This window comes from Eulemur rufifrons, chromosome 16 (assembly GCF_041146395.1).
Source record: "Eulemur rufifrons isolate Redbay chromosome 16, OSU_ERuf_1, whole genome shotgun sequence".
Classification (NCBI taxonomy): Eukaryota; Metazoa; Chordata; class Mammalia; order Primates; family Lemuridae; genus Eulemur; species Eulemur rufifrons.
In genome coordinates this window covers 53,764,990-53,909,168 of record NC_090998.1, presented here as the reverse complement: position 1 = coordinate 53,909,168, position 144,179 = coordinate 53,764,990, and the positions used below count along the sequence as shown (strand labels likewise).

At 37.6% G+C, this 144,179-nt stretch overlaps 3 protein-coding genes and 1 pseudogene across 5 annotated transcripts; 2 read left to right on the top strand and 2 right to left on the bottom strand.

Moving 5' to 3' along the window:
* Nucleotides 1-10,512: 10,512 nt before the first annotated feature.
* On the top strand, nucleotides 10,513-11,351 carry LRRC10 (leucine rich repeat containing 10). The gene is given in 2 exon segments (XM_069491826.1): nucleotides 10,513-11,319; nucleotides 11,322-11,351. Coding segments are annotated over 2 exon segments (837 nt in total).
* Nucleotides 11,352-13,828: 2,477 nt separating this feature from the next.
* CCT2 (chaperonin containing TCP1 subunit 2) lies at nucleotides 13,829-29,759 on the bottom strand. The gene is made up of 16 exons (XM_069489519.1): nucleotides 29,682-29,759; nucleotides 28,876-28,950; nucleotides 28,721-28,786; nucleotides 27,933-28,044; nucleotides 26,930-27,006; nucleotides 26,661-26,773; nucleotides 25,621-25,823; nucleotides 23,554-23,654; nucleotides 23,203-23,330; nucleotides 22,429-22,532; nucleotides 20,228-20,347; nucleotides 19,678-19,806; nucleotides 19,377-19,480; nucleotides 19,025-19,124; nucleotides 17,987-18,128; nucleotides 13,829-14,109 (listed from the first exon to the last, which is right to left on the bottom strand). The coding sequence occupies exons 1-16, from the start codon at nucleotides 29,682-29,684 to the stop codon at nucleotides 14,079-14,081; spliced, it is 1,608 nt and encodes a 535-aa protein (XP_069345620.1). The 5' UTR covers nucleotides 29,685-29,759; the 3' UTR covers nucleotides 13,829-14,078.
* A 10,135-nt stretch (nucleotides 29,760-39,894) lies between these two features.
* Nucleotides 39,895-132,582, bottom strand: FRS2 (fibroblast growth factor receptor substrate 2). Of its 3 annotated transcripts, XM_069489716.1 has the most exons (9): nucleotides 132,462-132,582; nucleotides 80,760-80,855; nucleotides 79,817-79,859; nucleotides 55,737-55,828; nucleotides 48,605-48,696; nucleotides 47,184-47,370; nucleotides 46,221-46,379; nucleotides 45,693-45,856; nucleotides 39,895-42,567 (listed from the first exon to the last, which is right to left on the bottom strand). In XM_069489716.1, exons 5-9 carry the CDS (start codon nucleotides 48,668-48,670, stop codon nucleotides 41,617-41,619), a joined length of 1,527 nt encoding a protein of 508 aa, XP_069345817.1. In that variant the 5' UTR covers nucleotides 48,671-48,696; nucleotides 55,737-55,828; nucleotides 79,817-79,859; nucleotides 80,760-80,855; nucleotides 132,462-132,582; the 3' UTR covers nucleotides 39,895-41,616. The 3 variants fall into 3 exon arrangements, with proteins under 3 accessions (XP_069345817.1, XP_069345818.1, XP_069345819.1); XM_069489717.1 differs by lacking the exons at nucleotides 79,817-79,859; nucleotides 80,760-80,855; nucleotides 132,462-132,582 and adding an exon at nucleotides 59,022-59,104; XM_069489718.1 differs by lacking the exons at nucleotides 55,737-55,828; nucleotides 79,817-79,859; nucleotides 80,760-80,855; nucleotides 132,462-132,582 and adding an exon at nucleotides 49,122-49,158.
* LOC138396718 (ubiquitin-conjugating enzyme E2 variant 2 pseudogene) lies at nucleotides 43,286-43,723 on the top strand (annotated as a pseudogene).
* Nucleotides 132,583-144,179: the final 11,597 nt, after the last annotated feature.

The window sequence follows — 144,179 nt, the reverse complement described above, 5'->3', positions numbered from 1 at the left end:
GGCACTGTGGGTTTCCTACCTAACCTCCCCTTTCTTGCTATTGACAGAACGCTGGTTGTACTGAGGCAGCAATGTGCACAGCCCCGGGTGGCCCCAGAGTTTAGCAGCAACCACTGTCCTCTGAAATCACCTCTAGCTACTGGCCCTGATGCTTCAGCTGCAGCTCAGAATCTGTCTCCATATAGAAACCATCTTACACACAGCAGTCAGTGTGGCTGCAATCACTGTGTCGTCACCATACGTATGGTGCTCTACGGATGAAGCCAACTTTTGTCGACTAATGCTGAATACCACCATTTATGGCATTATTTCCACTGGAAAATGCATTGCAAGATCCATCACCCCTCCACCCCCAACTCCACCCTCCCAAAACAAAACTTACAAGAGCCTTCGTGAATCTTTCTTTTTTTTTTTTTTTTTTTTTTTTGAGACAGAGTCTCACTCTGTTGCCCGGGCTAGAGTGCCATGGCATCAACCTAGCTCACAGCAACCTCAAACTCCTGGGCTCAAGCAATCCTCCTGCCTCAGCCTCCCAAGTAGCTGGGACTACAGGCATGCGCCACCATGCCCAGCTAATTTTTCTATATATATTTTTAGCTGGCCATACAATTTCTTTCTATTTTTAGTAAAGACAGGGTCTCACTCTTGCTCAGGCTGAGTCTCGAACTCCTGAGCTCAAACAATCCACCTGCCTCGGCCTCCCAGAGTGCTAGGATTACAGGTGTGAGCCACCGAGCCAGGCCCTTCGTGAATCTTTTATAAAGCTTATAGTCAATACAAATTTCACAGGTCCAAATCCAAAGCCGCCTTCTTATTATCACCCCTTTACTTATTGGGAAGATCTAGAAATATCAAGATTTCCAAAAGAAGTTCTTGAATGTATAGTTATTTAAGGGGTATTTCTGTACTATCTCACCCCACTTTATTAAACTGAAAGAAAATCTTCCTTAAGACTGAAAAAAATGTATTCCAGCCAAGAAGGTAAAATATTAATTATGTCTGTTTTATGATGACAGTGTTTCGCCTCCCTGGAAGACGACTGGCTGGCACTGTGATAGCCCAGGGTTTCTCGGCCCTGGCACTGCTGGCACTGGGGCCGGATGATGCTTTGTTGCAGGGAGCTGGGCTGCGTGTCGTAGAATGTGTAGCAGTGTCCTGGGCCCTGCTCACTAGATGCCAGGAGCACCCTCTCAGTTGTGACAAGCAGAAATGTCTTCAGACGTTGCCAATTGTCCTCTCGGGGGACAAAATCACCACTAGTTAAGAACCAGTGGCAGAGGCTGATAAATTCAGAAGACCTACTTTCAAGGCTGCATTAAACCTGACAGAGCCGGGAAAACACTCCAATGAAGTAAGAAATGCTGACAGCGAATCCGACCTTCGTAAAGCAGAGAGCAGATGGTCACAAAAATGGCCTCCGGCTGTAATTATGGGCAAGACCTTTCTCCAAACCACCAGGAAACCCAGCTGGAGAGAGCATATCCCCGAACTAACTGCTGGTTCCTGGGGGTCGGGAGGCAGAATCCCCTCCAGGCCCGTTTTCCTGACTTTGGTTCTTTTCCTTCACACACAGGCTATAAAAAGGCCGCCTCTCCCACGTGGGCTCATCCTTCCCCTGGCTTCTCACCCTGCGACTTGATGGAATTCCTTCAGCGTTCCTGTTTCATTTCGCTGTGCATTGTTGAAGCCCCTTTTCTCAGAATAATTAGCACAGCAGTTGCCATTGAACAGATTCCAGCAGTTTAACATTGAAAGAAAATCTAATTAACTTACAGAATATTCTGGAAGACTGCTCTGGAATGCAGCTTTGGCCTTGTCCAATGCAGCAGGCCCGGCCCATTTCAGAGCAGTAGCTTCCCCCCTGCCCTGCGCTCCAGAAAGCCCCAAACTGGAGTTTATCTTACAGGTTACCAAGCAAATGTGAATCCCTTTCTGGGTTCTTCCAACCCTATATGCATCTTGTGAGCTCTTCTGAATAAATTCTGTGAGTTTTTCTCAGAACATTTCTCCATTACCTCAGTGATTATCAATGGCAGGAAAAAAATTCTACCGGCAATTTGAGTTTACATTAGCAAACTGAGAGCAATGCATCTTTCATTCACGCCTTCATTCAAATGCTCTGGGAGGAAAGGAAATTTCGTCCATGGTTCACCACTTATTTATTGAATGGATGAATGCCCGCCTTGTTTGAGGTGCTGTCATTAGTGCTGAAAATACAACAGTGGCGGGGCACAGTGGCTCATGCCTGTAATCTTAGCACTTTGGGAGGCTGAGGTGGGAGGATTGTTTGAGGCCAGGAGTTTGAGACCAGCCTGAACAACACAGTAAGACCCCATTTCTACAAAAAAAAAAAAAAATTAGGCGGGCATGGTGGCACGTAACTGCAGTCCCAGCCACTTGGGGGACTGAAGCAGGAGGTTCACTTGAGCCTAGGAGCTTGAAGCTGCAGTGAACTATGATGACTCCATTGCACTCCAGCCTAGTTGACAGTGCAAAATCCTGTCTCCAAAAAAAAAAAAAAGTACAACAGTGAATAGAAATGGCATGATCCCTGGCCTCAGCAAGTTTATGGTCCAGCAGGAAAGCAAGAGAATTAAGAAATAAAACAATCACAAATTTTAATAAGAGCTAACATGGAGAGAAGCTGGGAAAGGAGGCAGCCCTGCTTAAATAGACCCTGGGGAGATACCGATGAAGGAGTTGGCCTGAAAAGGTGTTCATGGGATCATGCACACATGTACACACATGCACACACACATGCACACACCACACACACATACACACACATGATCTGCTTCAAGGGAACATTTCAGGGCTGAGAGGCAAGACTTTAGCACAAAGGCCCTGAGATTTACTCATCTGTATTACTCAGTAAAAAGAAAGGGAAAAGACACTTTATCTCCCATGACAACTGTATTTGCCACAATGCTGGGTGACAGATAGGTCAGGAAATCTTAAATTCATAACGGTGCAGGAGACAATAAGGAAAGGTCTTTATTACTGGGACTAACTCTGGATTTTCTCCCAAATGTATAGATTTTAGGACTATGGGATTAGAATTATTTTTTATTTAGGAAAAAAAAAAACTTTGTGATTTCAATACCATCCAGAAGAGTAAGCTTGTTATTTTTTATTATTCTGTATCAAAAATTATTTGCCTATGCTCCTCCTTTGCCAGTGAAACAATAATTTTGATTATGTTCAACTACATGTCTGCTCCGTGTCACATTACACAAAGTCCTGTCAAAAGCAGTGCTGCCTGGGGAACATCAGTTAAATCTGTGTTCCTTCCTAAATATAGTGCTGTCTTTAGCAATTAAAAATCATTCTCCGTGTGCAAATCAATGCCTACTTCCCCAGCAATTAGCATCAGCTCATTTGTTTATACTTGCTGAGGACCTACCATGTGCCAGGCACCGAGCTAGAGGCTGACAGATGCAACGTGGGCAACTCCCCCGGTCTCTGCACTGGCAGAGTCTAGCTGGGGAAGAGGGGCAATCAACAAACATTTATAGAGTATTGATGGCACATTATAAAATCACTAACTCTGCCTGAGAGGTCAGGAAATGACTTGCAAGTTGGGACCCTCCAGATGAGTAAGAATCGGCGTCAGCCAGCGAAGAGAGGTGGTTTGAGGAGCTCCTTCCAGGCAGAGGGGGCTGCATGTGGGAAGCCCTGGGCATGGGGGGCAGGGGCAGTTGGCACATTTGCTGAACCCAGAGACGCTCAGAGTGGCAGGAGGCCAGTGTACAAGAAAAATGATCCACAACTCAATTTTTTTTCATTTGAGTAAAAAAGCAATTCGCGAATTGGGGAATACCAGAGCAACAGAGGTTTGGTGATGCAATGAGGGAACTTCAGAGGCAAGCATTTATTGGGAAAATGCAGGAGTGAAAAATAGAGAAATCTGATTGGTTTGCAGTTACATAATTCTCTTTTGGGGGCTAACTTGTTGGAAAGTCTCTAGTCACATAATTATATGTTAGTTGGCTGCCTACGATTGGCTGGGATTAAGTCTTATTTCTGTCTAACAACATTTACCAGAAATGACCCAAGTTTTGCTTATATTTGCAATTATGATCCAAGTCAGGTTTCACTTACGTTTGCAGTTTAAGCTAGATTGGGGCTATTTTTAAGGCCTAGCTGGTTTTGTTTGCTCAGAAATCTTTCAGGCTCGGTCGCCATTTTAATTTTACTTTAAACCAGGAAATGAGGACTCGAGCGGCTGACGGGCTGGACAGAGGGGCAAAGGCCGGTCCCGGAGGGTCTTATGAGCCACGTTAGGAACCTGGGCTTCCTTCCATCGGGAATCGGACGCCCCTGCACAGGCTGGAGGTGGCGCATGACACAGCTTTGCACTTTAGGAAGCTCCCCCAGACCCAACACTGCCCCAGAGACCCCCGACAGACCCTGGAGTTGTACTCAGCCACCCACATGGCCCCTCCAGGTGACACTGTGGCCAACACATTGGGAAATGGGTAGGGGGAGGCTGGGGAGGACACAACAGAGAGGCCACTGGAGATGGAGAGCAGGGGGTGCTTCCATTTGGAAGAGGTCACGCTCTGTCCCTGAAGCCTCGAGATCCCAACCCTGCATGCCACGGGCAATGGGGCTTGTGAGCCCTTTGGAAACCTCCCAGGAACCAGTCATTGCCAAGAGCAGGCTGCTCTTCTCTTGCTCTTAAACCGCTGCCTTCTTACACACAGTTCTTGGCTGAATCAGGCCCTGCACACCTTCTACGGGTCCGGTGCAGAGCGCTGTGGAGCCTGGAAACCGGCCGGCCATAGGTGGTAATCCAGGGTGATTGTCCCACGGGGGTCTTCTGACATGCTCGATATATTCACAGACATCTGTGGGCAGAGAGGTTGCCGTCCTTCCAGTGACTTTGTGAAGTAGGTCACGTGGGTCTGTGAAATGCCATGGAACCAGCAACCTGTCCCTTGGCCAGTCAACTGTCAACAACACAGGGTGAGTCAATAAACCAATCGTGAAATGATTCATCCATAACCCATGAGGATTTTCCAGAGATATTTTACTCGCTCTAAGCCGGATGCAAAAGCATTAAATGTGAGGGCAGGATACACCTCCCCCCAGGTAAAATCCACTGGAAAGGGTTCAATTGTTTTGACTCCCACAGACTGAGCCTTGGGGGGCGAGGGGACCTTGGGGCTGGCCCACTCTAGGTCAGGAAAATGCTGCTCCCAAGGAAAGAAGGAAGGTGTGATCCTTTTTTTGTGCTGCAAAGTGGCTTCCTGGGAAATCTTGGTGGCGTGATCCAGGGAAAGGAGAGGGAAGGGAGAAAGAGGCTTCTGAAAGAGGAAACCACCAGCTAAGCGACAAGAACCACATGTGCAACAGGACGTTCAAGATTTGCCTGGACTCTGGTAACTGCCCGCAAGAGACTTCCCACCTGCTGTAGGTCTGTACGGTGCAGTCTGAGCCGATGCAGTCGGGAGAAAGGCCTGCACGGGTTTCATGCGTTTAATTCCAGAAGAGCAGAGAGCTGTCTGGGGGGGTGGAAAGAGTGATCAGAAGAGGAGGCCAGGAGAGAGTGAGGCGCCACCACCTGTGAGGGCGTTGGGACGAATGCTGCACCGCCTCCTGGCACCTGTCACCCCTGGTGCACACATGTTATTCTCTGTAAGCCCCTGGGTGGTCCAGAGGCTGTACTCAAGGACATGGCCTTAGGGGCACCTGCTCTGGGTGGGAGCTGGAGGGAGAGAAAGACACAGTCGGGGCAGTCTTAGGAAGAATTGCTGGGCATCATGAAAGTCACCTTCCTTTGTCATTTTCCCATGCGACAGTGATAAAGATTTAAATTCCTTTTTATTTATTTTTGGATGCTGTGTGACTTTTTTTTATTGCAACATCAAGTCAAAACAGGAGCCCAAGTTACCTCAGCGTTACAAGGATTGCATAAGCGTACACATGCCTCTCATCAAATACTCGATTCATCCATGTCGTTAATTCCCCAGCACTGACCAGGCGCCAACTATGTGCTTGTTCTCTTCATCTCCCACCTCGGTCAAGCCTTAGGACACCCTCGCTACACTCCAGCTCACGAGGGTCGCCCAGGCCCGGCACTTGCTCAGTGTCCACCCTGGTTGTAGACAGAGCCCAGCGCAGCACCGTAAGTAAACGGCCCTTCAGCGCAGCAACGACACCAGCCCATGGTTAGCACCACTGGCAAAGCCTGTGCTAATTACTTTAAGTATATTATTCCATTTAATCCTCACAATAGCCCAATAAAATGGATAACTGGGATGAACTCCATTTTACAGAGAAGGAACCCAAGGCACAGAAACTTTGTCCAAAGTCCTAAAATAAATATATGGCACAGTTCAGATTCAAACCATGAGTCTCTTTAATGACAAAGTCTTTGCTCTTAACACTAAATTCTGCTGTCACCTTATTAACCAAAATACTACATAGTCAAAGAGTCAGAATTAATCAAGTCTGAATTACAAAATATAGGCCGGGCGCAGTGGCTCACACCTGTAATCCTAGCACTCTGGGAAGCCAAGGTGGGAGGATTGCTCGAAGTCAGGAGTTCGAGACCAGTCTGAGCAAGAGCGAGACCCCCATCTCTACTAAAAATAGAAAGAAATTAGCTGGACAACTAAAAATATATAGAAAAAATTAGCCGGGCATGGTGGCGCATGCCTGTAGTCCCAGCTACTCGGGAGGCTGAGGTAGGAGGATCGCTTGAGCCCAGGAGTTTGAGGTTGCTGTGAGCTAGGCTGACGCCATGGCACTCTAGCCCCGGCAACAGAACGAGACTCTGTCTCAAAAAATAAATAAATAAATAAATAAATTACACAATATAGGAAAAAGAAATCTTTCCATTTTTTACTTTTAAGTACATAACAGAATCAGGCTAACCAAACGTTACTGTTTTGATGGATGACTTTCAATAAATGTTTATTAGTAACCGACAGAAATAATTCTTATCCATTAATGTTTAATTGACACATCATTTTCCTGCCAAAGTAGTACTGTCAACTGCTGATACAGCTGTCACATTGAATGTTACGGGATTCTGTTGGAGGCCTTAAGATTATAAAGCTTCCATTCAAAATCTTTTAACACTACCCAATTGTTTAGAAAACTGGTCATGTCCCAGCTCTGGGGAATCATCATGTATTCCATATTAATTAAGTCTGCTTTAATAAACTGCTCACAATGGTCTCATAGCTACGTGAAGAAAAATTAACTGTGCAGAGTCAGCCAGCCCTGGGAGGGGGGGAGGAGGACCACAGGCTAGCGGTGGTGGGTATTTGTGATTCTTTCTGTCAGTATACAACTCACCTTCCTACGTTTGGGGAATTTCTCATCTTTTGAATCTTGGTGGTGGAAAAAGACCACTCCCCATTATACAGTCTGAAAGCTCAACCCCGCCCCTTTTGCTAACATGGGGCATGTGACCAGTGGATCCTCCCCTGTGGCCCCTGATTCAACTGCTAGAGATACAAAGAGCAGGACCTTCGCTAAATCCATTCCACAGAGCAGGGTAGCTGCGGGCAGTCGCTACACTCAGGTTCAGGGGCAGCAGCCGACACCATTGGGGTCAGAGGTGCAAGCAGCAGGGGCTGGGCCCAGGGATGATGACAATGACACCCTCACAGCACCAGTTCTGCGCTGTGATTTAGGACTGTAGTCCTGGCTATAGCATCCAAGACTGGTTCCCAGCACACCCAGGGAATCTATGAGCTTCCTAATATCTTATAATAAATTCCTTTTCATCCAAGTCATCCAAAGATGGTTTCTGTTGCATTGAAGTTAAGAACCACAACACTAGAACTGTACCTTGAAGCATTTGAAGACCCAATATCAGGTATCTCTGAAACAAAGTTTGGACAAACACCTCAGTGGAAGAGTTCAAATTCAAAACCAACAGGTGCAAATGGTCAGACACAGGCTGGGTGGGACAGGGCTGTTTTTGGACTGCTCTTCTGGAAGGCCCAGGACTCTGCCCGTGGGAGCTCTTCTCTGCATCTGGCACCATGGTCACCATGAGTTCAAACAAAGGAAAAGCCAGCTGCACCTCAAAGCTAATTAAAATGCTGAATGAAGTGCTGTGTGTGGGGACAAAGTTTGCCACCTGGTGTGGCTTAACAGGAACCCTCCTGCACCCTGATAGACTTGTACACTCTGTGAGATCAGGGTCCTCTCTGTCTTGTGCGTCAGCAGATTCCCTGCACCGAGAGCATAGTAGGTGTTCAATGATATTAAACCTCTCTGAGCCACGGTTTTCTCGTCTGAGAAGCGGGGTAAAACATTTATTTGGCAGGTGTTGTAAGAATAGCTAACGTATGTAAAGCATCTGGCACAGTACTTAGTATTTAGTAAGTAATAACTGGTAGTAACATTATTATTATTATCATTTCTAGGGATAGCATCGGGGCAGCTGCTTCACAACCATTTGTGGTCCCCACAGACCATGCAAAATATAGAAGCAAAGCACAGTTGGGAGGCCAGTTACTATAGTACAAATAAGCAAAGCAAGGGGAGGGCTCGAGATAATGGCCCTTGACATTCAATGTGTCAAAAGTCCAGGAACACTGACTTCGGTCGTGACCTTGTGAGTGGGAGGTGGGTGGTGATGCTGCATCACCAAACAGCTCTGCGGAGTCGCCACTCGGTGGAATGCTCCTCCATCCCCCACGCTGCGGTCTGCTTCGAGCAGCGGAGCAGCAAAGGCGTGGGGGGCAGTGCAGGGGGTGCCAGGCCTCCCCACACATCTAGACGCTCTGTCCAGACAGCAGGCAGGCGGCTGATGGATTGGGTTTTTTATGGAATAGAGTATTTAAATTTAAAATCATATATGTTTATAGTTTTTTTAAAAGCAAAATTAAATAGTACAAAAGGAGGTAAATGGAAAAGTCAGCATCCCTATCACCCCCAAACCTTCAGGCAGATTCCCCAGGGATAATCACCATTATTTCTTACATTTTTATGCACACACAAGGCTATATGCATATTTTTTCACAGATGGGAATCATAAAAAACTGTTCTGAAATTTGCTTGTTTTTCCCCTTCCCACTGTATTTGCCCTGAGTAGCTTCCTGTATCAATGTGTGCAGATGGACCTCCTTATTTCTAACAACTGCTCTATTTATAAGGTAATATAACAATAAGCTCTCAGATCTCAATGACTTTACATCATTGAAATTTATTTCTCATTTACCTTAATCCAACTGGTGATCGAGTGGGGAAAGCGGGGGAGGAAAAGGTTCTGCTCCTAGTACTGATTCAGGAATCCACGGTGACCAAGGCCCTGCCACCTTCAACATGTGACTCCCACATACTTGGTGGCTTCTAAAGTTACCCTGGGTGACACTATCCAGCCAGCAGATGGGGAAAGAGTGTGGAGAAGGGTGAGAAGTTTGTTTTACAGACAGCCACATCTAGAAGTGACATCTAACACTTCTGCCCACATTCCACTGGCCAGAACTTGAGCCCCCACCCTACACAAGTACTAGGAGATGTCCTGGCCGGACAGCTGCTTCCCTACAACCCTACGCTTTAGAAGGGGAGCACAAACCTTTGGTGGGACGTCAAATACACCCAACAAGTTGCACCGTAGGAATACATCGGGATTTATTTAAGCTCTAGAAAGCTAGTTTTCTTCTCTTTCTTCTGCTTTCCTACCTGCCTTTTGTCAAAGGTAAGTTTTTAAAGTGTGGAAAGATATTGCCTAATAAGAATGAAGAAACAAGAAAGTGGACACCTGTAACCACTGCTGGTGGGTATACACACTGGTTCAGCTTTTGTTGGATAGGGAGGAACTCAACAAAATGCAAAAACCTTCTAAAGGATGCATAACTTTAAGTATGTTTCCTAAAGAAATCAGTGGATCATGCTCATGTCAGTGTGAACAAGGATGTTTATAACAGTCACACATTGTAAGACCTTGATGCCCAACCATAGAGAACGGTTTAAATGACTGTGTACATCCATATAATGGAATACTACGCAGGTGTTTAACTGTGTAGATACCTGCAAACATAACAATGTCCATGACATCTTATGATAAAAACATAAGACTCCTAAAGTGCAATTTTTTAAAACAAATTGATATCTGTAACAAAAAGGCTAGAGGACACATTCAAATGTTTACAGTATTTATCCCTGGGGAGTTGAACTCCAGGTGTTTTTCACTTTCTTCCTCTACACCTTTATGTAGTGTGTCAATATTTTATCATTAAAAATAAAACCAGCAAATCTATTTTCAGCTTGAAATGAAAAAAAAAAAAGTAGATAAAGTGGATTGGGGTTTAGGTGATTAAAGGCAAGCATGTGAGTCAGACATGGCCTGCTGGCCCCGGCCTGTCTGTTGGACCTGTCGCCTGACACTCAAGTTGCTATCAGGAGCACTTTTCTCTGTCAAAGAGACTGGCTTTTGTCACGCAATCCCCAGGTTATAACGGGAGGGAAGGATAGGACCCAGAGCAGTCTGCAGAGTCAGCCCCACGAGTCGGTCACTGGGGCTCGCCATGCCCCGGCCTCCGCATGGGGAACACCGTCAGGACCCTCGTGGCCTTCATCCCTGCTGAGCGCTGCCAGAACTACGTGGTCGGAGACCTCCGAGAGATGCCGCTGGACAGGATGGTGGACCTCAGCGGGAGCCAGCTGCGCCGCTGCCCCGTGCACGTGTGCTCCTTCACGGAGCTGGTCAAGCTCTACCTGAGTGACAATCACCTCAACAGCCTGCCTCCGGAGCTGGGGCAGCTGCAGAACCTGCAGATCCTGGCCTTGGACTTCAACAACTTCAAGGCTCTGCCCCAGGTGGTGTGCACCTTGAAACAGCTCTGCATCCTCTATCTGGGCAACAACAAACTCTGCGACCTCCCCAGTGAGCTCAGCCTGCTCCAGAACCTCCGAACTCTGTGGATCGAGGCCAACTACCTCACCCAGCTGCCGGCCGTGGTCTGTGAGCTGAGTCTCCTTAAGACTCTGCATGCCGGCTCCAATGCCCTGCGTCTGCTGCCCGGCCAGCTCCGGCGCCTCCAGGAGCTGAGGACCATCTGGCTCTCAGGCAACCTGCTGACCAACTTCCCCCCAGTGCTGCTTCACATGCCCTTCCTGGAGGTAATCGATGTGGACCGGAACAGCATCCGGTACTTCCCCAGCCTGGCCCACCTGTCAAGCCTGAAGCTGGTCATCTATGACCACAATCCTTGCAGGAACGCACCCAAGGTGGCCAAAGGTGTGCGCCGTGTGGGAAGATGGGCAGAGGAGACACCAGAGCCTGACCCCAGAAAAGCCCGGCGTTATGCGCTGGTCCGAGAGGAAAGCCAGGAGGCACAGGCTCCTGCCCCATCCCCCCAGCCCCTCCTAGCAGCTCCTAAGGAGCTTCACTCATAAGCCAATGACAAGTATGTTCCAGAGACCACTCCATTAGAGTGGAAAGGATTGCTCTGGGTCCTCTGGGGTGGCTCTGCCAGTAGGAGCTGATGGAGAGCTAGGTAAAATGCCATAGCCACATCACACGGAGGAGAAAACATTTCTGGCCAACAGCATCTCTCCAGGAGGAAGTTGTCATGCTATTGGTGGCGTAGCAACCCAGAGTGATCATAACTTCTTTGAAAGAAAATGGCTTCTCCAAGCAGTTTTTGAAATAGTAAAGAACAAAGGCCAGGACGCTTTGGCTCAGAGTGGCTGGTCATGAGGCTCATGAGCTCTTCAAATAAGGTATTTGTTATAGAGCTAATTATTCAGGTGGCCTGCCCCTTTGCAGGATATATATTCTTTACTATGAATGAGCATAAAGAGTATCAACGTATTGTTACTGATTCAGGCCACTGAAAAGGACATTTCTACCTAGTCCATCAGTTAGATTCACAGAAAAAAGCTTTTTGTTGCAAAGGCTCCAGATGAAACATGGCCCCCAGCAGCTTAGCGCCTGCTGAAAAGCCCCCTGATGGAGAATGCCTCTTGGTGGAGTCTGGCTACCACTTTAAACTTGACAGTGGTTCATGTTGATTTAGTTCGTTTCCCCTAAAAGGTTTGACCCAAGGTCTGCTCCCAACAGTTTACTGTCACTGACAATACTAGAAGTCATCTGGAAAGCAGAACCTCTCTTCAGCAATGCGGTCTCGTGTAAGTCAAGCCTTGTTATGATTCTTGGCTGCTTCCCTGCGGAAGAGCCCTTGTTTGTTCACACTAATGAACCAGAACTGAGCTCAACTGAATCCCGTCCTTGGAGGGAAACCGTATTTCCAGAATCCTATTAGGTTAAAGGTAGTAAGCGAGAAATCTGTTCACTTGAAACAAGCACTTTGAAACTTGAATTGCAGGGTTGTTTGTAGTGTATATACAAAGTCTCTGCCTCTTTAGCCCAAGTACCTCTGCCTTTGTTCTGATTTGTTTTTATTTTTATAGGGTCTTTTGACAGTGTATAAACCTCAGTATTTTGGGTGTTGTTTTTGGAAGTATATAAATTGTAAACTTCCCATGAATATATAAACTTTAAAGAAATTGCTGTTAAGTGGATGATTTAATAACACAATCCTTCATGTGCTTGAATTTTTTCAGCAAACAAGGACACAAAAAGTATCATCTTAAATAAGACATACTATACTGAGCTTTTAAAAAGTACTTTTCCCATAAAGGCATCTTAACCCAGCAAAGTTTGCTTCTAAAATGACATTATACAATAAGACTATTTTCATGTATGTCTTCCTATCAGAAATACTTCTTGCTAAATCAGAGGAAGAGAAAGTTCCATGATACTGCATAATCCCTTCCTACTGTCACCTCCCATCTATAGGGCATCTACAACACAGTGATCAGACTGCCAAAAGGCCCCTTCAATCGTTTAACGTAATAGGTTATACCTATAGGTCACATGTTTAACTCCTTTAGTAACAAGTTCAGATGTCTATTAGACAGCTAGGATTTATAGTCTATTTTCTCATTCCTAATGATTGAAATCCAGCTATACTCAGCTGATGCTAGAAACTTTTGTCAACAGAACTTGCCTTCTAACCTTTATCTATAGTAAAGCTTATGGATTGCTGACTTTCTTTTGACCCTGTCTTCTCCCTCCCAAGATTAATGGGCCCACCTTTTCTACTGTAGCAAACTATAGCCATAAAACAGAGTGAAGCCAATTGATGATAGAGAGCTCTCATTTAATGAGCTAACTAGTCTGAATTAAATGTCAAATTATAAACATTTTGGCCCATATTCCAGCCTGTTTTCTTCTCAAACAATCAATACACAACAAATCAACATTTCTCAAACAATACGGTTGAGTGTTCACTAAATTTGCTTTTCAAAAATGTTTTCACTGTAGGTTTTCACATCCTTATGCCCATCCTCATTCTCTCTCATCCATTTAACCAAAAGTCTGGGGGAGGAGGAAACGGTGCTTAAGTCTTAACTATACCCATCGTCTTTAGGAGAGTGTTACCCCACAAAACACTTGGAGAGGTGCTTAGAGCATCATGCAATAACCAATATTTAAAATACTACACCTTTGCAAACTTGACAGAAACCATAATTTCTTCCAATGTAAAAGCACTCAGAAACAAAACTAAACAAGTACTACAGTTTATGGTACTTTCACTACACAAAATTAAATGGGTAGTAAAAGTTATACATGATTGAGTATATTTATAGCACTGCAACAAAACCAAAAAGATGAATGTATGTGTGCTTATCACATTTGACTTGGGCTTGTATTAATCAAGATAATTATTCCATAAATGTATACGGTCAATCACTTAAGTGCAACAATTCTATACTGAAAATACAATCGTTAATTTCCATTAGGTAGAGTTCAAACAGGGTACATATAAATCAGTAAGACATAAGAACTAAGTAATTGTTCAAATTTTTATTTTAATGCACAGTATGAGAAATGAACTTTTTAATCAACTGAACTGTATGGAAAATGACACAGCAAATAAATTAGACCCATGTTAAAACAGAAGGTCAGCTAAAATGTCCAAACTTAAGGATACACTGGGCATAGATAAACATAGATTCCACAGTCGTCGACAAGAGGTTAAAGTCTTTCAAACACAACTTTGTTATGAACTGGTCCAAAGATCAACAGCATATGGGAATGCTTAACAGGGGTGGTGATCAGGGACACGTTTCCTATAAGGAAAAACATATATTTAAGAAAAAAGTCAACAGTAAAAAGTGAAAGGCATGATTTTAACCAAAGTTTTAAACTAAATACAAATTAGGTTAGAATTCTAATTTTATTAAAACCATTATAATCCTGCTACGGTTTGATGTTTGTCACCTTTAAAATTCATGCTGAAAATCACCATGTGGCAGTATTGGGAGGTGGGGTTTTTGAGGGTTCTGCTCTCATGAATAGATTAATGAGGTTATCATGGGGGTAGGACTGGTGGCTTTATAAGAAGAGGAAGAGAGACCTGAGCTAGCAGCTCAGCCCTCCTTGCCATGTGATGCCTGGCACCACCTCAGGACTCTGAAGAATGTCCACATCAGCAAGCAGGACCTAAGCAGATGTAGCCCCTCAACCTTGAACTTCACAGCCTCTGTAACTGTAAGAAATGAGTTTTTCTTATAGGTATTCTGTTATAAGCAACAGAAAAAGGACTAAGACAACCCAATTCTCTCAAGATGTTTCTAAGTCATGACTAACATTCTTCAAATACTCTGCTATTGTAACAGGACATTAGAAAATCTGTGGAATGTGAAGGCCTGCAGTTATTTAACAGTTCTCAACTTCTCCTCCAACCAGCCTACACAACAAAGATGAATTCTCCAGAAAAGGGCTAATTCATGTGTTAGGGAATTTTACTAAATTAATCAGATAATTACGTTTAACCAGAAGTTGTAAAGTGACAAGGCTCTGAGGCTTCTAGATGAAAATCTCTGGAATGCTATTACTCAAAAAAAAAAAAAAAAAAAAAAAAAAAAAACACCAAACCACACACACAACTGCCAATTGATAAGCTGGTGATTGGATAGTGTAACTCACTAAAGTATGCCAATGTTATCCCTCACATTTTTTATTCTTTGGTGACCATAAAGTGAAGGGGCACATGACAATCTTTTGGAAAGACAAAGAGGTAAGGGCATTAACAAATTTTTTTTACTTAATATTTGTTCAAGGAGAAAAAACTTGAGAGACACTGCTTCTCAAGGCCAGCACAACAGTTAAGAGAAGCAGCTGAACAAGTGTTAAGAACAGACTCAAACCTTCTAACCTCAGTAGCTTATGGGGGAACCAGGATGCTAACCACTCTCAAAAGTTACCATGCAGCTATCACAGGGCACTAATCTGAAAACAAACAAACAAACAAACAAACAAACAAACAAAAAAAACCCGAGTCCTTTGGAGGGCAGTAAGGAGTATAAAAAAGAAGTTCACAGTGCAGTAAGTTTGGGAAGGCTGAGTTAAACAAAAATTATTCCTGTTTTTTTTTTTTTTTTTTTTACTGCAAATTACTCAGAATTTGTAATGTAATTTGTGGATAAGGGCACTGAATTCTTGTGAAGATTTCTGAGAGTAGGTGTGGTTATGTGACCTTGCCCTCCAAGTCAGAACACTTTAGAGCAGCGGTCCCCAACCTTTTTGACACCAGGGACCAATTTCATGGAAGACAATTTTTCCACGGACAGGGCTGGGAGAGATGATGGAGCTCTGCGACAGGGTCCCTAATAGGCCACAGACTCATACCTGTCCGCAGTCCAGGCTGGGGGACTGCAGCTTTAGAGAACTCGGTTACCTTTTGCTATCATTCTGCTTAAAGACAACAGAAAACATCACAGCATTCTATTATTCCAAGAAAACTTTCTGTCAACTTTTTCCCTCACCTATTATCAAAATATGCTTCCCATTAACCTATCCTCCCAATCAGAAAATCTCTGGATTTCTCAGCCCCGTGTTCTTTCCATTACATCACAGCGGACTTTCTCTCGACATCCAAATCATTTTCTACTCTCCATCCTCTAACAGTAACCAGACAGCTATCATTCATACAAGCAAGCCAGTGAAATGAGTGCTGCGAAGTTTTGCACAAAGTAATTCACTGTAATCTAGTTCATTTAAGGGTATAATTTTCCAATATTTCTACTTCCCTCCTGTACCTATGGATAAACTCCCCATGCTCTTACCTAAAAGCATCTCCTCCTGTGGCCCTCTAGATCTCCATGCCTCTCTTAGCCTAGGGAACATGCCTAGTGGACTGTTCCCCTCTTCTGCATGTTAGTCCCCTTCTACTAAATCTCTCCCACTGAAACATGCTGAGTTTTCACAGTAAGACCCACACTTCCTCTAACTACTGTACTACCCTACTTTTCTGCTCCCAACCACAACAGACTCCTGAAAAAAGTGGTCTATAAACACTTTCTCCAATTCCCCTTTTCTAGTCTTTATTGAACCTACCTCAGACTATTGTCCCCTTCAATTTTGACATGTTAAAACCCCTTGTCAAAATCATCAATGCCTTTCCTATGTTGCTAAATCCATTTTTTTCTTTTTTGAGACAAGAGTTTTACTCTGTTGCCCCGCCTAGATTGCAGTGGCAACATCACAACTCACTGCAATGTCAAACTCCTAGGCTCAAGCGATTCTCCTGCCTCAGCCTCCCAAGTAGCTGGGACTACAGGCGCAAACCATGATGCCCAGCTAATTTTCCTATTTTTTACTAGAGACAGGGTCTCGCTGTTGCTCAGGCTGCCCTCAAACTCCTGGCCTCAAGCAATCCTCCCAACTTGGCCTCCTAGAGTGCTAGGATTACAGGCGTGAGCCACTGCCCCTGGGCACTAAATCCAATTTTTAAGGTACATTTTTAGTCCTTACCTTACCTGGCCTATTATCATTTTAGCAGGTTATCATCCCTTCTCCCTAAATACCTTCTTCATTTGGCTTCTGTTAGATAACTCCTTGGTTTTCCTACCCTCAGTGGCATCCCTCCCTTTTAAGAATTTCCTATTATGGAAATTGTCCAATGTACATAAAAGCAGAGCGATTGTATAATGAATCCTTATGTGCCTATCACCCAGTTTTAACAATTTTCCACACATGTACATTCCTTCTTAGTGTCCTAGGCTGGTTGCTCTGAATCTTTTCAAACTTATCACAGGAGTTCTCCAGCTTTCAGTACTTAAAATCCCTTTCCTTCTTTAGCTGTAACATTCACTCTTAGAGATCCAACCAGTCTCAGTTTTAAATACTATATACAGGCTGACAATTCCTAAACATGTAATAACTATAGCTTGAACTTCTCCCCTGAACTATGGACTCAACTATCCAACTGCCTTAATAAGACACCTAATGTCCCAAATTGAAACCCCCATTTTCTTTCCTTCTTCCTCCCTCCCACAGCCTCCCCCATCTCAGCTAAGAGAAACTCCATTTTTCCAGACAAAAACCTTGAATTATCCTTAATTCTCTTTCGTCTCATACCTTATATCCAACCTCCCGGCTCCACCTTCAGAATATATCCATAATCAATCCCTTCTCACCATCTTCACCATTATTTCCTGGCCCAAGCAGCCACACTCTCTCATCTCCCTGAACTCCCACTAACAGTAAAATGAATGGTTTTGGTAACTACTCACAAAAGCAATTAAAAATTATTAACTGAATCTTCAAGAATTAAGATTTTCTTGCCATTTAACCATTTTTGTGTGAATGAGTTTTTTAAATATTAAAGAAAAACTGCTGACATAAAAACACTAAGAAATCCTGCACATTATGCGCTTAAGCTCTCGCTACTGGGCCCTCCTCCTAACCCCCAGGCTCTCCAGTACTTGACTTTCCAAGCCCAGTTCTTTTTGTGCCCTTTAAATTCTGTTGCCCATCCCTCTTACCTCCTAACTTTTCTAACTTAAATGTAAGCGATGTGATTACACAGTTTAAACAACTTCAGAAATACTTTTATCTAGGCAAAAATGTCTCCACTTTTCCATTAATTACAATTATTAAATACAGCTTCCTATTTTGTTTCAGTGTAATTTTTTTTTTGAGAAATAGAAGTGCTACCAGTACCTTGGTGCTGCTTTGATAATGTTGTCCACACGAAGAATAACCTCTGCTGCTTCAGCTGCACTCAAAAGCACTTGTCGCTTCACTTGAAAACTTTCTGTTATACCCAGTATAGCCATATCTCCAATGGTACCTTCCCTCATATCTGAATAAAAAGTGTTTATTATAAGCAGTTTTAACAAACTATTATATCAAAACACCTCTAATGATTTATAAAAAAATGAAATCGATCCTGTTATTAATAAAGTAAGATTACAACACCCAACAACTTGATTTAGTAAGAGGATCCACCTATAAATGCGCTCAAGGAAAGGCTTTTAAAAAATTAAAAGGTAAACCACTGATCCATCTATATTAAAAGGGCACCAATGTCAAATAACAAAAAAATTATACAGAATACCAGACCACTTAGTTAATTTTCTACCTATCTTCATCTGCACCTATCTATATAAAATTATTGCAAAGAATTTGCTTATCACTACTAACGTGCAATCTTAAGAACTGAAAGAAAATTTAGAAGTCATCTACGAAACTTCTCATTAAGAATTCTACTTCATCTTCTGAAAGATTAGTAATTGGCCCTCTCTTATTTAATGACAGGATTATCTACCTGCTTAAGACTATTCCTGTAATGTACTACAAAGCTTGTCAGACCTGGAGAGTTGGAGATCTATGATCTGTGCTCAAGAATGTCTCAAAATAGGTTCATCATGAAATTAGGAGTTACCACTGAGTATTTAAGAAACACAATCGTTTACACTTTTTTCAGACTATGAGTACTATTTATGCATTTAAATCCCATAGTCATAGTTACAAATCTTTTAACTAGTATCATACCTTTTATGGAACAAGTTTTGGTAGTATTGAGAATATGAAGTTAAACACACTTTCCAAGTATATACAATGGTTACAAAAGCATGGGCCACAGGAATCTTTTACATGGTTATCATGAGAACTTTTATCTCCCTCCACCAAAAAAAGAAAAAAACTTGAAGACAATTACTGTTAACAACCACTACAAAGTTCCCCTTGATTTCTTACCCAGTCCAGCAGTTGTATTGCCTTCGCTGTGAGCAGCTCGGAGTTGTGCCACCAAATCTGCACTATCATAGCCTGCATTGTCAGCTATGATGGTTGGCAACTATAAAATGAAGAAAACAATTAACTACCTACTCTACTATCAGAACCATTGATTTACTAAGTAGGGTAACTTGTTAAAATTAAACATTTGGAAATGACGTAAAATATGCTTCCTTTTAATTACTGCTCACAAAGAGGATATACTCCAGAATCAAATTTAAAAGAGGTGTTAACCAATTCATTTTCTGTTCATTTTCAAACTATCAGTTACTCACAAAACTTAAATTCAGATCTCTTATTTGTATTAACTTACCATTCTCAGTGCTTTAGCATAAGACTCCATTGCAACAGCTTCTTTGCCTGGTGTTCTATTGGCAAGCTGTGTCACAGCATGAGCCATCAACATCTCAGAACAGCCTACAGATTAAAATTCCAAAAAAAAAATATTGTTATGCTCAGTTATCTTCAAGACATGAATTTCTGACTTCCCTTCAGATATGTCAAGCATTTTAAAATTAAGAGCAAAGGGAATATAAAGTTTCTATAAGAACCATTAAAACCATTTCTTATACTTTAATGAAAGAAAATATGTTCAATATTTTCTAAATGCTTACCTCCTCCATAAACTGTTCTAGAATCCTTCACAGTTTGAGCAAGAACACACAGTGCATCATGCAAAGATCTTTCCGCTTCATCTAAAATTTGTTGAGTGGCACCACGCAAAACAATGGTGCAAGCCTCACCTAAAGGTAAAACAATATTCTTATTGTCACAGTGACCACCTAAGTCATAAAACATAAAACAGTTTGCTTTCTATTATTTATGTAGGTGTTTTTTGTAATATTAAGTTTTGAAAGCTGACGCATCTTCTACTGTTATGTGTTCTCTTCGCTAACAATCTAGGTTCATAATGGCTCCAAGTAATCAACAAAAAAAACTATGTTCACTAAGGCGTGGCAGAAATGAGGTTGACCTCAAAAGGGACTGAAACAAAACATGATATATAAATATATATGTGTATATATATATATAATCATATCTTAGAGTTTCAAAAGTTAAGACTTGTAAGATACCATTTTCTAGTAACTATAGTAACCATCTTTCACTTCAACAGAGCCTACCAAAGATTCAGGTACCCTAACCAGGATTTACATAATCACTCACCAAGGGCAACCCCAGAAAAGTGAATGAGTTTATCTTCTCCAATCATGACTTCCTCAATAAGTTTGCAACTTCCAAGCTTCACCAGTTCTGGGTGATCAAAGGTAGAGGCAATTTCACCACCTATAAAACGTAAACATGTATTAATTAAATGCATGACAGGTTTAAAATTCCTGTTTTCTAGCAAGCAGTAATGGATAGAAAACATGTTATCTAACATTTTAAAAATTGATTGCTAGCTGGGCACAGTGGCTCATGCCTATAATCCCAGCACTCTGGGAAGCCAAGGCAGGAGGATAGCTTGAGCCCAAGAGTTTGAGACCAGCCTGGGCAACACAGCCAGATCTCGTCTCTATTTTCTTTTTAAAATAAATAAAATAAAAAGCTTAGGTTTTTTACTTTTGGTTGGGAAATTTCAGAGACTGCTTTGTGTTCTAGATGAGAGACAAGATAGATACTTGAGACATCATACTCAAAAGTAAGACTTAGTCTATTTCTTCTTGCAATTAAAAACAAAACAAAGACTACTTGTCTTATGAGCATTTTCACTTGATCCTTCTACATCTGCTTATATTTCTTTCTTTCCTTCTTTTTTTTTTTTTTTTTAAAGAGATGGATCTCACTGCGTTCCCCAGACTGGAATAGAGCAGACTACTCACAGGCACAATCATAGCATACTAAAAGGCTGAACTCCTGGGCTCAAGTGATCCTACTGCCTCAGACTCCCAAGTAGCTGAGACTACATGCACATGCCACCATGCCCAGCACAAGACATTTCTTGACATTTGCAAGAATCAATGTCATATACCTTATAACTCAACACCTAAGGATAAGAGCCAGCATGGGATCAGTTTTGCAGCCATAAAGTTGGTCTGATTGATGCAGTAAACTTTCTTCTGGGTGGGTGTGTGTGCGTGAAACAATTTCAGGTATCAAGACCTTGTCATATCAGGTTATCCTCTGTGGTATCATAAAAATTTATTTCTTAGACCTTTAAAGCAGGTAAACCTACTTCAAAATAATGAAAGGAAAATATCTCCAAATTATAAAGTGTTTTAAGAAATCATTCTGGGATGAGACCAAGTCTACTCTTCGAATATTAGTACACTTTAATTTTTTCTACTATTCATGACAGTTCCAAATGGAATATAACAATCCCAGTGACTTCGTATCTCAAAACCCAGGTCTCCTTAATTCTCATTCCCAGATGCCAAGCCAACTTTACTACCTATTCAATTCATTCATTTTCAAGGACCTAACATTTAGATAAAGATTGCTAAACTTAGTTTTTTGAGCACTACTTAGAGAAACCATTACCTCAAGAAAACACAAACAAGCTGCACTCTGTCATTTTGATATAGACATAGACATACCTAACTTGTAAACACAATTTCTACTCAGCACAACTGGGATTGTATCACTCATGCTTCCACTGAAGGGTGCTGGAGTATACTGACTTTCATCATACACTGCTGGATTGTTTCACTTACTTCAGTATCTATTACTTCCAGAAATTGTTAAAAATTAACAAAAGTAATATTTAAGTATAAGTTAAGTACTTGACCCTCTCTCCAGCAGACAGTATGTGTTCAATAAAGGTAACTACTATAACTGTACTACTATATTGTACACAAAACATTAAATTACTTAACAACAGAAATAAATGAATAAACTCAATAAAGACTCCTTTTATAACCTCTAGTTTGTTCAGATTATGTTTACAACAGTGATCTTATAGGTTTCTGAGAAAAAAAACCTATTATCTTTAAAGCAATAACTTAACAAAAAGAAATCCGCACCTACGGCAAACCTGGCATATAATTTAGTATAGTAAAAATAACATAACTAAGTATACTTTAAAATAACTGAAACTGGAATGTTCCCAACACAAAGAAATGAAAAATGCCTGAGGTGATGATGGATACCTCATTACCCTGATTTGATTTATTCGTGTTGTATACCTGTGTCAAAACATCACATGTACCCCTATAAAAGATATACAACAATTATGTACCCATAATAATTAAAATAACTAAATTAAATGTATCCAAAAGTGTAAATCAGATTTCAGAGTAACTGTTGAGATTCTAAGCCCCTTAAAGGGACTTCTTTGTATCTTCAACAACGAGTTGCATAAAGTTAACACTCAATAAACTCAAGAGTGACTATTATGCTTCTTAGAAATCAATGCTTTTTTATCATACCTGTGACAAGAGCTAAGCGTTCCACACCTGCAAAATCTGCATGCTCAATAGCCATAACACCAGCAGCACCAAAGAGCTGTTCAGGATAATTATAAATTAACTGCCTGTAAATAAGGTACATAAAAGCAATATGTTTAAAACTGCTACTTCACAAGATAAACTACATTAGACTAAAAAACAAGGAAACATTTTTATCTCACCAGTAACCATAGAAATGCAAATTAGAACAAGATACTATTTCTCACCTGTACTTATGACTTATAAATTGTAATACTAATGCATCCATGCTAGCACTGAAAACAGGCTTTATTATATTGCTGATTATATAAATTGCTCCCATAATCCTGGAAAGCAATTTAGCAGTAAGGAATCAAAAATCTTACCTACATTTATATGTGGAAAAAATTAAGTCCGAGTGAAAAAAGGACAATGTATTTTTATGCTTTCATTTCTGGGCATCTACAGCAATAAAACTAAATATTTAAAATCTTAATAAGGTTATTTCTAAGACTTTTTATATTTAACAATGCATCTTGCCAACAAACTAAATGTCCACTAGAAGAGTGTGCATAAACCATAATTTAATGGTTTATACTATGAAATGGTTTCAATTATGAAAATCCATAATTTAGAGCAAAAATATGCACAACAGTTCCTAAATAACAAATCACTAATTCAACATAAGTAATCCAATATAAAGCATCTCCATAAACTTTTGTAGCAAAAAACTCCTTTCTCAGATTACCAATATTGTTAGCACAAGCAAACACAGACCTGTTAATAAAGCAATTTATTCCATGCTTAAGAATACGCTCAACTTTCTCCTTCATTTTTTCCTTTTCTGCATGTTCTATTTCTGCAACCTTTGCTGTAGAATCAACTCTTACCCGGGAACCAAATATCTAAGACAAAGAAAAGCACAAATAGAGCATCAGTTTCATTATTTCTATTAAAGAGTCCCACAGCATATTTCAACATTTTCATCAACGTATATACCAAAAAATATATATACATGTAAATACATAAATATTCGTATATATATACTTCAAGCTTTTTAGTGAAAATTATTCCAACCTGAGTTTACAGCAGTCAGAAATTAGAATTTCAAGAAATGTAGTTACATACCTTTATTTTGTCTGTATCCATTCCAGTATTTGCAATAAGAATTTTAGCATTTTCAATTCGCTTAGGTTGATTTACTCCAATTTTTTTATCCAACAGAAAGCCTACAATAAATAGAAGGGTAGTCCTGTATTAAATACTTCAATGCTACATTAATAAGTCTTACAAAACTGTTTTATCAAATTACTACTTAACAGAAAACATGTTAAGTCCAATTTACCAACTTCCGGCAACCTATAAAGCATTCCACTGGACCAGCGATCACAAAATCAACTTAGTGAGTTATTTAAAAAATAATATATGAAACAGAAAATATAAGCACACAGTACAGATAGTAAAAGTAAACAGTATTTTGAAACTTTTATTTCAAATATATATTACACACACAGGTATGAGCTGCAATGTAAAGCTACTAGGCTAAGTCCACTTTCATTAGCTTAAAATCAACATAAGAGAAAAGCAGCTGTGAAGATTCAGACACACACAGGATACTGCTAGAAATTACTGAACTTCTCAAAGAATTGAGGCTGCTGGTAAAATGAAAAAACCAGTCAATGGAGTCAAGTAAACCTGGCCCCAACATGCACTTGATGCTCACTGGCTATGTAACCTCAGACAAATTATTCACTCATCTATAAAACAGGAATATAACTAGTGGCAGCGAGATACTAGTTACCAGCCTACGCCAGTTGATTTGGAACCATCGTATTAACTCACTACTGCCTACCTTTCCAGGCATTTTTTAGTTGCGTGAGAATCTTTTTTTATCTTAAGAAGCCATTATTATCTTGAGTTTTCTGCTCTATTCAACTGAACCTAATCCTCAATGCATCATCATAATGAGAACTAAATGACTAAAATGCCTATTACAATGCCTGGCACAAAACAGACATTCAAGAATAGAACTGCTCATGCTACTATCCTTGTTTTACTAATCTTTCCCTACCAACAGCCCCATTAAAAATCTACAGAACCCTTGCACGTAAATTTTACCAAGAACATTTTCAGAATTGGTACTTTCTTAAAATAAACAGACACATATGACATACAGCAAAACCAAGATTTCAAATCACAGGTAAAAGCAGAAGCCGTAAAGCATAACCTAATCCTTTTTTTCCTTCTCAGAGAATGCCTATACTTTCTATAAATCATTTTCTGAAGTAAATACAAGGTAAAAATACTTTGAAAAACTATGTGCTATAACCGTAGTATTAAAAAAAAATAGTTGCTAAGACTCACTTATCACTCAAGAATTAGATCCTCACATCCTATAAACATATACGATTATTTATCAAATTAATTTTTTTTTAATTTTTTAAAAAAGAACTAGTCACCCTTCAGTACACTCAGGGTACTGATTCCAGCACCCCAATGTCTAACAAAATCTGCACATGAACTCAAGTCCCACAGTCAGCCCTAAGGAACCAGCAGATACAAAAGCTGCTGTTGCCCCCTCCAAGAAGGTTTCGCATACTGAGAATACAGTATTTTCCATCTGCTTTTGGTTGCAGATGCAGAATCTGTGAATATGGAGGGCCCACTGTATTGAAAAATAAGTTATTTAATAATATTAATTTTAAAAAATAATAGAAGCCCATGTATAGGTTGGGCCCACACAGTTCAAACCCATGTTTACAGGCAACAGAGCAAGATCCTGTTAAAAAAAAAAAAAAAAAAAAAAAAAAAAAAAAAAAAAGGCTGTAAAGCGTCACTGGTCCCAATTAACACATTAACTGCCATGTGAGTTGTATTTAACTCATGCTAGTTTTGAGCCAGGGGCTTCATGAAGCATATGTAACTCACGTCTCTTCACGCCGGGAGCCTAGAGAACTATTTTTCAAGTTGCATATAACTCATTCACAGAAAACAATAAAAAATAAATTTTTCACAGGATCGTTTTGTTTTTGAAGTTTTTATTCTATTTTCATAATAATAACACTGTGGCCCCAAGGAAGAAACACTTTTTTCTAGTATGGCAGTCAATATGTTAACTAAAAACAAGATTCACTCAATATTCAGCCCTCAGCATCTGATCAAAGCTTCTTTCTGAGATTTGACATTCATACATACCTTCATCTAAATAGGAATCTGCCAGACTTCCTCCTAGCTTCTTGATGACATGAATTGCCTCCAGATTACCAGAACCCTTCAGTCTGAGAACAGCTTCTACAGCTAACTTAGTAAAGTGGTCTTTGTGATGAGTAAGAAGTTTTGAGGATAATGTTGTTCCCGCAATATTCATTAAATCTTGACGGAATTTAACTTCATCAGAACTAAACCAACCAAACAAAAAGAAACTCATGCCTGTTCTTAAAATGCTTATACAAAGATATCAGCCCTAACTTTTCAAAAATTTTTATCCAGATGATCATATGACAATAGGTAATTTTACCCTCTCAGGCCTCTAAGTCATATGAAAAGAACTAAACCTCACCAGTAATAAACAAACACAAATTAAAGGATATTATTTATTATTTTCCCATCAAACTGACAAAAAAACAAAAAAGGAGGGAAGGAAAACAAGCAAACAATGAATATCAAATGTTGTCAATAATACAGGGAAACAAGCATTGTTTTATAGCTAGTGAGAGCACATATTAATCTATTTTTTCCAGAGATTTGGTAATGTATATAAAAGTGCCTTAAAACACATACTTACCTTTGGACTCAGCAATTACACTTCTAGAAACATTTTAGGAGCAAATTTGTCACATTATTATAAGGCTAACAATTGTCAAAAACACAAATCTTCACCTATAGTCAGGTTAAGTAAATCACTCTAGCCATATACTCAAAAGCCTAACTCTATCATAACTAATGCTACAGAAAATATTGACACCCAAAAGTGTACTTGTTTTTTAAGTAGGTTAAAAAGAGGCTAACACAACCTCTACACAATGATACTATTTGTTTTGTTTGCATGTTTGATTATACATGTAAAAAGACTGGAAATCTAAACTTTAACTTTAGTGGCTATCTTGGGAAGGTGAAATGGTTTTGACTATTGGGGGTGGAGCTGCAGGATCATGCTTGTGTATGCTTTTCAGTGCATAGAGCATGTTATGAAAGAACACTAAATGTTCAGAACAATAGTACTTTGGTATACCAACCCATGATCAACTGCAGAATTCAACAGAGCCTCTCTTGCAGCCTTTGTGGCTTCTCTCCAACCCGCAATGATGGTTTGTGGATGAATCTTTTTTGCAATTAAAGATTCTGCTTCCTATTAATAAACAGTTACAGAAATAAAAAATTACAAAAACAAAGTTAGTAAACACTCATCAATAGTAAAGATGTAGGAAGGACTCAATTACTTCTGGTATTCAAAACCACAGCAGCAAACAATAAAACAAAGTTAGAGTTGCTCAGTTACTCTTACCCTCAGTAATTCTGCTGCTAAAACAGTAACAGAGGTAGTGCCATCGCCAACTTCATCATCTTGAACTCTTGACATATCTAGAAAAAGAAATTAGTTACCAACTTAAAATTACTTCTCTGTAGCTCACTAAGTTCTCCAAAAATAACCACTACCAATCTAAATCTCACTTACCTAGGTTCCTAGCCTGACAAATTCTTTGGAACTTTATGGCATGAAATACAATAGTTTTACCACCAATTATTACATAGCACTCCTAAAGGTATATTTACAGATGGTCAACACAGGGTATTAAAAGTTATTTTAGGGCCAGGTGCAATGGCTCACGCCTGTAATCCTAGCACTCTAGGAGGCCTAGGCAGAAGGACTGCTTGAGCTGAGAGCCCAGGAGACTAGCCTGAGCAAGAGTGAGCACCCATCTCTATAAAAATAGAAAAATTAGGCCGGGCGCGGTGGCTCACGCCTGTAATCCTAGCACTCTGGGAGGCCGAGGCGGGTGGATCGCTCGAGGTCAAGAGTTCGAGACCAGCCTGAGCAAGAGCGAGACCCCGTCTCTACTAAAAAATAGAAAGAAATTATATGGCCAACTAAAAATATATAGAGAAAAAATTAGCCGGGCATGGTGGTGCATGTCTGTAGTCCCAGCCACTTGGGAGGCTGAGGCAGTAGGATCGCTTAAGCCCAGGAGTTTGAGGTTGCTGTGAGCTAGGCTGACGCCACGGCACTCACTCTAGCCAGGGCAACAAAGTGAGACCCTGTCTCAAAAAAAAAAAAAATAAAAAATAAAAAAATAAATAGAAAAATTAGCCAGGCATCATGGCGTGCAACTGTAGTTCCAGCTACTCAGGAGGCTGAGGCAAGAGGATTGCTTGAATCCGGGAGTTTGAGGTTGTAGTTGAGCTACAATGATGCCACTGCACTCTAGCCAGGGCAACAGAGAAAGACTCTGTCTCCAAAAAACAAAAAAAAAAGTGATTTCAAAATGTTAAACATTATATACACTCACCAACTAAAACTTTAGCTGCTGGATTGTCAACACCAATGTTTTTGAGAATAGTGGCACCATCATTGGTTACCATAAGAGAGGAATCTCGTCCACTGCTTAGAAGAATTTTGTCCTAAAGGAGAAATATTTGGTTCAAGTTAAGACATAAGTACATCTTGAAGAATACATGAGTCAATCGGTACTCTCATATACTGCTAGTGCATAAATACTCTCATATATAGCTATTTGGCGGTATCCATTCAAACATTTTCAATGCATACACCCACAACCAAAACTTGGAATCTATCCCTAGAAACACTAGAAACACACCAACGAGGTTTGTTTCGGCACTATTAATAGCAAGAACAATGTAAACAAACTAAATGCCCATCAATACAATCATAATCAAATTATAAAATAATCAAGCTACAGAATATTTGACAATTATTTGCTTATGCTGAATTTAAAAGAGCAAGCTATAGAAAAAGCACTTATAGTGTTTTATACAAACACTACTTAAGAATATGAAAAAAAATCCATAATACATAAGATACACACCTATCTACAAAAATGAACAATATTGGGAAGATGTACATTCAAATGGTAACAGTGGTACCACTGGGGAGATGTGTAGGATTGGGGGTGGTGACCCAAGGGGACTTTCATTTTTGAAAGAATACATTCCTCTCACTTTTATAATTAAGAGTTTTAAAGATTAAAAAGCATTAAAAATGTTTGTTATTCATTATATTTCCACTAAGGTCTCTAAAACACTATTAAAACTTATAAAAATTCCCTATTTTTCTTACCATGCCCTTGGGTCCCAACGTGCTCTTTACCAAGTCTCCAATGGCGATGGCGCCAATAAAAGACGACTGGAATAACAATCAGAAAGATTGTAAGAATCAATTTTACAGAGAAAAGTACAATTTATCTTTAAAAGAATGAGGCGAACAAGGCTTACCAGACGAGCTGTCTCTGCTCTCTCTTCATCAGCTCCAGCCTTGAAGATGTTAACAGGTGCAAGGGAAAGGGACGCCTAAAAAGTAAAATCAAGAAACATTCAGCTTGAGTAATACTTTTAACATACACTTATGTTTCTTCCAATAGTCTCACAAGTACATATTTAAGGGGAAAATCCATTTAAAACAGTATTTTCAAACAAATGAAGCCTCCATCATTGGAAAAGGCATTTAAGCGGGAGGTAGGGAAGGACTTAACGGAGGGCAACACGGGGCTTTTTGGATTTTCAAGGGCGCCAGGAATACAAATTATACACCAGAGATTTTTAATGCTAAGTGTGGCAAGACTAAACACGATCTTAAACTAAGGACGAAGCAGGCAGAGGTCGCAGGCCATCGGCCGGACGACCACCAGGAGACCGCGGGAACGCGTGGCCTTCATCTTCCACCCTCGGGTAGATCCCTCCCCGGCACTCCAGGCTCCGCCCTCCCTTTCAGGGCGGAGCCGGTCCAGCACTAGAAATTTCTACGATTGAGGTGAGGCCCGGGCCTTAAGGTCCCAAGACTGGAGAGACCGAGTCAGAATGGGACGCTGGCCTTACGGCCCACCTCTGCCCCCGGCCCGCACGTAGGCCCCAGTGGCTGGCGCGGCGCAGGCCACACGCCGCGCGGCCCGTGCGTGCCATGTGCGGCAGGCTTCGGAGACAGATATAGGGAGCCTGCGACGCTGAAAGGACAGAGAGAGCAGCTGAGTAGCAGGGTACGGGGAGGCAGGAGCAAGAGGTATGTGGTAAGGAGCCAGGCTTACCATGGTTCCGAGGAGTTCGGCAAACAAGCAACTCCCTCACGGCTCGCGCCCCCGGTCCAACAGTGAAAAGGAAGCCGGAAGTGACGTTACACGCCCTACTGAAGGGGGCGGAGCCCCGGCCTGCGCGCCGCCGCCGCCGCTCGTGGCGATGCCATTTTGGTAGAACCCACCGGCTGGAAGCGCAGTCTTTCAAGCTGGAGGGGGCGGGCCTCCGCTTGCACTCCGCCCCCTGAGGTGCCACCCTCTCGGGACAAGAAAGGGACGGAGAAAGCGGGTTTGGAGTAGAACCGCCGAAGAACAAAGGCACGCTGGGCGGGGGGGTTGCCGTAGCAACGGAGTTCCTGATCGCATTTTTAAATTTCCTTGAATTTGAGTTTTTAAAATTTATATTAAAGTCACACATATAAACCGTTTAAAGTGTTATGTATTAATAATCAAGAACATAATTCACCTACTCATCACTTCGTCTACCCAGGGACAGCCATTTTCAACTTAAAAAAAAAAATTTTTTTGGTTATTTACTGTCATATTTCCAAATAACATGTTATTGCTATTTTAATTTTACATATTTATTAAGTATTACAGAGGAAGACTTCCTTTCCTTTTATTGAGGTTTAAACGCTGTTTCTAATTGGACGTTGCCCAGAAGGACAAGGTTTTGTGAACTCTGAGGAAAGCATTTACAATATTTTATCTTTGCCCCATTTATTCATTTCCAGGAATTCTTGCATTTCATTCTTTTTTTCCTCCAATAATAACATTCTTACAAACTATCTTGATAGAAATCAAGATCAATCCCAAATATTTCAATTTACTAAAAACAAACTTAATTTTTTTTCTTCAACTCCTTAAGATGTCTAAAGCAAAATTTTGTGCTTTAAAAAAATGTGTCAGTTTCCTGTCATCCACTCATACCCACTTCTCCCTTTGATTAACTGATCACTTAGCAAGCTCCTGGATTTTTTAAGCATTTTTTTTTTTAGGGACTCTTGAGTTCGTGCCATCTTCCTGCCTCAGCCCCCCTAGTAGCTTAGATCTCCTAAGTTTTTGACAATTGCTAACAATGACAGGTATTTTCAATTTTTAATTGTTTCTACCCTTCAGTTATACTCTAAGTGGGTTGATACACACCTGGGATTGGCAAGCTAGGAAGAGTCAAATCCAACCTGCCAACTGTTTTGTATGGTCCCAGAGCTAAGAATGGTGTCTATATTTTGAAGTAGTTGAAAAAAATAAAAAGAACATTTCATGACAAATGAAAATTCTGTGAAATTCATATTTTGGTGTCCATAAAGCTTTGCTGGAGCACAGGCATAACCATTCATTTTTACTCCGTCACAATACAGTACCAGAGTTTTGCAATGGTAGAGTTGAGTCATTATGGCAGAGACAGGATGGGCCCACAAAGCCTAAAATATTTATTATCCGATCCTTTACAGAAAAAGTTTGCTGACCCTGGTTTACACTATTTCTAAGGTCCAACATGAAAAGGGGTGTTCAGGCTGGACAAATTGTTATTTTAAAACTACCAAGAGTTTTCTGTTCTTTGTGGAAAAACTTGCTCATCTTTCAGAAAATGTACTTTAATAGGCAGATCCCAAATCACATTTGGGAATAAGGAAAGTCATAATGAAAAACTAAGATTGCTGTATAATATTGAAAAAAGGCTGTTTTTCTTGTGGGCAAAATTACAGACCTGGAAATATTTATTATGTCTTCCAGCAGACAAGCCTGAGACTGTGGGTGATAGAGAAACCAATGCCCCCTCCCTGCCAGGCTTTGCACAAGTAGGGTGAACATAAGTGTATTTGGATGGGGACAGGGAGGCAGTTCCTACCACCTTATGGAGCTGAAGCTAGAGGCAGCCAGACCTCTATGATGAGACCCTAGAAATTTGTCCTCTACATTGCATCTCTTGACCCTTCCTCCTTTCCCACCTCCCCGGCCTTTGATGCCTCTCACCCACTCCAGAGGTTAAACACTCAGCTTTTAGACCCAGGCTGCACAAGCTTGAATTTCAACTCTTTTATAATATATACTAGTTTTGTAATCTTGGGTGCATTCCATAGGCTTTTCAAATCAATTCATAGAAGGCCATTTCAGAGAGTGATCAACTTGCTGGCTTATGAAAAACATGTATTTTAAGCTATTTATAAATTTTGTAACAATTTGTATTAGATAGGTTACAGGGTCTAAGGAGGTAGTGAAACCTTGGGAATCCACTTGTCTGTGATAGTTTGACTTTCTCCTTGTTCATCTCTTCTCTGCCCCTTGGTCTTGGCTTCTCTTAGCTAAGCCCTCGCCCTGCCTCACAGACTTTGTGACCCTCTCCTTTCTGTGCTCCTATCTCTTCCCCTTGGTATGATTTGGCTTTCAGTGAGTTGGCTTTTTGTTAATTGGCCAGCTTCCAGTTACATCACCTCTGTGTGCCTCCATTTCCTGGTGTGCAAAATGGGAGATAATAATAATACCTATCTCACATAACTGTCACAAAGACTAAATTACTTAGAACAGTGCCTGGCCTACAGTAAGCTCTCAGTTTAGCTCAGCTATTATCATTGTTATATCTCCAGTCTTCCAATGAGCTTTGTTAAGCATTGTAGCCAAGGCTGGATGTGCCTGGCATGATGTGGAACTAGGAAAGCACCATAGGATACCGTTATTTGATGACTAGAGGTAGTTTGGGGGCAGGGTGGTGTCATGATTTGGAGTGAAATAACTAGTCGAAGTGGTAAACCACCACCAGAACAGAGTTATGGAACTTGTCAACATTCCTCAGGAACACTGAGAATACCTGGGGAGGGAAACCAAATAAAGGACTAGGAGTCCACAGCCACACTGAAATAGGGTCCATCCAGACTCCTACTGTTTGGGTAGCAGTGAGAAGGTTGGAAAACCTGATAATATCCAGAGATCACACGCAACTCTGACATTTGGTGGTTGCCAATAAAGAGACACTCTAGTCATAGATTAAGGCCAAGATTGTCTTTAAGTTAAGGCTAATGAAATGGTAGTGAAAGTACTTTGTAATTGTTAATACAATTCAAAATTCCAAGTTTCTATGAAAAGAATTTACCATTATCTGAGCAATACATTGCTTTAGATTATGTCGTTACTTTTGCTGATTCTGTTTGTTTATAGATACCTTCTGAATCCAGTGGTTCACAATGGGGATGGTAAGTGAAGCCCTTTGAGGTTATAAAAATGGTTGTGAACTACTACTATAATTTGTTTCAGTATGGGAGGGTAGAGCCATGGGTCCTAGATATTTGCCAGTGCACGGAGTGTCCTTCACAACAAAAATTTGTTCCACATCATATGTGACTTTCAGAGGTTCCACACAGGTTTTATTCACATAGGTGAATAACGTGTTATAACAGTAATGAGCATAGAACCTAAATCTGTTTTTACATATATGCAGGCCTTTTTTTAAAAAAAGTTTTAATATACATATAAAATGTCTAGGCATGCCAATAAGGTATATGTAGATTGAGGGCATATTGTATTTTATTGTTGAGAGAAATTTACTAAGAATTATTCAACCATTTTGGGGAAAATCACATTATTGACGGCAAGACTGTTTACAGTATTGGAGTCACCAATGTGATATGTTTTTGAAGTCTGCATTTGACTGTTGCATTCATGCTGACTCCACATGGAAATGCAAACATTCAACCAATTCATTGTCTTCCAATGTTCTTTAAGTAAATCCTTGAGCACAACTACTTATGCTTTTATTTTCTCCAAGAGTCATAACAACAACCATTTACCAGGTATTTACTGTGTGCAGTCCTTTGGTGGGTGTGTTCCAGGCTCTTTGATCACAGGTGTTTCCTGACTCTGTCCTTGGGATACTATGCATTCTGTTATACAGACTTGGAGATATTGTCCAGGTGGCTCCTCATCTCCAAGTTTAGATATCATGCAAGCCCTAAACCTCCTAGGGTTAAGTGTTATTCAAATATCTGTGGTGAAGGGCTTTTTTAAAATTCCAATGTCTCAGACCAATACTTTTAGAAAATATAAAGTCATGGGCTTGAATGCTGCCACAAGTACTATACATTTTTAAACATCTCAATTTTGTATTTATCTCATTGCAGACCGGTGGCAAACAGTTTACAGACAGAAGCCACCAGTCTATGGACCACATTTATAGTAGCAGTCCTTTAGGCTACTAAGGCACATCACCAATTTTTCTGAATAGGTAAAAAGCATTTCTGGTATTGACTGGGAAGTCATCTCAGGAATGAAGATAGGACAAGCTCATAATTACATCCTGCAAGAGAATCACCCAAGATGAAAGCAAAGAGATAAAAAAGACTTCTTGGTGCTTAGGTCAGGTGTGTAGAATGAGGAAAAACTGTGTTTAAGAACATGACCTCTGCAGCCGAAACACCTAGGGTTCAGAATCCTGGCTATAAATTACAGGGTGGGACCTGGAACAAGTTACTTAACCACTCTGTTTTATTTTTCTGTAAAATGGGAATAATAGAAACTATCTCCTATGGTTAACCTAAAGTTGCAAAGCATTAATATATGAACAGTGCTTAACACATAATAAACACTATTCTGTACACAGGAAGGGATGAATGTCAGCAGGGGAGATGAGGAGGTAAGGTAGAAATACCTAGCTTTCTATTTCTGTACTTCCAGCCTCGCTAGTTTGCTTGGAACTTTGTTTTGTACAGTTGTGAGAAATGTCTAATATAGGGTATTCTGAAAGGCTGCCATTTACAATGTCTTTAGAAAGATCGCTCAGCTTTGTTACTGAGGAAATTGCTGTTGACAGAAACCATCTACCCATCTGTCAACCTACTGGACATCTCCTGGTCTGTGGATGGCTCACAGACCATGAACTAAGTCCCCAGTAGAACTCACCATGTTTCTCTCTATACCTATAACCCTCAGATATATTTTTAATCTCAGTGAACTGGCACCATCAACTACCTAATCACTTAAGCCACAAAACAGGGGGTCATCCTTGATCCCTCCATTTGTCATTCCCCTTATTAGTCAGAGGTGTTGATTATTCCTCCTTAAGGCACTCTGTTATATTGGTGGCCCTGAATAAACTACACCTTTGATGTTCATGCCTCTGCATGACCTACTGCCCTTGAATCTGGGATGGGTCCATAATTTAACAGAACGCAGCAGAACTGACATTGTGCCAGTTCTGGACTTAGGCCTCAAGAAAGCTTAGCTCTTGGGAACACTAAGCTGCCATATAAAAAGACCACTGAAGAAAGACAAAAGACTACATGGAAGAAAACTAAGGAACCTAGGAGACAGCAAGAACTGAAGTTCCAGATATGACCCAGTTGAGCTGCTCCAGCCAGTCCCCAGCTGTCTGAACCATACTAGCTGAGGCACAAAATACGTGAGGGAAGAAGCCAGCCCTCTATATAGCACATGGAGCAGACAAAAGATGAACCATCTCTGCTGTGCCCTGCCCATCGTGATCTACAGCAACTTGAGAAATAAGAAAATGATTGCTGCTTTAAGCCACTAAGTTTTAAGGTGGTTTCTTGCACCGCAATAAATAATCCAAACAGTCCTTTAATGATACCCACAGGCATCTATCAGGTCTTGCCTCCATCTTTGAAAAAGGCTCCTAACCAGTCTCCCTGTTTTATTAAAATGTCATGCCCTTCATTGTATGCTCCATGTTGTCAGAGTAATCTTCCTAAACTATCATTTCTACAATGCTTAAAAATCCTTCAAGTTCTCTCACCTTATTTAAACAAAAACTCCTTAGCATTCTATGTGATCTGTCTCTCATTGCTCCCTTCTTTTCTGTCCCCCAACCTTGCCTTTGCAGTCTATGCTCCAGTCATATGGAAACTCTTGCTGCCATTGAACATCTTTTTATACCTCTGTGCCTTTGCACAGGCTATCTCTTCTCCCTAAGACATCCTCGCTGCCTCTAACCTACAAAGGTTTTCATCAAAACACCTACCTGGGAGATTACCCCAAGAAGCTTTGCTTGAAAACCTCCACCCCTTGGCTGAGTTAGATGCCCTTTGTGTGTGCCTTTATCACACCAGTTATATAAAGAATTAGGCCGGGCGCGGTGGCTCACGCCTGTAATCCTAGCACTCTGGGAGGCCGAGATGGGCGGATTGTTTGAGCTCAGGAGTTCGAGACCAGCCTGAGCAAGAGCGAGACCCCACCTCTACTAAAAATAGAAAGAAATTATATGGACAGCTAAAAATATATATAGAAAAAATTAGCCGGGCATGGTGGCGCATGCCTGTAGTCCCAGCTACTCGGGAGGCTGAGACAGGAGGATCGCTTGAGCTCAGGAGTTTGAGGTTGCTGTGAGCTAGGCTGACGCCACGGCACTCACTCTAGCCTGGGCAACAGAGTGAGACTCTGTCTCAAAAAAAAAAAAAAAAAAAAAGAATTAGAGTGACAATTTTCTCAATTGTTGTAAAGTACACAGCTAGTATCATTCTAGAGGTATCAGAGAGAAGTTAATTCATTATATACATTATATGTCTCAGTGCTTAATTCTCTGGCGGGAGGAATGGCATTGCTCCCAAGGGCTGTTCCAAACTATAAATTCTTTTGAGGACAAGGACACACACAGGGCCTAGTTCATGGTCATTTGTTAAATAAAAAGAACATGTGACTAGCTACCATCCTTAAAAGAGCTTCAAAGAAAAATTATAGAAATAATTCAAAGCAGTTTTTAATTTTTGAGAACAAATGCCCAGGTTTTCCAAGATGCAGTCTCTGCCACCACATCTTAACCAATTTTTGTATTCTCTAGGGCCTGGCACATAGTAAGCATCTAATCATTTGTGGACTTGTCTATCTCCTTCATTGTTTAAATAATGTCCATCTTGAACTATAGTCAACTAGAGTTTATAGTGTCACTCAGTGGCTAAAAACAGGTTTGGAGTCCCAGAGCTGAGAACTATTAATACTAGTTTAAATGACCACGCAGATAAAACTGTGAGAGTTTGTCAATTACATACAATTCCATTTTGATGAAACACATAATCTTTAACTTACTATATGTTCATTTTGAAAATGGAGGCAGTGGTAGGAGACAGAAATAAAACTTCTATCATAAAGGTTCAAGCAATGTGTGAAATATAAATACAGTAAAACTTTAAATAGGTATTCAACCAAAGTTTTATTGGGGTTTTATTGCAATCTACTTTCAGCAATAAGGGGAAAGCGACCGTAAGAACTCCGGTCAGACTTTACCCAACCAAGCAGTTTTTCATGAATACTTAAGGTCAGTGTATAGTCAGCTCAGCTTCTATTATCAACTTGAGTACCTCATCATGAATATTTATGCCAGAATGACAAGAGTAAGGCGTCGCAAGATCCTAAATCATCTAAGATTAAACCATATTTTACAGATTATAAATTTTAGGACAGTAAAGTATACCAATACTCTACAATAAATAAAGATTTTTAAAAAATGTGTTGCTTAGCCCTTGTTGAACTAAATTCAATTATCAGCTTATTCTTTAAGTACTCCAGTTAATAAATGTTTGATTGTACTTCAAGAACTCTGACTTTTCCAAAGATACAAAATTAGTTCTTATTTATCATGATAAAAATTAAGTTTAAAAGCACATTCACACTTGTCCTTAAAAGCATGTTTACATCATATATGAGAGAACAACTCATGCTTGATGACATGGCTTATATAATAAAAAGTCAAATGCAAAGGACAATTAGAGGACAATCCTCCCATCCTCACTTCCTGCAAAAAGCCACACTAGGCCTCAGTGTAAAAGTTATATTTTATTGCCATGCTACAAAATGTATGAAGTTGGCACTGATAGGGAGAAATAGAGAACAAAAGGGTGGGAAGGGATAGAGGGCAAATGATGATGTTACATATACAACGAGGTTTTATTTTAATTAACAGTGGTTAAGTTTTGCCAATATTAAAAATGCAAACCAAAATTTTAAAATGCTGATATGAAACAGCATTAAAATACAATTTATGCATAGTACAGTATCACTTATGTCTTTTATTAGAGAAATATGGAATGTTTATAAAAGAAATCAACTATAGGGGGTAAAATTCATATTTCATATACAATTTGGCAATGGTAGTCCCACTGTTAGACAATCTTTTATAAAAGAAAAAATTAAAAATCTAATAAGCTACCTTTATACAAAGTTGCTATATTTATGCCTTTACGTAGGAAAAAAACATTTATAATGCAAATTAGGACATACAATAATCTTACAGTATTATACAATGTAATGAAAATAAAAACATAACACAAAGTTTGTCCTTTATAAAATGTATATTTTGCATTTACTAATGCAAATGTGGCACACTGGTGACTACTGTACTATTAATACCAGTCTGTTTCCATGCTATAATTGTCCAATTGTCAGAACTGCAATTATAATGATGCTACAGAAGAACTGTTGTACCCCCAAAAAATGAGGAAGTAGGGATGGGGAGTAGGGATGTAAAGAATAGGAAAGAAAGATAGGGTGCTGGTTTGGGCAGAGTATATTGTGGTATGTCATAAAATATTTGTTAATTTTTCAAGCCAAAAACATTTTCTTTACATTCTATAATTTCGTACCAATGCCTTCATTCAAATTTGGCAAACATCAAGGAAAAGGTAATTAGTACCATATACCTCACATATCAGAAATATGAATGAGATGCCAATACATCGCTTACTTCTGAATGATGTCTCTGATGGTATGTCTATTTCAAGAATATATATATTTATATACACACACTACACATTGCACAAAACACTTGGGCATTACGGGTTAGGAACAGCACAGGGAGAATCGGAAAGTACTTTTTAGCTTGTTAAAACCCTTACTTGAGACAAAAATATGGTGGCACATTGTTGGGAAATTATGAAAACATAAGGCCCCTGTCCCATTTTTAATAGAACATCATTGAGGTACATTTTTATATGCTGTGCCACAGATTTGGGGTGGGGTGGGGAGATAAACACAAGCTTGACTTAATTCTTAGAACATTGAACTGGGGGTCAACATTAATATCTATAAAAACAAAGATTACTTGGCAAATTTTCCTAAGTCCCAAATGTGATCTATTCTGGATATATTGGAAGTAAAAAGCTTTTTGCTGAGTCTTCAAGAGTAAAGTGCATATCTCATCACTCCACAGCAGCAGTAAATAAAAGGAACTATTTGCCAATCTTCCTGGAGGGAGGGAAGGCACCATATTTTCATTTTCAAAGGAAGATGAAACTGGGAAATAAAACACACTAAGGAAAAACACAGGTAATACCAATATCAGTTTCCAGCCCTGGTCTGGGATAAATGCTGTTACGATCTATATGGTTAAAAGAGGATTTCTATTTGGGGAAAAACATATGAACAAGATTATATTTTTAAAACCAAAAAGTAGAATCACATAGTCTATCAATAGAAAATCTGAGACATATGGCCACAATTATATGCCAATAAAATATTTCATTCTAAAATGCACCTGGTAATAGGTACATTCTTCCAGGACAGAGCTTAATGCCCATGACTAGACTACTGCAAAAGACAAGGAGTATTCTAAATTACTTTTTATTAAATAGGAACACAGGTGATTTCCAGAAGACATCTAGAAATTAACACCAGTTGTATATATCTTCCTAATACTCTTATAGTACCTAAAATCAAATTCTTAGCAAATTGGTCCCATTTTCATTTTTAAAGCACATAGTATTTAAAGCATAAACTGTAATGATTATATTGGAGTTATCTAAAAAATATAAAAACTAATTAGAATCTGGAGGAAAAAATGAAAAGGATGAAGGGAAACAAAGAATAAAGTACCCAACCTCCAAAGTGAATAAACAGATGAGCCCTTTCATTTGGAGATTAATGTTCTGCCTTGACTGCTTATTTCAGAGAAAACCATATGCATTGGTTCCATCATAATTCTTACTCCACGTTACAAAAGCCATTACATAAATTTGGCACAATTAGCAATTTACTCAGAAAAAATGATAAATGGAAAAATATATTAAAAATGGAAACTGCACACCTATACCACTGCTCTTTTTAAGAGAACAGTGAACACTTTAATAAGCACCAAGTTCACAGGGGAGAAAAAAGGGGAAAAAAAGAAAATTCTGCTATGCACACAAAATGATAAAAGACATTGATACTGATTTATGATAAAGACACTGAAAATGGCACTGAAAATAAAGACACCTTTAATAATTTATTTTTTATAATGGCCCCACTCTATCATTCTGCTAATCTATTCATTATTCTATGATAGGTTATTTATTTTGAATAGGTTGGATGCTATACTGCTAAAACTTTTTCACGCTAAATTAACCTTACGTTACATCTGGTAGATCCAGATCGAAATCTCAAACTTCCTCATATTTAGAGAAAATTGTAAAATATTTTGCAAGGTTACCTGACCTTCTTTCCACTCTATTTTCTCTTGTATTCTCTAGTGTTTGGAAAATTGGAACATCCTTGATTTTCCAAGAGTTTGACATATGGACTCTCTTCAGTTTATATAAACTTCAGTTCATTTTGAATCCTAAAAATTATGACACAATCTCATTGTTACAAGGCTTCCAATGCACATGCTATGCTGGCAACAGTATTAACATTTCATTGGAATCAAAAGATAATCAAAGATCCAGCTACAAGTGAAAGGACAGCAGAGCTGAGGAACACTACAGTGGGCAGAGTACAACTGCAGCCGTACAGCTGAGGGAATCACTGCTAAAGTGCTGGGGGGAGTGCCCACAGAGAACACAGTACCTTTAGGGAACTTTACATGTTAAAAGCATCTTCCTTTTTTTCTCAGCTGCTAAAGAGATCACCTATGGACACAAGTAAAATTTAAAATTGAGATAATGTTTTTATCACCTTGAAAAGTAAACAGTATATAAATAAATACTGGACAAGGGCAACCCTGTTATAGTATAACAGTAAGTTCCAAATGAACCTTCAAAACCATAATTTGACAAAAATGCAAACTAAAAAACAACGAACACATAATCCAATTTTAAAACTATATACAGACTCGAACATTTTAAATTGAAAAAGACATTAAGCAACAAAATAAGACATCCCAAACACCAAAGAAAAAAACTGAAGATAAATGGAAACCTAATGGCACAATGCCTCCAGAAAACAATGTGTTGTCAATAATCTATAGGAGAGAATCTTTCAAGAGATTATGATTCAGATTTTAAAATGTTTTTGGGTAAAGTGACCTGAGACTGATTCTTGAGCCTATTGTAATTCTGAGTAAGATATCTGGACATGCCCTTGAAATGACATCATGAGATGAGTAAACAGAAAATCTTATCTCCCTCCTGCCTTTCAAGGTACCAACAGCAAACCATATTCATAGAAGACGTAAGACTCTTTCTAGTGACACTGAAGGCAAAGGAGCTGACTGGTATAAAAGGAGGTATGGTACTTCTATTTTCCTTTACATATGTTTTGGCTCAAGTCAAAAAGCATTTAATTAACGAAATAAAGGATTCCTCATGTTACATGCTGGAGGCCACATACTGTGAACAGTGAATCTATAAATATTACTTTCAAAGCCTAGAGTTATCTGTTAGCAATGCACATTGTCAAGAGGCTTTATAAAAAGTTTTAAATGCCAACCATGACTTAGACATGAAAGATACGCTTAAGTCCAGAATATTGATAAAAATCAATCAGCATGTCATTCACTTCAACTCTCATTTTAAATAGGCACTGTGAAAATGGGAATGCTGCTGTACAATGAGTAGTATATAATGAAATTAGTGTTCTTTAAGGAGTACCTGCTCTACATTAATTCCCTTTAGTTAAAGATGCACATGAAATATTCAGAAAAAAATTTCATCAGTCTATAAAAGGAGTTAGTGTTTAGAAATGAAAATGAAGCACTTGCATCTTCATTTTTAAAAACTTCACAAAGGTGCAAACAACATAATGCTTTCCAGGCTCACATGGGCAGGTCAGTACTATTATGTCTAGTTTTCCTAGATGTACCATCGTCTCGTGGCAGTGCCTTCTGCAAATTTGACATAGCAGCAGTTCTCTCGATGTCTATCACAGCATACAGCTCTGTGCGCCTGGTAGGGGTTTGTGGAAGGGGAGTGGTAGGTGTTTTTGGAGTCTGAGGGTTGTCAGAGTCACTGCCACCTTCCAAGTCAACCTGTATGTAATTGAGCTGCCTGTGTTCTAAACTTGGGCGTCTGATATCAAAGTTAAAGACTGTCGGTGTACAGTCCCGACGCCTTGAATATTCTATTTTGTGAGCACTTGCCGGCACTGTTACATTCTCCGTATTTACATAGTTATGCATTGGATCTAGATTATTATGGTAGCCATTTAGAGATGGGGTCTTTGGTCCTAAATTGTCGTCTTCATCCCTACTTAGCTTGCGGGCTTCCCAAACAGGAGGCAAAGATGGTAAATTTTCATAGTTCAATAATGCAGTTCTTCTCTGAGCGGAGTTGTTGATATTCTGGGTATCTGAGGTACTGGTGGATGTCAGACGACCTCTCCTGACCCCTGAGGCACTAGGGATAGACAGCCCATTTATGTTTTCATACACCAGTTTGTTAACAGAGGGTGCATCTCTTCGTTCATCACTGTCATAGCCAGTGTCCCATTCTGTGTTATTTGCACCACTTCCACTAACTTGATCTTTTCCAAGTTGCTCCAGTTTCTCTTTTTCCATTAACTGCTTTTGAACGGGGGTTGGTCCTAAAACAAACTTGACACCTTCAGGTTCAAGAAGAATCTGAGGGTCCCTGTCCTCAATGCTACTTGGTTCTTCTTTTGGTGTGTTGCTTTCAGCATTAGAAACCCTCGCCTCCAATGGGACATGCACACTTGTGCGGTTTTTCCGTTCTTCTTGCACACCTGTAGTGTTGACATAGGTATGTACCTAAAACAAAACAGAAAGTGAATGAGTAATTTACTTAAAAAGCAAAACAAAAAACGCCTGACCATATCAGTTAATTTTATTAACTGTCTCTCTCTAAATGTACTCTTACATAAAAACTTTTGTACCTGTTTTTTATTAATAAAAAGATGGAAGAGGAAGAATGTAGAAATATCTTTCTAATATGACCAAAAGATAACTACTTTAAAATAACATGCAGCATTATATTTGATGGTGAAACACAAGTGTTGTGTAAAAAAAAAATCAAGAACAAAACAGGGATTATCATTTTCATGCTGTTCTAGAGGTTCTCATCAATGCATTAAAACATGATTCAGAAATAAGAAAAAACAAGTATTGAAAAAGATAAGATAAATTTATCATTATTTACTGATGATCTGACTGTATAAAGAGATAAACCCTACTAGATTTAATAAGAGTTCTGTAAAACACATAGATATAAAACAGATACCACCAAGTAAGAAATTTTCACTATTTAGAAAAGCTCAATGGCATTTTGGGGAAATGATATAAAAATGTTTGCAAGCTTATACATAAAATTTTAAAGATTCAAAAGTGAAATGCAAAATTGGGAAAAATGTAATTACAGTAAGTAATATAAGAACTCACTATGTAAAAAACACAAAGAAATTTATTTTAAAAACACTAAAAACCAGACGCGAAACATCCCATGCACGCAGGTAGCTGTGTTGGGCTGCAGAAGATGGCGGTCCCCAGAGGAGTCAAAGTTCCTCATAATTTCTGCTTGTTGGAAGAACTTGAAGGACAAAAAGGGGTAGGCGATGGTATGGTTAGCTGGGGCCTTGACGATGATGAAGATATGACACTTACAAGGTGGATAGGCATGATTATTAGGCCACCAAGGACAAATTATGAAAACAGAATATACAGCTTGAAAGTAGAATGTGGACCTAAATACCCAGAAGCTCCTCCATCAGTTAGATTTGTATCAAAAATTAGTATGAATGGAATAAATAATTCCAGTGGGGTGGTGGATGCATGGAACATACCAGTGTTAGCAAAATGGCAAAATTCATATAGCATTAAAGTTGTACTTCAAGAGCTAAGACATCTAATGATGTCTGAAGAAAATATGAAGCTTTCACAGCCACCAGAAGGACAAATATACAATGGTTAATTTTAGTTAATTTCAAATTTCTCTTGAATCAACAACCTTCTACTCAGGTTAACATCTTGATTAAATATCACAATGCAAAATACCCACACGTTAAGTAAAACAATTCCACCTGGTAAACATGACCTGGACATTTGTAGTACCCATTAAATAAGAATATATTTAGGCCGGGCGCGGTGGCTCACGCCTGTAATCCTAGCACTCTGGGAGGCCGAGGTGGGCGGATCGTTTGAGCTCAGGAGTTCGAGACCAGCCTGAGCAAGAGCGAGACCCCATCTCTACTAAAAATAGAAAGAAATTATATGGACAGCTAAAAATATATATAGAAAAAATTAGCCGGGCATGGTGGTGCATGCCTGTAGTCCCAGCTACTCGGGAGGCTGAGACAGGAGGATCGCTTGAGCCCAGGAGTTTGAGGTTGCTGTGAGCTAGGCTGACGCCACGGCACTCACTCTAGCCTGGGCAACAGAGTGAGACTCTGTCTCAAAAAAAAAAAAAAAAAAAAAAAAAGAATATATTTAATATATGTACACCATTATATTTTCAGGTAACAGGAGGAAAAATGGAGCACAATTTTTTGTCTCTTGTTAAGGCATTGTCATTTAAACACAAACCTGGAATACTTGAGACAGAATCCAGGTTTACAAGATGAAAGTGTGAAGAGAGGTGTCAGATGGCAGTGGAAGCATGTCTTTTTCTGAAAAGTAAAAATCTCAAGAAGGAAAAACAGAAATGGCATGCTTTATCCATCTTGCTTAGTGAAAGAGCTGCAAGTAAAATTGTTTAAAATAGTGGGTACAATGAATATTGTCACAAATCGTGTTAATTTTTGATGCAGCGTGGGTGCTGACTACCAGTAGTATCAAAAATATGTTCAGGATTGTTTTGGTACCTGTATTTATAATAAAAAAAATGTTGCAGGGATTGATGAGTTTCTCTTTTTTTTTTTGAGGCAGAATCTCGCTTTGTTGCCCGGGCTAGAGTGAGTGCCGTGGCATCAGCCTAGCTCACAGAAACCTCAAACTCCTGGGCTTAAGCGATCCTACCGCCTCAGCCTCCCGAGTAGCTGGGACTACAGGCAAGCGCCACCACGCCTGGCTAATTTTTTCTATATATATTTTGTTGGCCAGATAATTTCTTTCTATTTTTTTTAGTAGAGACGGGGTCTCACTCTTGCTCAGGCTGGTCTCGAACTCCTGACCTTGAGCGATCCACCCGCCTCGGCCTCCCAGAGTGCTAGGATTACAGGCGTGAGCCACCGCGCCCGGCCCGATGAGTTTCTGTTAAAAGTTATTCCAGTGTGTTACACGTAACAGACATGGTAAATATTTGTTTACAGTCTTTGTTTAACAAACCATGCATTTAATATTAAGTGAAGTCAACAAAAAGGATATAGCTGTATGGATATGTGATTTTGAGATTAAAGACAGTGTTAAAATGTAAATAAAATGTGGAATGTGCCCTCAAAAAAAAAAAAAAAAAAAAGACACTAAAAACCTCTTAATGGTAAATAACATATGGTTTATAAGAGACAGGTAGAACTAATTAATACAGAGGTAATGTTCAACCAGATACTTCATTCCACAAATGAAAACTAGAATAGTCAGGAACACTAAATAGCTCCATAACAACATCAGCAACAAAATCTACCTTCCTACTAGTAAGTAGTTCAATGATTATAAAGACTACAGTATGAAAAGCAGCAGAAATTCTTAATCCATCGGAGGTTCTTATATGGGAACAGGCCTTATGTCTTTCTTAATCTATAAATGTACCTCTCCAGTGAACCCACAAATCCCCCTAATGCTTCGCACTTGCATGTATTTGAGCACATGCCAGCAAATACATGCTATTTCCTCTGATTATTCACTACAAAAGTAATTTACAAACAGTAAAAGTTAAAAGTATTAGCACAGTAATATTTTAACTCCACACAATCATTATTGCTGTTAATACAGTAGCACATGCTTACTTGTTCCTCAGCCACAAGCAAAGGATGTGTAGATTCTTCACCTACTGAAGGCAGGCGAGCACTTCCCACGGAAGGATGTCTGCTTGAAGGATGGGATGAAGCATCTCCAAATGAGGGATATCGAGGATATCCATTAGGTAAGTTCTGAGCAGCAAACCCTGGAGCTGAATTTTTGTTTATTTGTGTAAGGAGAAAGGCAGGATATGGGGGCAAGACAGAGAGAATAAAAATGAATAAGAATCTAAAATCTGCACTGAGAAGATTAAAAAAGGTGTTTCTGTCAAGACAGCAGAAATCAGAACACAAACACCAACCCCCACACATTTTAGATAATACAAAATATTTAATGTTTTCATTTAAAAAATATTTGAAATATTTATAACTATAACTAATAGTTTTTTAAAATTGGCAACTATTATACTTCTGTTAACCAATGGTGACTTCTAGTGTGTTATAAATTAAATATTCATAAGCTATAGCTTATAAATGTCTGTAATTCAAAATGTGAGAGGGAAAATGGGTACTTACTTGTAGGTGTTCGAGGTGTTCTGGGGACTTCCAATTCTGTCTGATGATTATTTCTTTCCACAACTGGCTCTTCTACAACATTTATACTATTATTTTGCATAATCTCTTGCAACATGTTAAATAATTCTTCTGCACGGGCACACTTAAAGGCAAAGATTCCTACAAATACAAACCAAAAGAGGAAAATGGTTATCATGCCTTTAAAAAAGCTACAGGAACACCTGTCAAAGAATAAAACTATAATGTATACATTCTACATACAAGAAAGGCCCGTTACATAAATGTCTAATAAACTAATGATTTTCCCTGTTTGAAAACAAACACAAAAGAAAAGTTCACAGAATAATTTTCATTTTTCTAAGGGAAATGGCCCAAAACAAAGCAGACAAAAACCAAGATTTGCAAACTTAACTCTAGTCTGCTTTTTAACAGCAGGGGGAGCCCAACTCACCACTACCAAGGTGATCATTTACCATTTAGTAGGCTCTTTGCTAGGTGTTTTCCAATCATCATGTTGCTTAATTATTATAATAATTCTGTAAGACAGGTATTACCACTCTCCTTTTATAGAGAAGATACAACAGAGGTCATGTAACTTGCCAAGGCCATTCAAGTAGTAGGTAGCAAAAAGATCAAACCATGTTCTGTTTGACTCCAAAGTTTAGGTTCTTTCCCCAACAAGTTATAACAATAAAGACACTTAGTCAATTTAGCAGGACTAATCATTTACTAAAAATCTTAAAGTTAACACAAGCCAAAATTTCTGACATAGAAAATGTGCTTAACAACATTTGATAAATGAATATAGTTTATTATCTTTTCTTAACAATCTACTTATTTTGGGAATTTTTTCTTTCAAGAGGAAAACAAAACACTAATTTAAATACTATATATAGATTAACTGAAAGAACAAAATTTAAAATAGGATAACATTTGAAAAAAAAAAACAAAGGCTCTATCTACCTTGTCCAGTTTGACACCTTCGACCACTTTCAAAAGAAAAGAGATTCGAGTCATAGCCATAGCGCCGCAGGCAGAGGTAGTGCCATTTTACCGAGTCACGTTTGCGGGTGTATAAAATCAGCTCTGTGTCTGTAAGTTCCATTATGCCAGAACCTAACTCATTCCCATCATCATCCACATTAATGACCTAAAAACAGAAGGTGACAGCCATACAAATATTTCACCAATTCCTCAGAAAAATGCCTTGTTGCTGATTGGTTCAGTTATTTGCTCATTTGTTAGTTCATTCATCAACCAATGTGTGTGTAGGGCATGAATTATAAAGCAGTGTGGTACCCAGTTCATATCTGTAATAAATTTACGTTCCCCCTGGGGAGACAAGATATACAAACACAAAGTCAACACTATAAAACTGTGTATGATTAATTGTCAAATAAATGCAAAAGAGGCTGCAGAAGGCAGGAAGTGTGGCCTAAGGCTCTTGAGAAACCTTCACTCAAGAGAAGGAGGGACATTGGCTGGACCTCCAGTACAATTAAATTTAGACAGAAAATAAAATAAGAGGGAAAACCCAGTGGGTCAGGGGATGTAGGACACATCATAAGGATGCAATGCTGAATCAGAACAAAGAAGGTACCTTTCAAAGAGACCAAAATAAGATTGGCACAGAGTTCATATAAGGAAAGGTCTTACACTGCTGAGCTTCAGAAAATGTCTAAAGACTAACAACAGGTAACATTTATGGAGAAGTTACTATTCCCTTGGGGACTGAGCAAAGTGCTATACATTTATCTTTCTTATTTAACCCTCATAACGATCCTAGACTGCATTGTATAAAAGTGGAATTAAGACTTAGTGATAACGTAACTTGCCCAAGGTCACAAAGCCATGAAGTAACAGAGGTGTGACTTACACCCGTTTGTGTGATCAGAGGCTATGATTTATAGCAGACTGAGGTCAGATTACGACAGAGACACTAAATGGCTACCGGAGCACTTAGCCTAAAGGTAACAGAACACAACCACAGAAGTTTTAGCAAACAAGTTAGTGAATGATGAAAGAGGAAGATTAACTTGATGGTGACTACAGGATGAATCACAGGGTGACTCGAGGTAGACTCCATTTAAGAAATCGTTCAGGCACACATGAAAAGGCCTCTGAAAAATGGCATTTTAAAGACAGTACTACCAGTACTGTGTGGTTATCAGATGCAGAAGACCAACAGAAAAGTAAAAAGAGAATTCCATACTGTCAGTAAGAAAAAGTTGTCCTTATTTATTAAACCCAGAAAAGGCAGAGGAGAAAAAAAGAGAAATATAAAAGTCTAGTGATAAAAGTCAGAAGGTAAGATATATTAAGTGAAGTAAAAGAAGAGCATCCAATTAGGGAGTAAGGTATATAACTCAACCAGTTTTACTGACCTTAAACTTGTTCCGATGGTTATCTGGGACAGTGTCTTTATCTGGACAGCTACAACAGCTACCCATGGCTTCTTCAGAAGACCATGTGAGCACTACATGAAAAATAATTTGGAAAAAATTATTAGTTGTAGGATATAAAAATCGTAACACAAAAATACTTTAGAAATCATCTAACACACACATTATTTAGATGCAAAAAAATTAAGCCCAACAAGGCACATGGCTGAAGCCAGATTTCACACAACTAACCAATTTTGCTCAGTGACAAGAATAAATTTTGTAAGGTAGACGTAATAGAGATTTCAAATTTCTAGTTTAATTTGCAAAGGTCTGCCTATTCTAAAATCATCTAAAAAACAAACTAATTTAAGGTCTCTCATTTATATAATACTATCGAAATATTTACGGTTACTTAATTAGCAGTTAATCATGGAATTAATTAATAATTAAGAGTTAATCATAGAATTAATCCCTTGTGGCTTATCAGGAATTTCATGTCCTTTTCTTAAAAAATTACCGAAGCGATGCTAGACTTCTGGCTTGGCAGGTATTTTGATTCTTGTTACTCACTGTAGTATCTCTTACGTACTCCACAAGATAAGAGTTCATTGATAAATAAGACATAAAATCAAATTTCAAACAGTGTATTAATAAGAGAGAAAAACAACTCAAAATCCAAGCAGTAATGTAACACACAGAATAGTGACAAATTGATATAGTAAGGCTATTTAATATTCGTTTCCCAAAGAAGGCTAGAAATAAAATGTTATATAGGTGACATTAAGTGTTCAAGAACATTCTGAATGAACAAGGGAAAAATTAAAAGCATCACTTACAAATAAGGTAAAGAATCAGAATGAATGTGACAACATTTGAAAAAGAGGGAGAGAAGCAAGCACAGAAGCTACAAAACATTACAAACATAAATCTGGTTGAAACTTGCTTAAAATTGTTCAGTGGATCTCCACCACCTTCAGGATAAAATTTAAAACTTAGTATCACCTAAGATCCTTCACAATCTGATCCCTGTCTACAGGTTGACTCAAACTCTCCCTTCTCTGTGCCTCAAGCTCTAGCCTTACTCCATCCAGACTGGAACTGTAGTTTTCCCAAAGCACTTTGTTTTCTCACATCCTTCCACATTGTTCCTCTTCTATTTCTTTCCTTTCTCAAGATTCAACTCTGAATACCGTGCCTCTAGGAAGCCTTCCCTGACTCAAACCAACTGGTGAGTTATACTTCTTATGCATCATCCCCCTGCCCCGCCCCAAGGCACCCTAGACTTCCCAGTGCCATAGCATCTACCACACTTTGTACTAAATAGAAATTGTCATAAGGTGGCCTGTTTATCTATCTTCTTCCCTCCACTATGAGCTCCTTTCCAGCAGGGACAAACCGTACTCAATTCCACATTCACCTACTACAATAGCACACAGTAGGTGCTTCAGGCCCTTTTGTGAGCTAAATGGACTGTACCAAACAAATGCGAAGAATGCCAGGCAACTATAAGATTAAAAAGATGAAAAAGTACTCGTATACTGGTGTATAAACCAAAAGAAATAATAAATATAATTGTAAAGTTAATTAAGACTCAGGATAGTAGCTTTCTGGGAGTCCGAAGCAAGAGGATAGCTTGAGCTCAGGAGTTCCACACTGGCCTGAGAAACAGTAAGACCCTGTCTCTACCAAACAAAAAAAAAAAAGGGACATATAATATTTGGTATTTTGCTCTATCTAATATGCTAGCTAAGTATCATGGTGCAAAGATAAGTCACTGTCTATACCTCCAAAGAGCTATGAGTCTAAATGGAGAGAGAGAGAGACACGCAAACAGAAATGCACTACAATAAATCTTGTATTAGAAAATGAGCAGATTACTGTGGGCACAGAGAAGGGAGCAACTAGCTTTCTGGGTTAGGGGGGCAGGAAGCACTATTTGAGATAGGACTTAAAAGGAGACCAGAAACAGTATGCTCAAAAAAAAAGACAAACAGGCATTTGAGACAGATAAAAGAGTACATACAAAGACAAAGGTCATATTGCATTCAGGAGAAAGTGAGGAGTTCAGTATGACTGGACTACTGAGCAGGCTGGAACACAAGTATAAAGCATCCTGAACAAGCTAGGGATCTGGGACTTGATCTAGCCTGCCTCCCATGTTCCCACAGCAGAACAGGCATAACTCTTATTATGGCCTTTAACACACTCTATTGTAATGTTTATCTGTTTGCACCACCCACTTCGCTGTGATCTCTCTGAAGGCAGGAATCTTGTCTTCTTCATTTTCCATGGCACTAAAGCATATTGCTTGACATAGTACATGTTTTATAAATGTTTACTTTTTAAAAAGGTAATAAATGTTTAATTATAGGAGGAAGAAAAAGAATATAAAAAAATTTTAAGTAAAGGGACAATTGATAGAAACATTAAAAAATTTGCCTTAAAATTACATATTCATTCTCCACCCAACCTCTTTATAAATCTAAAGAGCTAAAAGATTACTAAAGCATAGCTTCTGCCCCAAAAGATGGTGCTTTGAAGGAATGTTTTTAAACTGTTTCTCAAAAGGAGCAGTAAAATAATCCTTCCACTTGCTACCTGTTAACCTTCACAAGCTAGCTGTTAAGGCAGAACCTCTTGTGTTGGTAGGAATATACAGTCATATGCTGCATTAACAATGTTTTGGTCAGCAACAGACTACATATACCACTGCCGTTCCATAGGATCATAACGAAGCTGAAAAATTCCTATTGCTTAGTGATTGATGTAGGTACAGTCATAATGTTGGAATGCACTGCGTTACTCGCATATTTGAGATGATGCTGGTGTGTAAGCAAACCTACTGTGCTGCCAGTTGTATAAAAGTATAGCACATAAAATTAGATATAGTACATAAAACTGAACAATGATAATAAATGATTATGTTACTGGTTTACGTATTTACTATACTATACTTTTTACCATTATTTTAGAGTGCACTCCTACCTATATATTAAAAAAAAGTTGACTATAAAACAGCTTCAGGCGGGTCCTTCAGGAGGTATTCCAGAAGAAAGCATTGCTATCATAGGAGATGACAACTCCATGTGTGTTATTGTCCCTGAAAACTTTACAGTGGACAAAATGTGGAGGTGGAAGACGATGATATTAATGATCCTGACCCTATGCAGGCCTAAGCTAATGTGTGTGTGTCTTAGTTTTTAAAAAAAAAAGTTTAAAAAGTAGAAAATAAAAAACTTTAAGAATAGAAAAAAGCTTATAAAGAAGCTGGGTGCAGTGGCTCATGTCAATAGTCCTAGCACTCTGGGAGGCCGAGGCAGGAAGATCACTTGAACTTCAAGAGATCAAGACCAGCCTGAGCAACAGAGACACCCTGTCTCTACCAAACACAGAAAAAATTATCTAGGCGTGGTGGCACGTGCCTGTAGTCCCAGCTCCTTGGGAACTGAGCCCAGGAGTTAGAGGTTGCAGTGAGCTATGATGACGCCACTGCACTCTATCCGAGGTGACAGAGTGAGACTCTGTCTCAAAAAAGACAAAAAGAAAAATAAAAAGCTTATAAAGATATAAAGAAAAAATATTTTCAGATAGCTATACAATGTGTTTGTGATTTAAGCAAAGTATTATTACAAAAGAATCAAAAAGTTTTAAAAAAATGTAGAAGTTTATAAAGTAAAAAAGTTATAGTAGGCTGGGCGCGGTGGCTCACGCCTGTAATCCTAGCACTCCGGGAGGCCGAGGCGGGTGGATCGCTCAAGGTCAGGAGTTTGAGACCAGCCTGAGCAAGAGCGAGACCCCGTCTCTACTAAAAAATAGAAAGAAATTATATGGACAACTAAAAATATATATAGAAAAATTAGCCGGGCATAGTGGCACATGCCTGTAGTCCCAGCTACTCGGGAGGCTGAGGCAGGAGGATCGCTTGAGCCCAGGAGTTTGAGGTTGCTGTGAGCTAGGCTGATGCCACGGCACTCACTCTAGCCTGGGCAACAAAGTCAGACTCTGTCTCAAAAAAAAAAAAAAAAAAAAGTTATAGTAAACTAAGGTTAATTTACTACTGAAGAAAAAAAAATTATAGTGTGGCTTAAGTGTACAGTGTTTATAAAGTCTACAGTAGTGTATAGTAAAGTCCTAGGTATTCACATTCACTCACCACTTGCTTATCCAGGGCCAACTTCCAGCCCTGCAAGCTCCATTCATTGTAAGTGTCCTATACAGGTGTGCCATTTCTTATCTTTTTTTTTTTGAGACAGGGTCTCACTATGTTGCCCAGGCTAGTCACAAATTCCTGGGCTGAAGCGATCCTCCCACCTGAGCCTCCTGAATAGCTGGGACTATAGGCATGCAACGCTGGGCCTGGTTTTATCTTTTATACTGTAGTTTTATTATATTTTTTCTATGTTTAGATATACAAATACTTACTATTGTCTTACAATTGCCTACAGTACTCAGTACAGTAACATGCTGTATAGGTTTGTAGCCTAGGAACAAAAGGCTATACCATACAGCCTAAGTGTGTAGTAGGCTATACCATATAGGTTTGTGTAAGTACACTCCATGATGTTCTGCCAGTGACAGAATCTCCTAACAATGCATTACTCAGAACATATACCTGTTCGTTAAGCAATGCGTGACCTATACGAGAGGCTGTTCAACCTACCTCCATCCACACTGAATGTTTCAGTTCAGTACAATTAATGAAACGCCTAATATGTGACACAAAGGCCTTTGTATGCCGTGCCAAGGAGAAGGGATTTTATCCTACACATGATGGAAAGCCACTGATGTATTTTAAGTAGGAAAGTGAGATGGTGAGATGTGCATTTTAAATGCATCCATCTGTAGGATAAATTTAAGTAGGAGTTTAGTGCAAAGGAAAGGAAATCAGTTTGGGACTATTAAATGAAATATGATAGAGACCTAAAACCAGAGCAGCAGCAGTAGGAATAAAGAAGAAAAGGATTAATTTAAGGAATATTTAGGAAGAAAAGACAGTGGTACCAAGTAGCTGGCTTGGCAGAATGGAAGGAAGAGGCAGTTTCCAGCATGGCAGATAAAAGGTGCCAGATTCCAGTACGTGAGATAGAAAAAACCAGTAGCCGTCAAGTGGAAGTGATGATGATTTGTTCAGTTTTAGATATGTTAAATTGAGATTCCAGAGAATGACCATGTGGACATATGCAATAGAGAGTTAAGTTCACAAATATGGGTGTGAGGGAAGAGGTAAACTATTAGAACACACGTAGCACTTAAAGCTATAAAACAGAAGACACTGCTCAAGGATAGTATGAAGTGTGGTCTACGGTTGAAATTCTGGAAGGATAAGCCAGGTGTAGTGGCTCACGCCTGTAATCCCAACACTTGGGAGGCTGAGGTGGGAGGATAGCTTGAGGTCAGGAGTTCAAGACCAGCCTGGGCAACATAGTGAGATCTCATATCTACAAAATAGCCAGGCGTGGTAGTTTGTGCCTGGAGTCCTAGCTACAGGCTAGGCAGGGGGATCGCTTGAGCCCAGGAATTCGAGGCTGTAGTGAGCTATGATGATGCCAGCCCAGGCAACAGAGTGAGACCTTGTCTCACCAAAAAGAAAGAAAGAAAGAAAGAAAGTAATTAATTAATTCTGGGACAATACAAATACGTTTAAGTATAGGAACAGAGAGAAGCCAGTGAAAGAGAAAAACAAGACTAGACAGAACAGTAAAAACTAAGAAAACAAAGTATCAAGAAGGAGGGCACCACCCCTGGTGGCATGGTAGAAAGGGTTGCCAAACTACAGTGAGCAAGAGGAAAACAAGGAGGTAGCCCCCAGAGGATGGAAACTAGTCTTTCAAGAACTGGCTAAGAAGACAAAGAGTAGAGCATTTTAGAGTGTGGACAGATACGGGTTCGAAAGACTATGTGGCTTGAGTTACTTATTTTAAGATGACAAAGATTTATGTAGGCTTGTAATTAGTAGGTCAGAAAAGGTTAAAAGTATAGGAAAAAAACAAAGGAAAGAGAAGGATTAACTGATAAGTCAAGACAGAAGGGGAGACTAGAGAAAGTGAGTTTCAGGGTCCAGGTTGAGAGGTTTACCCACAGGAGGAGGAATGCTTCATTAGAGGGAAGAAATAAGGATTGGTGGAACACAATAGAGACACTGAAGTAGATAACAACTATCATCCTGAATTTCCTTTGTAAAACAGAAGGGAAGGCTTGCAGAATGAGGGACTTGAAGAGAATGGCAGGATTAGTCACCAAGGAGCTGCCCAAGAAAAGGCAGCAGGATTATTAAGTAGGTTGTGATGAGAGCTGAGTGGAGGATGCAGAGCAAGACGATGCTGTTTCGCTAGCTGTGATCAGTAGTCCAAAGGGTGGACAGTTCAGCTGACACAGGGTCAGAGAGTAGGAGGGCAAAGATATTAAAGGCTGTTGGCAATACAAGGGTTTGAAATGATGATCATCAGGTCCAGTTAGGAAAGAATTAAAGAAAGAAGAGGGCAAACAAATAAGAGAAAATGGAGGCAAAAAGGAACGGGCAGCCTCAATAAGCCAAAAGAGTAGGTTTAACATGAGTAAGGGACTGAAACAGCTGGGGCACAGGCAGTCCTGGTCAATCTTCCAACTCCTGGAAGGAGACTTTTTTTAATGTGATGTTTTCGCCCAAATCTCTGGTTCTTCCTCCTGAACCACAAACTCCTACGCAAGGGGGAAAGCTCGGTACTAGATATTCTGCATTTATGACCAGCAGATTAATATTTGGAGACCACATTTGAGTTATGTGAAACCTAATAATAAACACTAATATTGTAAACACTTTGATGTGATCTCATCAGCACACACTCCTCCAAGTTCATAACTCAGCAAATGGTTTTATTATGCTCCCTCAAGAGAGCAACATACAAAAGTAACCAGGGTACATTCAAGAACAAAAGGTAGCTTCTATTTGGGAAGATCAATCTGCAACAAATTTGCTGAATATTTTAAATTAGTAAACGTGTCTTAGTTTAAAGCCATTTTTCCTTATGATTTGGGGGTGGAGGTGTCAATAAATCAGGAGGCAAACTGGTTACATTTAAGAAAACATTAAATTCTCTAGTTTAAAAAATAATTATAAACTTAGTGATATTTTTAAAAATAAACTTCGACTTACCTAGATCTGGCCATTAATAGTCTTAGCCTCTGCTGCAGCATCAGTTTAATCATACTTTAAAATACCATGTTTTCTTTGTTTGCTGATTTAACCTAGAAATAATAGGAAAAAGTTGAGAATTTCTTATTTCTTTTAAAATAATAATTTTCCTTACGAGATTTGTCAGCACTGTTAGTTCAATTAATATGTTTAAACAAACTCAAAAGTATTAAAAATTGATAAAAAAGTATTTAATATACAAGATCAATTTTTCAGATTAATATAATATGTACGTTACCATTCCTTTTCAAAAGAAAAAGCAAGAATGCAATAGTTTAAGTTTTGTGATGTTTCTGGCTTCTCCACTACAGCTATGACACTGGACAACTCATTTCTCTATACTCATCTCCTCAGCCATAAAATGAGGGGTTAGACTAAACCACCTCCAAGGTTCCTTTCCAGCTCTAAAATCCAGTAGCCGACTAATTCTCCATCCCTGCTGACTCTTCCTAAACCTCACTCACCATCATTCTTCTTAAAGAGCTGACTCTCTTTAAAACCCACCCTCTGTATCCTCCTATTCCACAAGACCACCCCAGAACCAATTCAGAGAAGTCAGTTAAATCAGAAAATAGACTGTATGAACAAGCATGCCACAGTCAGAGGACAGTAAAATTATAGTGATAAATTATAGCCTAGAGTTAGAAGAGATCTTAATATATTCTTGAAAAATTTCTGGTCAATTTATTCACTCCTTACACAGAAAAAAAATCAAACTCACTCAGACAGGAACTACCTATGCTGCATCAGGCATTGTGTTAAGGGTTATGGGAATAGTCTCATTTTAATCTACATATTAACCAGAGTTAACAAATATGATTGATACTCAAATGCCCTATATATAAATCAGCACGCCAGGGGTTTGCTTACACACCTTGCGAACTGCTGCTGCTACACCTCATTTTAAGATGAGTAGCAATCCAGTCCGTCATCTTTACTATCCCCCTTCTTTTCTGCAGAAGCTCAAACATATATCATGCTTTGTCTCTGACTTGGAAAACTGCCCAAGGCTCAGCTAATTCTGCCATAAAAACACTTCTCTTATGTGAATATATATTCTCTTTGTCCATCTCTCTCTTCTAAGAGATTTCAGCCAATTAACTCAGGAAAATCTCTTTCTTCATTCCACTTATAAGCATTCTTTAATCCCCATTCTGAACTGAGTTTAATGAAAGTAAATAAGAGCAAGAGAAATAGAGTGATCCATATGTATCTCTGCATCAATGAAAAGTCATAGCTTTGAAATGAAGCTAATTAAATTAAAGAATCAGTGTATCAGCCTATAAAGCTCTTGAAAATATTAAAAAGCCCTCACATGAATCTTTTCATTATTCTGATATCTTTTTGAGGATCACTATTTATTCAGTTTTATTGTTTATTCTGATTATTAACACTGCCCAAGTATTATGGCGTTTTTGCTTGTTTTTACTATTTTTCAGTACAAATATCCAGCATGTCAGTTGTATCAGGGATAAAAAGACATTTTGTGCCTCTTTTAAAAGGATACTTTCTAGAAGAAAACACATTCTGAATTCCAAACAACTAATATGCCAAAGCACTCCTGGAATGAACATAACCCAATGGACTACTGATGTCTTGCCTTTGACTTTTGAATATGGATGCCTCAGATACTCTTATGACTTCTTAACCCCCTTTGGTTTCTCTCCAATGTTGGAAGACTATAAACTGAAGGGTAATTGGGAGGTAGTGAGAGGGAAGAGGTGGCTATAGCCACTATGTGGAGCTATAATCTTACTGCTGTAACATGCATGTTTTTCTATAAAATAGGTTTAACAGTATGAACTATGATACTTACTCAAAAAGAATACAATTTTACAAAGAAAATAATCAAGAGGCTAAAAATTACACTGAATCCTGAATCCTGTCCACTACCACCCTACTTTTCTACAGCAAACTAATTTTACAGTCCTTACTATATGGCAGACATAAGAGTCATTTAGTCCAAACAGGTAGTTTGATCTATGATGTAGACACACTACCATTACTTCTGTGTTCCAAACAAGGAAATCAAAGCTTATTACAACCATTAAGTAGTTTTCTCAAGACCAATAGCTGATCAGAAGAAGAGCTATACTTAAATCCTGATCTGACTCCAAAGCCCAAGCTCTTATTAATTAATACATGTAAAAAGCTTAAAACTGTGCCTAGGATACAGTAAGCACTCACTAAATATTAGCTATGGAAATAATAAAACAATGCTGTATGCCTTTGGCAGTCAGTCAACCTTTCTGTGCCTAAACTGCCTCATTCATAAGGTAGAATTTCACAGAATTACTGTGAAAACCAAATAAATTCTGGATATAAAGACATTTAGAAAAGTATAGAGTGTTTTAAAAGACAAGGCATTATTATATCACTACTACAGGTAAAATTCTGTCTCTGATATCACAAAGGAGTCTTTTGCACTTATAAGCATAGAAAGCCTAGAACTTAAGCACCATCCTTATAATAAGTGTTACATTAATAAATTTAGTAAAGCTGTCCTAAATTATTCCAATATGATTCTTGTGGAATGACATGTAAAGAGAACACTGAACTCTATTCACAAGTGTGATTATAAATTTGGTGCTTAGGAAGGTATATTTGCTCTTTCAGTTCACCAGCACTGAGGGTGAATTTAGCTTATACTACAGTAGCTCTGTTCAAATACAGCCAGGACAGAATATCTATAGTTAGAAGCACAGCAACATAACTCTAAATTCTGGGCACAGCTAACTGCCATTTTTAACTATATTAAAACAATCAAGAGAATGGCATTCAAAAACCATGTTCTTTGTGTCTGTGGTCTGGCTGTTTGTGCTTTTTTTTTTTAAATCATTGGGTAGGTCTTTTATTATTTATACACATTCCTTTTCTGTTTATTCTTAACATTGACAAGAATTTTTTATATTTTCCTGAGGGACAAGAGTTTAAAAAAAAAAAAAAAAAAAAGCTAAGGAGGGGAGAGTCTCAGTACATTCTACTAGTTACCTAGACCAGAGCCATCATGTGAAAAGCAAGGACACCTGCATACTTTCCTTGTTAACTGAAAACTACAAAGGTATGGGTATTTTGAAGCATCTAACCAAGAATATGGCTACATTTTCATATTCCTAAATAGATTTTTCTTCCTTTAGGTTTTTTATTGTAAGAGCAATGTTGATGAACTGCTTCACAATTCATAACTCTCCACCCACACCCACCCCCCCTTTTTTAACTCTTGAAAAAATATTTTACATTACTTACAAATCACTTCAATATCTGGTACTTTATTTTCTGGAAACTCTTTATGTCTAATCTAAATTCCTTGTACTGCAATTTAAACCAGATTCCTCTCATTTCTGTTTTCTCTGTAAGAGATAAGTAAAACCAGGATAATCAAGAAAGATAACACACATGCTTATGTATATTTAAACTGCCATCAATTCATTTTTCTGTGGATAAATCTGAAATATTAATAAAGTGGCATTTATTTCAGACATAGTTGCTTGAATTAAGCTAACACAAAGTTACTTGGTAGATAAAAATGATTTGTAAATAATTATCAATATTAAAGAGAGCATTAAAAAATGAATTCATTCATTTCTTCATCCACACAGTGAAGCATCGAACAAAGTATTTTCTGAGCACCTACTATCTACCAGGCACTGAGTTAAATGCTAGAAATAACGATAAAAGACACATTTCCTGATTCCAGGGAGCTTACTGTCTAGGGAGACAGACAGACAAGAAAATGAATACATGGCGGAGTTGCAGACCCATGTGCCGTTGCTATCAGAACATTCAACTAGTGCAGAAGAAAGAGCAGAAGCAAGAGTAAGGAAGACTTCCTGGAAAGCTGGTCCCTAAACTGAGTCCTGAAAGGAGAATGGGAGTTAGCTGGGACAGGGGCAATCCAGATCAAGAAGAATGCATGCAAAAGCCCACGGGCCTAAAAGAACACAGCCATCTTCAGGAGCAGCAAGTAGTTCCTAAGGGTCAGAGTGTAGAGTGTGCATGAGAGATAGGTGGGAAGGTAGACAGGCACATGGCCACTTCACGAAGGGTCAATTTGCACTACTGAGGGCAGTTCACGTTCTCCCTTACAATCTTAAAGAAATCACTAACATCCTATCAAAATACTTCCCTATAGAGGCAGAAAATCTGGATTACATACAAGGAAAATTTATCTTAACATAATTAATAGTGTTTTACTGTCTGTAATGCCCAAAATAGTAATCTTCAAGTCACAGCATCCACCTATAAACCTAAACATTCTCCCATAGCATCTGGACTTGCTGTGAATGTCACTGTAGAATGACTTGAACCTCAGATTCTCCCCTTCCCTTTCAGACCTAGAAAACTCATCCACCTTAGCCCTATATTTCACATTGAATCTGACAGCCACTTTAATCATGCATTTTGGGTTTTAGGAACAGAAATACAAGAATATATGTGTATATGTACATATATAGATTCTTATGTGTGTATTTTAACAATTTAGTGTGTATTTGGCAAATACTGAGAACATGTTACTAAAATGGTTTGCTAAAAATAGAACAAAAAAAGCTAAAAATGAAAGAGGACACAAAATACGACGTCTACATTTTTGTTTTTTTAAAGAGGCAGGGTCTCACTGTCACCCAGGCTCGAGTACAGAGTCTTGTTCACGGCTCACTGTAGCCTCAATTTCTTGGCCTCCAGCAATCCTCTCACCTTGGCCTCCCAAAGTGCTGGGATTACAGGCATGAGCCACCATGCCTGGCCACACCTCTACCTTTAATAGTGCTGGTTCATAACTCAATCCTGGAGTCATCCTTAACCTTGGAATATACCTATACCCAGAGACATTGGTGTTGAAAATTTACACAGTTAAATCAGAATGCTCATAATCTCTGTCCTAAGATATGTGCAAACTCAGCAGATGAGTCACTCTGCCTTAGCTAATTCAATAATGTAATCAGTGCCAAGGGCACCGATCCCAGCACCTTCAATCACAGGGAAAAAATATCATCAGCCTTCTGAACTCTCAAAAAAACTCTTAGTTTAGTGCTTTACATTACAATATAAAAATATATCCAGGGAAATCAAATACTGTCCTCCAGCAATATAAAAGGATGAACATTCTATATGAGAGATCGTGTAGCTCTCTCCATTAAAAATTTACAGATTGCGCCACAGAAAGCATAGGTATGATTTTAAGGTAGTAGTAAGAAAGTATAGGCATTCTCCAGAAAGCATTGGTCGTTAACTCAAATATATTTAATGAATATATGAGATCTTATAGAAATAGTGCAGTTTTCTATAAACACTATATATCAAAATTCCATGTTTGTATTCTTTAACTCAATTATGATTTCTATTTACTAATTCTTACAACTGTGTCAAATTAATAAATGATCACTTATCCCTCATAATAAACCTCTAGTTTATAAATTTACTAATAGACACTAATCCCCTATCAGGGACTGAACTCTAGCATAATAAATACTAGCTTACGAAAAACCACATATCACACAAAACCTTTAACCCAATACCCATTTACTAAAAAATACTGTGAAATTCAAAGGAACTGCTATTTCCCAAATAAATGCCATATTCTTCTTACTATAATCACTGACTAACTTAAAATCAATTCAGTTTTTTCTAATATTATACCTGTGCTTTTAGTTAATGAGATTTTATTAAACTGAGCAACAGGAGGAGGTAAAACCTCAAGTATGAATTTTGTAATATTTTCCTTAATATCGTACACCTAAGAATTCTATTTTTTTTTTTTTTTTTTAAGACAGAGTCTCCCTCTGTTGCCCAGGCTAGAGTCCTGTGGCGTCAGCCTAGCTCACAGCAACCTCAAACTCCTAGGCTCAAGCAATCCTTCTGCCTCAGCCTCCCGAGTAGCTGGGACTGCAGGCATGCGCCACCATGCCCGGCTAATTTTTTTCTATACATATTGTTAGCTGTCCAGATAATTGCTTTCTATTTTTAGTAGAGACGGGGTCTCACTCTTGCTCAGGCTGGTCTTGAACTTCTGACCTGGAGCGATCCTCCTGCCTCAGCCTCCCAGAGTGCTAGGATTACAGGCATGAGCCACTGTGCCTGGCCATATACCTAAGAATTCTTAAAAAGCATTTTACTTTATGGCTTTATCCGCACCCCCCTACCCACCGCTTTTTTTTTTTTTTTTTTTTTTTTTTTTTAAAGATACACAGTCTTGTTGTCACCTAGGCTGGAGTACAGTGGCGTGATCACAGCTCACTGCAACCTTGAAAGCCTGGACTCAAGCAATTCTTCTGCCTCAGCCTCCCAAGTAGCTGGGACTATAGGCATGCACCACCACACCCGGCTAATTTTTAAAATTTTTTGTAGAGACATGGGTCTTGCTGTATTGCCGAGGCTTGTCTCAACTCCTGGCCCCAAGTGATCCTGGAGCCTCAGTCTCCAAAAGTGCTGAGATTACGGGCATGAGTCATTGTGCCTGGCTATCTTCACTTTTTATATAATATCCTTAAGTAGAATTAAATAAGCACTAACGATGGATAACAGAGAAGTAAATAAAAAGGTATTTATCAAAATTGAATACAGAGGTATATAAATAGAATTTGCCGTAAATCTGTATTTCCACACTCAGGTGGATATCACGTTAGTTACTAAACTAGTATTAAAAGCCTAAATATTGACTATGTGTATGTATATACAAACACAATCTGCTGCTCAAAATAAGCTAACCCAAATGCTAAGCAACCCTACATAACCCCCAAATTGTTTCATGAAAAGCTCATTAGTTTCTGCATTTAAATCAATCTAAAATGCTCTTAAACATACTCTCAAAGGAAACTAAATTTGCTTCTTTATTTTCTACTTTTAGAGCAAAGCATTCAAAATTATGATTATAATCTAGCACAAAAACAACTCACCTGACTCACCTGACCCACTAATGAGGGTGCTCTAGATATAGTCACCCCTCGATATATGTGGGGTATTGGTTCCAGGAACTCCTGCATCTACTAAAATCCACCCATACTCAAGTCTTACAGTTGGCCCTGCAGAATCCACGTATATGAAATGTCGGCCCTCTGTATACACAGGTTTCACCACCCCCCAGTACTGTTTGGTTGGGAAAACACTGGACCTACGCAGTTCAAAGCCCATGTTGTTCAAGGGTCAACTGTATATATATTAGCTAACATGTCCCACTTTCACAAAATGCTGACCAAAAAAAGTTAGCCAGAAAATTTTCCATCAGAGTACATCTATCCATGTGATTAACTTTTATGGTGCTACTAACAAGCATTTGTTCAAAAAATATGTTATGATAGAAAAAATGTTCATGATATAAAGTCAAGCAGAAAATAAAAGATAAAAATTGTTATTTAAAAAAACAAACCCCACTAAATGTAATATGGTATCCTAGGTGAGATCCTGGAACAGAAAAAGGACATTAGTGGAAAAACTGATAAAATTCAAATAGTCTGTAGTTTAGTTAATAGTATTGTACCAGTGTTTATTTCTTAGTTCTGACAAACGTACCATGGTTATGTAAGATGTTAACATTAGGAGATGCTAGGTGAAGAGTATATGGAAATCTCTGTACTACCTTTGCAACCTTTTTGTCATTCTAAAATTGTTCTGGAAAAAAAGTTTATTTTAAAAGTTGCTCTTCATGCCCAGTAGCAAATTTGAGAGGATTTGCATTTTAAAAAATAATATTTTATACTTATTTTTCTCTCCCCTACCCCCAGAGAAAATATATACACTCAGGGAAAAAAGAGTAAACTAACACTAAAACATGAATATTGATTCACTTGGTGGTAGAATGGAAAGAATTTTTTCCTCTTTATATTTTCTATACCATGCAAATTGCTTTTATAATCAATAATTAACTTCAGAATATATAGATCAATACTCTTATTAAAAGTTTCTTTAGGAAGAAAAACTGTAAATGTCTAAGCAGAGCCCAAAGGCAGACTACATACAAAACAGGTTAGGGCAGACTGTGAAGAACACAGTGGCCAAGAGAAAGTGCCAGGAGAACTGAAGTAGGCAAAACCTAATTAGTAAATGCTGGAAGCCTGCCAATATGCAGAACTTAACATCCACTCTCACTCAGGCTAAAGGTGCCTGAGGCCAGCAAAGCTATGCTCCGAATTCACGTCTTAGGGGAATGTCCCGAAAAGCTCCCAATACTAAGAATTTATAGAGATACAAAGACTAGATTTATTCCAAACAAGAATAATACAGCTGGACACCTGGTACACAACCGCCCACTGAGAACTTCTAGAGACACTCTTCAGTACCACTGTGTGTTCCCTGAGTTCTTCTACCCTACACCTTCCTAACACCTTCTTACCACCCAGGCCCAGTCCTTAGTCCTAAAACCTAAAAAATGGCATCTTGGTACTATTCAGCAAAATGGGTAGAATTATCAGGGTCTAGAGTTCACTGGATTATAGAATCAAATACTATTTCAGATGTCTGACAGATGCCTCTACAGAAGTCTTTTTATTCCCTTGATATTTTCAGGGCAAAATATGTTCCAGTGACTCCATTAAGCCATAAGAGAAGGAAATTAACCAACAAGTATTCTTCAATCAAAATTAAAAAAATAAAATACATTTTGTCCCTCAAAGAATGTGCCAGTTGAATCAGACAGACTGCATTTTGATAAAGAATCTCTTCCAAGCTGTAGTGTGTTAGGCTGTCTGCTCCTCCTAAAATAGCTGTAAGAGGCCAGTTCTGGGTTTTGTGTTGCTTTTTAAAAATAGTTTTTAACTTTTAGTTTATTGTTTTGTTTTTGCTTTTTTTTTTTTTTTTGTAGAGACAAAGTCTCTACAGGCTGGTCTTGAACTCCAGGCCTCAAGCGATCCTTCTGCCTCAGCCTCCCAAAGTGCTAGGATTACAGGTGTGAGCCACTATATCTGGCCAGTTTTTAATTCTTAGTTTTTTTTATGGGTCACCCTCATTCTCAGTGGAGAATACAGTAGGTCCTAGAACTGCCACTTAATAAACATTTATATGCATTCTTTTTTAGTTTACTCTTTTGAATCCTCAGAGACTCTGTAATAAGATGCCCAGACTATTCTTAATAAGATGAAAAGTAAGGCCCTATACTCATAGCCAAAGTGATTTTGCATGTTAAAGTGCCTGACTGTTACTTCATGAGTTCTGTAACAGTGATGTTACGCATCAGAAGCCTTTTCTACTTACTTTCTTGTTCTTGTTCATGTTTAAGAAAGTAGAGGTTACCAAAAAAAAAAAAAAAAAAAAAAGTGATCCTCAGGAGTAACTATTTAATATACCATTATTATTGTTGTTATTATTTTGAATACTAACATACAGTTTTTCATCTAAGCTGAGAAATGACTGATTTTAAGACCAATATTTCATATGCTACTGAGAGAGACAAAAAAGTTGTCAATTTATTAATAACTATCATCTGCCACTAATTGTAAGATAAACCCAAATTTTATTGAATAAAATCGGGAAATGTCTCTTAGAATCCATGACATGGTATACAGTCAACGAAAGAACTACTAATGCATTACAAATAACACTAACGAAAAGTTGTTTGGACTATCTTTTCTTTGCTTCTTCCCAGATGCTGGAAGATAGTTACAATCAGGTGGCAGGATTTCAGAGCATCCAAGATGATATTCTTTGGAGCCCTTGTTAAATATCGATCTAAGAACAATCTCGGCCAGGTGCAGTGGCTCATGCCTGTTATCCTACCACTCTGGGAGGCCGAGGTGGGAGGATTGCTTGAGGTCAGGAGTTTGAGACCAGCCTAAGTGCAAGACCCCGTCTCTACTAAAAAATAGAAAAATAAGCCGGGCGTGGTGGTACATGCCTATAGTCCCAGCTACTCAGGAGGCTGAGGCAGTAAAATTGCTTGAGCCCAGGAGTTAGGGATTGCTGTGAGGTAGGCTGACACCAAGGCCCTCTACTCAGGGCAACGGAGTGAGATCCTGTCTAAAAAACAAAAAAGAACAATCTCATAATGCAGACTTCTGGAAACTACTTTCCCCATTTTTCAAATGGGAAACTGTAGGTGAAGAAATTAATCAAAATTTTACTGGAAGCTAAATTTAGAATGCTTAGTTTTCCTCTCTACCATTTTAATGCACCCTTACCCTCAAGTTTTCATGGTTTGTTTTCCTTCAGATTTATCTTGCTCTTAAACTCAGGATATCAATCATCCATGGTGAAGGTGGTTTTGAAGAGCCACATTCACGATTACAGCTCAGGTCACAGGAGCTATTCTCTCTGAGCACAACTTCTGATAAAATATAATGTGAAAGCAACTGTAAGAGTATTTCTTTTCTTCTTTTTTTAAAGACAAAAAACAGCTGGAATTTCTAAGATGTTTTATTCTGTCCTACTTTCAAAATGTTTCTTCACCAGTACTGGCTAAAAAGCTGTCTACTTTAAATCCTCTTTTAAGAAAAGGCTTTGAACTTAATTCAACAGTTAGCTAACAAAGAATATTAGTTTCATATAATTATGTATATAAAATACCCATGTTGAAGACTAAAAATTTTACATTTTCCCTATGCAAATTATAAATTTTGAATTGAAACTATTAACCTTCTAAAATAAAAAGTATAATATGGCTCAAGTAAGATTTTAATTTTCACATAACTTACCAATGGCATATATCTCTGCTACCTAAATGTAATTTAAACATTACATTAGAATCTAAAATAAAAGACTTTGTTTTTAGCATTCTAAATTTCTTCAATAGAAGGTATCATCAATCTCCAATAATGCCAGCAGGGCAGCATGATACAGTGAAAATAGGAGCTATGGGATTAGAGAGATCTGAGTTCTTATTTAACCTCTCTAATTCCACATTTCCTCATAGGTAAGTTAAAAACACTTCCTACCACCAATACTCCCTTACCTCATACGGTTGTTACAGGTTTGGAGGCAGTTGCAGTAATAACCATGAAAGTCGAATTAGGGTACTGAACAATGAAGATGGAAAAAAGAGGATGGATTAAAGTGATACTTAGGAGCTAATATCAGTAACACCTGGTGATTAGGTTGGGAAGGAAAGCTGAAATCAAGGAAGATACCCATAGGTGACAGTACATTCATTAAGATAGGGAACATAGGAAGGTTTAGAGCAGCACATAAGCTCAGTTTTGAATGTAATTTGATGCCTGTGAGAAGAGTTTTGTCAAACATAAAAGAAAGAAATAATTTTACATGAAGTATTCCAGAGAATAGTTTTAAAAGGTTCCTCCTGAAGGAACTAGGTTAGTTCTGAAGAAACTAGCATAACCTTGATAATAAAACCCAAAAAGGATAGCACAGCACAATGAAAGAAAATCATAGGCTGATCTCCTTTATAATTATTGGTGCAAAAATTTTAAAATATTAGCAAACTGAGTACAGTAACAAATAAAATGGGTAAGGCCTCATGACTTTTTTGGAGTTATACCAGCAATCAAGGGCAGGTTTAACATTAGAAAACCAAAGTAATTCTCCACATTAATAGACTAATAAAGAGAAAAATCATACAATTACTAACAGATTCAGGGAAGAGAAATCTTTTCACAGGTTTCTCTCAACAAAAAGGGTAAAACTATAAAGCTGTTTTGGAACATCCAAGTAGCCTAAAAGGACCCACCTCCATGTTTCCAAGGAAAAGAGCAGGCTGCAGTGGTCAAAGAAAGGGGAAGCCACTCTACATGACAAAGATGCTACCAGTATCATTGCTTTCAAAGGAAAAAAATCAGGGTCAAAAATCCTAACCAAGTTTTTCTTATATATTTCATATTAAATGCAGTCATGCTTGGTGTGCCCTCACACATTTGTTCTGACAAGTCTACTAACAAATCTCTTATAATAATCTATTTGTAAGACAAAGATGGCCTATAATGTTGCCCTTGACTTACTACTAATCATTTGCATTAAAGCGGAGATGAATGCACAACTCTCCTGTTACCCTTATTCAGGATACCTTGATATAATTACCTTTTCCCTTACCTTGTTGCTACCCATGAAAGAGCTCCCTATCTGAAGAAAGCATGATTGTTTCCATTGGCACAAATTTCAAGAAAGTTCAGTAGAACCCATCTTAATCCAATTCAACATAAACCTAGTTGGTTAAAGCAGGAAATTAAAACACACACACACACACACACACACCCCTTAAACATTTTATTTTAGCTTCAACATATAAAAAGGCATGAATTCAGTGAACTTATGGTCAGTCTTGAAAAAAATGGGGGCCCACCAATTAGAATTTTGTTCTGTATTTCTTATATAAACCTTACCTAAAATGTATGTTACTTGAAATGGATCAAGGAATTCTATTTCTGGCAACATGGTAGGTTGGATGCCCAGATGGGTTCTATTGCCTGAATCTACAATACTATATAAAAAATTTGTTTTTTAATATTTTTAAACTTCTTCCTAATTTGGCACAACTGCAAAAAGCTATGGGAGTTGGCTCTTGACTTTAAGGTGACCTCACAACGCTGTTTTGAAAACTGCAGACTGCGGGAGACAGACTTATATTCTGAGACTCCCTTACATACAGCTGAAAATCCAAAGGGCTAAGTCTGCAAAGCACAACTGAATGAGCAGTAAACCTACCATGTAGAAGATGACAGCAAGCAAACTTGCCTGCTTGACTTTGGTGCTGGCAGAAAGAAGATAAAAAATCTCCTTTGAGAATTTATAACTATAAACCAACTCAAATGAGTTTGTGGAGAAGAAAAAAGATGAAAAGGAGTAAGAGACATGGAAAATAGATTATATGTCTAATTAGAGTTATAGAAGGAGAAAATAAGAGGCATTATTCAAAGAGATAATTGTCAAGAATTTTCCACAATTATTCAAAGACATTATCATTTTCCTCAGATCCAGGAAGCCCAAAGAATCCCGAAAAGGATTACAAAAAATAAAATAATAAAATGAAATGAATAAAGAACACTTCAATACATTACATAAAACTGGAGAACACTAAAAGAAAAAAGAAAAAAAAAGAAGGCTTAAAACAGCCAAATAAAAGAGAGATTACTTACAAAGGAAGGGCAATTAAGACTTCTCAACAGCAACACTGGCAGTCAAAGGACTGGAATAATGTCAATGTGATGAGAAAACTTAGAATTCTACACATAGAGAAACTACCTTTTAAGAATGGAGATGAAATGAAAACATCTTCAGATAAAGAAAAAAGTGTCTTTTTCACCAAAGGATCTTCACCAAAGGAAATTCTAAAATAACACACTTAAAGTAGGAAAAAAGTTATCACAGAAGGAAGATCTCAGATCCAAAAAGGAACACTGTGCCAAGAAAATAGTAACTAGGTAAATAAATTTAAACAAAAATTGACTACCTAAAACAGTAATTTCTCTAAAATTTTGTGTGTATTCAGAAGAAGAATATGCTAAAACTAAGATGATAAGCAATAGTGTTACCAGTTGGGAGGAAGACAATCAGAGCATTCTAAGTTACTATATTATTCAAGAATAGGTTAAAGACTGATTAATTTAGATTTTCCCTAAGAAAATATGTATAAGACAGCTAGGATAACCACTAATAAAGAATGTATTATCTTACAAATATGTGTGCGTGTACATGCATGCAAGGTGTGGAAAAGAAACAAAATGAGAAAAAACATGCACACATGAAGGTATGCACACACTTAATACAAAAGAATGGCAAAAATGGGAGAAAAGCGGAGTAGGATAAATAGAAAGAACACAGACAAGGATAGAAATAAATCTATCAGTAATTACAACTGACCAAAAATTCTCCAGTGAAGATTGCCATTTAGAACAAAAACAAAACACAACCTTATTCTGTTTACTAGACACAAACCAAAATATACGAAAAGCTAAAGAATGGAAAATACTATACTAACCAAAAGTAAACTAGAGTAGCTATATTAATCCAAGAAAACAGTGACAACAACAAAACAACAATAAAAAAAAACTAAGACTAAAAACATTTTTAGATAGAGGGCCCTTTCATAAGGATAAAAAGTTCAATTCAACAAAAAGATAAAGCATTCCAAATTGTTTTAATATTTTGTTATATTATTTTGGTTTGTTATTGATGTACTTAACATAGATTCAAAATAAAGTAAAAATTAACACATCTACAAGGAGAAATTGACAAATATACCACCATGGTGAGACACTAACATGTCTTTCTCAGTAGAGAAACTGATAGAGTGATCCCAAAATAAAACCAAACCTGAATCCAAAACAAAATCAAGACAAACACACATAGAGGATTTGAATAGAAAAATTAACAAGCTCAATGACATATATGTAATGCTGCACTTAATAAATGGAGAACTTACATTCCTTCCAAAGGCACATGGAATATTTATGAAAACTAGCCTTATGCTAGGTCTTAGTCTCTACAAATTATATCATCATGGTCTCTGACCATAATGAAATAATTGGAATTGCATTACCAAAAAAATTTATATCTAAAAAAAGTTATACATTTTGAAACTAAGTATACACTTCTAAATAATTCATGGGGTAAATAAGAACTATTTTTAAAATGAACAAAACCAAGAATATTATACATTCAAAATTATGAGGTGGCAGGTGAGATGGCACTTAGAGTCAAATTTAAAGACTAATAATCCAAATTTGAAAGTTTTTAAAAAGAACAGAAAAAAAACTAAAAGTTTTGAGAAGTAGAAAGAAAATAAAAGCAGAAATTAAAAGAACAGAGAAACATTTACAATAGAGATGACTGACAGCCAAAAGTTCATTCTTTGAAAGAGTAACTAAAACAATAAACCTCTGGAAAAACTAGTTGAGAAGAGGAGAAAACAGACAGTAGTAAGAATGAAAAGGGAACACATAATTAGATTCTATGGTGATTCAACTGGTAAGAGGATATTACTGACAGTTTTATAGCAATAAATTTGAAAACAAACTTTGAAAAAACATTATTTTTATTTATTTATTTTTTTTTTGAGACAGAGTCTCCCTCTTGTTGCCCAGGCTAGAGTGCCATGGCGTCAGCCTAGCTCACAGCAACCTCAAACTCCTGGGCTCAAGCAATCCTCCTGCCTCAGCCTCTCGAGTAGCTGGGGACTACAGGCATGCGCCACCATGCCCGGCTAACTTTTTATATATATTTTTATATATATATATATATATTTATTTATTTAGTTGTCCATATAATTTCTTTCTATTTTTAGTAGAGACGGGGTCTCGCTCTTGCTCAGGCTGGTCTCGAACTCCTCAGCTCAAACGATCCGCCCACCTTGGCCTCCCAGAGTGCTAGGATTACAGGCATGAGCCACCACGCCCGGCCAGAGAAAACATTTTTAAATACAATCTATTAAAAATGATTCAAAAAGAAATGGTACAGGCCAGGCACCGTGGCTCATGCCTATAATCCTCACACTCTGAGAGGCCGAGGCAGGAGGATCGCTTGAGGTCAGGAGCTGGAGACCAGCCTGAGCAAAAGCAGACCTCGTCTCTACAAAAAATAGAAAAAACAGCCAGATGCAGTGGTGCCTGCCTGTAATCCCAGCTACTCGGGAGGCGGAGGCAGGAAGATTGCTTGAATCCAAGAGTTTGAGGTTGCAGTAAACTAGGAAGATGCCACTGTACTCTAGCCAGGGTGACAAAGCGAGACTTGTCTCCAAAAAAAAAGAAAAGAAAGAAGAAAAGAAAGAAAAAAAGAAAAGAAAAGAAAAGAAAAGAAAAGAAAAGAAAAGAAAAGAAAAGAAAAGAAAAGAAATAGTACTCATAGTTTTTTTATTTTAAAACTTACTATTATACAAAGCTACCACCACCACGCATCAAATCATCAAGTGTGGTACTGGCATAAGGAAAGATATATAGATCAATGGAAAAGAACTGAAGGTCCAGAAATAAACCCATACATTTATGGTCAACTGATTTTCAGCAAGAGTGCCAAGACAATTCAATGTAAAAAGCTAGTCTCTAGTCTCTTTAAAAAACAATGCTGGGACAAATGGATTTCCACATACAAAATAATGAAGGGAGACCCCTAACTCACACTATCTGCAAAAATTAACTCAAAATGGATTAAAGGCCTAAAATCTAAAACTATAAACTCTAAAAGAAAACAGGGGAAGCTTTATGACATTAGATTTGGCAATGATTTCTTGAATTTAATACAAAAACCATATGCAACAAAAGTAAAAACAGATAAACTGGGCAATATAAAAATTTAAAACTTCTGTGTACCAAAGGAAACTATCAACAGAGTAAAAAGGCAACCTATGGAAGAAAATACTTGTAAATCATGTGTCTGATAAGAGGTTAATATCCAGAGTATATAAAGAACTCGTACAACCAAAAACAAACAAACAAGAACAAATAAGCCAATTAAAAAATGGGCAAAGGACTTGAATAGACACTTCTATAAAGAAGATACACGAATGGCGAACAAGCATATGAAAAGAAGTTCAATATCACTAACCATTGGGGAAATGTGCAAGTCAAAACCACAATGAGATACTACCTCATGCCCGGCAGGATGGCTGCTATCAATAAAACAGAAAATAACAAATGTTGGTGAGGATGTGGAGAAACTGGAACTCTAGTGCACTGTTGGTGCAGTTGCTGTGGAAAATAGTATGGTAATTCCTCCACAAATTAAAAATAGAATTACCATACGATGTAGCAATTCCACTTCTGGATATATATCCAAAAGAACTGAAGGCAAGATCTTGAAGAGATATCTGCCTACCCATGTTCATAGCAGCATTGTTCACAAATAGCCAAAAGTTAGAAGCAACCAAGGTGTCCATCAGTGGGTGAACCAATAAGCAAAAGGTAGTATATACATACAATGGAATATTAATCAGCCTTTAAAAGGAAGGAAAATCTGCAATATGCTACAGCATGGACAAAACTTGCAGACATTATGCTAAGTGAAATAAGCTAATCACACAAAGACAAATGCTGTATAACTTTACTTATCTGAGGTACCTAGAGTAGTCAAACTCATAAAAAGATAAAAGAGAATGATGGTTGCCAGAAGTTGGGGGCAAGAAGAAATGGGAAATTGTTTAATGGGTACAGAGTCTCATCTTTGCAAGATTAAAAGTTCTGGAGATTGGCTGTGCAACAATATACATAACGCTACTGAACTGTACACTTAAAAATGAGTAAAATGGTAAATTTGATGTGTACTTTATCACAATTAAAAATGTTTTTTAAAAAACCTCATTAAAAAAGAGAGGTTTTTAAAAATCTAGCCAGGACAATATGAGAAAAGAAAATTACAGGCCAATCTGACTCATGAAATAGAAGTAAAAATCCTAAACAAAATATAAGCAAACCAAATCGAGAGATTTATAAAAAAAGAAAATCTAAATTGGGTTTATCCCAGGAATGGTTGGTTAGCCTAAATTGCAAGTCAATGTAACTGATCACATCAACAGATAATGAAAAAAAATTTTTGATCATCTCTAGAGTTACGAAATGGAAAGTCTTTAAATATAACTCAACATCCATTTACGATTTAAAAAACAAACAAAACAAAACTTTCAGCAAACAAAAATAGAATGAAACTTCCTTAACCCCAGTAAAGGGTGTCTTAAAAAAAAAAAATCTACTGAACAAGTATCATTCTTAATGGTGAAAGTTGAAAGCATTTCTTTTGTGATTAGGAACAAGACAAAAAGACCCAAAACTATGAATATCTGCAGATGTCTAAAGAGTACAATATGGTTCAGGGGTAGACAAACAGACCAATGATACAGAGGATAGTACCAAAACAAAACTACCCAGATATGAAAGCTTGATTTACGGCATAGGGAGCTTTGCAGATCAGGGAGAAAATGAAGGACTACTTCAATGAACAGTATTGGAATAACAATTATCCATATGAAAAAAATGAAGTATCCCTTACCCCTCACTCTCAAAAATACCATTTTCTAGGAGATTTAAGTATTAAATATGAAAGGCAAAACCATAAAGCTTTTAGTGGCTAATATAAGGAAGAATATCTATATGACCTGCAGGTAAGAAAGGATTTCTTAAGATAAATTATAAAGGGGAAAAAAGCATGTATTTAACTATATTAAAATGAAGGACCGTTGTGAGGTATGTATGTAAATCAATTATATTCTGCTGTATTGGTGGAAGGGACCAAGTTAGAGAAGGCCACCCCAAAGTTATCAAGGTATACATAAGAAATGCCAAATAATCAACTTAATTCAGAGATCAAATTATTTCAAACCTTTAATTTCCCTCCATATTTTACAAATTAATCAATTAAAGAATAATCATGCCAAAGCAAGTAGACTGATTATGAAAAGATAATATGATGCTAATGCAATACAGGGCTGCCACTGTACCAAGTACTTCACATCTTAAGTATATTACACATTTATGCCCTCATTTAAGATCACATTATTGTAGGGATTTGGAAACAAGGACAAAAAACAAAAACAACACATGGTTCAATTAAGTGTCTATATCAATACCTGTATCTAAATCTCATTTCAAGTATTAGCAATGATGCCCATGGTAAAATCTAAGTAGGTCTCAGGTTAAGTGGGATATTAGTTTGACCCTTCTCACTGCCCTTCAATCATTTTTATCAAATAGGCCACTTGCTTGTAGGATATGCCAGAACCTATCTTTGGATGCTTCAAGAAAGAAGCATTTGATGCATTAAGATAAGATCTCCCTTGAAAAGAGAACTTTTTTAAAAAAGGGAAGAAATAGACTAAGTAGACAACATCTCTTTAGGACTCTGCAAATAATTCTGAAATTAAAGTGCCAGAGAAATACACAATTACAAGGAACACATCATTTACTTAAGGAACTATTAACATTGTATGTATGACTGAACAATATGAATTAGAAAGACAACACTTATCCCAAAACATATACTTTTTTAAAAAAACAATGAAAGTATGTGTCCATAAAGCAAAATAAATTCATTCCCATTTCATCTACCATCAAAGCAAGCTCCCCCTTTAACCCCAACCACACACACACACACACACACACACACACACACGGCAGACATTTTTCATCTGAACTGTAAGCCTTGTTTTATATGAAAATAAATTATTTTAACCACACACAAGCTCCACTGCTTGTAGTTTCTACATGCTGCCCACACAGCATTTTGTGAGCATGTGATTAGGAGAAATGATGCACAATCACACCACATTCCTTCCCTCGGCTCACACATCAAGAACTTGCCCTCTCAGCTGCATTCTTCTCCAAACAGCCATAGTTACCTTAGCAACCCTATGCTCCTAATATGGACAGCTGGTGCATTTAAAGTCAGTCCTTCTTGGCAGGGAAAATGCTTGTTCTTCAAATTGGGGGAGAGAGGAGAGAGGTTTTCCTTTCAATACACATTACAGGGGTTGATTTAACTTGATCAGCACTTTTGTTCTGCGGCAGCAATTTGTGTTGAGTTTCCACCTATTCTAAATTTTTTTTTTTTAATCTAAAAGCAAGTAGCTGAAAAAATAAAATCAAGTCAGCTCATATGGAACTCTAAGAGGGGAACATGAAACAAAAAGGTACCTAAAAGGATTGTCTTACATAAAACCATAAACATACCCACATTTTTGTGGATAAAGTTCAACTTTAATTAAATTGAACTGTAATACCTGAAGCCTTAACACAGAATAAGAAATCAAAGTCAGAAGACTTGTGTCTTTTTAATATTAATATTACAGCCTAATTTTGAACAACAAAAACACTGCTAAATTTCAAAGTCCCATAACTCCAAGGTATTAAATAGACTATCAGTCTGCATTCCTTTATTCTACCACATACATGTGAAATCTCTCACCATCCTTTCACAGGCTCAAATGTAAGCCAGGTATTGAAACCCCAGTGGTTAGTTTATCTGAAGACCCTCCAGACCTAGAATGACCTAGAATAGCACTGGTTTACTCAAAACCAATCTAGATGTCTGCCTATACCATTAGAGCTGGGTCTAAACCAAATTAAGCCTCTCAGAATAAAAGATACTGGTTTATAATCCAGTATACCTGATTTTCACACTATAAACAATTTGAGGGGAGGGATTACTATATTTTAAAATATGTGAGATCCAATTGCTTGTTTCATATCCACAAAAGAATTCTAAACTCCCATCTATCAAAACCAGACACCTAACCTTTAAGGAAAGTAAACAGGCATGCTCAAAACTAAAAATACCTAAGTTTATAGCATTTGTTCTAAATTGTAAATATTTATTTAATACTTTTCTATATAACAGAAGTGGACCAAATCCAAATAATTTAATAAATGTTCCTTTAGTGAATCTTAAGTTTAAATGAATACCATCTACATTATTCATTGCTTACATTTTTGTGTATGTGTGTTTTTTTAAACTTCTCAGGCTATGAGTTCTTCCTGGTTAGAAACACTTCTTTCAAGTTAAGACTATCCTACTAATTACATCTTCTGTATAAAGTAAAGTATCAGTTGGCAGCGTAGCAGTATAGATTAGTGAAAAGAACCTAAAGCCAATGCTACTACCAGTTTCCTGATTTGTAAACTGAGAATACTATCTGTTCTACTTATGCAGTGATGTGGTAACATATTAAAGTGAGAATAATGAAATTACCGTGCCATACAAAAGGCTCAAAAATTACAGAAACTGGAGAAAGGGACTGTTACCTAATGTCTAATTCTCTGAATTATTATTTTTTAAAAAGGATGGGGGAAGTATTCAACAATGCATGGAATAGCAAGTTAATATCAACTTCAAGAGTTTCTAGTCTTCCCACCAAAGATCTTATAAATACTTAAATGTTAACATATAAATAACTACTTCTTTCAAAAAGCCTCAGCCTTGGCTTAACTTTTAGTGGACATGTGAATTCCCTTCCTGCTATGGTTTGAATGTGTCCCCTCCAAAATTCAGGTGTTGAAATTTAATGGTCAATGTGATAGTATTAAGAGGTGGAGACTTTAAGAGGTGTTTCGGTCATGACGGTTCATTCCTCATGAATAGGATTAAGGCCTTTATAAAAGAAGCTTCACTCAGTGTTAGTACTCACTTGCCATTTTACTTTCTGCCATGTGTGAACACAGTATTCTTCCCCTCTAGAGGATGGAACCCTCACCGGACAACAAAATCTCCTAGCACCTTGATCTCAGACTTCTGAGCCTCCAGAAGTGGGAGAAATAAATTTATGTTCTTTATAAATTACACGGTCTGTGGTATTTTGTTACAGCAGCACAAACAGACCAAGACACTTCCATTTTTCTATTCCACTACTGAATCGGTTCCACATTTGCTCCTAGCCCCCAGAACTAAGTGCCCCTAAGATGCTCACCTTACACTTAAAGAAACCGCTTCCAACCAGGTACTTTTAACTCTTTCCACCGATGGAAGACCCTCCCAGGTCGGAGGACTGCTGTCATTATCCCCTACTTAATGTCAGGGCCAAATCCATCCTCTCATAAGAGGCTCTCTGTCTCTTTTCTCTTCACTATTACTGGGAATACCATAACCATAGACTTATAGCTTCTAAAGTTCCCACTCTCTGATAATTTCTAGTGAGGGGATCAGACAGAAGGTGCTCCTTCTGATACTGTGCCACTGTAGAGGAAATTGTGCTTCTGTACCCCAGATTTAGAACCCTACATTTGTATCGGTAATTATTCAGTTCTGACTCCATGTTAGATTCAGCAATGAGGATTCAAAGAACATGTTCTACTTCAAGGAAGTAGCAGGAGAAATAAGATGAATGTTCCAACATAATATAATGCAGACATTAGTAAGTAATAGGTAACAGGAACGTTCTGTATTACCAGTATTATCTTTCAACTAGTAAGTTTTTGTGGACTAACACTGATACCTAAGCATTTTTAATACACTATTTCTAGAAGAAAAACACATGTTTTTCTTAGGCTCCATCATCCTTTTCTCTGACTGCTCCAACAAACTGTTAGATAGGCAGCCTTCTAAACAGATATTTGTATTTCTTTCTCTAACTCTAGACTTCCACAGCACCTAATTCACATTCTTTAACTTCAATTCTGATATGAAGAAACGAGCACAAACTGGCCTTTTCTTAAATGCCCATTTCAGTGTGCCTCACACATTTAAGGAATTTTACATTTAACAGCCTCATTTTCATAAACATCAACCTGGAGTACAATGTACCATTTAGACAAAAGAAACTAGATGAATACTCGGCAACATGGCCAGACCTTGGGGGGGGGAAAGGAGGAGGAGGACAATGGAGCAGAGTATAAGAATTAGATTTTATATTTATATATGTCAAATCCTTTTATTCTAAGGCCTGTTACGGTTAAGAAGAGTGTTTTATTCTCTGTAGGTTTCTGAATTATTAGCATGGTTTAGGGTAGCATATTCTCTTTTTCTGTGCGTGTATTATCTTTTATATAAATTAAAATACAGGCACATAAAATAATAAAACCTTTTGTAGGACAAACAAAAGAATATACATCAAACACATTAAAAGGTCATTTATATAGGAAATGAATATAAAAGGGATAGAAGAAAGGTCCCTTAATAAACTAACCGTGATAGGTATGACACAAATTGAGGGACATATTAACACTTTTGTACTTGAGGTTAAAAACTGATTTGTCAGATGAAGTCATCCTCTTTCCTAATAAATAATTAACCAAAAATTAAAACAAAATCATGGTTAAATATAATACATAACATAAAATTTACCATTTTAATCATTTTTTGAAACTGTACAACCATTTTTTTTAAGTTGTCACTGTCCTTTTGATACCTTTAACTATGTAGCAGGGTAATACTATATAAATGTGAATTAATCTTCCCTTGGTATTTTTTACTCTAAAAATAAAAAATTATGAAAGCTTCTGGGTACCTATACAAATAAATATATATACTTTTATATTTTTAGTCTTTTTTCTAGCCAGGGCATTTAAAAAATAAATATATATCAAACACTTACAGGCAGCCCTAAGGGTACCAAACACTGTGATCCATTTATCAGTGTGTATCATACACTGTATTAACACAGAAGATTTAGATTTCATTTGCCAAGAGAACATGGACAAAGATATAATAAATTCATTGAGATTAAATTTTTTGAAACTTCTGCTTTTGCTTTAAGCACTGTGGTCCCCAAAAGGAAGGATCTGGATTTCCCCTGAAGTACTGCTTCACTGCCTGTGAGCAGTGTCCTGGAAGATTAGACGGTGTTGCCCCCAACTTTCAGGACCCCTTCTTTAACCTCCTAGAAGTATAGAAGAAAAAAATAGGGAAAAAAAGTTTTACAAGCAACTTGAAAAGAAAAAACCTTGGGTAATTTGCTCCTCCCTTCTCCACCTCAGCTAGTGGGTCCCTTTACTTTAATCCTTTATTTTCAGTGACTAGGATAAAAACTGACCCGATTATCTAAATCCACAGCAGTTTCAAAAATAAGGTAAAAAGGTGTGTTTGAAAATGAGTGTTCTCCTCAGGATATGAGATATTCAAAAGGAAAAATAAATAAGAAATAGAGTTATTGATCTGAATAATTCACTTTATAAGCATTTCCAGTTGACGGGCTGAATTAATTGGTGATCACTACTACCTATCCCAAAAAGTTCCTGAGAAAATTTAACCAAAGTAACTCCTTAAAGCTGCCAAAGAATTGATTTCAAGTAATCAACTCATTTGAACATTTCAACTTTCAGAAATCTAAATATAATAATATAAATTAATGATGACTCAAAATCCATTGTAAAGATCATCACTTAGGAATTTAAAAATATACATATATATATATATATAGGCACCTTTATATATATATTAATTTTTTGTTATCTACCTGGTAAGAAGCATTCTACTTTTAAAGTAAATATAGGTGTTTAGATGGGAACATAGCTAAACAATCTCCTTTAATTTAAATCCCCTGAGATAGCTTCTATGAACCCCCTACTCCCTCAAGTCACTTACATAGTAAATTCTGAGGTAGTAAAAGAGTACCTAATAAATTTATGAGAATCTTGTAATAATCAAGAAAAGATATGAAATAAATACATGGGAAAAGATTTTTTTTAAACTCAAGAGCAAGTAAGCCTGTATTCAACTATATTTGTTGTATTACTATATTAACAATTTCTTACCTTGTGGAATTCTCTTCTGAGAAAAACAGATAAAATTTTGTTCCTAAAAAAATTTCACGTACAAAGTTAAAATGTTAGTTTCAAAAGAGTCTCTTAAAAATAAAAAACTACAGAATGCTAACATGCTACATTCAAAATATTATATTTGATATTACCAAAGCTTGACAGACAGTAGGTCTCTAATAATAAAAGTACTTTTTATAAAAATATTTATAAAATTTATTACTTTTATTATTACAGAAATACTTATTCTACTGACTGAACATCAAATCATTTTTGCTAGGTACATAATGATGTGTGGCACGTTTTCATATTCTAAAACACCAATAAATCAAGTGGGTTTCACTCTCTTCAGGACTTGATATTCTGAAGGATACTTTTTTTTTTTTTTTTGGTGTAATTCACATAATCTCAAATTCGTTCCTTTAAATAACAGTGTTTTTTAACATATTCACAAAGTTTCACCCCCATCTAATTCCATAATATTTTTACCACCCCAATAAGAAATTCCATACTCAAGAGTACATTTTTAATCCCAGGGAGAACATCTGAAACATATTTAATTTTAAAAGCTAGCCAGACACGGACTCTTTAAAACGTTATGATCAAAATTATGTTTTTAAAAAATATAGAGAACAATGATTGAAAGGAAAAACAAACATCCAAAAATTTTAAGAGTAGCTATATTTGGATATTTGTGTTTGTGGCAATATAATGACTCTTTTCCATATATTTTCTCTACAGTTGTGATTCTGTATTATCTTTATGATTCTTAAAAAAGGTGTATAGTACAAACATAGAGCTATAGGCTAGAATTTGTACTACAAAGTAAAACCAAAAATAAAAGGAGACCTTTTTAAATGTCTACCATATTTTTTATTAAATGTTTTTCAAAGCAGATAAAATAACTATAAAGTTTTAAAAAAGATGGGGCCACACTTACTGATCTGGTTGAAACGCCACAGCTGCATCTTACTTTATGACAAATGGACTGTTTCATCACTTTTGAATCTGGGCATCTACTTCTTAATGGTCATTTCTGAAATAAAGGTGCAATTATTAAGAAAGTTATTCTTGAACATATTATAACAAAAAACATAAAATCTTTAAGGACAATTACCTAAAATGTCATGACCAGAGAGAACTATCAATATACTTCTTGAGCAACCTTCTAATAAAAAACATTATTAACAGGGCTGAGGGTGGGGTGGAAGGGATAGAAGATAGGCTATTGTCTCACAGGACCAGACCTCATCAGTCCTCAATGCTTTCACTCAGCGGCACCCTGTAATTCCTGAGTGCCATTTACAGACTAGGAAAAAAAGTAGAGATGGTAGTGGGCAAGGGATGGCTGGGAGGCATAAGAGAAAAGGGGAAGACACAGATGGGGAGTCCTTAACCTGCACATTTTGAATAATTTTTTTTTTTTTTTTTTTTGAGACAGAGTCTCCTCTGTCACCTGGGCTAGAGTGCCATGGTGTCAGCCTAGCTCACGGCAACCTCAAACTCCTGGACTCAAGTGATCCAACTGCCTCAGCCTTCCCAGTAGCTGGGACTATAGGCCTGCACCATTACACCTGGCTAATTTTTTCTATTTTTAGTAGTTCCTGGCTAATTATTTCTATTTCTTTTTTTTTTTTTTTTAGTAGAGACGGGGGTCTTGCTCTTGCTCAGGCTGGTCTCGAGCTCCTGAGCTCAAGCAATCCTCCCACCTTGACCTCCCAGAGTGCAAGGATTACAGGCGTGAGCCACCGCGCCCGGCCAGGACTTAGTTTTTAACAAGTCATCTCATCAAAGAGATCTGCCCTAGTACCCTGGCCAGGACTAAAATATCTGCCTGTTTTCTTTATCTGGCAGAGAATATATAAGGAAAAATAAATTATAAATTTTGGAGACTATAATCTTCAAAAATATCAATTTTCAGACCTTTCTTTATGTCTAAACATCTACAGAGAATATACTATCCCTTTTATAAGATTTTTATGTTCCCAAATTCAAAGAATTAATGAAGATGCATCTACTACAGTATGGTTTTTGAGGGTTTTTTTTGGCGGGGGGGGGAGAGTTTGATTTTAAATCATCTGTACCATAACTCTAGAAATAAGTGGTGGAAGATGTGAATTACATGAGTCCCATTTAAAAACACCACCTAGCAAAATAAATGACATTTCCTTTCTTACCACTTCTTAGGGATTTGTTTGGGATTACATTATAAAGTTCCCAGTAATCTCAGGAAAACTTTACTTCAAAATTATCCATTGCCCTTTACGTGCCATACCCACCAGAAAAGAATCAAAAGAACTCACTAACTCTTAACATGACTAAACTAGCTATGACACGGTAGTATGTTTGAACTTAATTGTTTTTTCCTTAAATAAACAAACTCCCTCTGGGCTAAGGCCCCCTTTGCCTTTTAAACATCCTACGGCTGGGCAAACTTCAGGTTCTTAAAAGAGATAGTCAAGGAACAGAGAAAACAGCAAGTATGACTCAGTGATCACATTTAATAGTCCCTGAAGACCAAAACAAAGATACCAGTTCTGCCAAGAGTTCTCTAGAATTGCCCAAAAACTGACTTCTCCACATACCTTTCATCTGAACATCTATTTTCACTTAGTTTAAGGTTCATAAAGCACTTATGTGCCTATCAGACCTTAGGTATAAAAATAAATCAAGATTACAATGAAAACAATTAGCAGGGGTTCCAAAAGATGGATGATGAAATTTAATGTTAAAATCTGCCTTGATTGGACGGGGTGGGGGGTGGAAAGAAGCCTTGAATATTTTTGTACAGAAATGCTCCCACATCATCTAGAAATCAGACTTCAGCAAGTTCAACTACTTGAACAACGACTAGTTAATATTAAAGTTACCTTTATTGAACAATTTCTATGTGCTACATATTTATGTTAGCTCACTTAATTCTCAGAACTTCTCTATGGGAAAGGTATTAACAAAGCACATGACAATTAAGTAACTTATCCAAACCAGAGATATAGCTCTAAGATTTCAAATCTCATTTTGTCTTTTTCACTATTATAATCTGCAGTAACCTGGAATAAAATTATTGGCCACAAATCCTGCATTTGCCTCATAGGAGTAACATGTAAACACAGGCTGCTCATTTAAAAATCTGCCCCAAGCCAGGCACGGTGGTGTACACCTGTACTCCCAGCTACTAGGGAGGCTGCACCAGGAGGATTATTTGAGCCCAGGAGTTTGAGTCCAGCCTGGGCAACATAGCAAGACCACATCTCTAAAAATTAATTAATTTTTTAAAATTTTGCTCCATTCTTGCTTGCTTTAGACAAGAAGACAAAAGGGGAAGCCTGTGGCATTAAGGGATGGATCCAAAGAATATGCTACACTTAGATCTAAGAAAATTGAGCAAGCTAGTCACAGCACAGAACAGTAATTGGCTTTCTATTCTTGATGATTAATCTAAATCATCTCTAAATGACTGACCACATCCATACACTTAGAGAAGTCAGGGAAGAAATGTTAGGGTTTAATAGAGTTGGTACTAAAAGTTTCTGTACTTTTCTGAATATATAAAATATTTTTCTCTCATCCCTCTTTATATATATTAATATATATACATATGTGAAAGCATTTTTAAAGCAATTTTTACAATTTGTAATACAATTTTTAGCGTTATGATTCCGAATTTTCATTTTCTGAAAAATTCTTTCATGTGGAATACCTTAGTTCCTGACACTATCAGATAACACTGATGGACTTTAGTTCTTCATACTTAACAGAATCTGATTTTTAATGTGTCATTAATTAGAAAATATTGTGTAGAAATATTTTCTTTCTAAATTGTAAACTGAATTATTACAGTACTATTAGATACAACTACTGCCTATCATACAGCAAAAGTAACCTATCTACTGTATTCTAAAATAATCAAGGTAATTCCTTAACTACCAGGACACATTATATGGCCTTGCTATACTAATGTCCTCAATTATTTGGAGAAAGCGAAAATTTCTTGGAACAAATTATTCCCATAACTAAAACACATGCTATTTAAACATAAATACAACTTACTGATTTACATAGAAGAGAAACTCAATAGATTGATTTAATATTCACAAAGGACTATATACACATGCTAGTCTTCTAAATATTTGTGACGTGAGAATTTTCAGGAAAAATTCACATTAAAAAAAAACTCATACCACTTGGTTAAGTTTATGGCACCAAAAACAAAAACAAAAACAAAAAACCTCCCTCACAGTCTCAGTTGATTGCACATTGATGGTTAAGAATGATGAAGGGTTTTGCACCAATCTGGATGGAAGTGGCGACCATTCTCCTAAGTGAAGTAACACAAGAATGGAAAAACAAAACAACACATGTACTCGCTATTATATTGGAACTAACCAATAAGCACACATGTGCACACAGGGAAGTAAAACTCCGTGGAAATCAATCAGGGGAGATGGGGGAGGAGGGGTGGGACAAAAATCCACCTAATGGGTACAATGAAAACGATGTGGATGACGGGCGTACCTATAGCCAGGACTCAAGCATTACAAAAGTGATCCATGTAACCTAAAACTTTTGTACCCTCTTAATATTTTGAAATAAAAAAAAAAAAGAATGACAAAGGCAAGGAACAGGGAGAAAAGAGAGGATATACACTCTCGAGATATCAATTATAATATATATTTTTCAAAATCATAGGATTTCAGTGTTTCTCAGTAACAAAACACTTTGTGTGCAGATCTATAATTAAGACTACACAGGCCGGGTGCAGTGGCTCACGCCTGTAATCCTAAGACTCTGGGAAGCCTAGGCAGAAGGATTGCTTGAGCTCAGGAGTTCAAGACCAGCCTGAGAAAGGGCAAGAATCTGTCTCTACTAAAAATAGAAAAATTAGCCAGGCCTGGTGGTGTGTGCCCGTAGTACCGGCTACTCGGGGAGGCTGAGGCAAGTCCATCACTCGAGCTCAGGAGTTTGAAGTTGCAGTGAGCTATGATGACGCCACTGCATTCTGCCAAGGGTAACAGAGTAAGATTCTGTATCGAGGAAAAAAAAAAAGACTACATAAAGAAAATCGATGGTCTGTATGTTTTTTTGTTTTGTTTTTTTAATAAGCCAATAGGTCAAAAAAGGTCTGTATGGTTTTGAAATCAATGTTGCCGGCATCACCCGCAACACTGATTTCAATATTTGCTTCGTTTTGCTTTGCATTTTAAGGAGCTGGAAGTGCATAGCATACAGAGTATGCATTATTTCTTGAAACTTTACCATACACATAATCTCTCTCTCTTTTTTTTTTTTTTTTTTTTTTAACAGAGCCTGGGAGGGGAGGGGGAGCAGAGAAACGGGCCCAGACTCCTCCAGGCCTATATACACAATCTCTCTATAACCAGCGTGTATCTATCTCATCTTTCTCTCCTTCCCTTCCGTCCTCTTGCATACACTCATACACAGTATGAACTACTGTCATTTAAATATTTGTGCTTTGTATAAAAACATGCCATTCACATTCTAGGCCATGATATGAAAATGTATTTTTTAGTAAAACAAAACATTACATCTTAACTGTGATTCTATTAAGAACAACAAGGTAAAAACTTTCAGAGTGAGTTTTCTTTATTTCTTCAACATTATGTACAAAAGACATATACAAATCTAAACATCATCAGAGTCTGTGGCTTTATTGTTTTTCAAGAATTTTCATACAATACACAAAATATTCATTATGAAGAGCACCTTGGTATTAAAGCAAGTCTGCCTTTGATACTATCCCAGGGGGGTGACTTACTTGAATACCGAAAGACCTCAGTTTTTTGATAGCCCCTTCTTGAAGATGCTGTCTTCATATGTGACACTGTCACCTCACTGCATTAACTTCCTCAGAAGTGGAAGGAATTTTTATAAAGCACTCCTCAGACCCTTTATTTTGCTGTGGTCCCCAACCACCAGGCCATGTACTGGTGTGCAGCCTATTAGAGACCAGGCCGCAGAGCTCCACTCCCCACCCTACATCTGTGTCTTCTGTGCAAGTTAGGAAGAGGTGGAGGGCCGCACAGCAGGAGGTGAGCGGTGGGCCAGCCAGGGAAGCTCCACCTGTATTTACAGCCCCTACCACTCATATCACCGCCTGAGCTCCGCCTCCTCCCCAACTCGTCTGTGGAAAAGTTGTCTTACACGAAACCAGTCCCTGGTGCTAAAAGGTTGGAGATGGCTGTTCTAGAGGATAATCTATAACTTCAAAACTAGAAGTCAAGCAAAAATAGATTTTTTTTTTTTTTTCCAAAATCCCTCCTTAAAAAACACCATCTTCATTCTTAAGTAGTTCTGGTAGGCTCTAAATATTTTTCAGCAATGTATAGGAATATAGAGATAATTTTTCCACACAACCAAATACTAAAGTAATTTCTCATGGTAGGAATTGTACAAAGGACAATGAAAGAAGGAATGACCAATGTCTTCAACCAGTTTCCATCAAACTGAGAAACAGAATTCATGTCTCATGAGAAGGCCTTCAATAAATCCATATCCCAAAACACTCAAGACAAGATATACCTATTTTTCTGAACTATTGCTGTGAAATACTTGTTCTCCTGAAATCTACAAAGATAATTCAAACAAATTCAATCACCCTCCCTAACATGTGCCTCCTTCCTTATACATCAAGAACTTGCTGAATAGTCTATGTTTAAATGCAATGTAGAAAAAAGGCTAAGAAGGCAAACAAGACAAACCTCATACATTTGCCATATTAGAAATAAAAGAACAGATATTGAGAGTGGGGGGAAAACCTGTGAAATCATTTTAGATTTTACTGATATGAAGAAACTAAAGTAGCTTATGAGCAAGGAAAGAATCGAAGTTCACATTATAACCGGTATTTTCCCCCAGAATTACCCATTCCAACAAATCTATAATAGACATTTTACCTTAATACATACATAACATGATACATGAATCAGAACAGATTATAATACTGAAGAGTTTAAATGAATGCATGAATTCTGAGGGAGTGTATAAGTTAAGGGAAATTAGAAATGGCCCATGCGCCCTTTAGGAATGGCAGAAATCCAGTAAGTAACCTATTTTCTCAGTGCAGCTCTTTTGGCCAGTCTAAGTTAGCTAGAACACTGTTCTGGCCCAGCATGGCATTTCATATATAGATGATTGATTCACCATTAGCTAATGCCCTGGAAAAATAAGAAAACGTATACAGGTATCTCTCATCTGAAATGCTTGTGACCAGAAGTGTTTCAGATTTCAGATTTTTTCAGATTTTGGAATATGTGCATATACATAATGAGATATATTGAGGATTGTATCTAGTCTCATATATACCATAACATATAGACTGAAGGTAATTTTATACAATTTAACACAATTTATTGTTAATAATTTTGTGCATGAAACAAAGTTTATACACATTAACCCATCAGAAAGCACTCAGCCACTATCTCAGCCACCCACGTAGACAAATTGTAGTTGTTTGGCACCACCATCATTCCATGCACAGAAAAGATATATTGCAGCTGGGTACAGTGGCTTGCACCTTAGTCTTAGCTACTTGGGAGACTGAGGTGGGAGGATCACTTGAGGCCAGGAGACCGACCTGGGCGATATAGTGAGATCCTTACCTCAAAAGAAAAGAAAAGAAAAGAAAAGAGAAAAGAAGAGAAGAGAAGAGAAGAGAAGAGAAGAGAAGAGAAGAGAAGAGAAGAGAAGAGAAGAGAAGAGAAGAGAAATATTGCATATATTACAGCTGAAAGGGGTTGGGAGAGTCTTTTTTTTCCCATGGGGACACTGAATCAACTGTGTGTTATGTGCCTGCATTTTGACTGCAGCCCATGATATGAGGTCAGGTGTGGAATTTCCCACTGTGGCATCATGTTGGTGCTCAAAAACTTTCAAATTTTGGAGCATTTTGGATTTCAGATTTTTGGATTAGGGATGCTAAACCTGTATATGCCAACACCCTGTGTTCCACCTAGTAGCCCAATAAAAGAACTACTGCTCATTTGAGGCCTGCTGGTTCACTAAAGCCATGTGTACAAGAGGCATAAATCTCAAAGTAAAATAGTGGGATAGAAGAGTACATATATAACATCAACTGCATTTATGCAAGAATCCAATTTAAACAGCATGCACTGGACCAAAGGCAAAAAATTCATGAAGAAATAACAGTTCTCAGTGTAATGTTATTAAAATTTATATACTAGGAAAGATCAGATGGGAGTAAGGACAAAAAGAATAGTATACTCAATACTGAAAATTTAGTATTAAAGAGAACAAAAATCACTTTTAATTTCATGAACATTTCCCTTACATCAAGCATTTCTCTAGCACCCAGCCCTCATTTATACAGTCTACAAGAGTGTGTGTGTGGACTCCATCTACTCACTTTTATAAAAATTATAGCTGCCCATTTAGTCCCAGAGGCACAAGTGAATAAAAACATTATTATAAAGTGCTATTTTGGAAGCACAGAAAAATCTGCAGGACAGACTTCTACTAAAAGAATAATTAACAAGAGATGTGGTTTATGAAGAAATACTCTAGCTTAGTTGACATCATAGAAACTATAGGGGTTTGTCTTTAGGATTTTCTCCCCAAACCAAGTTGGATACTTCCCAAGTTAAATAACAGCTCTTGTTTATTACTCCTAGATATTACACATTTTTTTTAGATTCAAACTAGAAACATATAAGTCAATTTAAAATGCAAACTGGTAGACAGGCTTAAAACTAACTTACTGTTTAGGGAAAGCACTGATTCAAGCTTCAAAAAAAAAGAAGACCTCAATGACTTTTCTAAAGCAGAAGGGGAGAGAGTTTGTTTTTTAACCTACCATTACAAGAAACAAAAAATGTAAAAAATGCTGCTTGTAGGATAACATATGTATGTTTGCCCCTTTTTTTCCATACGTATTGTCCGTCCTTCCTCTCCAGTTATGTGGATGTGGGTGTGTATGTGATGCTTCTCCCTTCCTCCTTCAGTCTTAGTCACTCTATCTCCCCTGTCCTTCATGTCAGCCTGTCTCTCTTATACTCAGTTTCCAAGCACTAACATTCAGAAAGAAAGCATTTTGTAAGGCTGTAGCCTGTGGCAAAATGAATTACAAAAATAGCCACAAAATGAGAAAAAGAATCAGAAATTATTCAATCATCAGTTGAAAACAGATAAAATTAAAGCAAATTAAAGCCATAAACTTTCAATTTTCTTTAAAAATGCCTACACATGGAAAGGACAAAACAAAAAAAGAAAACTATAGACCAATATCCCTTATGAATATAGACACAAAACTATTCAACAAAATACTAGCAAACAAAATTCAACAGCACATCAAAAAAAATAATAATAATACACCATGACCAAGTGGGCTTCATCCCAGGTAAGCAACAATGGTTTTAACATATGTAAATTAATAAACGTGATTCATCACATAAACAGAAACAAACACAAAAACCACATGATCATCTCAATAGATGCAGAAAAAACATTTGACAAAATCCAGTACCCTTTCATGATAAAAATCCTCAACAAACTAGGCATAGAAGGAACATCTCAAAATTATAAAAGCCATATATGACAAATTCATAGCTAACATCATACTGAAAGGGGAAAAGCTGAAAGCATTCTCCCTAAGAACTGGAACAAGACAAGAGTGCCTACTGTCACCACTTCTGTTCAACATAGTACTGGAATTCTTAGCCAGAGCAACCAGGCAAGAGAAAGAAATAAAGGGTATCCAAATCGGGAAAGAGGAGGTCAAACTATCACTTTCGCTGACAATATGATCACATATCTAGAAAATCCCAAAGACTCTGACAACAGACTCCCGGAATTGATAAATAAATTCAAATGGCCAACAGGTATGAAAAAATGCTCAACATCACTAATCAACAGGAAAATGCAAATTAAAACCATAATGAGATATCACCTTACCACTGTCAGAATGGCTATTACTAAAAAGTCAAAAAACAACAGATGCTGGCATGGATGAAAAGAGAAAGGAATGCTTATACACTATTGGTGGGACTGTAAATTCCTACAATCTCTATAGAAAACAGTATGGAAGATTCCTCAAAGAAATAAATATAGACTTGCCATTCAACTCACTACTGGGTATCTACCCAAAGGAAAAGAAGTCATTTTATAAAAAAGACACATGCACTCGAATGTTTAACTGCAGCACAATTCACAATCGCAAAGATGTAGAATCAACCTAAGTGCTCATCAATACATGAGTGGATTAACAAAATGTGGTGTATATATACACCATGGAGTACTACTCAGCCATAAAAAGAAATGAATTAATATACTTTGCAGCAATTTGGATGGAACTAGAGACCATTATCCTAAGTGAAGTAACTCAGGAATGAAAAACCAAATATCACACGTACTCTCTAATAATTTGGAACTAATTGATGGGCACACATGGCCAAAGAGAGAAGTAAAAGTCACTGGAAATCAAGCAGAGGGGAGGAGAGGAGGGGTTAAAAATCTATCTAACTGGTACAATGAACACAATTTGGGTGATGGGCACACTGATAGTCCTGACTTAAGCACTGTAAAAGTTATCCATGTAACAAAAATATTTGTACCCCCTTAATATTTTGAAATAAACTATCAACAGGAAAGAAATAAAAATAAATGCCTAAACACATAAACACACCATACACAAGATCTTGATAACTTGCCAGACTCCAATAGATTCCTTTATAGAATTCTGAGCTAATATATTCAGGGGAAAAAACATTAAATTAGTAGGTTTAATATAGCAGTTATGAGGCTTCGGAGTCATAGCTCGGAGTTTGTATCCCAACTCTGCTATGACGAACCATATGATCTTGAGAGATTACTTTCTCTTGGCCTATTTTTTCATCTCTAAAATGAAACCAGTTAGTTTGTTACGAGGATGACACAGATATTATTGTAAAAAAGTTCAGCATAGTGTCTGGCACATAGTGAAGGCTCAACAAATATTATAGCCAAAGCATCAGGTACATTGAACATCTATCATTCTTTTTGTATGCTTAAACTTCCCCTGTCTTATGATTTCAGAAGGCTAAACACTTTCCCACATCTCCTATACATCGAGAACACGTGCTTAGCCAAATATACATGTGCAGCCCAGACTAGGAATGGTAAACTAGAGAGTAGGAGAAGCAGAGAGCAGAGGAAACTCATTCTCACACTAACGGTGGAGCAATTTTAGCAAGGTCAAGTTCGGGGCAGAGGTGGCAGCATTTAGAGTCATCCAGAGCCAGCAATGTCGCTGGGGCAGGCTGTGGCGTCTGTCTGTCTGTCTCTAGATGGTATTGGCAGCCTCATGGGAATCATTGTGCAATGTGATTTGGGGCATTGTTTCTGGCTGCTTAGCCCTGAATCTGATTCTCTAACCTTCTCAACAATTTGATGAGCCACTGAGCTCCACCCAATATCCTCTTAAAATATATATTTGAATTGACTTTTACTACCTCCAAGAATTCTGACTGACATACCAGGTAGGGGGCAACATCCATTCTCACCTGCCCCGCCCAATCCCCCAGGAGGAAAAAAAAAGGGCAATTTTCAATCTCTCCAAAAAACACAAAAAGTATTGTTCATTTTCAACCAGTGGATTTATCCTGGGAAGTCTTAGAAACTTTACTTTTATAAATTATGCATAATCATTTTCCTAATTTAGAAAGTGAGAAATATCTAGGCAATTTTAGATTCATTTCAAAGGAACACTGTCAAGGAGAAGTAGTGACACAGGAAAATAACTGCATGCACGGAGTAGCTCTTACTGAGGTAACAAATTATTCCAGCAAGGCTGAAACCAACTCACATACTCTCTCAACAGCTTTCTTCCCAGCAGGAGCTTTTCACTTGAGAGTCTAGAACCAAAGAGCTCCCCCAAGGGTCATTTTAAGGTAAAAAAATTTTAAATTATACCAAAAGGCCATATATACTCCTCTTTTGTTTTAACTAATAACTCGGTGACTCATCTAAACAGCAAAACTATTCAATTCTCTGTTAAAACAGTGCATAATAAATCAGTGCCTGATTGTCATAGGCTGATACACATCCTCTTCCTCTGCCAGATTTCTCTGCAGGTCTATCTTATAGTTCAGAAACGCTTTTTCCAGTGTCTAGAATACTAAAGCTCAAATCTGTTAATTTTATTACTTGTCAGTATAAATGTGATATAAGGTTTACAGGGAGGGTAAACTGGGGGACTAAATTTGGGTGTTTTTGAGAGTCTCAAGAGCCAATTACCATACAGAGTTCAAACTATGTTTTAATAAATAAATAAACAATCTGAGTAAATAGTATAGCTTTTTTTTAAAAGAAAGTGACAGTCTTTTCAGAATAAAATTTAGAAAATAAGAAGCAAGCATTTGGAAATGTATATTAGTATTTAATCTACATCCAATGTAATAAAAAGTCACAGAAAAAAATTGGTAGAGATTGGAGGGATGGGAAGTCATATAATTTTAAGGTTCATGACAATCACACATCAGAGCTATGTTATAGCACAGAAGTAGCTGAGGCCTTGAGAGTTAAGCAACTTAACCAAGGAAATCTATATTCTGATTCCTAGCTAAGTGATGACATAAAAACATCTTCAATTCCTTAATAACTTCTTGCTTCTTTCTAGAAAGAGAAAAGTTGGTAACTTTTGTGAATCAGGCTGTAACTACTTTGTAACTAACTTGTAACTAACCTATCATCTGTCAGCTGCAAGGTACTCTGGTGAGTCACTGCCTCAGACCTTAATTCCTTAACAGATTTCATTGGCATAGCTCTGGGGTGGGCATCCAGTTTTTTGAAAATGTGCTCAGCCAGAAAGGCCCCAGTCCACTGAGCTGTGGCAGACTTACAGTTCTGTGGTTTCATGTTAGTTACCTTAGTTATTGTGTAATTAGTGTCACTTAATGTATGTTACCAAAAATAAATATATCTATCCCCAGACTAGATGTACTATTTTTTGTATAACTGGATTTCCTAATACTGATATTTGTCATCCCCAAAGAAAGTGTTTTGTGTTTTTAAAAAAGAAAGTATATGTGGAAATAAAGTCAGATGCCAAAATTCACAAAAACAACACCAACAACAAAAAAGACATCTTCACCTTGCCCTTCAAATAAGTTGAAATAAAGTATACCATATGACATTATTTCTGGATTTAAAATAACAAAAAATACTAAATCTAAGGCAGGGGATTTTAAAATCCAATTGTTTGTATTCCTTTTAATATAAATAAAGCTTTTGATTTATAATAATTTATAAATATCCTAGACTTAGTGATGTAGAAAATGTCATGAAGGTAAAAGCTTTTTATAGTGTTAAGAAGTTCATTTCTATGTAATACCTAGGATATGTTATAAAGTAAAACCATTTTTGTGTTAGTGCTAACGGCTATTTCATTAACCACTAAGTACAATATGTATATTGGTTGTTATTCACTGCATACCCTCAGAACATATACCTAAACACCATGAATTTAATATTATGCCAACTAACCCAAAAAATTTTTTTCTGGTCACAATCCACCCACCTTATAAAAGGACCATGTCCCTTAGGAAAAAGTTCTTTTGCATTTGCTTACCTTATATTAAACATAGCAGGAGCTTTCTATTCAGGGGAATAAGAGGAGAAAGTTCACACAAAATTAAACTCTTCTTAAATAAGACATGTCCAAGTCAGCCTTACAAACTAGCTATATTTGTGTTTTATGAGAAGCCTAGAAGAAACAGTGCTAAAAAGGACCTAAGGCTAGCTCTGAATTACTACCCTGTTACGAAGAGTAATTTATGCTATGAAATAACAACAGTAAAAGCCAAAATCCTTAAAAAACAAAATGGAGCTAACAGACTCCTATCATAATAAGGTTTAAGAACAAAAAGTACACGAAACCCAAAAGAGAACAAGGAGAGAGGATGTATATAAAGACACAAAAGAAAGTTTACAGCAACGATGGCAAACCCAAGACACATTTCTCCTCATTCATAACTGGCAGACACAGATAAAGGGTGACAGCTCTGTGGAGTCTGGAAAAGGCCTAAAAAATCTCTAGATGGCTATTACAAAGTAATGGGAGTTGTCAGATCAAATAAAATACTGATCCTGGTTTAGACTTGTCTGGATTAATATTGTGCAGAAAATTCATTAAAGAGAGGACATGAGGAAAAATAGTAGCAATAAAAGCAGCAAATATTTACTGAGCTATTTTTTTTTTAAGTTACGTACATTATCTTCACTTAATCCTCAAAACGAACTTCATAGCTTTTATGTTCATGTTATATATGAAGAAAACCAAACTGAGATTTACAGGATTTTAAATAACCAACTCGTCAAAGTCGTACATGTAAAAAGTGATGCCTGGGCACCATGGCTCACACCTGTAATACTAGCACTGGGGAAGGCTGAGGCAGGAGGATCACTTGAGCCCAGAAGTTCAAGACCAGCCTGGGCAAGAGCGAGACCCTATCTCTATTTTAAAAAAGAAAATTTAAAAAAATTTTTTTTAAGTGGTGAAACTGGGGCTCTAATCCAGATCCTTTGCAATGGATCATGGAATTCTTTTTTTTTTTTCCCCCTCCACTTTTTAATCAGAAACCATGGATCACGGAATTCAACAACTAAGTTAACCCTCTAACTCATCCCCATGTAAATCCGCCAGTTCAGAATTTTTAAGATAAAATTTTAGTAAGTAATATCATGTTTCTAATTGAAACTTTGAAAATATAATGGATGTACTAAAACTGATACCTTTTTATTGCTTTTATTGTTAGTGGTTTGGTGAACATCTTGTACATAAATTTCTGTGCATATTTCTATTCCATTTATAAAATCTTACAAATGGCATTCTGGGTCAAAGAGTGCATATACATTCTGCTAGAACATCTAATTTTAATATCACTGAAATGATGAAGCGATAATGATCCCTTGTGGAAAACAATTGCCTCATTCCCCTTGTATCTGAAATGTCTAGGCACATGAACAAGTACTCATTAACTGCTGAATGAATGAAGGAGGTTTCCCTTCCCTTAGCACACAAATATCTGAAGGAAGAATTACATAGAGCAGGTTCCCAAATGAGAAGATATCATGCCAAATACCAAACTTATTGATGGGCTGCAGAAAACCTTTCTTAAGGAGAGAAAAGCATTCATATATATTTCCACATGTTTAAAAGAATTTGGATATCTTATAGTATATTTAAAGAATACAGTATTTTAGTAGGTATATAACACTGAAAACATTTCTTGTCCCACTTTATTATCTAAATGCCATAATCTATTATTGTCCATGGAGAAAATTTCAGAACGTGCTCATATACACAGAGCTTCAAAGTGCTAAATATTTTAAAACTAGGCCGGGCGCGGTGGCTCACGCCTGTAATCCTAGCACTCTGGGAGGCCGAGGTGGGCGGATCGTTTGAGCTCAGGAGTTCGAGACCAGCCTGAGCAAGAGCGAGACCCCACCTCTACTAAAAATAGAAAGAAATCATATGGACAGCTAAAAATATATATAGAAAAAATTAGCCGGGCATGGTGGCGCATGCCTATAGTCCCAGCTACTTGGGAGGCTGAGACAGGAGGATCGCTTGAGCTCAGGAGTTTGAGGTTGCTGTGAGCTAGGCTGACGCCACGGCACTCACTCTAGCCTGGGCAACAGAGTGAGACTCTGTCTCAAAAAAAATAAATAAATAAATAAATAAAATGTTAAAACTAGCTAGATTTGTCATCTTACTTTGATTTTCATTCATGGGTTCTAATGCTATTATAGCAGGCAGTGGTCCCCATAAAGATGAAAACCAGATTCAGTACAAGAAAATATGTAGGGCATCGAGCTAGCACTTTAGATGTATTCATTTAATCTTTACAACACTATGGTAGGTATTATTATTATCTCTATTTTACAGGCAAATAAATTGAAGTACACAGAAATTGAGAAACTCATTTCTTTGAACCCAGAAATTGTGACCACTCTCCTAATAACTACATAGTATTGACTTCCAGTAACTAGCAAAAGCATTTAATACAGTTTCTGGCATGGTTTTCAGTGGACATTAGTGATAAAAGGGCACAATGACAACATGTTTGCCAGAAAATAGGATGTTCAATCAATCCAGATGGATTATTTATTCATTTAGTAAATACTTATTTATTATCTATCATGGGCCAAGAACTGTATCAGAATGGGAGTGTTCTCCAAACCCTGACAACACAGTCTAGCAAAGAAAGATACAGACAGATCATATAATATAGATATCCAGATTTAATGCAGATAGAATAAAATGGAATTATTCACAGGTGTCAAGACACAGAAAGAGTAATTAACTCTGCCCAGGGCACTTAGAAAAGTTGCACAGAAGAGGAAATACCTCAACTGCATCTTGAATAACAGACTCTTACAGAAGTTTCTTGCTAACAGTCTCCCCCCAAAATCACTCCCCACAGAAGGGCAAGGCTCTCATTGCTATGAGAGGGCTGCAGTAGAAGCACAGAATATGACTTAGCATAGTGGTACCATCTGTGTTCTAGGGAGAGAGAGGGAGAAAGGGCTAGGGATTGCAATGGGTCTGAGAATTAAACCCATCAGCACAAAGGGGGCCGGTGATAAAGAAGGAGTCCATTTATCAAGCTTAATTTTATAACTAATACAGCTATAAAACTGCCTTTGGCATACCTGTAAATTCATAACAGATTTTTAATAAAAGAAAGGTAAATTTTAAAACAACAAAGGAATGAGAGAGGGGAGTAACTAGACCTACAGTTAAACATGATTGGCCTTAAGTTTTTCCTGAAACCTCACTTTAAAAAGTTAAAGGAGTTTTTATTTTTTATTTTTTATTTATTTTTTTTTTTTGAGACAGAGTCTCACTTTGTTGCCCAGGCTAGAGTGAGTGCCGTGGCGTCAGCCTAGCTCACAGCAACCTCAAACTCCTGGGCTCAAGCGATCCTCCTGCCTCAGCCTCCCGAGTAGCTGGGACTACAGGCATGCGCCACTATGCCCGGCTAATTTTTCTATATATATTTTTAGTTGTCCATATAATTTCTTTCTATTTTTAGTAGAGACGGGGTCTCGCTCTTGCTCAGGCTGGTCTCGAACTCCTGACCTTGAGCAATCCACCCGCCTCGGCCTCCCAGAGTGCTAGGATTACAGGCGTGAGCCACCGCGCCCAGCCAAAAGGAGTTTTTAGAAGTATAAACCCCACAAGGATAAAGAGAATGGGGAAAGACACAACAGCAAATGAGAGATTTTATACAACTGGTGACGACCAGCTCAGTGGTTGAACCAAGAAGAAGCTCCAAAGCACTTCCAAAAGCCAAACTTGCACCAAAAAAGGTCATGGTCACTGGTGGTCTGCTGCTGGTCTGATCCACTACAGCTTTCTGAATCTCACGAAATCATCACATCTGAGAAGTATGCTCAATGAGATACACCAAAAACTGTGACGCCTGCAGCCAGCACTGGTCAACAGAAAGGGCCCAAATCTCCACAACAACGCCTGACTGAAAGTCACACAACCAAGGCTTCAAAAGTTGAACGAATTAGGCTACAAAATTTTGCTTCATCCGCCATATTCACCTGACCTCTCGCCAGCTGACTACTTACCACTTCTTCAAGCATCTCAATAACTTTTTGCAGGGAAAACGCTTCCACAACCAGCAGGATGCAGAAAATGCTTCCCAAGAGTTCATGGAATCCCAAAGCACGTATTTTTACACTACAGGGATAGATAAACTTATTTCTCGTTGGCAAAAATGTGTTGATTGTAATGGGTCCTATTTTGATTAATAAAGATGTGTTTGAGCCTAGTTATAATGATTTAAAATTCATGGTCCAAAACCGCATTTAGTCTTGCACCAACCTAATACCAACAACATTTTAGAAGCTAGAAAAGGAAGAGTGGTAACTAATCTATCAAGACCAAGAAAGCTGAAACCTAAACCTGACCGGGGAAAGCCATCAGGAAGCAAGCTGATAAAAACATAAAGTAAAATAATGGTTCCCAGGAGCTGGGAGAGACGGAAACGGGAAGTTATTGTTCAATAGGTACAGAGTTCCAGTTTGAGATGATGAAAACTTCTGGAGAAGGATAGTGGTCACAAGTGCACAACAATGTTAATGTACTTAATACCACTGAACCGTACACCTTTAAAATGGTTACAATGGCAAGTTTTATGTTATTATATTTTACCAGAGTTTAAAAAAAAAGAAGCACCAGCAAGCTGACTCATGCTGAAGAGATTCGGGTATCTGAGGCTCGGTAAAGACAAAACACAGAGTGGGGCTGGAAACCAAATAACGAGTAGAAAGTTTACGTGTGGTCTCACCCATAAAACCAATATTCTCCCCATCCTTGATAAAAGTCTGGAGATGCACCTCTGGAGAGGGTGAACCAGAGACCCCAATCTTAGGAACAGAAGTAACAAATGAAGCAAGATAAAATGCCTTACTGCAAAACAGGAGAATTATGTGAAATTCTGTTCAAGATGAGGAAAGCTGTCTCCAAGAAGAAAATGGAGCTGAGAGATTACTTGATGTGTCTAACCATATTGAAAGCTGTTTTAGATTTGTCAGAGAATTGCAGATGAATTAAATTGTGTCTATTGGCACAAATACAAAAAATTTTAAACTGGAATAATTATGTGGGAAAACAGTAAGTTGAATAAGAAAGGAAATATAATCATAATAAATTTTGATTTATTTGAATAAGTTGAACAAGAAAGGAAATATAATCATAATAAATAAATAAATTCAGCTGTGAAAAATATGTGATAGTCATAATAATAAATAAATAATTTACCACCCAGAATCTGATATCCTATAAAGAGAACATGAGAAAAGGGGAGTGTGTTGTGTTTGTGGGCAGTAAAGTGATTAAGATAACTAATCATCATCTTTCTTAGAAGGAAGCCAGTAACCACTGTCTAAAATGAAAAAGCAACAAGAAGTAGAATAACTGACTTAGAAAAATGAAGACATGCATCAGAACAAATAGCTAAAAGAATTGAAACTGACTGCCTCTAAAGATTGGAAATTGGAGGTGGGGAGAAATGGAGAACTGCTGTTCTCATTTTTTTAACACAATTTGACTTTTTAAACTATGCATTTACAAATATCACTTTAATTTAAAAATAAAAATTTAATTTAGAAGGGTAAAGCAGAAAGTTTAGAGGATCTAAAATTGTCTAAATTGAGTATACATTATTTTTTCCAACTATTGAGTTCTGTTAATTCTTAGAATTTCCAGTGATACTGAGGTCGATCATACTAAATGCCTTTCTTGTAGCACAATTCATTAACTGATACAGTATGCAATTCACTAGAGAAATACTTTGGGAATGTAGCAATTCTAAAGCCTAACTGTTAGAAACCACTCCTTAAATACAGTATTTATTTTTGACCCAAGAATATATATTTGGATATATTTTATATAAAAGTTTCTATTATTTGCAACTCTTGGGTCAAATCCAAATTTTGAGATTTTGAATGACTAGCAATTTGTAAGCACCAATGATGGTAAAGTTGAACTTAAGTCTGAATGTCAAATGATACAAATGGACAAAACTGAAAGCCTACCTCATGGAAAAATATACAAAGTACTAAATATGCAAAAGAAAACAGGAAACAATCTTATCTGCAAGAACTGTAGCAACTTGCAGCTTTTTAAAAGTCACATTCTTGTGGGCACAAATCCACCAACTAAATATAATCTAATTAACATATTTCTACACAGTCAAAACCAAGAACCTCATTCCAGAAAAAGAAAACAGTTCAAAGCACAAGATTAAAACTACATCAGAATCTATTGAATGTTTAAAAAACTTAATGAAGTTCTTTTCACATAAAGATAAAAAGCTATGAGCCTTGGTTTGCTCTTCCAGTAGTACTAACAGACTACGATATTCTACAACATACAGTTGCTCAATTTCAGGTGTCAACTATAAAACAAATTTGCAAATAATTAAACTATTACAAAGGCTTAGGAGCATTAAAATCATATTTGTTATATTATTTACATTACACACCCACATAATCAGACAGGAAACAGAGTCAGAGATACAGTAACCAAGGAAAGCCCCAAATATTTATCACTCAGTGCCCATTATGTGAGAGAACATGAGAGAGAAATGCACATGAAACAAGACTCCTTGCACTCAAGGATTCTGAAGTTTAACAGTGCAGGAAAGGAGGTAAGAAATGTATATAGTAGGGCTGTGTCTTACTCTCTTTTCTGTTGCTTATAACAGAATACTTGAAACTGAATAACTTTTAAGGAAGGAAATTTATTTCTTACAATTCAGGAAGCTAAGAAGTCCAGGGTTGAGTGGCAGTAGCTGGTGAGAGTATTCTTGCTGGTGGGGGTTCTCTGCTGAGCCCCAAGGTGGCAGAGGATATCACATGTCAAGGATCTCTATTCCTCTTCTTATAAAGCCACCAGTCCCACTCCTGTCACAACCCATTAACCCACTAGAGCAGAGCCCTTATGACCCAATCACCTCTTAAAGGCCTTACCTCTCAACACTGCCACATTGGGAATTAAGTTTCAACATGAGTTTTGGAAGGGACAAACATTCAAACCATAGCAGGCTGCCAATATTAAGACATGAAAACAATTCATGAACAATGCAAAACAGTGAAATGACTAAGAACTAAACTAAAAAATTATAAATTTAGAGAAGGGCAAGATAATAGAGGACTTGAAAGAAGTGGGCACCAAACTGGGTCTCAAGTACAAAAGCATTTGAAGAGGTACCAGAGATAAGGGAGAAAGATCACTCTCTCTCTCTAGATTTTGCTATATATTTAAATGTTTTTCATAATGAAATATTTGGGGAAAATGTATGCAAATCAAAAAAGGAAGATTATCTGAAAAGAACTACCTAGAAAAATAAAGTAGTAAACAGAGAGAAAATTATTTACAACTTAAAAAAAAAACAAAAACCCAGTTATCTTGTGTAACAATAAATGTTATTTTAATTAGCCTCATTCTATTACTTGAGAGAATAAAAGCAAAAGCACTACAATCCTATTTCCACAATGAGAAATTGACAAAAAGAGGTCACTTACAGTTAGTGACAAAACTACATAAGGACAGCAGCTGAGATCTCCTAATTCCCAGTCCTGTAATGTATCCATTATATGGTACTATACTATATAGTGCTAACATACTAAGTGTTTTACATTGGACTTGCTTTATTATCAAGCTCAATCTCTTATATCAACCAAAAATTAGGATGCTATAGACATTATTAAAAAAGATTTTCATTTTTATAAGTATGCTATAATACACAACTGTCAATGGGTCTCACTTAATTAAGATCATGAAACTTTTAAAACTAGAACCAGGGCCTTTTCAGTAACTAGAGATATGTTACTAATATCTCAATGTGTCCTCTAGCCAACAGGACATTCTAATAGTTAGAAGAAGACAAGGTGGTGTTCAGGTCAGAGCTAAAGTCATAGTTTCAAAGAACTTATACCCAGAACATTTTCAGTGTTTTATCTAAATTATTTTGGCTGTAAATTAAGCTACATGAATAGGGATCCACTACTGAATGAACTGATCACAATTACTTAGTATATAGACCGGGTATAGCTCAGTTTCCTGCCTGTGTTTTTATGTGTGTTAATGCAGCACTGGGAGAAGCTGGAGAAAGGAGTTTTGAATGGAGACACAAAAGACAATCCACCCTCTAAAACAGCTGTGCCATAATACAAAAAGCAATATACCTGGAGAAGAGGACCAGAATCTTAATCCCAGCTCTGCTACTACACTATTTATTAAATAGACCTCCTGCACCTGGCATTTCAACTTGCCATGTTCAGCCTCCAAAGGCACATCCAGTAAAGTGCCTTAACTTAGCAGTCTTTGACGATGATGATGATGATGACGATGCAGGAGGAGGAGGAGGAAGGGGAGGAAGGAGGAGGAGAAAGAGGAAGTAGTTGCAGGAAGTGTACTAGTACTAATAGCTGTACAAGTAGAAGTAGAGATGGTGGTAGTGGTGGTCGAGATGATAGTGGTAGTAAGCCTACAACATGGAGAGGATCCTGTGATTCTGGTAAACGATCAAGGAAAAAAACATATGGAATATTCTGTAAACTGTAATTTTAAATCATACTTATTTAACCAACACTTGTATAGTGTTCACTATGTATGCCAGCAACTGCTCTAAGTACTTTACAACTTATTTAACCCTTATAACAACCTTATGACATAGGTACCAATATCATCCCCATTTTATAGATGAAGAAACTGAGGAACACAGAGATTAAATTACTTACCTGAGTCCTACAGCTAAGTAAGCAATGGAACCAGGATTCAAACCCAGGTAGCCTGACACCACAACCCACACTCTTAATCATTCCACTAAGCAGCCATGTAGTTGTAGACGGATAATTATTTCCACTTACCTTTAGATATGTGATTTTTAGTATACATCATCCTGATTATATCTGTCTTAGATTAATATTTAAAACAATATTATCTGAATCTGTTAATAAGGAAGTAATTATATAGTAGATATCAAGAACAAGTAAGAAACTCAGGTCAGTGCTTTATTGATTATATTCAGAAAATCAATAGTGAATAATAACATTCACTAAAGTACTTCATTGACCATTCAGGACTTTATTACTTATTTTATTTTATTTATTTATTTATTTTTTTTTTGAGACAGAGTCTCACTCTGTTGCCCAGGCTAGAGTGAGTGCCGTGGCGTCAGCCTAGCTCACAGCAACCTCAAACTCCTGGGCTTAAGCAATCCTACTGCCTCAGCCTCCCGAGTAGCTGGGACTACAGGCATGCGCCACCATGCCCGGCTAATTTTTTTTGTATATATATATTTTAGTTGTCCATATCATTTCTTTCTATTTTTAGTAGAGACGGGGTCTCACTCTTGCTCAGGCTGGTCTCGAACTCCTGACCTCGAGCAATCCACCCGCCTCGGCCTCCCAAAGTGCTAGGATTACAGGCGTGAGCCACCGCGCCCGGCCTATTTTATTTTTTTGAGACAGAGTCTCACTCTGTTGCCCGGGCTAGAGTGCTGTGGCATCAGCCTACCTCACAGCAACCTCAAACTCCTGGGCTCCAGCAATCCTCCTGCCTGCCTCAGCCTCCCGAGTAGCTGGGACCACAGGCATGTGCCACCATGCCCGGCTAATTTTCTCTATATATTTTTAGTTGTCTAGCTAATTTCTTTCTATTTTTTAGTAGAGACGGGGTCTCACTCTTGCTCAGGCTGCTCTCGAACTCCTGAGCTCAAAGAATCCTCCCGCCTCAGCCTCCCAGAGTGCTGGGATTTCAGGAATGAGTCACCGCGCCTGGCCCAGGACTTTATTATTTTTAATTCTCTGAAGAATAGTATCAATCTATCAAGTTCAAACACAGACACACATACATAAAAAAACACACGAACTACTGTCTATTAAATTATTAGTCTGTTTCAATGACCATGTATCAGACTAGTTAAACATTTGACCGATGAAATATACCTAATGGACAGTTAGACACCATTTAACTTTAGTTACATTTCAGTGATAATTGTAAAAGAATACTATACAAACTTCCATAGCTTACCAAAAATTAAATCATATAATTTTTTATTGCCGCCACCATAAAGTTTTATCTAATAGCTGAGTATAGTATAGCATTAACATTAAACAGTTTTACATCTAATAAGCATATTTAAGTTACTAATAGCATTAATATTAAAAACATATCCCCTAAAGAATACATATCAGTACTTCCCAAATTTATTAACATAATTATATTTGCAATACTCTTCTAAAATACTGGATAAACTAGAGAAATTACTAAAAGTTGGTTACAATTTTATGAAGAATCTGAGATCAAACCAATTCAAGTGTTATAATACCCAATTGTAACAACAAAATCAAATACACTCTTTGGGGATACAAGACAAAAAAAAAAAAAACACCAGAATTCTGGAATTCTTATTAACATTAAGACAATAAACTAAATTTTGAAACAATTCCCAGAAGTGTTAATGCTAGAAGTGACTCCTCTCCATGAAGAGAAATTTATGCAATATAAGCATATCTTACAAGCCAACTCAAACAGTGTTAGGGTGAAAATAAAAAACATCTGAAGACAACTTTACTGTCTCATAATTTTTTAAAGCTCAAGGAGAAAATTTTAGGTTAGTACAAAAACATTAATTTAAGAAAATAAAAATAAGAAGAAAAATCAATGAAACGCTTCTGGAAAAAGAAGGGGAGCTTCTAATTAATCAAAGATGAAGATGATAGAAAAAAGACAAAGAACTCATGTGTAGAAACATTCTTGGAATCTGCACTGAAAATTAATCATGCAATGTAATCACCATAAAACAAGAGATCCCACCTACTGGGCTAAAAGCATAAAGAGCTTATATCACATATTTCCACACAAACCCAATGAAGACTTCCTCCATTATTAATACACAAAAGGTTTTTGTTGGTTCAATTTACTACGCCTATTCGCAGCCCTAGGATATTTTTGTACCCAATCTCAAATTGGAAATGGGATGCTATCTGTCCTCAAAATGTCGAGTTATTGGCAGAAACATAGTTCCATGTCTAATAGAACTTTTATGCTCTACTACAAGTCTTTTAAGTGGTACTCCTGTTGAGATGTAAGACCACCTATATATTTAAAACTATAAATCAAAATTTATGGGGTACATTGTTCACTGATATAAAGGATCAAAATTTTTTCCTAGTATGAGAATACAATTTTAGCACTTAACGTTTTCATCATAAAATAGATTAGATGCTATCATTAAATAGATGAATTCATATTATGTATATATATCCTTCATTTTATGCAATTAGTATTCCAAGGTTACCCACACAGTGAATCCAACCTTCCCATCACTATAAAAGCAGAAAAATGTTCCAAAGAACTATTCCCAAAACATTAAGCAAAAAAATCAACTACTACAAAAGAAAATTCACACTTCCTTTGCTTCCATTTCCTCATTGGTAACACTGGGTACCATGTGATATCCAGTATTTTTTAGGAATGGAAAGTGGAAACATATCAATAATTATAAGATAGCTAGCCAGGTGTGATGGTTTGCACCTGTAATCCCAGCAACTCTGGAGGTTGAGGTAAGAGGATCACTTAAAGCCAAGAGTTTGAGACCAGCCTGGGCAACACAGTGATACCCATTTCAAAAAAAATAATATCAATTATTATAAGATTTCTACCACCAGATGCACTATTGTGAGCAATTTAAAAAGTGAGGCATTAGAACTAGTTGTCCACTTACTTCCATTAGGCTCTGTGATTCTACTTTGAGAAAGAAGGAAAGGTTTTGTGATTTAAGTTATAATAATGCATACATTATATAAAATGCATACATTAAACAAAAAGGACATTATTACATTATAAGAGTCTATTGAAAAAACATATATCTTATAATGAGATGGTATTGACTTGGGTTATTTTCCTTCTATAATTTATACAGATGTTCCTTAACTTACAATGAGGTTACATCCAATAAACTCATCACGAAGTTGAGAAATCATAAGTCAAACCATCATAATTGAGGACTGTCTGTACTCTGTTTCATTTAATCTTCCTAAATATAATATATTCTCATTTCAGTCTCCTGGTTCTATGCTTTCAATTCCCTTAAAAATTTTGTATTTAAAAAAAAATCTGTAAAAACAATTTAATACTAATTTTCAATTGGGGGGGGGAAAAACCTTGGCATTCTCGTTTCTATAAAATGGCTAAGCTTTGAGCCCCAGGAGTGATGCGAGGCATAAGAACCTACCCGTTCCACTCTGCTTTCTTCCCTGAGCCACCATTCTTATCTCACTCCTAGCACTGAAGAAATAAATGCAGGGGCACTGTTCCACTACTTCAGCCAATTTCTACCAACTACTTCTGCCCAAACTCTTCTTGACAGCCCAAAGGAAAATCTATTATCATCACTGCAGAAGCTCATGCTCACTGACCACAGATAACATACGAAGGAAGGCTGCTAATTCTCTTCAGACACAAAAGAGCCAACTGCAATACTTACTAGCAGCCATGCAATGAGGACCGTAAACAACAAAATTCTATCATCCAAGATCCCTATTCCCTGGTATATATACCCTGCAAAATCCCTGGGACTATGAATATGATGGGGTTTCACTCTCACAATCAGGTTAACTTTAAAAAAAGTGGGATTATCCAGGTGGATAATCCTGAACTAACCACATTAATCCTTCAAATATGGGTCTAGAAGTAAGAAACAAATCAGAGAGATTGGTGAGCGAGATTAGACATGAGATATGCTCCATAGCTGGCTTTGAAGATGGAGGAGGCCACTTGGCAAAGAATATGGGTAGCATCTACAAGCTGAGAGTGGCTCCCAGCTGCCAGCCAGCAAAGAAATGTAACAACAGTCCTACAGCTGCAAGGAACTGAGGTCTGCCAATAATCTAAATGAGCCTGGATGTCAATTTTTCCCCAGAGCCTAAAGACAAGAAATCAACCCAGACGACACCTTGATTTCAGCATTGTGATACCCTGAGCAGAGAATCTAGCCACACTGTACCCAGACTTTTGAGGTATAGAACTATAAACTAATAAATGGGTGTTGTTCTAAGTCACTGATTTTATGCAATTTGTTATGCAGCAAAATTAATAAGGGACTCTGGAGGGAAAGGTTGTAGGCTGCTGCTGCATGCAGTAGGTAGGTTTCCTTTTAGCAACAGCAACACCACAACAGGAAGACCTGAAGCAGAACATAAATTTGCCTGAAAACTAAAGGGCCACCATAATGGGATATTTGCTTGGAAAACACCCTGCTTTCATTTCCTTCATATTTATCATTACCAGACTGTATGTATTAATTTGCCTGCTGCTTGTCTCACTCACTGGAATGAAAGCTACATCAGAACAGAGATGTCTCTTATTCTCTAATGAATACGCAACACCTTAAAAAATGCCTGGCACATAGGCATGCAATAAATATTTGCTGAATGAATAGCCAATAACCAAAAATCATAGTAAACTGTGTTAAATTTGAGGTTTCTTGTTATCAACTGGACAGGCTGCATCCAACCAAGTCCATCCTAACAAACAAACCCCCTTTAATACAAAAACAGATAGGTGTTTCTCCATACACAGTTGTCTCATACATGCTATTACAGATGCCTATCCATTAAAGAATGCTTGTAGCCTGGTAAATGTATCGACAACAAGAGCGTTTTAATAAACAATACAGTAATAAAATCCCAACATCAAACTGATTAACACGGGGAATTTACTTTCAGTTGATACAGCCAATTCAAGTTATCACCTCTTTCCACACCCTCCAGAGTTCAAGAATCCCGATATGCTTGAAGAAACTTAGAACCAGAAAATTCTCCACATAAGCAGTAGAGCACATTTCTACAGAGTGAATCACATTCACATCTAGTTTCTTTGTTGTGCTAAACTGAATGTTGCTCAAAGTAAGTTTAAAATCCCTAATATAATGCAAAATAAATATAGTAGCAATTATATCTTTTATTAGATACAGACTCACGCACTTTCAAGAGCAGATAATAGCAAGAGATATCCAATTCTCTTTTAATACATCTCTTTTCTGCTAGAACCAATTATTTCTACAGCATTTCCCAACTTAAACATGGTACATCCCAAAATGATTTGTTGGTTGGTTGGCTGGGAGTCATGAATGCCTTTGCCCCATAGAATCACTGTTATAAATAGTGGTTAGGTGATGCAGTACTGTACTTCCGGTACATTATAGGGTTTTGTGGCCTGGCAACCACACTATGTACTTTATTTATTTATATCTTGTCTCAGTCTTTTAAAAAACAGGGAGGCTGAGGCTATAATCATTATATGTAGCAATTCAATAATTTTTTTTAAGCATTGCAATTCCTAAACAAGTCTTTCAATTGAAAAAAGTACATCTTAAATCAAGACCATCTAAATTAAGCTTGAAAAAAGCTATGTTCTAGGCCACTAGAAAATAAATTTTTTTTAAAAATTTAAAAATTTAAAAAATTAAAAAAGAAAATAAGTCATGGAAAGTATATATGTTCTACTTAGCTATTCTATAAAATTAATTTTATAATGTAGAGAAAAAGCACTATTATGAAAAGTAGAAATGATTTTTATTACCATAAATTCAAAGAACTTTCAAAATATGTTCAGAGTTAAGGGACAAATTTTCATTTTAAGGATAACAAAAACACAGTAAACTGTTAATATACTCATTCCCCCCTTCCACCAAAAGTAAAAATAACTTCACGTCTGTGACCACTGTTGGTTCATACCTCTGCATATGACTCCAGAGAAAAAAAACTGTATAATAATTACTCTTTAAAAGTATTCCTTATCCCTATAGTATATAAACAAATTTCCTCAAAGTAGGATCTAAAAAGGGATGAAATTCTTCCTCTTTAGATAAACAGTTCATACATAAAAAGATGACAGCCTGATTCATGTTAGTGCCTGTATCCACAAATTTCATTTACTGAATTATTATTGCTGAATTAAATAATCCTGCTACAGCTCAATGATATGAATAAGAACATGATCAAAAGAATGTTCTAATAGTTACTAAATCTGAAAGCTAAGAATGTATTTTCCTCATCATTGTATGTGCCTTCTCCAATTTTCATTCATTATTTATATTCTAGATAAAAACTTCCTAACACACTGAGAAAGTACTTTATCAATTCCTCTCTATTCCTGCTTCTATTCCAAATACTGCCAATTCCTCTTCCTCTGCCACACCTCATTGTTTCTGCAAGCAGGGGATATAAGCCCACTTTAGGTAGAACATATATGATAACCAATCATGTCATGAGAAAGTCCATAGCTTTTCAAACCCACAGGTCTTTTAATTACAAAGACTTAGTTTCTTCATTTCATTTGGTGGTTTTCTTTTAAGTGAGCAGACTTAGGTTCAGAGGATTTAGCAGTTAATAATACTAGCTAAGATTTAATATCATTATTTTGGTATCATCACTTTAATTTTTCCATTGCCAACTATTTAAAGCAAGTGATATTAGTTTTCCATTTACAGTACCAATATAAACTTTTTCTTTAAATAAATGTACTTAAATAAAAGGATCATTTAAAGAAAGGTATTAAGGAAATAAGATTCCTCTAAAAACTGAAGTGTCCAAAACACTACTTTGACCAGAACTGTGGCTATTTTTCAATTCAATTCTTTCTCCACATTTTCTGGCTTAACTGGCTTAAATAATTTAAGCTGAGTATATTCAACGTATCGTTTTAACTCTCTTAAATTTCCATTAATTTGAAGCAATTGGTTTCTTTGTTCTAACTTAAAGGTTCTAAGCTCTGCAATATTTAGGACATACTTAGCACTTATAAACATTTCTTATTAGCCACTTTTGCCAAAGAGTATGTGTTCTGGGATGAGAGAGACAAAAGAAGTCTAAAAGCTCCTGCTCATCTTCAGCTCCCAAGGAACATTTAAATGTCTAGGAGATTTGGTCCTCATGCCATTATAAGGGAATACTGAATCATAACCTAGAAGCAACAGCCAGTGTGAGAGAACTTAGGTGTTTGTGAGATTAGATGCAGGGTCAGCACGTAGAAGATACTGAGACCTACCCACTACAATAAAGCATACATTGCACTGTGATGAATTACCAAAGAATATAAGATAGCATAATTTTTCTCTGGAGAAATTTTAAAATATTAAGAGATACCTAGCAACAAAAATACAGACAGATTTATCACACAGTAGGCACTCAAAAAAGTTCATGGATTGATGGGTAAAATTCACAAAATACCTGAGGCCACAAATGAAAATTTACGGGATGCAGATGGAATAGAATTAAATAGATTTAATCAAAGAAAGGCATATTTTTAATTAACCTAATCCTCTCTATATGCAGCTAGTTATCTTCTAAAGGCTATGAAACTTAAAGAACAAACATCAAAATGACAAGTGCTATCATTTGTCATTTTAGCAATGCTTAGCTAAATTTCTTAATTCAGATGATGGCAGCATATTTTAGCAGGTTCAAAGGGCATTTTATGCAATTTTAAAAACCACATTAGATTTTAATGGAAGCTTATCAAATTCCTGACATCTGCAATCCATCTTAATTATCTTAAATGGTCTGAGACAGAATAAGACCAAAAGGGCTCATGCCCAAATATCTGAATACTTTGCTGAAAAGGCTGAGCTTAAAAAGCATACCCAAAGTGTGTTAGATGCAAGTTTGAAAATGCACAAATGTAACAATTATTTTAAACCAACAATTTTAGAAAAATAGCAGTTCCTATCTAAAGCTTATATAAATATAAGACACTGGCTTGCAAATGTCAGCAGAGTTTTAAGATCCCTTTCTAAAGTGATAGTCTCCCTCTGTTTTGCTTGGTATCTTAATTTGCTTTTAGTTTCAAAACTAAATTTGCCAACACTATTTCTCTCAAAACCTCAGGAATTCCATTACTAGTTTTAAGCTAAATTAAAGGAAAATAGACGCATTCAACTCAGGGCAGAAGTATGCACAAAGTGTTTGTTGATGCTCATAAATAGACTGAGAAAGTTAGACATGTCTGAAGGACAACGGCTGTACAGTCAAATCTGTTTTGCTCCACCATGGAACCAAACAGAGAATTACTGCTACCCTTTCAAGTGAAGCCAGCACTTGATACCTTTAAACTAATTGGGATGTAACAGTCAGAACATTCTCTTTAAGTCAGAGCTTTTGTGCATGTTTTTACTTCAGCGAAGTAAAAAAATCCATATAGAGCCAAGATGTTACTGTCCAATCCTTCAAAACAATCCTTAAAATGCCCTCAACCCTGACTATCCACTTGTCTCCAAAAAATATATAAAATATTTTTTAATTAACTATAAATGCTTAACATATATTTTTATTGTCTTATCCCTTGAAAACTTCTTTTCCATTCCATTTCCTTTTTCTCAGACTCCATAAATTTTCCTGACAATTACAACCATTTCCACTTCTCATCCCTCTCCATCACCTCCCTTAAGACCTAATTCATCTCAACTCACCTGAATCCCAGGTATCAGGATTCCCTAGGTGGAACTAGTAACATTTCCCATTTCCCTATACCCTCCCTTAGCCTGTCCCAGCACTGCAGAGCAGCAACAAATGACAAGGAGGGGAAACACCTTACATTCATTACCGTTTCTCACTCTTTTACCCCTAACCCATACACTTTCCCCTCTAGGTAGTTTGCTCTTCAGATCACCCTTTCTAACTCCCTTGCCACAAGTAATGAAAATCATAACCAACCAAGGTCCTAGGCTTTGGGTAGACCCCGGTCCCCCCTGCTACAGCAGGATGAATGTATTTTCACCAGTGTTATAAAGGGGGGCTAGAATATAATGGGTTAAATTCTTTATGGCTTGACCTGGTAAGCTAAACTTCATTTTTATATGACTTATTAGAAACATGGATTCCTAATTCCACATTCCTTTTTTGTTTGTTTGTTTTAAATTCCCCATTTCCTCTACCCCCAGCCCCTGGACAAATTCCTTTTTAAATAAAACTCACTCACAAGGTAGAAACATCTATATGAAACAATAAAATTACAGTGACTGCTAGTAATTAAAACAACACATTTTTGACAAAGTAAACAAGTAAATGCTAGCTGTTTGTACAACATGAGTGATCAGTGCTTGCAACCACGTAATTAATAAAATAGAGAAAATAAATTTAGTTATAAACAGCATATAACCCATCTACTAATCATACTTTACAGAGGATCTTATAAAACTAACTTTCTAACTTTGGAAATGAAAACATCAAGAACAATTTGGCACTATTTATCAAAAATTTTAATGTATATCCATTATCACAGAAATTCCACATCTGAAATTTAAAGTACTGCTATATTTATAAAGGTGTAAAATATGTACACAATACTCGTAACAGCATTATCTAAAAAGCCAAACATAAGAAACAAGCTTAATGTCCAGTCTAACAAGACAGGTATTTGTAATACTGGAACGTAATACATTGCATACAATGGATACTATGCAACCATTAAAAAGGATGAATATGGTCGTAAATGTAGAAAGAAAATTTGCTATAAACAACAACCGCCTCAGGGAGGGGACCTGGTAGACAGGGAATAAGGAAAAAAGAGACTTGCTTTTCACAGTAAACCTTTTGTATCTTTAAATTTTAGATCATGTGCACGTACTACTCTGTTGTTAAAAGTGAATGATTTTTAAAATTGTTAAAGGATTTAGAATATTCTTTCCAATCTTCTACTCCATAATGGTACTACTCCTTCATCTGTAGGCAATGCTAATTAGGATTAAAAATCTAGGCTACCAGAGGTTACCAACAACCAAGGGTAGAAGACTTATTTCCTCCTTAGTGGGAAGTACAACTATGGCAACTTTGCATCAGCCAAAACAAAATAGGTGAAGAAATGGGTAAAGAATTCTTTTTTCCCCCTTCCTTTCTAAGTGGATGCAATGGGTAAAGAATGTATCTTACTCAAAACAACCTTTATTACAGGGAAAAAAAACTAGATACAATATAATTTTGTCAGCACTCTATAAATCATGCTTCAACATAAGAGAAAAACTATCTGGCTGGAATTTTTGGTTAGGGTCTAGATCTCAAATGGCTACACAGACCAGAAATATTTTGTAAAGAACCTAAGAAGTGCCAAAATTATCTGAATCCAAAAGGCAGTTAAAAACAAGGGGAAGGGCCGGGCGCGGTGGCTCACGCCTGTAATCCTAGCACTCTGGGAGGCCGAGGCGGGTGGATCGCTCAAGGTCAGGAGTTCGAGACCAGCCTGAGCAATGAGCGAGACCTCGTCTCTACTAAAAATAGAAAGAAATTATCTGGACAACTAAAATATATATAGAAAAAAAAAAATTAGCCGGGCATGGTGGCGCATGCCTGTAGTCCCAGCTACTCGGGAGGCTGAGGCAGTAGGATTGCTTAAGCCCAGGCGTTTGAGGTTGCTGTGAGCTAGGCTGACGCCACGGCACTCACTCTAGCCTGGGCAACAAAGCGACACTCTGTCTCAAAAAAAAAAAAAAACAAGGGGAAGGGAAGAGGACAAACACTTGGGCAATAAGTTTCAAATGCCAAAACAAAACAAAAAAACCACACACAATTTTAAGATATTTTTCTTTTTGGCTCTCAAATTCCAAATAAGATTGAACACTATAATCCCTTGCTTAGTAATTAAAACTCAAGAAACTGAAAGAAACAATTCAGGCCAGGCGCGGTGGCTCACCCCTGTAATCCTAGCACTCTGGGAGGCCAAGGCAGGCGGATCGCTCAAGGTCAGGAGTTTGAGACCAGCCTGAGCAAGAGGGAGACCCCGTCTCTACTAAAAAAATAGAAAGAAATTAGCTGGACAACTAAAAACATATATAGAAAAATTAGCTGGGCATGGTGGTGCATGCCTGTAGTCCCAGCTACTCGGGAGGCTGAGGTAGGAGGATCACTTGAGCCCAAGAGTTTGAGGTTGCTGTGAGCTAGGCTGACACCACGGCACTCTAGCCCAGGCAACAAGAGTGAGACTCTGTCTCAAAAATAAAAAAAAAAAAAACAGGAGGTAAAAAGTTCCTCAAGATTAACATGTGGAGTCTACATATCCTGACATTTCAAAGAAAAAGGACAAGAATGTCATCAACAGATAATTTTCAATTTTATTCTATACAATGTTATATTTATTAGTAAACTATTTACTATATAGTTCAAGAGTCACTGAGGTATTTGATACATTCAGTTAAAGAGTCCTGCTAATCATAATATTAACTACAATCATACCAAAACCAGGGATTAACAACTACACACACACACACACACACACACACACACATATAAAAAAGAAACACTTAAATTCATAATTAAGGACAGTGACTCCAGGACCACCTAAGGCAGAACTGAGAGTTCCTTAAGCTATTTTGAAGATTTAAAAATAGCCTAATAGCCCATCTGAAATATAGCTTCATACACTAAAATAACAAAATTTCTTTTTTTGGACTGAAATTAAAACTTAATGTGGTTTATTTGATGACAATAAAAGATCTGATATTCTGTGAAGAAAAAACTCAATGTGGTAAAACCAATTATCTCATGATGCTCAGAGCTCTGGTTGGAGTTATAGTATTCAGTAATAAAAATAGAAACCCAATGAATTATTATGTAATAAATGTATTTATTTCGTGAAAAAAAACTGTTTGGATCCAGCATCTGAAAATTAATGGCAACAGGGTAATTTAGAGTCTTTTTTAATGTTCTAGAAAAGCAAAATGCAAAAATGCATACCAGGCTCTAAATACTGACACATTTCAGTTTAATCAGGAAAACGGTTTGTACATGCTGGGTAGAAAGGACAGAAAGATATCTATGAATTACAAATATACGTGTGTGTGTGTGTGTGTGTATGTGTACATATGTACACATACACACACACACATATATACACATACATATAATCTTTTTCTTTAAGTCTCAATGGCTCAATTGATGCTTCATGAAATAAGTAATGACATGGATAAAGATGACTGATCAGATCCTAAACTGTTAAATATAACAGCAGGAAGAGCAGTTTATGTCTATATTCTCCATTCCATTTTTCCCCTTTATGCTCTTTCATTTCACCATTACTTCAGCAATTACAATACGGCAAGGTCTTAGCCATAGTTACTACATATACATGGCCAATATGAAATAAAACGAATGATTATGAGCTTTTTTTTTTTTTTTTTGAGACACGGTCTTGCTCTGTCACCTGAGCTGGAATTCAGTGGTGCCATCGTAGCTCACAGCAGCCTCAAACTCCTGGGTTCAAGCAATCCTCCCACCTTAGCCTCCAGAGTAGCTCGCAGCCCAGCTAATTTTTTTTTCCACCTTTTGTAGAGACGGGGTCTCCCTATGTTGCCCCGGCTAGTATAAGCTTAATTTTTATCTTGGAATGCACCCTCATTTTTTATACAGAGTTAAAAAATGCAAAAAAAGAACAAAGGAGCAAAATGAAACCAAGACTACTCAAACATGACCTGAAGACCACTCAAGACTACTTAATGACTGGGTAAATGAGATGACCTGGAAGACATCAAGCACCTGCACAGAAGGTAAGAGTATATGTTACATTTAAACCAATATGGATCAAGGTACAAATCCTGGGGCTCCATCACTTCTTATTACCTGCATAACCTTGGGAAGGTTACTTAACTCTCTGAAACCTCAGTCTTCTCATCTATAAAATGGAAACAAGAATAATTCAGTAGAAACTCTTTTAACAGATCTCTATCTTACCAACTTACAAAAATAAAGCTCTCCAATCCCTCCCTAAATCAATCTCTAATTCCCACCTCAAGTTTACCACATGTACCTAGTAGAGTCTTCTAAGTAGGCCACTTTCTTAGTATGTCCCCACTCTTCTGCTCTCACAAAAATGGGCTTAATGCTTAATAAGATCCAGCTGTTTGTTCCAAACCAGTTTATGCCAACTGTACTCATTATTGTAATTATGTAATTTAAGATCATGTAAACTAATGAATTATGAGTGGAAACGGGTTGTTTCTGTGAAAATTATGTTGAAAAGTTCAAAAAGATTCAAAGGCTAATTTTTTTAACTTATCATGGAATCAGGTGTACGTAAAAACAACTTCAAAATAATAGGGGGAAAAGCATAAAACTGTAGAAGGATTCTATACACAGGCATACCTTGAAGATACTGAAGGTTCTGTTCCAGATCACTGCAATAAGGCCTAGCTTTCAGCATACCTTGGCTTCCAACATGCCATCATCACTAAGCGTAATCATTTCTAACTTTTGATTTAAAGTGAAATACTTGTGACTCTTCCTTTCACTTGACCATCTAGAAGCCATTGTTGGGTTATCAACTGGCCTGATTTCAATTTTGCTGGGTCTCAGTGAAAAGGAAGGCCCAAGAGGGAGAGATGGGTGAATGACCAGTCAGTGGAACAGTCAGAACACACACAACATTTATTAAGTTTACCATCCTATATGGGCACAGTTCATGGCACCCCAAAATAATTACAATAGTAACATCAAAGATCACTGATCACTATCACTAATAATGAAAAAAATGGAAATACTGCAAGAATTATCAAAACATGACACAGAGACATGAAGTGAGCTCATGCAGCTGGAAAAATGACCCCAACAGACTTCTTGATGTAGGGTTGCCACAAACCTTCAATTTGTAAAAAATGCAATATCTACAAAATCAATAAAACAAAGAGTAATAAAACAAGGTACACTTGTATTACACTGAAAGTGCCTTTAAATTCTCTCTGTTCTGTAAGAAAGAGATACTATGAGAATACTTAATGGATAATATTGCGTGGCTGTAGATTATGCTAAAAAGACAATCCAGAACTCTAATAAAAAGACCCATCTACAAAGAAAAACCTTGACCCTATGGAAAAATAATGGTGAAGTAATGTATATTCAAGTTAAAATTTAAAATATATATTACTTTTTATGATTCCCTGCTAACCAACATTTTCAATTACCTACTCAATATATCACATACAGAATCTTCATATGTAACTACCTCAAAATGTATAGAATTATTGTGAAGACGAATGTACTTAAGCACAATGCCTGGCACTTAGTAAATATTCAATTAAAAATTTCTGTCTTACTTCAAGGGTTTTGTGTTCTTGAGATGTGGGCTCACTATGTCGCCCAAGCTAGTCCCAAACTCTTGGGCTCAAGCTATCCTCCGGCCTCAGCCTCCCAAGTAGCTAGGATTACAGGTGTGTGTCACCACGCCCAGTGAATTTTGTCTTTTGTTGTTACCCTGATGGTCTAATGCTCTTAGAATATAGTACTGCTGTCTCCCAAAACATATAGAAAAGTAAAAGATGCACAATTTTCTTGCTATTCTGTTATTTGTGTATCCATGTATATTATACATATATACTTCACACATTATTAGTCATACAAATTCAGTGGTGGCCATTAAAAAAGTGAACATGTCCAATATTCCTGAGAGCTCCAGGAGACTTTGGTGTCCTAGGGTTATACTTAACTATAAGGATAAGATTACAGCAATGCATTATTAACATGTCAGCATGACCGGGTACTTGAAGCTGACAAGAACACAGGAAAAAAGAATGAGGTGCTGGTATGGTACCAGTGGAGGGAGCAGCTGCTCTATGAACAAGAACAGATAGGGGGAAAAGGTCAAAGATCCAGATTGAGGAGAGTAAGTAGGAGATAATGGCACAGACCAAAGAGAAGCAATGTAGAAACTGGCAATCATTTTGTAGGTGACAAACCTGTAAGCTAATGAGAAATATCTGGTATTTCAACCTCTAGCTCAGAACTGTTGAACACTAGCAGAGATATTAAAATGACTTTCCAAATTACTTAAAAGCAATATCATTTTTAAAAGTTCATGTCATTATGACATTGCAATCAATTTTACTCTTCATGGAAAAAACTGTTACATAAAGAAAGGTGCTTTAAAATTAGAACAATGAAGTACCTTTCTTACCTATTAAATTAGGGGGGAAAAAGCAACACTAATATGCCAGGCACCATGATGCATGCCTGTAGTCCCTGCCACTCAGTCGAATCACTTCAGTCCAGGAGTTTGAATCTAGCCTGGGCAACAAAGCAAGACCTCCTTTTTTTTTTTTTTTTTTTTTTTTTTTTTTTTTTTTTTTTTTTTTTTTTTTTTTTTTTTTTTTTTTTTTTTGAGACAGTCTCACTCTGTCGCCCTGCCTAGCGTGCAGTGGCCTCATCATAGCTCACTGCAACCTCAAAATCCTGGCTCAGGCCATCCTCCTGCCTCAGCCTCCCAAGTAGCTGAGACTACAGGCATGCACTACTAATTTTTCTATTTTTTGTAGAGACGGGGTCTTGCTGTTGTTCAGGCTGGTCTCAAACTCCTGAGCTCAAGCGATCCTTCCACCTTGGCCTCCCACTGTACTAAGATTACAGGTGTGAGCCACCATGACCTCAAGGCCAGGACCTCATTTCTTTAAAAAGAAACAAAACTAAATTAACACTAGTATCCAATCTAACAAGGAAACCATGAAACAGTACTAGTTAATACCGTCCCTTGTGAAGCCATTTACCCAAATGTTTCAAGACTACAAAATCCTCACATCGTTCAACTCAAATATCACTGGGAATCCGGCCTAAGGAAATAAATTAAAATGCGAAGAATCTATATGCTCAAAGGTGTTTTCTGCAACTTTTCTTATAATAGTGAAAATTAAATATGATGGACAGTGACAGAAAAAAATGATCTGTTAAGTTTTTAAGAAGCAAAAAAGCATATAATAGAATGATATAAAATGTGCATACAAAAAAGCTGTAAAAAAACTCCACAATGATAATGATTATACAATTCCACCATATTATTAGAGTGGTGGAATTAAGAATATTTTTTTCTTTCTAATCTTTCTAAAATGTTATTTCGCTTTTTCAATGAAAATAAATTATATTTTTAATACATGCATCCCAAATGATTGCATACTGCATGATTTCATTCATATAACATTCTCAAAATGGCAAAACTAGTGGTTTGTGGGGGGCATTGTGAATAGAAAGAGATAGTACTACGAAGTTCTTCTGTGGTGATAGAACAGTTCTATAAGGTTACTGTGGTGGTTATACAAAACTATACACGGGACAAAACTGCACAGAAATACATGCACATGCACACACAAAGAAGAACAGGTTTAAAGAATGGTGAAATCTGTATAGGGTTTGTAGTCTAGTTAACAGTAATGTATCAATGTCAACTTCCTCATTTTTGTAATTGACAGATATATTTTCATTTGAAAACCGAGTGAAGGGTATATGGGACACTGTATTATCTTGCAACTTCCTGTGAGTCTCTACTTCAAAATAAAATGTTTAAAAAAAATAGACACGCCAGCATGCATAATATTAAACTTTTTTAAGGGAATAAGAAATATAGGAATGTAAAATGAGCCATGTAACATGTAGCTTCCTAAGCACCAACCTACTAACTATTCACAAAACCCCATAGGAGGCAAATGGCAGTCTTTAGGTTGAATGTAATTTACTTAAGTCAGGCTTTAATAAAAGGCTTCAATTTAAATAAAAGTATCAGTCAATTTTCTGAACATGCTTAACTGAATAGTTTTGAACCTCAAAGACTATAGTTACATAATCCACTAAGCAAGAGCCCTCAGAACTTTATTCCCTGCCAGCAAACAGTTTAAAGAGATATAAATAGGATTTTCTTACATATATTCAATTTAAATATATAAATTACTACAAAAGATATAATAGCTTACCACTTCTGGACTGTGCTCAATGATAAAAATCACATCTGTCTTAATTCATCATTTTAACTCAATGCCTAGCATGGTTCTTGATACATACCAGGCTCCCAATAACTATTTACTGAATCAATCCATCAATGGATGAATTCATATTCTAACCAAGGTTCAATGCCCACCCAAGTCCCTCCAGCTTAACTGGGAATGTGAGGTTAAAAGTAAGAGGAAAAAAAGGGTGAATCTTCATAGGGCCCAGGTTCTACCAATTCTCCAGTTCAAAGGATTAGATTAAACACTAAACCCTAATACCAATACAAAAGTTGACCTTAGGAAAAACTTAAGTCACCTCCTCTAATCATGCAAATCTTAAAAGCTTATTTAATAACTAGAAAAAGAATTGAACTGGTATCAGAAAATCTGCCTTACTTAACTTTATCACCTAATGCTTTTGAATTTTCTTTGCCATGTACAAATCTATCAACTTTTTGATATGACAAATCTTAGCTAGAGTTATGCAAAAGTATCAAAAACCTCTTCCACACAAGCCTTAAGTGCTCAACAATTATATATGTAATTACATCTATTACATATATTTTTTGTATATTCATACAGAAATAACATATATAATATATAAAAAACACAATTACACTAAATCTCACTTTATAAGATTGGCATTACTATAAGTAAGAATGGCATAATGGCATGCCATTATGTTATTCATTCAATAATCCAAGATACTGACAATGTAAATGAACAGGACACAGACCATGCCCTGACTTAAGTTTACAGCCTATCAGCTGGGCGCAGTGGCTCACGCCTGTAATCCTAGCACTCTGGGAGGCCGAGGCGGGAGGATCGCTCAAGGTCGAGAGTTCAAGACCAGCCTGAGTAAGAGCGAGACCCTGTCTCTACTAAAAATAGAAAGAAATCATCTGGACAGCTAGTAATATATAGAAAAATTAGCCGGGCATGGTGGTGCATGCCTGTAGTCCCAGCTGCTCGGGAGGCTGAGGCAGAAGGATTGCTTAAGCCCAGGAGTTTGAGGTTGCTGTGAGCTAGGTTGACACCACGGCACTCTAGCCCTGGCAATATAGCGAGACTCTGTCTCAAAAAAAAAAGTTTACAGTTTATCTAGTAACTTAAAAGGCAACAACTGTAGTTATTGAAAAGACTCTTAATACCACGGTTTGAATTCCAATGCTACCTCTCGTCAGTTACATCTCTGAGTCTTAGTATCCAGAACTATAAACTAGGTCCTACCTACTGTCACAAAGATTAAAATAAAATCATAAAATATAAAAATGCTTGGCAAACTAGAAAGCACTATACAAATATAAAGTATATATTATCACTACATATAGATTTTCATTAAGGAGAAAAAACAAAACACTACACTACCTCTCTACAGACCGTTTATCAGTTGTAAGGGAGAAAATAGTAACTTTAGATAAACCAGACACCTTAATCAAAATTATAATCAGTAACGAGAGGCAAATGGGCATTATGTGTCTCTAGATGTGATATCCTGAGAAGGAAGCATCATCACTTTTGTAGTATTCTGACTGAAGATAAATAACCTGAATCACAAAGCAAATCAGATAAAATCAGACAAACCCAATTTGAAAAACACTCTGTAAAATAACTGACCTGTATTCTTCAATCGCAAGAAAGACGAAGAACAGCTAAGGAACTCTTCACAAATTAAAGGAGACTACAATATGTAATCGAATTGACAAAATTGCAATATGAAGTATAGGTTGGATAAAAGTACTGTATCGATGTAAAATGGAATTTGGAATTTGGTGATGGTACTGTGATTACCTAAGAGATTATCTCTATTCTTAGGAAATACACTCTGAGATATTAAGGGGTAAAAAGGCATACACACAAAAAAAAATGTGTGTATGCCATAAGACAAATATGGCAAAATGTCAAAAACTGGTGAAATGTCCAAAAAAGGGGATAAAGGGTATACCAGAGTCTACTGTATTATTCTTGCAACTTTTCTGTAAGTTTGAAATTATTCCAAAATGAAAAGTTTAAGAGAACAGGATACTACTATACTCCAGGGATTTATTTCTAAGTTCTAAGCTACAGAATTTTGAAGTACTGCTAAAAATCACTCTGCAAAATTAATATAAAGTTACATGAACTTCACGGTCAAGAATTACACAACTAGGTTGTGTTACCTGAGAAAAGAAAAAAAAAAAATTACAAGACCAGGGACCAGGCAGGGTAAATCACGCCTGTGATCCCAGCACTCTGAGAGGCCAAAGCAGGAGAATTGCTTTAGGCCAGAATTCAAGACCAGCCTGGGCAACATAGTGAGGCCCTGTCTCTACAAAAAAAATTTTTTTATTTAGCCAGGCATGGTGGAGCATGCCTATAGTCCTAACTACTTGGGAGGCAGAAGTGGGAGGATTGCTTGAGCCAGAAGTTCAAGGTTACAGTGAGCTATGACTGCACCACTGCACTCCAGCCTAGGCCATATAGCAAGACCCTATCTCTAAAAAAAAAATAAGAAAAAAAAAATTACAAGACTAGGAAGCATGGCACCATGAGCAGCAGCCAGCAAAATTATCAAACACAAAACGTAAAATAAATTTTACATTTATAAATAAAATATATTTAATAGGTTTTTAAGGAATAAAAGAACTACAGAGAATATGACCAAGAAAAGGAAAAAGACTACCCAAAAAAGGATAAAGCAGTGTTAAGAAGTAACTGAAAAAAACGTCTAGAAACAAAAAATATACAGTAAATGAAATTTTTAAAAATTCAGTGGCTGGGCACAGTGGCTAACACCAGCAATCCCAGCTACTCAAGAGGCTGAGACAGGAGGATCACCTGAGCCCAGGAGTTCAAGGCTATAGTGTGCTATGATCACACCCGTGAATAGCCACTGCGCTCCAGCCTGGGCAACCTGGGGAGATTCTGTCTCTAAAATATAAATAAATAAAAATTTAAAAAATAAAATAAAATTCAACATGCTACAACATAGATGAACCCTGAGGACATGATGAGTGAAATAAAACAGATACAAAAGACACATATTATATGGTGAAGTACCTAGAATAGTAAAATTCATAGAGATAGAAAGTAAAATAGTAGTTGCTAGGAGCTGGGGAGAGGAGAAAATAGGGAATTATTGCTTAATGGCTACAGATCTCAATCTGTGATAATACAAAAGTTCTGGAGATGACTAACGGTGAAGGATGCACAATGATGTGAATATACTTACTGCTACTGAACTATACACTTAAAAATGGTTAAATGGTGGCCGGGTGCGGTGGCTCACGCCTGTAATCCTAGCATTCTGGGAGGCCGAGGTGGGCGGATCGTTTGAACTCAGGAGTTCGAGACCAGCCTGAGCAAGAGCGAGACCCCATCTCTACTAAAAATAGAAAGAAATTATATGGACAGCTAAAAATATATATAGAAAAAATGAGCCGGGCATAGTGGCGCATGCCTGTAGTCCCAGTTACTCGGGAGGCTGAGGCAGGAGGATCGCTTGAGCTCAGGAGTTTGAGGTTGCTGTGAGCTAGGCTGACGCCACGGCACTCACTCTAGCCTGGGCAACAGAGTGAGACTCTGTCTCAAAAAAAAAAAAAAAAATGGTTAAATGGTAAATTCAATGTTTTGTTTAACACAATGGAAAAAATGGGTATTACTGTTAATATAATTTTTTAATTGAATAAACTGGTAGAACAAAGCTGAACAGAGAACTAGATAACTTCAAGAAAAGACACTGATTATCCAGAACATGATACAGAACGATACAGAAATGGAAAATATGAAAAATAGGCTAAGAGGCATGGAGGGTATAGTAAGAAGATCTAACATACTTCAAATACAAGTTCCAGATAGAAAATATGGGAGATAAAATTTGAGAGAATGGCAAAAAAATTCTCCAAAATTGTTTAAAGACACAAATCTTCAGATTTCAAAGCCTAGCAAATGCTAAGTATGATAAATAAAATCAACTTTTAAAAACACAAAAACGAAAGTGCAGAACACCAAGGACAAAGAAAAAACTCTAAAACTATCCATAAAGAACACAGATTACCTATGACAATTACACTGACTGGATTTTTCAACAGCAATAAAAACCAGAAGAGAATGAAATAAGATCTATAATGAGCAAAGAAAAAAATAACTGCTAATCTGGAATATATATTCAGGAAAACCATCTTCAGAAATGACATTAAAGACATTTTCCAACAAATAAAACGTTTTTCAACATACCTTCACTAGAGAAAATTCTAAAAGATACATTTCATGCAAAGAGAAAACAATCCCAGATTCCCAGATCTTGGAGGTCTCAGATGCAAATGAGAATGATGAGCAAAGACATCTGTAAATAAGGCATATAGGCAAATCAAAACAGCAGTGTTTAAAACTGCTTTAAATTTACAATTCTTTAAATTATAAAATGAACTATAGTATATATACTATATACTACAGTCAGTGTATGCTTTTGTAAGGGTAATAAAAGTAAATTTTAAAAATCAATATGGAAGATTCTCTTCTGACTTTTGTTTTATTAAAAAATAATTTTTTAAAAATCAATATAGAAGAAAAATCAAAAGACTATGAACAGGCCAGGTGCGGTGGCTCACGCCTGTAATCCTAGCACTCTGGGAGGCAGAGGCGGGCAGATTGTTTGAGCTCAGGAGTTCGAGACCAGCCTGAGCAAGAGCGAGACTCTGTCTCTACTAAAAATAGAAAGAAATCATATGGACAGTTAAAAATATATAGAAAAATTAGCGGGGCATGGTGGCGCACGCCTGTAGTCCCAGCTACTCAGGAGGCTGAGGCAGGAGGATTGCTTGAGCCCAGGAGTTTGAGGTTGCTGTGAGCTAGGCTGATGCCATGGCACTCTAGCCCAGGCAACAGAGTAAGACTCTGTCTCAAAAAAAAAAAAGAAAAAAAAAAAGACTATGAATCACTCCCCAAAAATCTAGAATATTTCACAAAACTTTAAAATTGAAACAAGAAAATGAATTATTGTACTCAACAAATACTTACTGAGTGCCTAATCTGCCTAAACCTGAACTGAGGTGGTACAAAGATTTCTAACCTCCTTCTCCCTCTTATCTTCCTAGTCCTACAGATCTGCACTAACAAAGCAGGCACTCGACACATGTAGCTGTTTACATTTAAATTAATTAAAATGAAATAAAACTTAAAATTCAGTTCTTCTGTAACACTAGACAATTGTAAGTGCTCAATAATCATATATGGGCACCCATATTAAATAGCACAAATATAGGCCGGGCACGGTGGCTCACGCCTGTAATCCTAGCACTCTGGGAGGCCGAGGTGGGCGGATCGTTTGAGCTCAGGAGTTCGAGACCAGCCTGAGCAAGAGCGAGACCCCATCTCTACTAAAAAAAAATAGAAAGAAATTATATGGACAGCTAAAAATATATATATAGAAAAAATTAGCCGGGCATGGTGGTGCATGCCTGTAGTCCCAACTACTTGGGAGGCTGAGACAGGAGGATCCCTTGAGCTCAGGAGTTTGAGGTTTCTGTGAGCTAGGCAGACGCCACGGCACTCACTCTAGCCTGGGCAACAAAGTGAGACTCTGTCTCAAAAAAAATAAAAAAATAAATAAATAAATAGCACAAATATAGAACAGTTCCATTATTACAGAAAGTGCTATTAGACAGTACTGCTATATTTCATTATAACACAGAAATATATTTTAGTTAGTCGTCTTTGTATTGCTATAGCAGTGGTCCCCAACCTTTTGGGCATCAAGGACCAGTGTCATGGAAGACAAAAGGGGTAGAGGGGAGGCAGAGCTGAGGTGGTGATGCCAGCAATTGGGAGTGGCTGCAAATATGCTGGCTCACCCACCACTCACCTCCTGCTGTTCATTCAGCCCCCTGGTTTCATGGAAAACAATTTTTCTGAGGGTGGGGTGACTGGTCCCTAACAGGCCACAGACCTGTACCAGTCTGCAGCCTAGGGTTGGGGAGCACAGCTGTAAAGACTACCTGAGGCTGGGTAATTTATAAAGAAAAGGTTTATTTGGCTCACAGTTCTGCAAGCTATACAAGAAGCATGACACCAGCATCTGCTTCTGGTGAGGACTTCAGGCTGCTTCCACTCATGGCAGAAGGCGAAGGGGAACTGGCATGTAGAGATCACATGGCAAGAGACAGGGAAGAGGTGCCAGGCTCTTTTTAACAGCCAGCTTTCAAGAACTAATAGAGCAAGAACTCACTCATTACCATGAGGACATGAGCCATTCATGAGGGATCCACCCCCATAACCTAAACATCTCCCATTAGTCCCCACATCCAACACTGGGGATATCAAATTACAACATGAGGCCTGGGGGAAAAAACATCCAAACTACAGCAATGTTGATAATCAAAAATCTTAAATATAAAAGAACATTTTAAAATTTAAATAAATTCCCTTTTCAAGTTATTTTATTTCTGTCAAACAACAGCTCCATAGTATTTAAAAGTTTGCTGTTTATTAAAATATATATAGAAAGTATCAGAAATTGTTCACCGTTCCTATATCCTTACAAAACCATCAAACACAGAATTAGAAAAGGGGCAGGGGCGAGCGCAGTGGCTCATGCCTATAATCCTAGCAGTATGGGAGGCCGAGGCGGGAGGATCCCTTCAGCTCAGGAGTTTGAGACCAGCCTGAGCAAGAGCGAGACCCCATCTCTCCAAAAAAAAAAAAGACAAAGAAAAATTAGCAGGACATAGTGGTGCACTACTGTAGTCCCAGCTACTAGCTTGAGCCCAGGAGTTTGAGGGTGAAGTGAGCTAGGATGACACCCCTACACTCTAGCTGGGGTGACAAAGTGAGACTCTCTCCAAAAAAGAAAAAGGAATGAGGCAACAATAAATAAATAGTTAAGCACAGTACTACTGAACTGCAATATAAGCCATGTTATAGGGATATGTAAATCCACAGGATGAAAATACAACTACTTCTTGGGGTCATTGGTTTTATTTGAGAGTACCTTTTTTTTTTTTTTTTTTTTTTTTAAGAGACAGGGTCTTGCCTGCTCTGTCTCCCAATCTAGAGTGCAGTGGTGTGATCATAGCTCACTGTAACTAACCTTGAACTCCTGGGCTGAAGTGATCCTCCTACCTCAGCCTTCCAAGTACATAGGTGCATGCCACCATACAGCTAGTTTTTAAATTTTTTGTAGAGATGAGGGTCTCGATATGTTGCCAGACTAGTCTCAAACTCCTGGCCTCAAGCAATCCTTCTGCCTTGGCTTTCCAAAGTGCTGAGATTACAGGCATGAGTGGCCTGAGAGTACTTTAAAATACAGCTTACATGCATAAAAGATAGGCAAATGCAAATTTTATATTAATTTAAAAAATATAACTCTACAGGCACCAAAGACTTTTCAATTTACAACAGACACACTTTGGGCTGCATCCCTATACTTATGGTGGTACTCATCCACATTCTGCCATTGGGAGTACTCTGACAGAAAAATTTAAGCATTGTTAAAATAAACGAATCAGACATGATTTTATTTAACAGAAACAATCTACAACAAAACTCTATCTATAAAGCAATATCACCTTTAATATCTGAAGCAGCTGCAAACCTTTAAATTTCTTTAAAATTAAATGACAGAGGGCCCACGCTATTTCAACTTAACCTGACCATTGAGCTTCAGGCATTCTAACACGTATTTAAGTATTTCTATAGCAGTCCCAACTTTTTAAATTAACCACAAACACTCAAAGGAAACAAATGTTAAGCTTTAATTTAACAGTAGCTGAGGCTAGGTTTCCACCTTAGATTCCTTGCCTCCATCGCCCGCCCCCCACTCTAAGTGAACCAGGGAGTCAATAAACTTCTCATCTAGACAACTGATGCAATTTCAATAAGCGCTTATGTTAATAATTGGTTTGTGTCCCCAGGAGGACTTCTGTGGCTCCACTTACATAACCCATTATGCACAGTGCTGCACTATTCTTTCTCCAGAAAGCATCCTGAATACTGATATTTGTACAAGGTTTACTTGCTGTATTAAATAAAAAGTCTTTTCTCGCTCTATCTTTCCTATGGAAGAGGTAAAAAGGAAGCCAATTTCTGCTACTTTGCTAAATAACTTGCCAAAGGTGAGTTATTTATGTTATTGGCTAATCAGCAGAGTAATGACTTAAAAAGCAGCACCCCGAGGCAACCCCAACAGTTCACCAGTTTTCTCCTGGGGCTCTGGTTGAGCCTCACAGTCTTGAACAAATAATTTGGAGCAACTTTTATGAACTCAACTGAAAACAGTCTGAACTGTTCCTTGAAATGTACTATAAGTATTAACTGTGAAACTTGACAAAATTCAATTCAATGGTGCTGAGAGTCACAACACACCCTCTGTAGTATAATAGAAGGGCAGAATATACCCCAGACCTAACTTGAATATGCATAAATATGTTGGATAAATACTCTCTCCCAATCCCTCAGATTCTGTTTAAGCCAACATTTTCGGATTTCACAGAAGCATAATCTTAAAAAAAGGAGGTGGGGGTGGGGTAACCAGCATAAGGTTGCCAACTTTTATTCTGCCAAGGACATTTAAAACAAAACAAACAACAACAACAAAAAAATCCTACCAATTACCCATCACCACTATTTCATAAAAGAATATGTTCCCACCAAAAATGGTAAAATGTAATTTTAGAAAAAAAAATTATCTTCTAAAATTCAATAGATTTAGCTTTATGAAAAGCTAACTACATTCTCATTTCACTTCAGACAAGTGAAAACTTTGTCGAAGACTGACACTATTCCCACAGTTCAGCAATTGGGAATCACAGGTCTAAGTGGCTAGCTCCCATTTAGAAAAGAAAACCAATGATAGCACATGCCCAAACCAAATATCAACCTATTAAATAATGTGGAAATGCAGGCTTGAAGGGGTTTAGGGACTCCACCAAGGTTGCAAATGAAGGATTTTGACAGAGGTCTAATTCCAGAGTCAGAATTCCTAACCATTATGCTAAGTTTCCTCTAATATTCTTCCCATGCTATAAAGATCCACCCTCATCCCATCACCTTGTGACCAATGAAAACCAAGGAATTTCCAAGACAGCTGGAGGGAGTGAGAGGTGTACTCCCTGGCCATCACTCAGACTAAAGCTAAATGGAACTCCTGACCTTTGCCTCATTAATACCAGCCTCGCTGAAACTAAGCCAAACAGCCCAGACAAAGCACACACAAAACCCCCGGCCTCCAACAACACTGACACAGGACTCTGTGGACATTCCCAAGTGCCTGTGGTATAGTGAAAAACATATTCCTGAAAAACAAAAGGAATGTATTAATTCTTAAGAAGGAAATAAACACTTCCATGGTAACTCAGTCTAAAAATAATAAACTTGCCCTCAAAAAATTGCAAATCTAAGCCTTATTCTGCAAACTATTACAATCTTTTACACATTAATACACAAGTTCCCTCATTTAAATACCTAAACAGAAAACCACATGAAATTCTATAAATTTACAGTTCTTAAAGTTTCCAAAATAAAATAGTAATTTTCATGTATGTATCATACAATGGCTAAAATTATCTTATTTTATCCCTCTAGGCTAATCAGAAGATTAGAGACAAAACTACTCATGTTAACCAAAGTACTTACCAAAGAGAGTTGGAAGAAAAATATGTAATTAAACACCATTTTCTATAAAAGGCAATATTAACAGTCAGCCATAATAAGACATAAATATTAGCTCTGAACAGTCAGAGATTCTTGATATTGAAACCAAAATCAAAGTCACGCACATAAATAAATGGAATACCGTATCAGAGATTTGCTTCCAAATCCTCACATATCACTTGCCAAACAAATGTCCAAAAGAAACAACCAAACATAGCTTTTAAGTAACCAAAGTCTGACACTCTGGACCAAATAAATCTGAAATAGTTTGTCCTCCCTGAAATAGGGTAATGGTAGCATAGTATTCTTGCTAGCAAGGGCAAGAAAATTTTATTTCCCTGTTGGATTTTTAATGATCAGATTCTTTCTACCTCATCTGAATCTGTAATGTGAGGGAGCAGTACAAAGACTATCAAATTCTTTACCCAGGGCATAAAATAATCCATTTAGGTGTCTTTTCCTTCTGTTTTAAATAGATGGCATCTTAAATAAAAGTTTCTTTTTTTTTCTTTTCCCTCTACACTCTCCCTTGGCATTTCATCTTCTTAGATTCAACCAGTACATCTATTTGTATTATTCATTAAACCCATGCTTAATATATGCCTAGCTCTGACCTATCTCCTGAACTGCAAGCCCACGTTTCCAAAAGCCTCTGGGCATTTCTAGTGTTTAGCAAGTATATAAAAAACTCAACATATCCAAACCTGATCTAATTATGCACTTCCTTACCCATATTTCTAGTAACAGTATCACCATCAACACTGCCCCCACCTAAAAAGTGTGATCTTCAACTTCCATCTCCAAACTTTCCCCAACAATCCCCTTTCCCTCGCCCACCTACTAAATCAATTGCCAAGTCCTGCTGAGCCTTCATTCTCATCCCATTACCATTGCCCCTGCCCAGTATTCATGCTTTATTGAAAGTCGGGTTTTCCACAACAAATCATTCTGCACACCACATTATTAGACCTTAGAAACTTCTCATTACCTCCCAAATGCTGAACATCTAAATACAGCATTTAAACATGCTCTACAATCCAGTCCCAACTTAAATTTCAAACCTCATCTTTTATTCCCCAAAAATGAACCGTATATTCTAGGTAATCTGGTCCATTAACTCTTCCTCAAGTACACAATGAACTTTCCCACCTCCACACTTCTGATAACATCATTTTCTTTATTTGAAAGGTCTTCTTCACCCACCTACTCCCAACACATAAATATTTGTCTTAGAAAACTCTTACCCTCTGTAACACTGAACTCATGATGTAGTGGAAACACACAGGCTTTGGCACCAGGCAGAACTGGATTCAAATTGGGGCTGTTACCTGCTAGCCACATAGCCCAGGCAAGTAACTTAACATATTTGAGCCTCATTGTACTCATTAGCAAGAAAGATACTTATATGTTGCTGTGAAGCTAAGATACACATAATGCAACTAGTATAGAGCTTGGTGCTCAACAAGCGCTCAATAAATAATGGCTTCAAAGCTATTCTTATAAATATTACTATATCTTCACTACTTTCCATGATTACTTAAGCTAAAAATCAACCCTCTTCCTTTTGTACAACTAATTCCAAACTTTAGATCAAAACACCCACGTGGGTATTTACAAATATTTATCTTGTAAATATTTATGCAAATATCTTACATCCCCTTCTAGATTTCAAATTCCTAAAGGCCAAAGACTTAATCTTTGTATCCTATAATGCCTAACATAGTGGTTTTCATGAAGCACTCAACATCCACCTCCGATGTTAAGTCCCAATTAGAAAAAAAAAATTTAGTATGCCTAAACAATATAATTCAACTCTTCAGACACACCTAAGAAAATTATTTCCAAAACATGAATCCTAGTTGTTATGACTGTATCTTTATTTATTCCAACATGGTTGCCTAACATAGCCTGATCCATAGCAAATGCTCAATATTTGTGGAATTAACTTGAGTAATATAATAAAAATTACAATCCCTAAGAATATCTGATTTTCCCCAATCACTTTTTTCTACTCTTATAATGCTTGAAATATTTCTCATCTAAACACATTAACTATCACACCCACAATAAGGATGCATAACTTACAACTTTACTCTTTTTCCAGATTCTCTCAATTCCAATATTCCAACCCTATGCTTTAAACGATTAAGCACTTCAAATGTCTAAGAAGCAACAGCTTCCATCTAAATCTAAAAGTTGTGCAACTAATTTCTCTCCACAATTTTTTCCAAGGACTTTTAAAGTCACCCACCCTTTGCCTATTCAAGATCAACAACCTTGAAATAAATTTTCCTTTGCATAGCAGAGTTCACTGAACTTTTCACTTCAGTCTATTTTCCCTAATTCATGGTAATACCTCCCCTTCCAGTGGTGGGAGGAGAGAGAATGACGTAAGTATAAAAAAAAAACAAAAAACTACAGTATAAGTCCTATTATAAGCATAAGATGAGAGATGAAGACAGTGTCACTAGTTTCATGAAGGTGGTTTGTGTATACCTTACTCTGCAAAACTCTGCAAAACTCTGCAGTAACCCCATCCCTTAGGACCATAATTAAAAAAATCACCATTAAATGTGGAAAACCCTATTTCCTACAAACCTTTTAACAGTAGTTTACCACCTAAAATCTGTTCACTAAATCAGTGAGATGTAGAGATCCGTACCAACATCACCTTCACCCGTAGGAAATTCTCGGTTTATCCGACGTAAACACTTCATAATATAAAGTTAAACAAAACGCCCTGCCCACCTCTGTATGAACCTCTGTATTGCACCAACAACTATAACAATATAAGGAATCTCTTAGGAGAAATCGAGAACAATTTTTCTTTAAAGGTTAAGGAAAGTGACAGTTCTAAACAGGAAGGTAAACAAACTTTGGGGAAAAGAGGCCATAGTAATTGTCCAGCCTTTGCAATCAATTCGTGCAACTGAACTCATCATACAACTCCGATTTCAGATTACCACAAGAATTAAGAGTGTAGATTAGAGAATAACATTATTTTTTTACATCTACAAAAAAAACTGCGAGATTTATTTGAAGTACTAATCTTCCTCAAAGCAAGTTTTTTGTTTTGTTTCTAAACGTGACTTCCACAACACCTTCAGTAAGCTTTCAAGCGAGTAAAGATCATGCGGGGCATGCTGGTGCCACGGTGACCTAAGTATCCAGAACCGGCTCCGAGCGCAGTCCAAATTTATCCATGGCAACCCCGGAGCGGGTCTGGATGAAAAGCTCTGCAAAAGATCCCTGGCATCCACACAGGGAGCGCCCCACCCTGGGACCGAGAAGACGACACCCCTGGGACTCGGGCTAATTACTGAGCCCGGGGACAGACTCAGAGGAGGCGAAAAGTCGGGAATTAGAGCCCAAGATTGAGTCTAGTGCCCAGGTTCCTGGCCCCAGGTCGGACACAGAAAATCAAACTGGGGAGGCGGCGGGATCTGGGGGAGCAGCTGGAGGGGGTCGGACAGACGGAGGCCCAGCCCATCCTCACTCTCGAGTCCCAACAGCAACAACAGCTCCGGGAACCCCCTCCCCGGCTCCGCCCCGCCCACCCCACGGCCCCGCAGCCCACTGCTTCCCGCCCCGCCGGCGAGGCAAAGACAGCAGAGGTCAACAACCCCCTTCCCCGGACCTCGACAGTCGAGCTCGCAGCCCGGAGCCGGCAGCGGGCAGCGGGACACGAGAACGCCAGGGCCAGCGCGGGCCCGCGGCCGTCCCAGTCCGTTTTCCTGGCCACTCACCGTCGGCCCGGGCGCTGGGAGGAGGCAGGGCGCGGGTCGGCGGGCGCGGACCCTGGGACTCCGACCCGGGCTAGAGACCCTACTTGGAGCCGATCGAGCCTCAGCGGCTATGCCTACAAGGCCTCTCTCCGGCCCGAACCCTGGAAAAGCACTTCCGGGGGAGCGGGGGAGGGAAGGGTTTTGGCACCGGAACTGCTCGCGGCCTGGAGCTGCCAAGGCCTCCCGGGCGGGGCGGGGCCTCTCCTGCCAGGCGCCCGCAAATCCGCCCCCGGGCTCCTAGCTAACCCTTTCGGCCCCGCGCCCCCTCGGTTCCCCAGGCTGCGGCTGCACCCTTTACTTACCTGCTGTTAGGGTCGTTCCGCTCCAGCCACCCAATTTTACAAACAAGGAAACCAAGGCTCGGAGACTTAGGTGCAAGAGTCCAGCGCATACACCTGGACTCCTGACTTTCTCTTTCTGAACACCCCAATGTGCCTCCTTTAAAAATAATGAAAGTTAACATTTATTGAATGCTTTCTACCTAGTGGGCACTGTATTAAGCCCTTCGGGTGCTTTAACTCATCTAATCATCCCCTAACCCGTTGAGGTTGATGCTGTTATCTACATCTTGCCAGGGAGGAAAAGGGTCAACGATACTTAAACCCAATACCGCAGACGTTGGCTTATTTTAATTCATGTTGTGTGTATAAATCTTATCTCTCCCTAACAAGGTTTTTATAATACTTTAAGGACAGGAACCAAATTATATTCCTATATTCTATTATCACTTGCAACTTAAGGAGGCTAGAGTTGGAGACCTCTGGAATCTTATTGCCTCCATCACCTTATTTACTTTTACATTTTTTACCCTGGCAAGTTATAAAATCATCTCTGGTTCTTGTAGGAATTCAAAATGATAATGCGTGATAAACATTTCAGAGTATCTGGCACTGGATAAAAGTCAACAATTCTTTTATTTTTATCTCAGCAATACGCAATAGAAAACCTTGGTTAAAGAAACAATAAGAAAAGAGTAGAGGTTTTTACAATGGGAAAAGTGAAGGGTAGGTGAGCCAAAGAATGGCCTGGAGCCATTCTGGATACTTCTGAAGCTCTGAGCCCATGATAGGTGTGAAGATCTACAGAGTCAGATGCCGGGCAGGGGAAAGAGAGAGAAGGGTGGGAGGAGAGGTGAGGATTCCTCAGCCACAAAATCAGAAAGGCACTATCAGAAGCAGGTTCTGTATCTGAGGCCAGATACAGGGGAAGAAAAAAAGCCTGTTAGTATGCATAGTATCTGCAAAACAAACATACAAACATCTCTTGAAACTGTGGGGGAAGATGTTTTAAATTTTCTACTAAGAAAGACAGGGGAAATGGAAATAGTTAAGAACCAGTTATTACATATTTAAGATGCAAACAATGTCATGCTATTGGCTTTATTTGTAGCACTGTCTTACTTATTTTATTTTTACGATCACCGAAGTGTTTGTAAATACTTCCATAATGCCCAAATGCAAGCAGCCTTTTGTGCCTCAAGAGTGTGACGAAGTAGAAAACGGCCTGGGTTGGCAGGACTCACTAACAACTTGTCTTCCCACTCCAGGCCTAGAGGGATAGTGAGAGGACTCCTGAGTCACAAACATGATCAGGCTCTGTGCAAGATGCAAAGGTGCTAGAGGCTGGTCATTTAACCTTGTCATCTAACTGGTAAATGGTGCAGCCTGGATTTGAACATGAGTCCATATTCTCAGGTGCTTTTCACCACTACTGCCAGTAGTTCTCAAACTTGAGAGTGCATCATAATCACCTGGAGGGCTTGTTAAAACAGATTGCTGGGCCCCACCCCCAGAAGTCCCTGGACTAGCAGCTCAACCTCATCTGTGAACTTGTTTTAGATGCACATTACTGGGCCCCACCCCAGGCCTTGTGAATCAGAAACTCTAGGGCGGGACCCAGAAATCTGTGTTTTAACAGGCCCTTCAGGGGATTCTGATACACTCTCAAGTTTGAGAACCAGTGCACTAATATCTCATCTTACACATGTTCCTCGTTTTTTCTAATTATCTCCAACAGGAGTAACTCTCCTGAAGCAAAAGTTCTTCCCATTGAATTAAATAATTTATTGAAGGTTTTTTATTCATGTTTTGCTCTTGGTGGGAGATGAGGCTGGAAAAAAATTAGTATTAAAGGAGGATTCTTTTTTGATTACTTTAAATTTGTACTGAAATTTAACCAGATAATACTGGGTTAGAGGTGGAACTAATCTTATTTGAGAATTACTCTGTGCCAAAACTTTACATGCATTTTCTAAATTAATCTTCACTGCACTGCTATGAGGTTTTATGGTCGTAATTTTACAGATGAGGATAACTGAGACTTGGTTGTAGTAATTAACTTAAGGCCACATTCTTCTTGTTAAGGGGCAGAATCAGGATTGTTCGAACAAAGATCCCTCTAATTCCAAAACTCATGTTCTTTCCACTTTGTGGCTGGAGCCTGGAGAACGAAATTCCAGTGTGGGTTCCATCACCCCAGCTATGCAACATTGAGTAAGCGATTTAATCTCTATTTCAATTTCTCCATCTATAAATAATGTTATCATAAATCTGCCCTTCCCACACTGGAATGTCAGAACAAATGAGGAAATGAAAGTGTAAGCACTTTGAGCTTTTGAAGAAAAACAGTAAAAAGGCAAGTTATTATGGTATTGTATGTTTAGGCAAGTGTTGCTATGTGAGCCTGGGCATTGAAGTCTTTCCTAGTTATCTCCTGATTCATATAGAAGAGTGCCAAAGAAAAAGTTGTTTGAATTCATTTGCCAGTGTCTCCTGGAGGTAAAAGAAGATGACAGAGGATTGTATGCAACTCTTTTAAAAATTACAGGGAATCTCTCACCAGGTTCATAGACTCCAGGTAGTTGCCAAATTGCTGGCCCATCCTCATCCTAGAGATATCTTTTCACCAAACCCTTTTCTTCTGTCCATTCCAGGCACCCCCTCCACCCATCTGTCTCTACTCACTAAGGAAGACTTAAAATTCCTGTTACTTTCCTATGTAGAAGAATTTAACTCTCAATCCTCATCTCAGGCCAGACTCCAGGCCACCTTTACTGACACAATCACCAGTTGCACAATCCCAGGAGGTACCATTCACAAAGAATACAACATGAATGGTGCTCAGGAGGTGCTAAATACAAATGATGCCCCCTGGAACTGTGCAAGGCTGTCTATGCATAGCTTCCACACCAAAAATCCATTAAGGTGTTTTGTTAAACAAAAGAGCCACTTACGCAGGTGTCCACCCCTTGCCAAGCTTTGAAATAATGGGGTTCTTTGTTTTTTGTTTGTTTTAACTCAGGTCTGATCCTAAACCACCACCGCCACCGCCGCCGCCGCCGCCGCCGCCGCCCACCCACCCCCCTTAAGTTCTAGGTTCCCCACTCTACTATTTTCACTCTTGCTGCCTATCTCCCCACTAGACTTGAAAGTTTCTGAAAACTTTGTCGTATTTTGTCTTCCTCACCTTTTATTTGTGCTTTGAAAAACATTTGCTTTGAATAATAACGCAATGTACTAGTATATATGAACTAGGGTAAGTATATATGGCAAAGATTTGACAAATAGCCCCCTAATGTGTTGTTTGACCCAGAGAGTTTTGTACCAAGAAAGGGAGTCAAAATTTTTAAATTGAGAAATGTCATGTAGAAAAAAAATCCCAATGTCTGGCATCTCTTGAAAATTTAGCCACCCTGGCAGACATCTGGCATGCATCCACAAGGCATCAGTCCCTTTAGCTCAGATGCAGCTGCTATCTTCTGGTAGTACAATGAGTTGGCCTTACCCACATGTGATATCTTCATGGTAGACACAGTTTGGGGCCACTGGTATATGGAATCATATGGATGTTTCAAAGAGTATAGAATTCAAGTATAGAATTTTGCCTTATAGATTTTACATGTGCTCATAACTATTTACGCCAATGTATTTTCAGGTAATTTTAAATTATTTTTCTAAGGTAGCAGACTGTGGGTACCATGTTGTACCATTTCTAAACAAGCAAGGCAAGTGCAGACATCAAATTATAAATATCATTACCACCATTTTTATAGAGTTGTAACTAATGTTATTTGTCAACTGCCTTGGAAATAGAAAAGACAAATAATAGCAACTACTTCAATAAACTTGATGATGACCAACTCTATGAGGTATGATGAAATAACAGCAAAAAATTTCATGATAACCAACTCTATGCAATATGATTGATATTTTCTCTTTTTTTTTTTTTTCCAGTGGAGAAACAAAAGCAAAGCTGGTTCAGGTAGCTAGCAAGTGATGGGGCCTGGATTAGAATGCAGGCAGTCTGTTTCCAGAGACACACTCTTAACTACTAAACTAATATTTATTGATCCTTTCCCATGGACCATGGGCATGACTGCCTCCCAACCGAAAGAGATGACCAGATTTATAGAAGAATGCACATATCTCTGCCAGGCCTTTTATAGGGCACTGTAATAAACCTATACAGATCCTTCTAATCTCCCTCCCCCTCACACCCCAAGTCATAGTGATATGTTTATAATCTTTATTTTCAAAGTGGACACATTGCCAGATGTCTAAATCTTCTTTTAATTCCCATATACTTCTTGCACAAACTTTGTTTTTATTGAAAGTTATCATGAAGAGTCCTGTACATGTGGTGAACAGAAGGCATCTTTCACAGACAATGGAAGCAGTTTGAAGCAATGTAATATTGACATTGGAAACCAATATCTGTAGTCAAATTCAGCTTGTGTGGAGAAACGGGAGATAGCAAGATTGAGCAAAAATGTCACAGTGACACAAATGCAGTGAAAGCTCAAAAATAGAGGACCTAAAAGGGAATGATCATCAATTTTGGCATATTTTACATTTAATTTTTAATTAAATGTCAAGAAAAAAGTATTGGAACTGACACCTTCCTTTAAAAGGCTTAAATTAATTAAATTTCTGGGTGTCCAGATTGAGCTATTTAGCGAGTGTTAGGAATTTTAAGAGATTGCATTCCACCCTCACTTCTTTTTTATCTCACTCTTCCTCAGCTTCTTTTTCAGCAAAATATGCATGATAAATGCTTCTTTATATCATAGAGATGTTGTGAGACGTAGCTAATAAATGATTATAAAGCACAGTTCTTTGAAGTATAAAGCACTGCATAATTACTAAATACTACAATAATTATCCTTATAATAATAGTAATTTTCAAGCAACACATGAACAAGACCCAGATGCCTTTAGTCACCTCCCAATTAGACAAAAGTGTATATGCCAACTATGAAATAAAGTAAAAATCTTAAACCACAGAGCAGTTCCACTCTCTTCCTCTTTCCTATGTAGAATCTGAAGTCAGATTGACAAAGCTCAGCGCTCAGTTCTAGCCCTTGTTAGCTGTTTGACCCAGCTTGTGCAAGACAGTTTAACCTCTCCAGCATCTCTTTCTTCAACTATAAACGACAATAATAATAATAGTCCCCACCTCACAGGGTTTTTTTGAGAGTTCAACAAATTAGGGGGGTGGGGGGGAGGGACATATACCTACATGATGGGTGCAATGCGCACTACCTGGGGAACGGACACGCCTGGAGCTCTGACTTGGGGGGATAGGTGGTACATGGGCAACGTATGTAACCTGCAATTCTGTATCCCCCATAACAATAAGATGAAATTAAAAAAAAAAAATTAAAATATGTAGGACTCTGATCTAGTGCCTGGCAGACAGCAAGAGCTCAGTAAATGTTAGAGATGATGATGACTAGCAACAATATCTGAAAAAAAGCATGGTGGGCAGCCGTCTGACCATGTTATTGCATGGAAGAGAAAGTAAATCAATACATTCAACTCAAAGGATGATTGGAGCTGCCCTCTAGATTACCATATTAACATTCATCAAATATAAGCACTTTAATATTAAACTTTGATAGCGAAAGAAAAGGTGAGACAGTTTTATTTTCCCAGTCTATTTTTTTTTCTTTTGAATGATTGTGCATATAATAAATGACTACATTTTGGTTATTAGATGATTAGAAAAAAAAATGAAATGTAGAAGTACCTCTTCGTCCCTGCTTTTCCCATTTCCCACGCCACTCTTCTCCACAGATGTAACTGCTGTAAATGATTCGGTGTGCTGCTTTTCCAGCCCTTTATCTGTGCATGTACGTTCATATAAACAAAACCCAGTAGAAAGATGAAAGACATGCTTAAGGGCACCATAAACCAGGACCCCCGCCCCCGCAAAAAGAAAACTTTTTTAAAGAATTTAGTGTTTTTGAAATGCATACAAATAAAAATATCAAAATTTGTTCAGACTTCCTTACACTTACAGTTTTCACATGGTTTTAATCTTAAACAATAAGATACTATTTAATATGCACCATAAGCTCTTCAGTGCTTAGGATCTTTCTTATGATCCTAATCCAACCTTACTTTATAAGTATATATACCAATTTATTTTTTTATTTTTAGAGAGATTGGGTCTCTCTCTGTTGGCCAGGCTGGAGTGCAGTGGTGTTATCATAACTCGCTGAGGCCTCAAACTCCTCCTGCCTCAGCCTCCCAAGCGGCTGGGACTACAAGAGTGTGCCACCATGCTGGGCTAATTTTTCTTATTTTTTAGAGGTGGGGTCTCTCTCTATGTTGCTCAGGCTGGTCTTGAATTTCTGACCTCAAATGAACCTCCTTGGCCTCCTAAATCTCTGGGATTACAGGTATGAGACACGGCACACTACCAATATTTTTAAAAGCATAAACATATTCATATTGTTTTGTAAATGGCTTTACTTGTGTGCATATTTTAAACATTGTGACCTTTACTAAGTGGCAATCTAAATAAGAAACTTATACCATATCTGCCATTTTACTCCACTAAGAACTACCCCTGTCTAAGGGTTCCATTAGGACAATTTGAATTTCAAAAGCTTCCTTTCTTGGTAAAGCAAATTTCATTTTCCATCACATTTTCAAGCCAATGTAACGCAATCCTTTTTTAATCTCTACAGAGTGTATGATGGAGAGAAATCCTGCCGACCAGGAGCTTTCTAAATGGTGACTGTGGAGCGATGCCAAGGAAATCGAATGGTGCCAAACGCAGAATCAAGTCGCTCTCTAAACCAACAGAAATTCACTGAGAACTGGATTTCACTGAGGCAGGAAGTATTTCACCTACAAAGATAGAGCACATGTGGGGATTATATTTGGCACCAGGGAATAAAGAAGAAAAGTAAAGCTACATTGTATTTCAGGAGACGGTAAAAAGAGAATATTCCCTGAAGAAAAAGCCGGGACCTTTGGTGAAGGAAGAAAGAATGTTTAAGCAATAGTTTATAACTACACATATTTAAAATGTTTCCCTTATAGTAAATTCACTGCTGAAATTTTATTATTCCTTCAACAAGCCCAATGCACTTAGAAGATACAAACAGAGAGAAAGAGAGAGAGAGGCATCCAGAGTTATTTCAATTTTTTTAAAATTACATTTATTTGAAATAACCCTGGATGTAAACTACTACAAATGTTTATTGCATGTTTACTGTGACCAAGGCACAGAAAGTCAAGGGAATACCAAGAACTCTAAGTTACAGAACAAGTCCTCTATGAATAAAAATGCCAGTGGGGGAGACAAGTTATGGGCTTGTGGAAAAAGAACCATAATAATGCTAAGCATTGGGTGGTAGATGCTGGATGAATAATAGAGTCATTAATTTTTGGAGACATCTTCCATCATTCATGGTCTCAGGACCAAGTAAGAGATGGAACTTAAATAGCGTCTAGAAGGATTTGTAGAAATTATGGGAAAAGAAGGGACATAAAAAACATTCCAGCATTCAAAAAAGTACAAATGAAAGAAAGTACAGAGGACATCTAGGAGACCTTGAGAAGATCCTTTTAACTGAAACGAAAGGTTCATAGGAGAAAACAAAGTGGGAGAAAACATTGAGTAAGTAGACTGGACCTCTAGTCTGCAGGGCCTTAACTACGAAATTAAGATATTTGGATTTTATCTTTTTAGGCAATAAATAATCAAAGCTGGTTTCCTGGCTATGACACAACATAATTAAAATATCCTTTTAAAAAAACTTCATTTTTTTCATGGTGGACATTTGCAAAACACAAAAAAAATCATCAAAAATAAAATAAAAATTACCACCAGAAATGTTAAACTGCTGATAGATAAAACTTACATTATTTTTTTCTAGTGAAACATTTGTGTGTATATAAACTGAGATTATGCTTTATTCATTCACATTATTTTGTATTTTCTTCAACATGATTTTTTTTTTTTTTTTTTTTTTGTTGAGACAGAGTCTCACTTTGTTGCCCAGGCTAGAGTGAGTGCCGTGGCGTCAGCTTAGCTCACAGCAACCTCAGACTCCTCGGCTTAAGCGATCCTACTGCCTCAGCCTCCCGAGTAGCTGGGACTACAGGCATGCGCCACCATGCCCGGCTAATTTTTTCTATATAGATTTTTAGTTGTCCATATAATGTCTTTCTATTTTTAGTAGAGACGGGGTCTCGCTCAGGCTGGTCTCGAACTCCTGACCTTGAGCGATCCACCCGCCTCGGCCTCCCAGAGTGCTAGGATTACAGGCGTGAGCCACCGCGCCCGGCCCAACATGATTTTTAATAACGGCATTGTATTTTTTTAAATTCCCTCCTTGTGTTCTCTAATAGTATTGTATTTTATCATATAAATGCAATATACTATACTTATCCAATTTTCCATTTTTCATCCATGACAAATAACTGAGATTAATCCAAGGTTAACCTGAGCAGTATGTAGAATGGATTGCAGTAAGGATAAACTGAGAGCAGGAGGACCAGTTAAGAAGCAACTGATAGAAGACTGCTTAAATAAATTAGGGAATATTCACACACGGGAATAGTTTATAACTATTACTAAATACATTACAATATAACTATTATTTCAAAGAATGATACTGCCCCCAGTGTACTATTATGGAGTGATCTCCAAGATGTATTTTCTGACTTTCTCCTCTTCTCCCCAATCTCTTAAATTTGTAGTGCTCCAGAAGTGAGTCTTTTCCCTTTTCCTTCATCTACATTTCCTTCCTTGGTGATCTCATCCAGTCCCCAAGGCTTAAATACTGTCTATATGCTAACCACTTGATGGCTTATGGAAAGAAAGAGTATTCTTTACATGCAGAGGTGGATACATGTTTCCTGAAAAAGATTCAAAATTGTAAGTTAAAAATGCCTGCTCCACTCCCATGCTATCCACCTGACAATTATAAATACAAAATGCTGGTGTACTGCCCTTGGATGGGGTGCTTACAAGTGAGGGGACTTGAAGCTGGGTGTATGCTACAGCTCAAGCCAAGGCCTAGAGACAGGATCAGAATGATGTTATAAAGGAATCAGGAAGGGTGTACCACAATAACAAAGTCAGGAGATAGGATGGGTGGAAAAAACCACTTTTGCTCTTTGACCTCTACTCATTCAGATATGTGTAGAATAACCTGAAACCATCATTTGATTTGAGTTCCTAGTAAAGGGCACCTAAGTCATTGTGACAGGGGGTGGAGGGAGAAAACCTCTGTAAACCAATGTTCTTGAGAAATAAAGCAAATGCATGTGAATCTCCACTTCCAGTGGCTTCTCCATGTCAAAATTTCTTTCATTGTTTCTGTTAAGAGCTCTGCTTTTCACCAAATAACTCCCTTAGCATAAACTTTGCAAAGAATTCTTTCTTTCCGTATTGAAAAGGTCTAGCTATTTTTATATGATAACCATTTGCCTTTCATTATAAGTGAGTAGGTACAAACATGTAAAAATATTTATACATCTCTCCAATCTATAGAAAACCATTTCGGAGTCTTGAAAACAGACTCTTTACAGATGGAGAGAATGAGAGAAATGTCCTCAGTGTGCTGGCTAAAAACTGCAATGTCTGCCCAGCACTGTGCCTCCACTCATAACGGGATGCTCTGCTGAATGAGCCCTTGTATGTCAAGATTCAAAAAGTTCTTGTTTGCTCCGGCTGAACAAAGCTCTCACAGACAGTGGGATCTGCAGGGCAGCCACCAAGTGTGTTAAACCAATGCTCCCTCTACCACATTGCCGAATAGTTTATCGTAATGGCAGTTCTCACCTTCATGTATAGAGGCCGGTGTTCGTGTTGCCGTCCTGCACAGAGCTCCCACTGACTTCAAAGGAAATGACATAGAACAGAACCCCATGGTGTAAGGAGAAACAAGCAGCATCTGATCAGAATCAGGCTATATTTTTTTTCATTCTCTCTGTATAAATGGCCAAATTTATATACAGAATATCTAAAGGCCACCTTTCACTCCAGCAGTTTATGAATTGTCAGATATACATACACTTATTAGGAAGCTCAACACTGAACTGCTTTTTATGTAGGAGGGAAAGGGAGTGGATTGTGTCGTAGAAAAATCCATCTCAATCCCACGTATTTCTTGGTCTGTAAGACCCCCGAGAGACCAGAGTGATTTGGGTCTAGGTTAGTGGTTCTGTTTTACTTAAAGCTGGCCTTAAGGCAAACTGTAAGAAAGAGGAGAGGGAGAGGGTGGAGGAAAGAGAGGAAGAGAAAAAAGAAAGTATAAGTGTATGTTTATTAAATCTCTGGATTGGGGAGGCCTTTCTAAGCTTAAAAGCAAGGGGAGGAGTCACTAAAGAATAGTAGATTTAACTACAAAAATTTAACACTTCTATACATCAAAAATCAAAATAAGATAGATTTAAATGGCAAAAGAAGATAAATTTAAATGGGACAATTGTGATAGGTAAAAGATTAATATTCCTAATGTATTAGAATTTTCTACAAATTGAAGTATAACAAAATAAGTTCCAGATGGGTACAGAGTTAAAACTTAAATTTTATAAAAACATTTAACAAAAATAATGTGCAAATATCTGACTTCTGGATAAGGGAGTTTGAAGCTTAGAAATAACATAAATTACAAAGAGAAAGATCAACATATTCGACCCTATAAAAAATTTAAATTCTGTAAATTAAAAACAAAGAAAATGTAAAATAATTAACTTGGGAAGTATTTGCAACAAACAATTCTCCTGAATTTATAAAGAACTGAAGAAATTTGATTTTTTTAAAAAGCACTAAAGTTTTCATAGTAAAAACTTTTCATAGTGAAAATGTTTCACAGAAACATAAATTAAAATGATTAACATTTGAAAAATGTTCAGTATTACTAAGAACCAATAAGAGTAATGAATAAAAATTATTTTTCACTTTAAATTAGCAAATAAGAAAAAAATGAAACTATGTATTGTAGCCTTTTCAAATACAAGCAATAAACAGAAAATGTAATGAAATAGCAACAAAACAAATAAAATACCAAAGCATATACTAAATGAGATGTGTGTAGAACCTAAATAAAGAAAAAGACCTTTCCTTCCTTCCTGGCCAGAAGGTAGCCTCATCGGGGCCGGGGCCTGCATAAGAAGGATGTTCTAGCATGATGGCAGCCTACAGGTGTCAGGAGACAGGCAACACGCAGGGATATTAAGGAAACTAGTAGAATATTAAGAATAACGACAGTCAAGTTTTTCCCTGTCAGAAAAGAGAGGTAAAAATATGAATGGGGAAAGCTAGAATGAACCCTATATATGGATTAGAACTGAACCTGGGCCAGGCGCAGTGGCTCACGCCTGTAATCCTAGCACTCTGGGAGGCCGAGGCGGGAGGATCTCTCGAGGTCAGGAG

Bases quoted from the DNA above. Each gene is read 5' to 3' on its own strand.
- FRS2 (XM_069489716.1), bottom strand. From the start codon at position 48,670: ATGGGTAGCTGTTGTAGCTGTCCAGATAAAGACACTGTCCCAGATAAC. The intron at 47,371-48,604 runs GTCAGTAAAACT...TTCTGTTTTTAG, and splicing joins ACCATCGGAACAAGTTTAAG to GTCATTAATGTGGATGATGA. The intron at 45,857-46,220 runs GTAAGTACCCAT...ACAAAAATTCAG, and splicing joins AACACCTCGAACACCTACAA to CTCCAGGGTTTGCTGCTCAG.
- CCT2 (XM_069489519.1), bottom strand. The intron at 22,533-23,202 runs GTCTGTGTTTGC...CCTTATTTACAG, and splicing joins ATAAATTGCTTTATTAACAG to GCAGTTAATTTATAATTATC. The intron at 20,348-22,428 runs GTATGATAAAAA...TACGTTTTATAG, and splicing joins ACGCTTAGCTCTTGTCACAG to GTGGTGAAATTGCCTCTACC.